Below are 144,179 nucleotides of genomic sequence, written 5' to 3'. Positions count from 1 at the left end.
CCTATAGGTTGACCTTTATCATTAAACTGAATATTTCTCTTTATTCCCTTAGCTTTTTGATTATTGATATTGTTCTTCTTTGTTGGGCCTCGCCTATTTGGTGTGTTCTCCCCTTCAGAAATTGTCATCTGCACATAAACAAGAATTAACATTACAATTATGACATAAATAAATACATATTTAACATAAAAATATATACATTACTCACTGGACACATTTTCTTTTCTTTTTTCTTTTCTTGGTTGATCCACAATCTACCCATATTCCGTCTCTAATATCATTTCTAATATATTCCCCATCATCATCAACTTCATGGAAATCATGGATTTTCTCAACTTGCTCATGTATTGGTTGTCCAACAATAAAATTGTCATGGAACAAATCATCATTTTCTTCGTCATTTTCATCTTCTATAAACTGCCTTTCTGGGGTTCATAAAACAACTGACCATTTATCATCAGCAGGATCAGTTATGTAAAACACTTGTTTTGCTTGGGTAGCCATGATGAAAGGATCATTCTTGTGACCTTTCTTACTTAAATCAACCAAAGTGAATCCAAGTTCATCAATTCTAACCCCAACATTGTTGTCCACCCAAGAACACTTGAGCAGAGGAATTTGAAATAAGGAATAATCAAGCTCCCATATTTCTTCAACAACCCCATAATATGCCATAGTGCCAGCAACTGGATTATTGTCTTTTGCACTAGTGAAATGCACTGCTTCTGCCACAATACTTACTCCACTATTTTGAACCATTCGAGCATCATCTCGTGACTTTGTGTGAAATCGTTTTCCTCCAACAATGTAAGCATTGTGCTTTATTACATGAACACTTGGTCCAAATGATATGCGTTTTAACTCTGTCGACACTCCATGGTTTTCTTCTCCCAACCTTGCTAGAATAATATTTTTCAACCATCGACTAAATGTTTTATTGTGCTCATCTATAATCCATTTCTGTTTATTCTTAACCTTGTTGGGAATCATTGATTGTAATAACTCCATGTGCTCACTACAATACAAAATACAACATATTAAAATTTCAATTATACATAAAAATGAGCATAATGTTTATTAAATCTATAACTTACGTTATATAGGGTTGAACTTCGGGATTGTTTTCCAACACAACTAAATGAGCTTGATCTAATTCTGCACGAGATATGGTCACTACTGTTCCTTTCCCTCGTAATCCTCTATCAACTCCATCCGAGTTATTCCGTGGTTTGCTAATTCCGATTGTGTCGATTCCAACCATGTACTCTGAACAAAATTCCACAGCTTCTTCAGCTAAATAACACTCAACCATACAAGCTTCAGGGCGATGGTGATTACGTACATATCCTTTCAACACCTTCATATTCCTTTCAAATGGATACATCCATCTCGCCCAAACTGGCCCACACAACTTGGCTTCTCTTACTAAATGGACCATCAAATGTATCATGATGTCAAAAAATGATGGTGGAAAATATTTTTCAAGCTTGCATAAAGTTTCAACTATTTCATCATGCAATGCATTCAACTTCTTCATTTCCAATTCTTTTCCGCATAGTTGATTAAAGAAGATGCACACACTTGTCACACTATCTCTAACTCTTTTTGGTAAAACTGACCGAATGGCAATTGGAAGTAATTGTTGCATTAATATATGACAATCATGTGATTTCATTCCAATTAACTTCAAATCTTCCATAGACACCAAGTTTCGAACATTCGATGAGTAACCATCAGGCACTTTCATCCCTGCCAATGATTGACATACGACTTGCTTCTCTTCTTTAGACAATGTAAAACAAGCAGGAGGCAAATATGTGCGAGCCCCCTTTTCTTCAGGTGCCAAGCGGTGTCTTATACCAATTTCAACAAGATCTAAACGACTAGACAAACCATCTTTGGTTTTACCTGGGATATCAAGTAATGTACCGATTATACTTCACATACATTTTTTTCTATGTGCATGACATCCAAGCAATGTCTAACGAGTAAATCTTTCCAGTAAGGAAGTTGAAAGAAAATTGATTTTCTTTGAAAACATCCATTGACTTTTTTGTTTTTATTCTTCTTCCCATACCTAAAGTCAACTTTTTCTACTTCCTTAAGAATTTGCTCACCTGACAATGGCAAAGGAGCAATGTCTCGTTCCACAGTACCGTCAAATGCTTTTTTTTATTTCTGTCAGGATGACTTAAATGCAAATATCGTCTATGACCCATATAACACATTTTGCGTCCATTTGACAAGCGACGGGCCCTTGTGTTGGTGCAACAAATTGGACAAGCTTGGTAACCTTTTGTGCTTAAACCTGATAGGTTACCATATGCTGGAAAATCATTAACAGTCCATAACAACACCGCTTTCAAATTAAACACTTCTTTTTTAAAACCATCATATGTCTCAACACCATTTTCATACAACTCTTTCAAATCATCAATTAATGGTGCCAAGTAAACATCGATATCATGTCCTGGTTGTTTTGGGCCCGAAATCATTAATGAAAGCATCATGAACTTCCTTTTCATCACCAACCAAGGAGCAAGATTGTACATAACCAGGAAGACAGGCCATGAACTATGCCTACTACTAAGAGATCTATACGGGTTTACTCCATCAGCAGCTAAACCAAGACGAAGATGTCTTGGTTCATTTTTGAATTCTGGATTGATATAATCTACCTTCTTCCAGGCCTGTGAATCTGCAGGATGCCGGAGTTTACCATCTTTCACTCGTCCAGTCTCGTGCCATATTAAGTTCTTAGAGTGTTCTGTACTTCGATATAATCGCTTCAGCCGCGAAATCAAAGGTAAGTACCATAGCACTTTCTGAGGAATAAGTTTCCTAATCTCTTTACTTTTGTTAGGTTTGTACCGTGATAAACCACATTCTGGGCAAGCGTCCATGTCTGCATACTCCTTACGATATAAAATACAATCATTCGGACATGCATGAATCTTCTCATACTTCAACCCTATCAAACTTAATGTTTTCTTTACTTCATATGTAGACTCCGGAAAACAATTTTCTAGCGGCAAAATCTCCTTGAAAGTAGCTAAAAATTGACTGAAACACTTATCACTAACTCCATTTTCTGCTTTTATGTTATAAAATTTAACCATTGTGGGCAATCTTAGTTTATTGCAACCACTGAACAATTGTCTGTCTGCATCTCTAACCATAATATCAAATTTTTCTGGATTATGAAAAAACTCTTCTTGTGCTTCATCAAGCAATTCTATAGGATGATCATCAAAATCATTACTCTCAAAATCATCTACACCTCGCCTACCTAATGGATATGGGTCATCATTTAATAATTCTCCATGCCAATACCATTTACTATAACTCATATCAAATCCCCGACAAAATACATGATCCTTTATCATGGTAATATTCCCCTTTACTCCATTACCACAATCGATATAAGGACAACGAATTTTTTGTGGATCACTACAATTCTTTAGGCAAAACTCTAAAAATTTGTTGAATCCATCTTGAAATTGTGATGTTTCTCTCCTCTCAAGCATCCATGATTTATCCATACTAATAACAATATTCAATTCCTAATAAGTTAGAAAAAAAAACTTATATTAGGTTCTAGTCTTATAAATTTTTTAAAAAATTCGGCAGAGTATCCTCTGTTTCTATAGCATACCGTAATTTCATAATTACCTATAAAATCAATACAAACAAACACAATAATCAAGCATATATGAATCCATCATTATTAGGTTCTAGTCTTATAAATTTTTTAAAAAATTCAGCAGAGTATCCTCTGTTTCTATAGCATACCGTAATTTAAAAATTACCTATAAAACCATTTAAAACAAACACAATAATCAAGCATAGATGAATCTATCATTATTAGGTTCTAGTCTTATAAATTTCTTTTAAAATTCGGCAGAGTATCCTCTGTTTCTATAGCATACCGCAATTTCAAAATTTCATATAACAACAATACAAACAAACAAAATAATCAAGCATAAATCAATCCATCCTTATATCACCACAGCACGCAAATTTCCCAGAGCCTACTTCACTAATTTTCAAACATAACTTTCACTAAATCTAATATGCATGATTACATTAGTCTTATCTTTATACATAAATCTTATAGTAATATAAATACAAAAAATAACTAACCTTCAATATTAATCTTCAATGCACCCGAAATGAACAACAAAGTTCACCACTCAATCAACGACCCTACTAAAACATTACATAATTAGTAAACTACATAATTAATTATCAAATCAATAAATAAAAAAAATCAAACTAGTTAATGAAACTAATGAACAACACTTTGATCATCTTCAAGTTATTTTTTTTCAAATATTTAAAAAACAAATTTGTCTATTGTAAAAATTTCTAAAAATAACTAATATGCATATATATATTTATAATAAACCTAATTTTTATCACATTATTTAAACTAACAAAATAAACAAATAATTATAAAAATTAATAAAATATTATTTATATTAATATTAAATTCGAAATAATAAAAAAATTAAAAAAAACATAGAAAATTAAAAAATTATTATCAAAACCACATTTTAGTAATCTATACCTGTTTTGAAGCTCAAAATCCCCTTGCAATGTCAAAAATCCGGCCAAAATCCGGCAAGAAACACCACTTCCAAATGGAGAAAAAACCCACGGCCAAATGCCTTTTTTTCTCTAAAAAAAAAAAAAAAAAAAGATTTTTGGAATATATTTCAGTTTATAGGGTAGAAATATTGCAAGAAATGAAGAAAAAACAAAAAAAAAAGGCTTGGAGAATCAAAATGGGTGTTGGCTCACGGTGGTTAATGGAGGTTTTGGGGGTTTCTTTTTGCACAGAGGGGAGAGATTTTTGAGAAGATGACCGTTCGGGTCTAGGGAAGGGACTTATAAAGGACTTTTAACTTCGGTTTTTGGTAAAAACCGAAGTCGAAAGTGGACTTTCCACTTCGGTTTTTACCAAAAAACCGAAGTTAAAGGTCTTTAAGTCATACCCGTTGGAGACTTTTAACTTCGGTTTTTTGGTAAAAACCGAAGTGGAAAGTCCACTTTCTACTTTGGTTTTTACCTAAAAACCGAAGTTAAAAGTGCACAAGGGCCGCGTTTGGTTTGGCCAGTTTTTTGCATTTTTACTATCTTTAAACATAATATAAGGGCTTGTGCAAACAAACACGGCCCTCTCCACTATGAATTTTTCACTTCGTTTTTTTAAAAAAGCGAAGTAGTAAGTAATTTTTTTCAGAGCGCCAATTTGAAATGCGAAGTAAAAGAGTTTGAAAAGGTTTTTACTTCGCTTTTTTTGTATGCTCACTATAAAAACCGAAGTAAAAGCCTATATTTCTAGTAGTGAGCTCTTCGTAACTCAAGACATGAGTCACATCAGATACATACCTCTGAAGAGCTGAAACATGAAACACGTTATGCACGGCCGACAAGGCCAGTGGTAAGGCCAACCTATAAGCCACCTGACCAATCCTCTCCAGGATCTCAAATGGACCTACAAATCTAGGGCTTAACTTGCCCTTTTTGCCAAATCTTCTCACCTCTTTCCATGGCGAGACTCTAAGGAAAACGTAGTCTCCTACTTGGAACTCCACGTTCCTGCGCTTGGGATCTGCATAACTTTTCTGTCTACTCTGAGAAGTGAGCATTCGAGCTCTAATCTTCTCAATGGCCTCACTGGTCCTCTGAACTGCCTCAGGATCCAAGTATCTCCTTTCTCCTATCTCATCCCAATGAATGGGAGATTTGCATTTCCTACAATACAACATCTCATAAGTTTCCATCCCAATGGTAGATTGATAACTAGTGTTGTAGGAAAACTCTATCAAAGGCAGATACTTACTCCAGGATCCACCAAAGTCCAGCACACATGCTCGCAGCATGTCTTCTAATATCTGAATCGTCCTCTCAGATTGTCCATTTGTCTGAGGATGATAAGCAGTACTGAACTACAACTATGTTCCCATGGCCTTCTGTAAACTCTCCCAGAACATGGAAGTAAAAGTTGGGTCCCGATCTGACACGATCGACCTCGGTGCTCCATGAAGGCGCACGATCTCTCTCACATAGAGATCTGCATACTCGTCAACTTTATAAGTAGTCTTCACTGGCAAGAAGTGAGCTGACTTGGTATAGCGATCCATAATAACCCATACTGATTCATGTTGACCAACAGTCCCGGGTAATCCAACCACGAAATCCATCGCGATGTCCTCCCATTTCCACTCTGGGATGTCTAGAGGCTGCAATAACCTTGCTGGCCTCTGATGCTCAGCCTTGACCTATTGACATGTCAAGCACTTAGCTACATATTCTACTACATCCCTCTTCATCGAAGGCCACCAATACAACGATCTCACATCCTAATACATCTTCGTGGTGCCTGGATGCAAAGAAGAAGGAGTAGTAGGAGATTCATCCAAAATCTCCTGTCTCAACGCAGTGTTTAACGGAACACATATCCGACCCTTGTATCTCAACAAGCCCACTATTGCATTCCCCTGAACGAGATTCAAAAACTCATTCATCTTAGCAATCATGGCTACGTCACAATAATACTTCTCATTAAACAGCTACCTAAATTATTTCCAGTCCATCACATCTGTGTCTCGTGTCTGGGATACTAGTTCCCACCACGTTCGGGCATCATCCCGCAGTACACATGTAGCACAGATCACCCTATCGTGACCTACAAGTCCCATACTATCAAGAATGGAATTGATCATACCCATCCACTGTTCAGCTCTGAATGGATCTAGACCTCCCTCGAAGACTGGAGGATAATATTCCCGGAATCTCCCACAGAGAAATTCCCATCTATTCTCAACCCTAGGCTGAGCCAAAGATGGTGCCACTCCTGGCAAAACAAAGGAAGAGGTGCTCCCCAACATATTTCGTTGTTGCTTCAATCACCTAATCTCTTCCTCATGCCTCTGCAATCTTGATTGCAAATCTGTGAACATCTGTTGAAAATTCATAGGAGCAGATGAAGAACCGAAACCCTGGCTGTAACTCCCAACCTCCGTATATCCACTACCACCAGGCCTCATTATCTGCCTTGGCTATAAACCTGCTAATTGAATCTGCAGTCCATAACTTGACCCATTAATCATGATGAGCATATCAAGAGCTTTCTCCACGGGAACAATCTTACCACACCACATTTACAAACCATTTGCAGTGCTATAAACATGCCCATGGCGTACATACATCAATCATAATCTGCCCATGGCGTACATACATCAATCATAATCCCTGCTCTTCCAACATTCACACCATGCCTCCACTCCAGCATGCATATATCACAATTATATATTCATGGAGTAGGTAATCATATGATCACAATCATATATATATATATATATTCATGGAGCATATAATCATATAATCAAGAGCCAGGCTCTATCAGAATCTCATGCTCCCTAATACAATGTGTAGGTAAAGCATTTACTTTCTATTTAAGCAGTTAAGCACATAACTACAGAAATAGTTACCATTCCCTGAGTAAAGCTATCTTCAGTGATGAGTGTACATGCCAAGCTTGTCTTCAGGAACCATAAACCTTGGCAAGCTCTGATACCAAGTTTGTAACGCCCCAATACCCTAGGACCGTTACGGTGTGCCTTATAAACAGTGCTAAACTCGCTAATCGAGTCATTTGGCCAAAATCGTGCAACTAAGTATGATTAGCGGTTTAGGGATTAAAAATTTTGGTTAAGATATATCGTTTTATTAGAACGTTCATTATATACATTGGGATCCCAAAAATATAATTTAAAAGTCTATTACAATAAAATATTTACAACAGGTCGATCTAAGCGGCAAAACATGGTTTAACCCTAGTTCCTCTTTCAACCCTCGGCCGTGTGGTGGTCAAGCAGCCGCATATGTACACGTCATCACCTAAGCTCTCCAATGCAAGGATGGTCCAGCTTTCTTTTGCCTTTACCTGCACCACATAGCACCCATAAGCCGAAGCACGGGAAGAAAACTCAATATGCTCATGAACAGTAATAACATGTCATCAAATCATAAGGCACATGCCTAGCAAATACAGCCCTATCCGAGTAGACAAATAAGTTCAAACAATGAACGAGTAACTGATCAACAAGTCACAAATAGGGGGTCAATTCCTTTAAACGAGTGATTAATTATCAAGTCACTAACAAGGGTCAATACCTTTAAACGAGTGACTAATTATCAAGTCACTAACAAGGGTCAATACCTTTAAACGAGTGACTAATTATCAAGTGTGATTTAAATGAATTGATGATGATTTTGTGATAAGAATGTTTATATGATTATATGGATATACGAGATGCATGTCTATGGGTATTAGTATGCATGTAGGCCCTGTTTAGCTTAAAGGGGCATATTTGTAATTTTGACCCGTTAAGGGCATAAATGTTATTATATGTTATAATTGTGGAGACCACATTATTATGTGGATATATATTTGCAGCATGCGGCTCGAGGCGATCCTAGGGAGCCAGTTAGTGGGGAAGTCACAACGGGACCCAATACCTGACTCGGGAGAGTAAAGGGGTATTTTAGGTATTGGATATTTATTTGGGTTATCAGGTTGTGAAAATAAATAATTGGAGATATATTTGAAGTTAGAGAGTTTAGGAGGGAATATTGGGGAAATTTACCATTTTGCCCCCGGGGACGTTTTTGGTACCCCGAGCCTTGAGATTAACTTAAGCAACTTAAGTAAGATAAAACAAAACAAGGGAAATAGTTAGAACCTTGCCAAACCGACCCACCTCTTCCTCTCAGCTCACTCAGCTCTTTATCAAACTCTTTCTCTCTCTCTCAAGAAAACCATTGAATCCAAAGGAAAATTTGGCTAGAAACTCAAGGATTTGAGATGGAATCTTAGGGAAATAGCTTAGCAACTACTTGGTGGATTTGTTCTTCAGTAAAGGTAAGCTTTTAATTATTGTTTAGCATCTAAATTCTGGGATCTTCTGCCTGTTTTAAGAAGTTTATGAGCTTTTGGGTTTCAAGGTTTGAACTGTGATTTTAATGAGTTTTTAAGCTAGGTTCTTGTTGGGTTTTACTGCTGGGAATATGTTAGGATGATTATGATAGTTAAATTGTGTTATTGGGATGGTTTTGGGTTAATTAGATTGAGATTTAGTTGTTGAAAATGGTGATTTTTCTGGGTTCGAAGGAGGTCGAGCCGCGGCTCTGTTCTTGATGAGTCGCAGCCCTCTAAAACAAATGGGAGCTGAAATTGAAGCGTGGGTCGTGGCATGGGGAGTGTAGGGCTGCGGCCCGTGTGTGCTGGTTAGGGAGGCTGGGCCTCTGGTTGGAGGCGGGCCGCGACATGGGGGGCTTAGGGCCGCAGCTCTTAAGAGCATTTTTGGCTTTGAGGAGGTTTTAGGTGCGGGAACTTAACCTAGGGTGCTCGAGATCGATTCCACTACCGTGTTTGGTGGAATTCAATCTTCTGAAGGCTAGAACTTGGTCTGGAACCTTTATTTAATTATTATTGATGGAGTCCCTTATCTTAATTGTGACTAGGTGTACGCTAGGGCTCGGGAAAGGGATTGTGCTCAAGGGTCATTTCTCGTAATCAGAACACTTGGAATTAAAGGTAAGAAAACTGCACCCGATTATGTTGTTATGTTGGGACTAAGAGTTCCCTATATTTGTATGTAATGTCATATGACAGTATTATGCCATGGGGACATGAGATAAACGGCCTAAGAGTGCCGGAATCAATATTGGCGCACATGGATGCGGCTCGGCCACTAGTAGTTGAGGTTAATTATATAATCACTAAGGTCAGCCTAAGCGAGGCGGAGTTAGTGGGGATAAACGGAGGGTGCGGCCTAAGGGCATCGACCCTGGACATTAAATGATATGTTTATTATTATTAATTTGTTGATAATGGCATATTTATTATCTGGATGATTGATTAATTGTTCGCAGAATGATATCATTGATTATGTGAACTATGTGGTTTGCTGAGTATTTGATTGATGGTTTGTGAGTTATTTGGCTATGGATTATTGATTATGCTTTGTTATATGGTTTTCTTGCTGGGCCTTGGCTCACAGGTGTTACGTGGTGCAGGTAAAGGCAAGGAAAAGTTGGATCAACCATGATTTGGAGAGCTTTAGAGGTAGAATGTACATAGTCAGTTGTTCGGCCACCATGGTCGAGGGATGAGCAGGGACAAAGGAACCTTAAATGCCTATTTTTCCCTTAGAGTGGCTTGTAGTTGTATATAACCTTAAAGTTTTGTAAACTGTCCTTTAAACTCTATTTCTTTTGGGATCCCATGTATGAAATGTTTATTTAAATGAAATGTTTCTTTCATTTTCAACTAAACAACTTGATTAGCAAGTCTTACACTTTTATAAATACACGGTGTAACGGCCTTGGCTACCCAGGGCGTTACATTATCAATTCAAGCTTGCATGGAGGAGAGCTGGGTTCAGTATGTCGGACCCACTAAAAAGGCTCCCTAACTTCCACACAAAGCTCCAAAAGACGGGAATTGAACCTTTGTTTTATTAATTTTTATTCAATTGATTAGGCCCAATCTAGTAATGCAAAACAAATGGGCCTTCACAAGTGGAACCACCCACAAGAGAGGAATTTAAACTTTACATGTTCAATTTGGCCCAAATAAAACCTAACATTTTATGAAAGTTTTATTTAAGTTTTCCAATATTTTTAAAACACAAAAATTGGACCATCATTATACTTATATTTACCCAAATGCAAAAAATAACTTAATAATGATGCTTGATATGCTAATAATTGGATGGACCTAACAAGTTACTCTATAAGCATGTATTATTAAATTATGCAAATATACCACAACAATATACTATTTTGCAAAATATCATAATTAATTAACATAAAATTCATCAGACAAAATTCAATAAAATTAATTAGACAAGTTGCAAAATATTAAATTAATTAAAATAGAATTTATCAAACAAAATTCAATTTCAAATAATTAATTTAACCTAGGTTGTTAAGTTGTTAGGAATGACAAGATATTTTATTTTTAAATATTTTAACCAATTTTAAAATATCAAAATATATTTTAACCATATTTAAAATATCTAAAATTTTCTAATAACTAATTATAAATATTTTAAAAAATAAAACTATCTTGAATAATCAGATAACTAATGTTAATATTTTATTTATAAAAAAATAAAAAAATTCTTAAATTATCATGATTATCAGATAACCAATTTAAAATATTTTAAAAAGAAAAAATATCTAAAATAATCAGATAATCAATTTTAAACCTAACTGCACAAAATATCCAATTTAAAAAAAATTAAATTTTTTATTTTTTTTTTGCTAAAAAATGCCAACGCGGGTTCTGGCACCGATGCAGAACAGACGTCCATAGGGATCCGAAAAAATTACACACAAATATTATACACAATAAATATGATTGCTTGAAGTGATTTTTCATATAGGGTTGTGTATAATGTTTGTGTGTGCACATATCATTACTCTATTTTATAATATAATATTTTTGTTTATGATCACTTTATTAGTGTCTTATCAAAATCATATTTACTTTAAATATGTAAATTTATTTTAATAAAATAAAATAAATATGATGACATTCCCATACAATTTTTCCAAGTCACAGCACTTTAAAATCTATAATTTACTAAATACTCAACAATTTTTTCCTATTACTGCAGCTGTTTTTTCCCACAACATAGCTACAACTGTTTTTCCCTACAGTAGAACTGTACCAAGCTGGTCCTTAGATTATTGTGTATAGAAAAGGAAAACACAACTAATTGAAAATGATATCACCTCTTTCATTAATTGGGAAGACTTCGAAACACTACAAAAAAAACGTTCTATACCGAGAACATGTTACCGAGTACAAGTTCTCGGTATAGATCATTTAGACACCCGCCTCCTTTACGCGGTTTTTTTCATTTTAGTTTGTGTACCGAGGACCTTATACCGAGAACATATTCTCGGTATAGGGTCTTTACCGATGTCTTTACCGAGAGCGTGTACTCGGTATAGATAATTTAGACTCCCGTCTTTTTTACGCGGTTATTTCATTTTAGTTTTTGTACCGAGGACCCTATACCGATAACATGTTCTCGGTATAGGGTCTTTATAATCTTCATCTTCCCCAAACAGAGAGCTCATTTCTCTGAAACGGAAAAAATCCCAAAACCGTTTTCTCCGCCCCCCATTTCTATTTTCCTGGATTTCGGCCCCCACAAATTTTGGTTTTGGTCAAAGTTTCTCTTCCAAAGACGATTTAAGTGGCTATAAGGTTTATTGAGGTAATTATTTACAAATATTTCAGTATTTTTTTGTATAAATTTTTAAATTTTTTTTTCAGTTTTGGTTTTTTATAATGAGATTTTTTTGGTATTATTTTCAGGTTTTGCATTGTATACCAGCGGTTTTAGAGGTATTTCACATTTTCTTTGTAATTTTTTGGTTTTATTTATATTTTTTGCATAAATATATTTAGGGTTTTATTTATAATTTGTTTAATATTGTTAATATATTGTTATTTGTTATATTATATATATAATTTATGATTATGTAATTAAAATAGGTAAAAATAATAATTTGTGATGAAAATTAGTTAAAAATTTAGTGATATCCAATTTAGAGGAAATAATATATTGTGTAGTATTTTAGTAAAATACATATATAGTTTTAAGATTTAGTTAGTTTAATCATATGATAAATAATTAATTTATTAGTATGAAAATTTATTAATTTAATAATTTATTTTTTAGGTATATAATTTGACTTTTAGTTATAAATATATGTTTATATGAAAATTTAATATTTGATTGTTTGTTTTTTAGATTGGGTTAAATAATTTTAGTTTTAGATTATTAGATTTGGTTAATAAATTTTGATTATTAGAATGAGTTTTGTTTATTTAATTTGAATTTTTTTGTTGTTGTTAATTTTTTTATTCTTAGCGTTGATGAATATTGATGCTTTGTTTTTGTTGTTAATTTTTAGTAGAATTATGATATTTTAAATAGAAAATTGAATAATTAATAAAATTTAGAGTAATAATTATAAATTATATAGTCATTTACAATGTATTTGTATTGCTTTGTGTATGTTCTGCGACTGGATATTTTTTTATGTGTTATTTGCATGTTTTTAAATTTTGGGATATATGAAAATACAATCGTTATGCTGCCCAATTTTTTTTAGAATTAAAAATACTCAATAAAATTTATAATTTAAGAAATAGTGAATTGATAAGTTGTATAATATATTTTTAATCATGATTAAATCAAATTAACAATAACATTATGCAACCAAATTTTAATAAAAATAAACATTAATCCTGAAATTTTATTTAAATAAGTAATAAATCTTAAAGTAATTCTGACGATTTATTCATTATATATATATATTTATGAAATTGTATAATGATATTTTGTAATTTTTGTTTGAAGGTTGGGTATTCGGTTTTTGTTGGACTAAAGAGATTGCTAGCAAGATATTGAAGGCATTGGTAAGTTTTTTTTAATTTTTCTGTATTTTTTTAATTTTTTTTCAATTTTTGAATAATTTATGTTTTTTTATATAAATAATATAATATTAATTTTAATAAAAATCTGAAATTATTATATTAGATAGAATGTATTTATTTTTAGGTTTTCAAAATAAGTATTAGTAAAAATGATATTAGGAATTAGAAAATTGTTATATGATTAATATATTTTAAAATTAACATTAAAAAAATTAACATTAACATTATGCAACTAAATTTTAATAAAAATAAACATTAATTAAATAATTTAAGTAATAATTAAATCCTAAAGTAAATAAATAAATTTTAAACAAATTTTAGAAATTTTGTTTAAATTAATCAAACTATTCAATAAAGCATAAGTAAAATATGTAATTTAATAAATACTAAATTAATATGTCAAATTTAAATATGTGTTAGTTCTCATTAAATAAAATTAACAAATATATTATTAGAAAACAATTATTAAAATTAAAAAAATTAAATTTAATATTTGTTAGTTTTAATCATTATTAAAATTAAAATTAAAAAAATATGTTTTTAATAATATTTGTTAGTTGTTTTTAATTTTTCTGTATTTTTTTTAATTTTTTTTTTCAATTTTTGAATAATTTAATTTTTTTATATAAATAATATATTTTAAAATTAACATTAAAAAAATTAACATTAACATTATGCAACTAAATTTTAATAAAAATAAAAATTAATTAAATAATTTAAGTAATAATTAAATCCTAAAGTAAATAAATAAATTTTAAACAAATTTTAGAAATTTTGTTTAAATTAATCAAACTATTCAATAAAGCATAAGTAAAATATGTAATTTAATAAATACTAAATTAATATGTCAAATTTATATATGTGTTAGTTCTGATTAAATAAAATTAACAAATATATTATTAGAAAACCATTATTAAAATTAAAAAAATTAAATTTAATATTCGTTAGTTTTAATCATTATTAAAATTAAAATTAAAAAAATATGTTTTTAATAATATTTGTTAGTTGTTTTTAATTTTTCTGTATTTTTTTTAATTTTTTTTTCAATTTTTGAATAATTTTTTTTTTATATAAATAATATATTTTAAAATTAACATTAAAAAAATTAATGTTGACGCCGATTTTCGTCAACAGATAAAAGGAGAGCACGTAAACAATTAAAGACAATGGCTACAAGGAATAAAACGAATTAAACACACAGTTTTTTACGTGGTTCAGCAGTTAAATCTGCCTAGTCCACGAGTCTCTGTTATTAATCTCAAGATTACCTCTGAAAATTCTTTAGCATGAATTCTCCAGAGTTTTCTCTCAAGGATCAGAATTTCGGTCATTTACAATGGTGCATGGCTTCTCTATTTATAGAGAAGGCTGCAGAATACTATCCCACATATTTTGGGTAGTTACTCTTTTGTGAATAAAAATAAATGGCTTTAAATACCAATAATCAGATATAAAAGGAAACGTCCCCTGAAGGTCAGGGGACGCATAATTGAATAAATAATATCCCACAATTCTTGGGGATGTACATCAATAAATGAGGATTACATCTCATATTTATAATACTTGTAAATATTCAGGGTGGTTATCGCGTATCTCCAAGGCTTTAGAGCTTTAACCTCCCAGGCTTCCCATCATTGCTCGAGCTAATAACACCTCTCGAGCTAATGACATCTCCTGAACTCACGTGGCTTTCGAGATCATACTTCGAGCTCAAAAAAAATCTTGATCCGTAGTCACTCCTGAAGATGAGGGTATTCTTGGAGCTACCTTTCGAGATCGAGATCACTTCGAGGCCGCCATACTCGAGGTCAGGTATCGTATTTTGCGGGCTCGATTCACAATACTAGAGCATACTCTAATCCTCATGAGACCATTTATTGCGAACTCAGCTTTCGAGGTCATATTTACTATGGCTCGAAATCTGGGTATAACATCTTGCCCCCTCAAAAGTATTTGTTCGAATCCTAAGAGAAGGAAACTTTTGAACTACTTTTTCTGGGAACCGTACCGTCATACACTCTTGAAAATGGTCACGTGTCAGCTGGGTATTACTCATTTTTGGCACTTGAGTGCCTTGGAAACAGGCCCATGATCATCCGTCTGACAACTTTTCGGCACTGTCTCGTCATTAATCCCCATCCGCTCGATCTTGTGGGGATTTTGATCAACGCTCCTGATTAATTTAATTTTCCCATCTATAAATACAAGACCCCCTCTTCGTCTTCTTCTTCACGTTTGTTCATCGTAAGCCAGAAAGGGAGAGAGACGCACCCAGAAACCTCTTGTCACAGTTTTTGCTTTGTGCATGTTTTCTCGGCCAAAGAAACACAGGAATCCTGGTTTGTTCGAGTCAGTGAGTTCTTTCTTGCAACCTCTTCTCCACTCGACGATTTCGCTGCAATCACCATCACTGTGTAAGTATGCCATTTTTGTTTTTAACTTTTTTTATCCATATCATTCTTGTTGCGTATGCTAGTTTACGTTCTTAGCATGATACGATAGGAGATTTTGAACCGATAGGCTCTTTATGCTTCCTAGATTTTCATTATGGATGTTCGTCTCTGGTTTATACCCAGTTTTATCGTTTGAACGAAGTTTCAACTTTCTGGGTTTTGGAAATTTTAGACCATGTTTCTTGTACAACAAGCTTTCGGGTAAAAACCCTTGTCCTCGACAAAGGCACGAAACCCGAGAATGCCTTTCCTGGCTAACCGCCACCTTTCTTTCCCTTGAATTTCGGAGTTTTCAAAAAATCATCCACGCTCCTTTACTTTCCTGTGAACACACGCTCTGACTCTTTAGTAAGGGTCTCAATGTTTAATTTCTTGTTCCTAAATTCCTGAGCTCGTACCATCGTGCTCGTGATTCTTGCATGCATGGCCCTCACCATTTTTTCTTTCTCGTTAGATGTCACAGAATCTAGAAAGACGGTGGGGGTCATTACGAGCAATCCCTTACGAGCCAAAATCTCCGAGTCCAGAATCACTGTTTGCTCGGAATCAGCGTCGGATAAAAGAATACGAGCTTGCGCGCGAGCAGGAGGACACTTGAGCCCATTACCGTCGTCAGATTGACGAGGTCATTGAAAAGAAGAGAAAAGTTCTTCGGGAGGCCATCTATCCGGAGCCCAACCCAGCACCTAGGCCAATTCCCATCGACCCTGCGCTAAAAGTCACGGTTACATACTATCCAGGGGAACTCCAATTTTCCTTGATGGCGGAACCTTCGTCTTCGCAGCCTAGGAAGGAGATGTTCGAAGCCGAGTTCTACCAGAGCTCGGTTACCACCGCCGACCAAATAACTGACATCCTGGCCCTCCATGGCCTTAGTTCGTTGGACTCCCTAAAGTGTCGAGCTCCGACTAGTCACGAACGGAGCTGTTTCGCCCCTGGGGGCCGCGATTCCAGCGTGAAATATGCGGCCTGGAGCCAGGAGCATATAAAGGCAGGAGCTCTGCTGCCCCTGAAGTCCTTTTTCAGAGACTTCATTGATTTCGTTGGGTTGGCTCCATTCCAACTCAACACCAATTCATACAGGGTGCTGTCTACCCTGAGGTCCTTGTTCCACAAGCTGGAGTGGACAGGACCTTCACCCCAAGAGATTTTATATCTCTTTTGTTTAAAGAGTAACCCCTCCCGAGCTTGGGGAGGAGATGGTTTTTACTATCTTTCGAGCTACCCCAAGGAGACGAAGATCTTTGAAGATCTTCCGAACCACCCTCCTGACTTCAAGAAGGCTTTTTTCTGGACAAATGGTCTGTCCCCGTCTCGGCATCGTTCGTTCAGGAGGATTCGTAAGTACTCTCGTTACCTTTATTTTTGAGCTCGAAATTTTGGCCCTTAAGATCATACTTAGCTGAAATATGCCTCGCTTTTCAGCTAATTTTCAACGTCTCTCCCCCACCAAGGCAGTGAGGGAGCACAAAGAAGCCTTGCTCCAACTCCCCTATGGCAGGAGATCCCTCTCATATCTATTACATGAGGACAAGCTCCGAGCTTGCGGGTTGTTGGGAGAGGGCCAGTCAACCTCTGACTGGTCCAGTAAAAAATATGAACGCTGGGAGGAAGTGCCACTGCCCACAGGCGCCCTTCCTCCGAGGAGAGAAAGGAGGCCCTCACTCCCAGTTCGTTTGAGAAGTCCGCGATCGGGGAATGAGGCCAATGACGAAGCCTCGAGCTCGGACTCTGATGGAGGTAAAACCCTTCCCACCTCGCGAATGTGGTCCCCTACTTTACTAAAGCACAGGCCCAATAGGTTAGTCTTGTGCCCACAGGATAGATACCACTTCTACATATGGAGTTGGGTAGATGACTGTGTCCATAGGTTTGATAGTGGGCTCGGGAAATACGACACTATGTATACCACGGACGAGGTGTGGAATGGGATAGCTGTACAATATGGGACCAATGATTATAGGGACCTCTCGAGGTTATCACCAACTTATAGGGAAGGCACTCCCCCCGCCTCTCCTGAAGACGGGGGAATTTCATGGTCCCCAAGCTCGAGCTCGGGGGAGAGTCCCAGTTAGGTTTTTTCTACCATCAATCTGTCTGTGATACTGAAGTATCTTTTACACCTCTTTTACTGACTCACTGTGTTGTGACTTGTGCAGGCGAGATGGACTCCGATCTTGACACCCTTATTGACAACGCGGGTGCCAAGAGGAGCAAACGCCCCAGGGCAGGGGCTCTGAAGACCAGCCAACCGGGCAAGGGCTCCAAGAGGTCTAAGAAAACGCCTCCTCCTATTCCGCCGGCTTCGAGCTCTGCCGCTGTGTCGACTGGCCAGACCAGCGCTCCCACGACGATGCCATCCTCACAGGTCGTCGTCTCTGCGGTGGCACCGGTCTCGTTGGCTGGTACCCTCGTCGTGGTTGAATCCCGACCTCTCGGGATGGGGCAAACATCTTCCGCTCAGCTCGCCAAAAAACCTTCTACTTCTCGAGCTCAGAAGCTAACCATCTCCACCTATATGGACTCATATGTGGTGGATAATGCTGCCGGTCCTCACGGGTCTACGCTGATTTCAGATGTCATGTCCCAGATCGGCCAGAGCTACGGCAGTTTCGAGGCTCGTCAGTGGCAGTGCTTAACTGGCACCCGAGACCGCACTGTCCTTTACGAGAAGAGTATCGAGCACACCGCTGCAGTAAGTATTTTTCCATATTTCATTTGCTTATATCCATGCTGTCTTGAGGCTAATGGTGGTTTCTTCCTTTTTTCAGGCTCTTGCTTTCACGGCCCAGCTCAACTACGAGCTTAATAAGGAGATTCATTCGAGCAGGACCCATGCCCAAGAGGCAAAGGATCTTCACCTCAGAGCGAACGACGATCTGAAGGCAGCGAATGCTAAGCTCAAGGCAGCGGTTAAGGAGCGCGAGGATATGGCCACGGAGCTCGGAAAACTGAAGGCTGAACTCGAGGAGCAAAAGAAAGATAACACCCAGCTTCGGGAGACCAATAAGAAGCTCGAGGAGGACAAGACCGCCACCTTCGACCTCATAGAAGATGTCAAGGCTCGCCTTACTGCCGAGTACAAAGAAAAGAAGGAAAAGGTGGTCGACTCAGCCATGTACCGGATGTGGGCTTATAATGAAGAGCTGGACACCAGCTTCTTGGGTCCCCATGAGGCGCCGCTTCTCGAGCGATGGAACGCTCGACTTGAGGAGGAAGAGGCCGAACAGCTCGAGAAGGAAAAGGCTGAGCAGCTCGAGAGAGAAAATGCTGCTCCGGGGACAGTTTTGGTGGAAGCTCAGGAGGATAGTCATGCTATTCGTCCTGGTGGGTCCAGTGTTGCTGATGCTGAGAAGGCCAAGGAGATCCTTCTTCCTTGAATTTGACCTCGGAGAGATCAGTTACCGGGGCTGCGTCCCCTTATTTCTGTAATTATTTTAATTTATGCCCACGGGGCTAATACAATTTTCTTTACTATTCTTTTATATGCTTTGCATTTCTTGGCTCGAAATATTCTGCACATTTTTATATTGATGAACCGGTTTATGTTTATTTATTCATACAAACATAGTTTGGATTTAGGCTCGAAATTCGATGCAATCATGAATAGTTTATTCGAATTATCTGCTTCCGGCCTCGTTACTTGTCAAGGTCAGATATTACTTTAACCATGAACTCGAAAGTACTTATATGGTGTGTAACGTGAATGATCTGGTTATATCTTTTTCTTGTTTAGTCACTTTTCCTCATCCTCAGTTTTTATTCCGAGGTTAAGAGTTCGAAACTATTTTTTAAGATTTTCCAGCCTCGAAATAGGTTTAGGTTCCTATTTATCATCGATCGAAAATTTGGCTGGTTTGTTCCAAACCTGTTGTGTTTGCACATTTGGTTAACTCCAAATGTTTAGGTTTTTTGATAGTTCGGTTATATCCGAACTATCTAAGCTCGCGTATTTGGTTATATCCAAATACTTTGTTTTTGATAATTCGGTTGTCTCCGAACTATCTAAGATCGCGTACTTGGTTACATCCAAATACTTTATACATTTTTATTTTTTAAGCTGGCGGTACGTATACCAATGATGCCCCCTTAATATCCTATGAGTGTGACCATAGGTTATTAAATTAAGAGAGATTGCAAAAATAAAAATAAATTACATGTGAAACAAAATAGACCTTTTATTTGATGAAAAACAAACTACATATAGAAAATCATGGTTACAGGCAACACTTTTCCTACACTATTGATAATAAGGTCTAAGGTGTTCGCCATTCCATGCTCAAGGTATCAGGCTCCCATCTAATCTCGCAAGTTTGTATACGCCAGGTCGGATGACTGATTCTATCTGGTATGGTCCTTCCCAGTTTGGCCCGAGCACTCCAGCTGCTGGATCTCGGGTTGCTAAGAATACGCGTCTCAATATCAGATCTCCCACTTCAAACTTTCGATCTCGTACCCTTTTATTGAAATATCTTGTGGTTCTTTGCTGGTAAGCAGCATTTCTCAGCTGAGCCTCCTCCCTTTTTTCTTCAATCAAGTCTAGGGTTTCTTCGAGCTGAGTATGATTGGAACTTTGGTCGTAAATCTGAGTTCGAATCGTTGGGATTTCGACCTCGATGGGCAACATTGCCTCGCAGCTGTACACTAGAGAGAACGGGGTGTGCCCTGTTGAGGTCTGAGCTGTGGTCCTATATCCCCAAAGGACTTGAGGTAATTCCTCGGGCCATCGTCCCTTTGCCTCCTCCAACTTTTTCTTCAAAGAACTCTTGAGAGTTTTGTTAACGGCCTCGACCTAACCATTCGCCTGAGGGTGAGCCACTGATGAAAAATTCTTTATAATGCCGTTCTTTTCACAAAAGTTGGTGAACAAATCACAATCGAACTGGGTTCCATTATCGGATACGATCTTCCTGGGTACTCCGTATCGGCAGACGATGTTCTTTACTACGAAATCAAGGATCTTTTTCGAAGTTATGGTTGCTAGTGGTTCAGCTTCTGTCCATTTTGTGAAGTAATCAACGGCGACCACAGCATATTTCACTCCGCCTTTGCCAGTTGGGAGTGAGCCTATGAGGTCGATCCCCCACACTGCGAAAGGCCATGGGGATGTCAACATGGTTAGTTCGGAAGGTGGAGCTCGGGGTATTGTGGCGAATCTCTGGCACTTGTCGCACTTTTTCACATACTCGAAAGAGTCCGTCTTTATGGTTGGCCAGAAATACCCTTGGCGTATAATCTTCTTGGACAGGCTATGCCCCCCGGTATGGTCTCCGCAGAATCCTTCATGAATTTCTTCAATGATCTTCTTTGCCTCGGGAGGAGTTACACATCTGAGCAGCGGCATGGAATACCCTCTTCTGTATAGCTTTCCGTCCAGGATGGTGTAACGAGGAAGTTGATACATTAGCTTCCGAGCCTGATTTCAATCTTTAGGAAGAATTCCATTTTCGAGATAATTAACTATCGGGCTCATCCAGGTCGGTTCTGTCTCGATCATACATACATCTTCTGGCTCGTTAATGCTAGGTGCTGATAGGTGTTCTACGGGTACAACATTCAGCTCTTCGTTTTCGGTGGAAGTCGCGAGTCGAGCTAAGGCATCTGCATCCGAGTTTTGCTCTCAGGGAACCTGCTCGATTGCGTAAAATTCGAAATACTCCAATGCGGACTTTGCCTTCTCCAGGTAAGCTGCCATTCTTGTACCACGAGCCTGGTACTCCCCCAAGATTTGATTAACCACGAGCTGGGAGTCGTTGTAGCAATGTATGGCTTTGGCTTTAAGCTCCTTTGCTATTCGTAGTCCCGCAAGTAGAGCCTCGTACTCAGCCTCATTATTAGATGCTTTGAAACCAAACCTTAAAGCAGAGTGAAATTTGCTCCCTACAGGAGTGATCAGAATAACTCCTGCCCTCGCTCCATTTTCATTTGACGAGCCGTCGACGTAAAGTTTCCACAGCTCGTGGGCCGTGGTTGTTACCTCGTCGTCGGCTATTCCGGTGCACTCCACCATGAAGTCTGCCAAGGCTTGTGCCTTAATGGTCGTTCTTGGATGGTAAGTGATCTCGAACTGTTCGAGCTCAACAACCCATTTGAGGAGTCGACCTGACGCTTCTGGTTTAGATAGGATTTGCCTAAGTGGTTGATCTGTCAGTACATGGATGGGATGTGCTTGAAAGTAGGGGCGGAGCTTGCGAGATGAGTGGATTAGACTGAGGGCAAGCTTCTCCATCAATGGATATCTTGACTCTGCCCCCAGTAATCTTTTACTGATATAGTAGATGGGTTTCTGTACTTTCTCTTCTTCTCGAACGAGCACCGCGCTTATTGCGTGTTCGGTAGTCGAGAGGTATAAGAACAATACTTCTCCCGTCTCAGGCTTCGATAGGATGGGCGGTTCAGCTAAGTGTTTTTTGAGCTCCTGAAAGGCTAGCTCGCACTCATCTGTCCATTCGAACTTCTTGCTTCCTTTCAATAAGTTGAAGAATGGGAGACCGCGATCCGTTGACCTCGAGATGAACCTGCTCAGAGCTGCCATCCTGCCAGTCAAGCTTTGAACATCTTTATGCTTCCGAGACGAAGGCATATCGATCAAGGCCTTTATTTTGTCGGGATTAGCCTCGATCCCACGAGAGTTGACAATAAAACCCAGGAATTTTCCTGAAGACACACCAAAAGTGCACTTCTGAGGATTTAACTTCATGTTGTATTTCCTGAGCACGCCAAAGCACTCTTCGAGGTCATCAACATGGTTCTTGTTAAGTTGAGACTTTACAAGCATGTCATCAACATAAACTTCCATATTGTTCCCTATTTGTTCTGAAAACATCATGTTTACGAGCCGCTGGTACGTGGCTCCAGCATTCTTAAGTCCGAATGGCACGACATTGTAGCAGTAGAGCCCTTTATCTGTGATGAAGCTCGTGTGCTCTTGGTCGGGGGCGTGCATGGGAATCTGGTTATATCCAGAATAGGCATCCATGAACGACATCAGGCCATGTCCCGCCGTGGCATCCACGAGCTGGTCAATTCTTGGCAGCGGAAAACAGTCTTTTGGGCAGGCCTTGTTGAGGTCCGAGTAGTCAATGCATGTTCTCCACGTCCCATTGGGCTTCGGGACCAACACTGGATTGGCCACCCAGTCAGGGTAAAAAGCATCTCTAATGAAATTGTTTGCTTTCAGCCTGTCAACTTCCTCCTTTAGTACTTTCTTTCAGTCTTCGTCCAGCTGTCTTCGCTTTTGTTGCTTCGGGGGAAAGCTTTTATCTATATTCAACGCGTGGCTCGCTACATTAGGGCTTATTCCCACCATGTCAAAGTGCGACCATGCGAAGACATCCTGGTTTTTCTTCAGAAAGCAAATTAATTACTATTTTGATTCGTCTTGGAGGTGTTTTCCGACCTTCACCTTCTTCGAGGGATCTGATTCCTCGAGCTGAACTTCCTCGAGCTCCTCCAAAGGTTGGAGGTCAACTTTTTCCTCAATCCTTGGGTCTATCTCCTCGTCAATTTCTAACACTGTCCCATCTTTATTTTGTATGACAACGAGTGCTTGAGCGCTCGTTTGTTTCTTTCCCCTCAAAGAGATGCTGTAGCACTCCCTCCCCGCCAATTGATCTCCTTTTAATGTTCCGACCCCGCTTGGGGTTGGGAACTTAAGGGCCAGATGCCTTACAGATGACACTGCCCCCAGCCCGACCAGGGCGGGTCTCCCGAGCAGTACATTGTAGGGAGATGGTAACTCTACTACCACAAACTCCATTATCTTGGTCACCGAGACTGGATAGTCTCCCAAGGTCACAGGGAGTTCAATGGATCCCATACAGGCAGTTCCTTCTCCTGAAAAACCGTACAAAGTGGTTGCACAAGCCTTCAGGTCGCGAAGGGAGAGTCCCATTTTCTCTAGTGTTGCCTTATAAAGAATGTTAACCGAGCTCCCATTATCTATGAGAACTCGGCACACTCTTTTGTTGGCAAGCTGCAGGGTGATGACTAGGGGATCATGATGAGGGAATTGGACATGGGAGGCGTCTTCCTCGGTGAAGGTTATAGGTTGAGTTTCAATTCTTTGGCTTTTTGGTGCCCTTGGTTCGGGCTCATAAGGAGACCCATCCCCTGTCTTCAGCTCGTTCACGTATCGTTTTTGAGCGTTTCTACCCCCTCCTGCGAGATGAGGACCTCCCGAGATGGTTATTACGTCCTCTCCATCTATCGGCGGGGGCCTGTCATCTTCCCGAGGTCGGGAGTTATTATTTTGCGCCGTCGAAGGCGCGGCTACTCTTTGACCTGCAGTAGTCTGTCCAGTACTCTGGTTTTTGACATACTGCCTGAAGTAACCTCTCGAGATCAACCCTTCGATCTCGTCCTTCAGCTGTCGACACTCATCAGTTGTGTGTCCGGTGTCTCTGTGGAACCGGTAATACTTGCTTGAATCCCTCTTGGACTTTTGATTTCTCATTGGGTCCGGACGTCTGAAAGGGACCTGGTTTTCATTAGCCAGGTATATATTTTCCCGGGACTCGTTGAGCTCAGTATGCACCTTATACACGGAGAAATATCTATCTCCTTTCTTTTTCTTACCTCCTTCAGCCTCGGGGTTATTTCCCTCGCTCTTTTTCCTCTTAGAGGGATTCTCTGTGGTAGGCTGTGGAGCCGCTGGGTCAGCCGAGGTTGAGGCGGAGTTAATGTTTATCGTTGTAGTTTCGGTCTGCGAGGTCGCCTTTAGCGTTGACCTCACCTCCTCTACATTGACAAATCTCTGTGCCCGTTTGTTAAACTCGGTTATTGACCTCACCGGTTTCCCTTGCATGTCATCCCAAAGGGCACTTCCAGGTAACACGCCAGCTCGGATAGCCATCAGGTGCCCACTGTCATCCATATCTCGAGCTCGGGCGACCTCTAGATTAAATCTTGTCAGGTAGCTTTTCAGTGTTTCGCCCGGCTGTTGTCGGACGTTAGTCAAAGTGGATGCTTCTGGTCTGACTCCTATCATAGCTCGGAACTGCTTCTTGAAGTCCCTAGACAATTGATCCCATGAAGTTATCGAGTGTCTCTTGTACTTCTCGAACCAACTCTTGGCAGGTCCGGCCAATGATGTCGGAAACAACATGCACCTGAGCTCGTAACCCACGTTACTAGCTCTCATGATGGTATTGAACGTGCTCAGGTGACTACATGGGTCAGTCTTTCCTTCAAATGCTGGGACATGAGGAATCCGGAACCCTTGAGGAAATTGGGTATTAGAGATATTGGGAGCAAACGGTTCGAGCTTCTCATCAGAGTCCTCATATCATCCATTTCCTCGTTCGTTCTTCAATTGCCTAAAGGCCTTTTCGAGCTGTTCGATCCTTTCTTGGACGGGGTCGGCAGGAGGTTTGGTTTGAAATTGACTGTCATTAATCGTGATTCCAGGCTCGCGTCTCCGTGAGGGGTCTCTACGCCCATTCAGGTGATTCCTTAGGTCCAGATTTGTCTGATCTCCCTTCCCCCTGCTCTTATTCAAATGATTTCGCAGGTCAGGACGATTCTTACGGCTTCCAGTATTTTTACGACCTCGATCGTGTTTACTGACGGACCTGGTTTCCCCGGACTCGTCACTGGTGAAACTCATTGATCGGTCATTTCGTGACGTATCCTTTCTATGTCACCTCGTCTCCGCAGTGCGAGACCGAGACGTCTGACTTCTCTCAGATAACGCGCCTCTCCGTTCCTGGAACGTCTCCCTGTTTCTTTGTCTTTCCCCTGTACGCCCTTGATCCTGATCTCGAACAGGTTGAGCGTTTCTACGGGGAGGTGAAGGAAACCTTATAGGCGAAGGAGGGAACCGTATGGGTGACGGTGGCTGCTGTCCCTGCCTAGGCCTAGAGGGTCCAGAGTTCGCCCGAGATGGGTCAGTTGCGTTTGGTGCACTTCCAGGGACCTGAGTCCGAGCCTCTGCAGGGGTTCGGTTATTCTCAGTTCCTGCAGGAACTTCCACAGGTGGATTAGGCGGGACCCGAGCTCGGGTACTCCTCTGGGGCCTAGGAGGAGCAGATGGTTCTGCTAGTGCCGGAGGTTGAGTTGGCCTCCTTGTGGCAGCATCTTTCCGTGGACGTCCACGGGACCTTCGGGGAGGAACATGCACGTCCCTTGGAGGAGGGACTTGGTTTTCGCGCGGAGGCGGGGGCTGAGCCACCTGCGCCTCAGCGGCCATCCTAGTCAAATCCTCATTATGTTTGTTGGCCTCTGCCAACAACTGTTTCAGCTGCCGATTCTCCAATTCTACAATAGGGACATAACGCTCAGGATTGTAGTACATGTCCTCATCCCTTGGTTGTGGAGGTGGTCCCCGGGAATCAGAGGACCCACTTCTTTCATCAGCATCCGGGTTCTCCATTGGTTGTTTTCCAGGACGCCTTGGGTAATTTTCTTCAGGAGTGTTTTGATTGTTTGTAGCCATGGATCTCTCAGGGATGAATGCTTAAGGCTCTCAATGAAAGCACCAAATTGTTGACGCCGTTTTTCGTCAACAGATAAAAGGAGAGCACGTAAACAATTAAAGACAATGGCTACAAGGAATAAAACGAATTAAACACACAGTTTTTGACGTGGTTCAGCAGTTAAATCTGCCTAGTCCACGAGTCTCTGTTATTAATCTCAAGATTACCTCTGAAAATTCTTTAGCATGAATTCTCCAGAGTTTTCTCTCAAGGATCAGAATTTTGGTCCTTTACAATGGTGCAAGGCTTCTCTATTTATAGAGAAGGCTGCAGAATACTATCCCACATATTTTGGGTAGTTACTCTTTTGTGAATAAAAATAAATGGATTTAAATACCAATAATCAGATATAAAAGGAAACGTCCCCTGAAGGTCAGGGGACGCATAACTGAATAAATAATATCCCACAATTCTTGGGGATGTACATCAATAAATGAGGATTACATCTCATATTTATAATACTTGTAAATATTCAGGGTGGTTATCGCGTATCTCCAAGGCTTTAGAGCTTTAACCTCCCAGGCTTCCCATCATTGCCCGAGCTAATAACACCTCCCGAGCTAATGACATCTCCTGAACTCACGTGGCTTTCGAGATCATACTTCGAGCTAAAAAAAAACCCTGATCCGTAGTCACTCCTGAAGATGAGGGTATTCTTGGAGCTACCTTTCGAGATCGAGATCACTTCGAGGCCGCCATACTCGAGGTCAGGTATCGTATTTTGCGGGCTCGATTCACAATACTAGAGCATACTCTAATCCTCATGAGACCATTTATTGCGAACTCAGCTTTCGAGGTCATATTTACTATGGCTCGAAATCTGGGTATAATAATTAACATTAACATTATGCAACTAAATTTTAATAAAAATAAAAATTAATTAAATCCTAAAGTAAATAAATAAATTTTAAACAAATTTTAAAAATTTTGTTTAAATTAATCAAACTATTCAATAAAGCATAAGTAAAATATGTAATTTAATAAATACTAAATTAATATGTCAAATTTAAATAATTTTAATAATATTTACACTGAAATATATTATAGTTAGATATCATAAAACAACATAATTAACTTCAAAAAGCATAAGACATTAAAAAAACATATTTAATTATATTTGCTTTTTTCTTTGGTAATAAGAAATTATTACCAAAGATATAATAGTGTTATTATCACCTAGTGATAATATTATATTTTTTTAGTGTTCATCACAAGAAGCCTTAGACCCGTTTAGAGAGGGTGAGTCATTGAAGACTCTTACATTTGCCTCTCTCTGAATTAGGACACACACAAATTGATTGTAAGTTTGATGATTAGTGTTCCGTGCAGTGCTACATTCATACAATGTCGATCGACAAGAGTTGGATTAATTTGACAGATCGATTATCCAATGAGTATGAGGCTGTGATGGATTTTCTCCAGAGAGCTCGGCAGTGCATTGACTCAAGGGGATTGGTGAAATGTCCGTGTAGGAGGTGTGTCAACATTGAATTTCAGACGATTGATGTATTAGAAAATCATCTTTTTGTAAATGGTTTTCTACGAAAATATACCAATTGGAATTGGCATGGAGAGGATGAAATAATACCAATGAGAGCTCGGATAGATCAAAATGATGAAGATGAAATAATGGATGTTCTCACTGATCTTATGCAAAATGACAATGACGAACAAGCGGAGAATGAGCGCGGTCAAGAGATACCTACAACAGACTACAGGAGTGGGCAACATTATAACGATTTGTTTGCTGAGATCGAGGCTCCATTATTCCCCGGGTGTCAAAATTACACATCATTGAATTTCCTAGTGAAGTTAATGCATTTCAAAGTGTTGGGAAAAATTCCCAATAAAATATTTGATGGAATGCTAGAGTTGTTACATGATGCATTTCCAGCCCCAAATAAGCTTCCAAAATCGCACTATGCAGCGAAAAGGTTGTTGCGGAATCTTGGATTGGGCTACGAGTCAATCCATGTCTGCAAGCATGATTGCGCACTGTTTTGGAAAGAACATGCTGGAAAAAGCAAATGTCCTGTTTGTGGAGAGGATCGATGGGTGGACAAGAACACCAAGGGAAAGAAAGTGCCTCATAAAGTGATGCGTTATTTTCCTTTAACCCCTAGGTTAATGCGAAAATATGCATCGAGGCACATTGCTCAACATATGAGATGGCATCACGAGCAACGTATAAAAGAAGATGGTGTATTGCGTCATCCTGCTGATGGGAAAGCTTGGAAGGACTTTGACCGAAATAATCCAACATTTGCAATGGAACCCAGGAATGTGCGGCTTGGATTGGCTGCAGATGGATTCAATCCCTTTGGTAATATGAGTCTGTCTTATAGTATGTGGCCGGTAGTGTTGACGACATATAACTTGCCACCATGGTTGTGCATGAGAGAAACTAATTTCATGTTGAGTTTATTAATTCCGGGACCTCATTCGCCAGGAAAAGATTTTGATGTTTTCTTAAGACCATTGATTGATGAGTTAAAAGAATTATGGGTGACTGGTGTACAGACTCGAGATGCAGTCGATGGCAGTTTCTTCACTCTTCGGGCAGCTTTGATGTGGACTATAAACGATTACCCAGCAAGAAGTAGCCTTTCTGGATGGACTGCCCAAGGTTATCATGCTTGCTCTACTTGCAATGTGGCAACACCATCTATTCGTTTACAAAAGAAGTTTGCTTTTTATGGTCATAGACATTTTTTACCAATCAAACATGCCATTAGAAGGGACAAGAAGACATATGGTGTCGTTGAAAAAAGATTACCACCAAAGCCATTAACCATGCAAGAAATGTTCACACAAATGAGTTTTATACCCGATTCTCTTCCTGGTAAGCATGTCAGTTATGGCGGCCAAAAAAGAAAGTGTACAAAAGAGCAAGTTGGTTGGCGGAAAAAAAGTATATTTTTTGAGCTCCCATATTGGGCCAACATAATGTTGCGACACAATCTAGATGTTTTGCATGTTGAGAAAAATGTGTGCGACAGTTTAGTAGGCACAATAGTTGGGCTGGAGAATAAGACCAAAGACACAGTTAGTGCCAGAGTAGACTTGGAGAAGATGAAGATGAGACCAGAGTTACAGCTGAGGAAGTTGAATGGTCGGATACAAAAGCCTGCGGCCAAATTCACTTTCACTGTTGAAGATCGCCAAAAGTTTTGTCGATTTCTTAAATCAGTGAAGTTTCCAGATGGTTTTGGATCTAACCTAAGGAAAAATGTGATTGATAATGACAATAAGATAACTGGTTTGAAATCGCATGATTGTCACATCATTATGCAACGCCTTTTGCCAGTTGGTGTGCATGCATTCCTAGAGAAATCAATGAGTACAACTATTATTGAGTTATGCACTTTCTTCAAGCTCATTTGTGCGAGAACTCTAAAAGTCTCAGATTTAGAAAAAGTCCAAACTTCAATTGTTGAGATTGTTTACAAGTTAGAGAATATTTTCCCACCTGCTCTTTTCGATATCATGGTCCATCTACTAATACATTTACCGGAAGAAGCAATACTTGGAGGACCGGTTCACATGAGGTGGATGTATCCTTTTGAAAGGTATAAGAAAAAATTGAAGAATTATGTCTGTAACAAAGCACGTCCAGAGGGGTCAATAGCAGAAGGATATGTGGTTGATGAGGCATTAACATTTTTCTCCATGTACTTGAAAGGTGTTGAGACAAAGTTCAATCGTCCAGACCGAAATGTAGATGTTGGTCCATCACTTAAAAAGATGTCGGTCTTTCGATCTCAGGGTCGTCCAATTGGTAAGAAATCATTGACAATTTTGGAAGATGAAGTGAAGAAAATAGCAGATTGGTATATTCTAAACAACTGCAATGAGATCTTGCCATATCTTCGGTAAGTAATTAAAGTAGTTCATCATTTCATTGCATGTTTATTATAACACTTATTAGTAGCTCTTAAATTAGTTGTTTTTGTTTTTTGCAGAGAGCATAGGGAAATTCTACAGACTAGAGGTGTTGAAAACCTAGACCAATTACATAGAGAGGAATTTCCTAATTGGTTTTATAATAAGAATTATCATCTTCGACAAACAGGATCCTTGGAAGTAGATGAAGAATTAATCTCTTTAGCAAACGGTTCTTCAACTCGTGTTGCGTCGTACCCTGGGTGTGTTGTAAATGGAGTAAGATTTTTGTGTTATGACAGGGACAAGAATCGCAAAACTCAAAATAGTGGAGTCTCTGTAGCGGGTGTCGAAAATAGTACTTATTACGGCCAGTTGGAAGAAGTTTTAGTGATGTCTTATCTTTCTGGTTGTTATGTTGTATTATTTAAGTGCAAATGGTTTGACACTAATCGGTCTTCAGGATTAAAGTTTGAGCAAAACATAACGAGTATCAAAACCAGTTCGGAGGCCTTCAAAGATGATAAATTTATCTTAGCAACTCAGGTTAACCAAGTTTTCTACATTGAAGACCTTAAAAATAAATCTCATTGGAAAGCCGTCCAAGAAGTGCATCACAGAAATGTGTGGGACATCCCACTAGTTGAAGAACAAGCGGAGGATGTAGAAGTAGATGTTATGCACAACACTAGTTCCTCTAATTTCCAATTATTCGTTGATCTTGGACCGTTGCCACAAATCAGCTTTGAACGTACGGGGGCTCCATTACAATTTGTTGAGATAGATAATGTTGCAATTGAGGAGGAGAGGGAGGAGGAAATGGAAGAAGAAGAGGAGGAGGAGGGAGAGGAGGAGGAGGAGGAGGAGGAGGTTGAATATGAAGATGATGAAGAGTAAGATGAACACATAGAAACCGATGATGATAGTGAAGATTATTATAGTGATAATTAAGTGGTAATTTTATAATATGTTGAAGTAATTATTTTTAACAATAAATAATTTTATATTGTCATTTTTAACTGATAAATGTAATTTTAATATCGATTAATTTGACAGATATGGCTGATGTTATTGCTCAATCTCACGGGGGTGATGGTGGAGGATGCGATCCTCCACGTGGACCGTCAGATATCCCAGCTGATTGTGAACGAGGTAATACTTTACACATTGATATACTCCTTAAAATTTAACAATTAATCCATATTAATTTTAAAATATTGAATTTGCATACAATAGCGCCTCCAAGTAAACGTGGACGCCATAAAGGATTGAACACGCGGGAAAAGAGAGAACAGTTGGGGCGTCCTCTCCCTCTCGAGTGGGATGTGCGGGGGAGAACATATAAAGAGATCGGAGAGTACAGCTCAAATTTCTCAAGAGAGCTCGGATTACTTGTTCGACAGTACACAGATCCGGACTGTCCTCAATGGTCAAAAGTACCAAATGCCTCGAAAGAAAGAATACTTGCACATTTGGAAGTAAGTAGTTTATGTATTTTTATGTTAATTCTCATTTTATGTTATATATCATATTTACTAATAAATGTTTGTAAATTAGGATGATTTGTTTGATATTGGGCGTACTAGATATGGAGAAGGGCATATGCCTGGGATCTTGAGAGGCATTGATACTTCGTGTGCTAAAAAGTATTCTGACTGGAAGTACGATATTAAAGAGCATTTAACGATTAATGGGCCACAAAATCGTTATGGTGGTTGCACGAATACGCAGTGGCAAAAAGCAATTGAATTTTTCCGACGCCCAGAAATTACGGTATTAATTTCTTGCTAAACTTAACTATCTTAATTAAATATATTACTAACGATAACTTTTTGCAGAAACGTTCTGTGGTCAACAAGGAAAATAGAAGGAAACTGAAAGAGCTTAGCTATGGAGGTTCTCAGTCAATCCCAGCCCTACGCTATAAAAAGGTTAGTTAATTAATTATTTTTTAGTTTATTTTTCTTATTTACGTTTAATTATTAATTTTATAAAAATATATGTACGTGACAGCGCAATTTAGAGACTGGGCAACTTGAGTCCATCCCGGATAGCTGGATGGATACTCACCATAAATCAGGCACAGGGTGGGTGACAGAGACAGCCAAAAATACTTGGGTACGTTAAGTTTTTTTAAACATTTTTCAAATTTTTAATTGTTTCAAAATTTTAATTACATTATACATTGTATCACAGGAGGAATTGCGTGCATACCGCGACACACAGCAGACACAGGCAACTGATACTGAGAGTTCCACACCAGTTTCGAGTGCGCCTGAAGATGAAGACATATCTTTGGTACAAACTGTCTTCGGAAAACGACGGGGCCACCAGAAAGGATATGGACGTATCCTTAACATAAGGGACCGAACTCCATTTGATTTTCTTCCTTCACAAACTAGAGATGAAGAGTTGTCTGAGATGAGAGAGCGTCTTCGACACTTAGAGGAGCATGTCCGGACTCATTGTATCACCCCGGGATCTCAATCTGCCCCACCACCACCCGATGATCCCGATGTTGGAGCACCGACTCAGTAGGACTTATGTATGAATTTTATTACAATTGACTATTACATTATCATGTTTAAGACAATTCTTTATTTTGATTCAGCGAACATACTCTTATGTTTTTATTTATATCTTTAATATAAGTGTTTTAATTTTATTATATTTTTTTATATTTAATTCAAAATAAATAAATAAATAAGGGAATAACAAATATAAAAAAAATTGGGGTCAAAATAAACAAATAAATAAATAAGGGAATAACAAATATAAAAAAAAAATTGGGGAAAAGTCTATACCGAGGACATTGTCCTCGGTATATACCTCCAAGATGTCGGTATATACCAGTACGATGACAAATTGGGGTTGGTTGTACCGAGGACATTTGTCACTTTCTACCGAGGACATTGTCCTCGGTAAACCTTATACCGAGAACATTTTTAATGTCGTCGGTAGAAGTTTTGTTTTACCGACGCGGCTGTACCGATAACTTTCTACCGACGACATTGTCTCGGTAGAAGTTTTACCGAGGACATTTGGGATTATACCGAGGACATTTGTTCTCGGTATAGGCCCTGTTTTTTGTAGTGAAAGTCTATTTTATTCAATACTATTTTTTGATTGGCTAATAATGTTTGAAAACAAGTAACACAGCCCAAACTCATTTTTTCTTTGTGGAATTCTTTGCAAATATAACTTGTATAGATCGTGTTCTGGTTCGCTAATAATAATAACTATATACATATATCTTAAAGGTCGGTTATTTGCTAAGACTTATTACTACCTCAGGATCTACTTTAAATTTAATACTATGATCATAACTAAAATAATAAAACATATATATAAACTAGATTCATGTCTTTCATACAATAATGTGTTGTTCTTATCTAATCTAATTTAAATTTCAAACCATAAAGGGAAGGATTAATTTTAATCTACATTTACAGACTAATTTAGGAATATCACAGTGCATTACTTTTTGTGATACGAGTTGGTAGGCAATTTTTATTTTTAAATAAATAAAATAAAAAGTCTAGACAGAAGGGTGTATTAACACCACACAACGCAATAGTACCAGTACATACCATATTTAATGAAACGTTAACGATGTGTTAATCAACTGTATAAGAGTAATCACTGTTGACCAAGACCAAGACTTACCCAAGTCTTCTGGTCAAGCAGAATAGGACCATCACATACATATTATTTGAAAAACAAGAAAGCATATATATATATATATATAGGCTTAAAGTAATCACTGTTAACGATGTTTTAATCAACTGTATAAGAGTAATTACTATTCACGGGTCGAGAACACTGAGAGCCCCACTAGTAAAGCTTAAAGTGAAACTCCTATAAAAGAATTATCCTATATATATAATATAAATATTGGGAAATTTTATTGCAAGGTCTTAAAAAAAGCCACACCGGTGGAGTTCTATTGTGTTCCTAACTCGTGAACAGTTTTCGGCGCTATTTTTTTATGATTATGCATTTTGTTGTTATTTAGAGCAATCTGCAAATTTTCAGAAAATTTTGAATAACTTACATTGCCGAAAACTAAGTTCAAACATATTGTTTTCCAATAGTATAAAAAAATTAGTCACGCATTCAACAACCTAATTTAAACATAGTTTTCAGCACTTTAAATTATTCATAATTTTCTAAAAATTTGTAAAATACTCTAACTAACTACAAAATATACGGTCATAAAAGAAAACGCGTCAAAAACTATGCACTAGTTGGGAGTACACAAGAGCACAACTGATAATGTTCTTCCCATAATAATAGAATCTCTCATATAAATATATTATGAGATCACTTTCTATAAAAAAATACATGATTATTATTATTATTATTTTTTGTGATTACATGAATATCCGTGTTTGATTCATTGGGAATTTATGTTGCCCAACAAAATGTCTATATTTGATGCCAATGAACAAAACATTTTATAAAACAAAAATATATATTGAATTTAGAAGATGATGACAGAAATAACTTAAAAATAATAGTATATTTTGGTAAAAAAAAATTCTGATTCAGTATTTTAAGTTTTGTTTTTAAAAAAAATCTTAAAGTATTTTTGTAAACTTCCCATTATTATTTACTACAAAATAATATTAAGACAAATATAATTTTTGGTTTAAATTATAATTTCATTTATTTATATTTTTTCAACAAAATGTTTGTATACATATATATGTTAAAAATATTTATATATTTATTTATTACTAGAGTTTAAATGCCTATTAAAAAATACTCAAATTTGTATTCCACAAATCCTTAAACAAATTTAATATAGCTTAAATTTTGTATTTCCCTACTATTCAAATTAGGATTATAAATACCTAATAAATTCATATTAGAATTTTATAATTATCATTTTATTTTCAGTTTAATTCACAAACAAATACTTAATATATATGTATATATGTTTATTAATGTAAAATCTAAATTATCTCTAACATCCAACACAATCAAACTCCATATATATATATATATATATATGGAGTAACTGCTACGTTTGTGGATAGAGATTGTACGTAACAGATTAGCCACACAATAAAGGTGTTTACTTTTCAATAAGACTAATAATGAGTCGTCCAAAGATAATGAGACGTCAATCGTGTGGTCCCCAATTTTTATATGTATATATATTTATTTATATGGCAGTTAAATTTGCACTAAACCAATTGATAGCTTAACATGATGACGATGATCAGAGTTTTCGTTCTTTTGTTTGTCGTAGCCACGTGTCATGTATGGAGTACGAGCAGCAGTGTTGATGGACAATGCATAGAGAAGGAGAGAGAAGCCCTTGTAGGCTTTAAGCAAGGCCTTGTCGACGAATACAACGTTCTATCATCCTGGGCAAGCACCGGCGGAGATTGTTGCTCTTGGAGAGGAATCAGGTGTGATAACTCAACTCATCATATTATTGCTCTTGATCTTCCTGCTCAATCTAATGAACAAATATTGAGTGGTCAAATCAGTTCTTCGTTGGTTGAGTTACAACATTTGAGCTACTTAGATCTCAGTTACAATAATTTCACTAACATTCCCGAGTTCATTGGCTCTTTGTCTAGACTCACATATCTCGACCTTTCGTATAATCTCATTGTTGGAATCATTCCTTCCCAACTTGGGAATCTGACGAGGTTAAAGTACCTCAATCTTTCCAGTGACCCTGGCTATGGTCAGTTGATTGGTAATAGTCTTGAATGGCTTTCTCATCTCAATTCTCTTCAACACTTTGCGCTTGGAAATACTGATTTTACCAGAGCCACAAATTGGTTTCAATCATTCAAAACAGCCTCCTCCCTATCATTTTTGGCATTGTCTAATTGTGTATTACCACAAGTAGATATCTCATCTCTTTCGCATACCAATTCATCCTCTAATTCTCTCACAGATCTTTCCATTGTGAAGAGTTCCGTACACCCCACAACAGTTCCTTGGTTGCTCAATATCAGCACCAGTCTCGTTAATCTTTCACTATCTGATAGTGACATTAAAGGAACTCTTCCAAATTCTTTTGAAAACATGAGATATCTCAAGAAAATTGATTTGTCAGCCAATGAATTCGAAGGTGCAATACCAAAATCGTTGGGGAATCTTTGCAGTCTTAAATTTCTATGGTTGGAATACAACAAATTCAACACAACACTCGATGATGTTTTAAAAAGCCTCAACGGCTGTGCTAGAAACTCATTGTATATTATGGATCTGCATGACAACAACCTAAGAGGTTCTTTCCCTGATGATTTGAATACATTTCCAACCCGTCTACAATATTTAAGCATCTTTGACAACCACCTCGAAGGACCCATACTGACCAATCTTTCAGTGTTGTCAGACCTTAGAGTATTGCTTGCCAATAATAACAGGTTCAATGGCACTATACCTGAAAGTATTGGTGAGCTCCAATATCTCGAGGATTTCGATTTCTCTGATAACGATTTCTCTGGCCTTGTCTCAGAAGTTCACTTCCGTAAACTTTCCAATCTAAAGGAACTGTACTTATCTCGGAACATGTTAACAGTGAAATTCGATCCCGCTTGGGTTCCACCCTTCGACCTACTCTCCGTTAAGTTGATGTCCTGCAAGTTAGGTCCTCAGTTTCCCAGATGGCTTCGAAACCAAACAAATATCTCTATTCTTGATATTTCATTCAACGAAATTGATGATGTATTCCTGATTGGTTTTCCAACCTTGCTTCCAAACTGATGACTCTAAATCTACAGGATAATCAAATTCATGGCCCAATCCCACACTATCTGTCTAGTGTGTAAGTGTTATATCTCTCTGATAATCGCTTTGTTACTATCAAAGATTTTGTTTGTCAATCAGTGTCCGACAAAACAGAAAATCTTGGTGTTGCTAATAACTTGTTATTCGGAAGCCTCCCTGATTGTTGGGGGAACTTGAAGTCGTTGAAGCTTCTCGTGTTAAACGACAACAATTTGTCTGGAGGGATCCCAAGCTCAATGGGCTTTTTGAATAAAATTCGGTTTTTAAGTCTGAGGCACAACAACTTATCGGGAGCTTTACCTTCGTCAATGAAGAATTGTGCAAATCTTCAGTTTCTTGATTTGACGGAGAATTCGTTGGAAGGAGAAATACCAACATGGATGGGGGGAGGACTTACAAATTTGATCATCCTGGTCCTTAAATCAAATAAATTTTATGGAAGTATACCATCAAATTTATGTCACATTCGTTCCATTCAAATTTTAGACCTTTCAATGAATGCTCTGTCTGGAGATATTCCTTCGTGCATAAACAATTTTACACATATGATGGATAATAGTACTCAAAAGATGTTGTTTACCCATTCGTATGTTATCAAGAGGAGGTCTGGTACAATGGTCTATAATTATAATGAACTAGCTGCAGCAAAAATTTTGTGGAAAGGAAGATATTACCAGTTTCGGGAAAGTTTGGATTTATTGAAACTCATCGATCTGTCAAGCAATAAACTATTTGGTAAAATACCTGAGGAACTGACAAGTCTGGTTGAATTGGTTCAACTAAACTTATCAAGGAACCATTTATATGGACCGATTCCAAGGGAGATTGGTAAGATGAGCAACCTGCAAGCACTGGATTTCTCCAACAACAATCTTTCAGGTACAATTCCCACAAGCTTCGAGAAGCTATCGTTTTTGGCAAACCTGGATTTGTCAAATAACAAATTCTCAGGAAGAATCCCTACGACCACTCAACTACAAAGCTTTAATGCTTCTTCATTCATCGGAAACATTGGACTTTGTGGTAATCCTCTACCAAACTCATGCTCCGAAAGTAACTCACATCATTCAACTAACATTAATGACAGTGTTGTTAATGGTGGTAAAGAATGGTTTGACATGTCATGGCTTCAAATGGGATTTGGAACTGGAGTTGGAGTTGGGTTCGCTGGAGTTTCTGGTTATTTTTTGTTCAATATTTCTTGGAAACTAGCCTTTTTCCAATTCTTAAATAAAGTGAAATTGGTTCTACATGGATGACACCATTTTTTGTCAAAGCAGTTAAGGTGAAGAGCAGGTTTTCTAGCTAGCAGAAAATAAGGTATTAATTATCGATGGCAATCCTTGTAAACTTTTTATTATTTTTCCTTCAGTATATATTATTTTTTTCTGATTTGATATTTTTTGTTGGAGTTTTAGTGAATTAATAAAGAACTTGTTCATCGTGGGCAATGGTGTTGGTCTTACATCAAATGAGGTGGAGCTAGCGGCTTTAAGATGGTTTCAAGTGTTCAGAGTTGAAAAATAGTAAATATGTCTCAGTGTGAAGTTTTTCCATTATGCTACATTATAAGTTTTATAGAATGGGTGCTAGTTACTGCTGTTCTGATTGATTACTTTAATATTAATTATTGAAATAACATCCTTATTTATAATTGTTAATTAATATTTCTAAAAATAAATTTTGTTTTTTTAAAAATTTTGGAAGGCTTAATGAAATACGTATATTTATTATAAAAATATAATATTGTAAACTTTTTATTTTTCAAATACATATTAATTTCTAAATATAACAAGAGTCTCTCATTGGCTGGAAACAACATTAATTATGACAAAAAAAAAATTCAAAAGTAGTTTAGAAAAAATATTTACCTGTTAGTGACTTGTTATACCAAATCACTATGCTACCATATCATCATAATTATTAGTACTAATCTATAAGTAGTAACCGTTCAGAAGTAATCCAAATATATATATATATATATATATATTTATATCAATGATAAATTGAAAAGTTGCATTCAACAACTATGTTCTACTACAATTTGGAGTTGATTGGTTAGTTTCTTCCAATGCGTTGAACATCCAAAAACAAAATAAATAAGTAGGATTTTCTCTTCCAAATTATTATCACTTGTCAAATTGTAATATATATATATATATAAAAATTCTAAATAATTTTTTTTGCCTAATAGAAATTACCCAAACTAGACACATTAATGAAATGTAAAAATTCTATTAGTTTCGGTACTATGCGGCTAATAAATTGTTGATTTGGCATATGTTAAGTTAGTGCTACATGTATAATTAAAATTAAAAGTAATAAAAAAAATTATATGTTATGTTCTAACAAACACTACAACATATTATAGTACTAGGTAAAAGCCCGACATGCATTGCATGTTTGGTTGTCCAGAGTTGCATATACGAATAGTACCTTCTTTTTATTTTTTTCCTATATTGGTTTTGACATGAACTGTGGATAAGCACTAGAGAACATCGTTGCCACCATTGGAGAAGATGAAGCCATAGATGTCAATTGCTTCTCATTACGAATATGTCGATGAAGCTTGAAGGTGCCACAACAACATAGCTTGTTGGAAGTTGCAGAAAACTCTGTATAAATGTAAAGGAAAGATCGAGGTCTTCAAATTTTCTTAACAGTTAGTGATACATGTAAATTTCTCTTTAATCAATGAATATTTTAGTATTTGTTGACGAATTTTTTCGTGGTTTGACTAACAAGTTTTCCCATGAAGAAAAATAAAATAAAACTAATGAATGATGAGTAGTAACAACTTGACTATAAAAGAGTGGTAAGTATGCACTCAAATCAGTAAAAAATATTATCATTGATAAACTTTTTTGTGAAGTCTTATTATTAATAAAGGTTGTGATTATAACATATCTGCACTAAATATTGTTACTTTTAAGGTGAAAACACCCACAAAATAAAATAATAGGTCAATCATAAACTTAATCAAAGTGCTCATCAAAAGACTTAGAAAGAAACCCCACCAAAAACAAGATTTTGAATTAAAAGTAGTGTTCATTAATAGACTTGGAAAGAATCCAATACCACTAAAAACATGACTTTAATAATTTCTTCTAAAGAGTTAATTAGTCACCGTTTAAGAAAGGCAAAGGGCAATACTGTATGCTTTAGTAAATGAAAATATGATAGGTTGTGCATTTCACAACTTTTTTTATTGGGCATTAGTTTACTTGTACTATGTGTTACAAATAAAGACAAGAAAATATGATTATATCAAAGTACCCAACCACGCGTTCAAAATTTAGAGAAAAATGTTAAAAAATGCACTTCAATTAGAAGCTCTACTTTATAAGTATACATATATAAATATATATATATATATAATGCCTAATGTTGTAGTCTCTCTTCTCTATATTTAGAGATTACTATTTCTCCTACAAATATTTTTTGGCAATATTTTATTCAATTCAATATATATAAATTACTTTTAACATCAGTCCAATCTAATTATCCAATTATATACTTGTTAGTGTGTGGAATATCAATTATTGATTGAGTTATTTTTTTATTTGTTAATGTATTAATTTATTTGTCAAAACATGTTGTTTGGATTGATGTCTTCTTTAACAAATTCCACTAAATTAAAGTATATTTATTAAAACCACCACAAGAAATATGTGTATCAACAGGGACTTCTATCGTCGCTAAAAACCTCATATGTCGCCGCTGATACTAATCAGTGACGACATGTCACTGCAAATACATCGCCGCAGAATAATTGTGCCTAAAAACTCCTATCAACGGCGACATTCCACCTCAGTGTGAAGTATATATAGTAATACTAAATTTTTAGTATTTAGTTGAAATACTAAATGTCTCGGTGTGAAGTTTTTTCATTATATATGCTACGATATAAGTTTCATAGAATATGATTCTCTTGTTGCATTCGTCTGCCTGTGAATTGATTTATTATTATAATAATTATATACATTCAAATGTTAATATTAATTATTTTAATATAAATTCAAATTTTATAAAATATCATTATAATAATAATATTTAATATAAGCTTACTTATATAATAATTATATTAATATAAATTCAAATGTTATAAAATATCATTATTATAATAATATATTGTTGACCCTGATTTTGGACAACTGACACGGAGTCAAAATACGCTTGATGTGGATGAATGCGTTGAAAAGAACGTGATGACGAAAATAATAAGAACACGATATTTTATAGTGGTTCGGCCCCAGGATCTGGTAATAACCTACGTCCACTTAGATTGTTATTGATGTGAGATCCAAAGGAGTGATCAAAGAACTAGGGTTCAATGAGTTTCACCAACCTCTGAAAAAGAATACAATACGATTGATATGATAAATCTAATCTCAAGCGATTTAGAAGTTAGAAAAGAAAAAAGAGGATCCCCTTCCCTGAGCCCTCTTCTTCTATTTATAAGCTCAGGGAAGATTTACATTGATTTGTTACAGATATTATTTCCTAAATAATCAGATACTCAGGAAATCATGGGAGAGAATTTCGGATTCCATCATAACTGCCTAAGATTTCTTCCGCGTATTACGTGCATACGACCAGACTGGTCGTATGAAGAGACCGATCACATGACTCCGAATATCTTCCTGGTCGATAGCCGAACACGGGTTTTGCCAGGTGTCAGCCACATGTAATTAATGTCTGCCATGTCATTCACTTCTGATTTTTGGGATAACATTTTCCCCCCAAGTTTGTTTAGTGTGACCAGTAATAAAGAAACTTAAGGGAACAACCGTTCGTCTTCCCACGTCTGTCAGAGTCCCCGTGTATTTTCAAAAACTGTGACATAATTATGTCTAATCATGCCTTTTTGGTTTCCAAAAAGGCAATCTAACGGCTTGTCCACTTCCCCACGTTTCGAAAGTAGGAAATGATGATTACCGCCTTTTGGCTATCCCTTCGATCCCTATAAGTAGGCCTTTCTTCTCTTTCAAGAAATTTTTACCCATCAACTTTGCCAAAATCTTCAAGAACTTGCACCAGTGTTCAGAGCTTCGAAAACCAGTCCGACGTCGTGTCGCAGGTCTTCCGATCCAAGTTTCCATCTTTCTCCGAATCCTCATTTCGCCCAGGCAAGAACTTTGTTCTTTAAGCTTTTTATTACGCCATGCATGCCGTTTTGGTGCTCTGCAACTTCTGTGTTCTTGAATAAGGTTTTAAGGGTTTCTTGGTATAAGCCATCTATTGCTAGGAAAAAATGCGTTTTTATGCTTTGCATAGATTAGGACTATAGTTTGATAGTGACGATCTCTAGTTTGGGACGTTAGGTTGACGAAAGATTCAACCTTTAAGCTAGGTGAAAAAAATCGAAATTTTTTCCCAACCTTCAGGAGTCGAAAAAGTTCTTTTCAGAAAACATTTTTCTTTCCTTTTTGTTTCTATCTGCCTTTCAAACTATCCACGTTGAAGTTAGTGTAGGACTAGGATGCTGCTGGTTATTTAGGCACGAGAAACGTTATCCCAGCTATTCCCACTACTTCACGGATTGTGTCTTATCTCCTCCATTGTCTATTTGCAGTTCACATGCAAGACCCTTGGGGGGGAGAAAGACCTATCGAAGATGAACTTTTGGCCCAACTGCTCGAGGGCGAAGAAAATCCATCCACGCTGATTCCAAAAATTCCATTTTCACGCCCTAACCCAAATCCTTCACCAGCTCTTACTCAGAAAATGGCCAGAACAAAAACCAAGGCCAGAAAAAGACGCAAACCTTACTCTCCAAATCAGCCTCCTGCTGATGCTCCCTCGACCAGTGGTCGAGGTGAATTCCCTCCTGAAACCGAAGTTCAGAGGCGTGCCCGTCCCTCATCATGCCGACCAGCCGGCCGTCGAGTGGCATGTGGTACCCCCAAGTACCATGACAATTCTCATGATCCGCAACTATTTAAACAAGTATAATCTGACGGGGATAACCCTAGTCAGACCTTCCATCGACCAGTGAGCCAACCTGCCAGGGGGGGCTTATAGCGCCTGGTCGAGATACCATATCGAGGCGGGTGTTACCCTCCCTCTTCATACATTTTTCCAAGGGGTGGTAAACTACTTTGGGGTAGCCCCTTTTCAAATTACCCCGAACTGGTATAGGATGCTGGCCGCGCTCTATATCCTTTATAAGCTCAATAAATGGACTAAACATGTCTTTACGAGTGATCTTAAAAAAGATCTTACATTTATAAGCGATTAGCCATACAACGTGGCTAACCCTTTTTGCAAAACTTGTAAAAAGTAAAATTTAATACAAGCCAGTCCTTTAAAAATGATTGTTTACTGATAATACTTGCGCAGGTGTTCTCCATTCCAATAGCGTGGAACGAGATCTCCGTTTAGGCGTGCAAGTTTATAGGTGCTCGGGTGAAGGACTTCTTCAATCTGGTAAGGTCCTTCCCAATTAGGTCCGAGTACTCCAGTAGTGGGGTCGCGGGTGTTCAAGAAAACTCGTCGTAGCACTAAGTCTCCGACGTTGAATTTTCTTTCTTTTACTTTTGAGTTAAAGTACCGGGCGACCTTTTGCTGGTATGCAGCGACTCGGAGTTGGGCTTTTTCTCGGATTTCGTCAATTGAGTCTAGGGACTCCATCATCAGTTGGTTTTTCTGGTCCTGGTCGTATGTTATGCGTCGATGTGAGGGGGGATCTAACTCGACAGGTAACATGGCCTCATACCCGTAGGCTAAGGAAAACGGGGTATGACTTGTCGCAGTTCGGTGAGAAGTTCTATATGACCAGAGGACTTCAAGCAGCTGCTCTGGCCATGCTCCTATAGTGTCTTCAAGTCTCTTCTTTAGAGTGTCCTTAAGAGTTTTATTCACGGCCTCGACTTGCCTGTTTTCTTGTGGATGCGCAACCGAAGAAAAACTTTTGATAATCCCGTGCCTTTCGCAGAAGTCAGTGAATAAGTCGCTGTCAAATTGGGTTCTGTTGTCTGAAACAATCTTTCGGGGCAAACCATACCGGCAAACAATGTTCTTGATGACGAAGTCAAGAACTTTCTTGGTTGTTATGGTAGCGAGTGGTTCAGCTTTGGCCCATTTGGTGAAGTAGTCAACTGCCACGACTGCGTACTTTACTCCGCCTTTTCCGGTTGGCAGGGATCCAATCAAATCTTTCCCCCATACTGCAAAAGGCCACGGACTCTGCATCTGTTTCAACTCGTTCGGAGCTGCTCGTGGGATTTTGGAAAATCTTTGACATTTATCGCATTTTCGCACAAACTCCATCGAATCCTCATTCATAGTTGGCCAAAAGTAACCTTGCCTTAGAATATTTTTTGCCAAACTTTGCCCCCCAGCGTGATCCCTGCAAAAGCCTTCATGTACCTCTTTCATCAGCTCCTTAGCTTTTTCTGGTGTAACGCACCTGAGTAGTGGCATGGAATATCATCTTCGGTACATAACACCATCGACCAGTATGTACCTAGCGGCCTGCCTTTGCAGAGTTCTGGCCTTGTTTCTATCTATTGGTAGTACACCTTTTGTCAGATACTCTAAGTAAGGCACCATCCATGTATCTTCCATTCGAATTTCCATACTAGCTTCTATTGCTCGTATGCTTGGCTCGCTTAATCTTTCTACTAGCACAATGTTCAAAGTGTTAGCATCTTTCGCGCTCGGGAGTTTGGCTAAGGCATCTGCATTCGAATTCTGATCCCACGGTATTTGCTGGAGGGTATGCTTCGTGAACTGGGCTAGCAGGTCTTTAGTTGTATTCAAGTAGGCCACCATTTTTAGGCCTCGTGCTTGATATTCCCCTAGAACTTGATTCACTACCAGCTGTGAATCACTGTAAACATCAAGCGCCTTTATGCCCATGTCTTTGGCCATTCTCAATCTAGCGAGGAGTGCTTCATATTTGGCTTCATTATTTGACACGGTGAAGTCGAACCTAATGGCGTAGTGAAATCGATGCCCTTCCGGTGTTATCAATATCCCTCCCACTCCTGCGTAGGATTCGTTGGACGACCCGTCCGTGAATAGCTTCCACGAAGGAGCTTTCTCTTGAGGCTCAGGCGCACTAGGCTGTACGCACTGCTCGCTGTCTGGGAGTTCGATGAATTCTGCAATAAGATCAGCCAAGACTTGTCCTTTACAGCTGCTCGCGGTGAATATGCTATATCTAACTGCCCTAGTTCGACTGCCCATTTTATAAGCGTCCAGCCGCCTCTGGTTTTTGGAGGACTTGCTGAAGGGGCTGGTCGGTTAAAACTGTGATAGAATGGGCTTGGAAGTAAGGGCGCAACTTCCTTGAGGCCAGGATTAAGCAATATGCTAGCCTTTCGATGGGTGGATATCTTAGTTCTGCCCCGATCAGCCTCTTGCTTACATAGTAAACCGCTTTTTGTACACCTTCTTCCTCTCGCACTAGTACCGCACTAGCAGCAACTTCAGTGATTGCCAGGTAAATGAACAAAGTTTCTCCTTCGATTGGCTTTGATAAAATGGGAGGCTGTGCCATATGGGTTTTCAAGGCCTAGAAAGCTCGCTCGCAATCTCCTGTCCATTCAAATTTCTTATTGCCCCTAAGTAGATTGAAAAAAGGGACGCATTTGTCTGTTGACTTCGAAATAAATCTACTTAGGGCTGCGATTCTCCCAGTTAAACTTTGTACATCTTTGATCTTTTCTGGCGATTTCATGTCGATCAGGGCTTTTATCTTGTCGGGGTTGGCCTCGATTCCTCTTGAATTCACAATGAACCCCAAAAACTTCCCTGATCCAACTCCGAAGGAACATTTGAGGGGATTTAACTTCATCTGGTTTTCGTTCAATACATCAAAACATTCTTGTAAATCCTTCACATGTCCTTCTGCCTTTTTAGACTTTACCAGCATGTCGTCCACGTATACCTCCATGTTTACCCCGATCAGCTCTTTAAACATGTGGTTGACCAACCGCTGGTAAGTCGCACCTGCGTTTTTCAGACCGAAGGGCATTACTTTAAAACAGTATAAGCCCGTATCGGTCCGAAAGCTGGTGTGATCCTCGTCAAGGGGATGCATGCTAATCTGATTGTAGCCCGAATATGCATCCATGAAGGAAAGGATCTCGTGTCCTGTAGTGGCATCGACCAACTGGTCGATTCTTGGGAGTGGGAAGCAATCCTTTGGGCAAGCTTTATTGAGGTCTGTAAAATCCACACAAGTTCACCATTTGCTGTTAGGCTTGGGAACCAGTACCGGATTGGAGACCCACGATGGATAAAATGCCACCCTGATGAACCCATTCTCCCTTAACCTTTCAACTTCTTCTTTTAAGGCTCTCGATCGATCCTTATCGAGCAGCCTTCTTCTTTGTTGCACGTGTGGAAAAGTCTTGTCTATGTTCAGGACATGGCTGATAACTGCAGGGTCTATCCCAGCCATGTCTTTGCGCGACAAGGCAAAGACCTCCTGGTTTTTTCGCAAAAATTCCACCAGTGCGTGCTTCGTGGTTGGTTCTAGGTTTTTCCCGACCTTCACGACTCTGGTCGGGTCTTTTTCGTCGAGTTGGACCTCTTCCAAGTCCTCGACGGGTCCAACGTTTTCTTCAAAATCCCCAAAGCGAGGATCTAGATCTCTATCCTCACTTTGGGCAACACCCTATTTGGTGACTTCATCACCGGATTGGGCTGGTGTATCAATTGCCATCTGCAACCTATCTGAGGTAGTGCTCTTTCATGTTCCCTTTTTCGCCTTCGTGATTGAGGCGTTGTAGCACTCTCTAGCTTCCCTCTGATTTCCCAACACGCGTCCTACCCCTGTGTCTGTCGGGAATTTCATGGCTAAGTGCCACATAGAGGTGACGACCCATAGATCAACCGGTATAGGCCTTCTAATGACGACATTGTATGCCGAAGGACAATCGACTACTATGAAAGTAGCGAGTAATGTCCTGGTAGCAGGCGTTGTACCTGTCGTTACTGGCAGTCTGATTGATCCGGCAGGGGCGAGTCCCTCACCAGAGAAGCCGTATATTGTTTGGTTGCAGGGCTCCAGGTCCTTAACGGACAATTTCATGCGTTCCAGCAAAGACTTATACAGGATATTCACCGAACTTCTTGTATCGACCAGCACTCTCTTCACCATCATGTTGGCCATTTGGATATCCACGACCAGCGGATCAGAATGTGGGAACCGGACATGTTGGGCGTCGCTATCAGATAAGGTTATCTCGCCTTCCTCTGACCAAGCCTTCTTCGGTGCGCGGTCCTCCACAGTCATCATCTCGATGTCCTAGTCGTGGCGCAGAGTCCGAGCGTATCGTTCCCTGGCCTTTCCGCTGTTTCCCGCGAGGTGCGAGCCTCCACAGATGGTTAACAAGGTGCCAGTCACGGGGGCAGGCTGCAAAGGTGGCGAGCGTTGGCATGTGGGCGCTTGCTCGTTGCCACCTAGAGCTTCTCGTTGGGAATTTCCCGAGGCCCGCACGTATCTTCTCAAGTGTCCTTGTCTGATAAGGAACTCGATCTCGTCTTTCAGCTGGTTGCATTCATTTGTGTCATGTCCATAGTCGTTATGATAATGACAGAACTTGGTAGTGTCTCTTTTCGAAATATCCTTCCGAATGGGGGCAGGTTTCTTATAAGGCACACTGGAATTCGTGGCCTGATAAACCTCTCCCCGAGACTCTACGAGGGCAGTGTAGTTAGTGAACCGAGGTTCATAACGGTTACCCTTGGCTCGTTTATTGTCAGAGGTGGAAGGCTCATTGTGTGGCCATTTTCCACCATTCTTGCCATTGTCGTTGCCGTTCCCGTTGCCCCTGCCGTTTCCATAAGGCTTAGACCCATTGGCGGCTTTGGCGGGCTCGGCTGCTTTCTTATCCTTTCCTAAAGGCTTTCCATCATCGGCAATGGCATCCTCGAGCTTGATGTAACGATCAGCCCGGTCCAAGAATTCCTGGGTAGTTCTAACCCCATCCTTTCGGAGGCTTTTCCGGGGGGGGGTGCGACGCCTAACCCCTGCGGTTATGGCCATCATTTTGCCTTCGTCCCCCACTGTTTTTGCTCCAGTTGCTGCTCACATAAAGTGCTGAATGTAGTCCTTCAACGATTCTCCATCCTGCTAGCGAATATTAACCAGCTGGTTTGCCTCGGTCGGATGCACACGACCTGCGTAGAACTGTCCGTAAAACTCCTTTACGAACATCTCCCAGGAAACTATGCTCGTAGGAGGGAACTTGAAAAACTACTCCTGCGCAGCATCAGAAAGTGTTGCAGGGAAGATCCTGCACCGAGCATCTTCGGACACTTTCTGAATGTCCATTTGTATCTCAAACTTATTGACGTGAGATACCGGGTCACCGTACCCATCAAAGTTCGGAAGCGTAGGCATTTTAAACTTACTAGGAGTCTCTGCCATTGCTATCCTCTGGATGAAAGGAGTGCCTTTCCTCCTATCATGGTCGATGTAAGATGTTCTTCCCCTAACCAGCTGTTGCACTGCCTGGTTGAGGGCATCTATTGTAATTTTTCAAAACTTTTACCAAGCATAACTTTGTGCTCGGTTGTCCGTTTTGTGTATTTTTTTTTAACTTTGATATTTTTTCGAGATCTATTCAAAGAAAATACTTTTTTCTTTGAATGGATCTCGAAAAAATATCAAAGTTAAAAAAAACAATCAAAACGGACAACCGAGCACAAAGTTATGCTTGGTAAAAGTTTTGAAAAATTACAATACTTTTCTCTGCGGTTTTTTTAATAAAACCGCAGAGAAAAGTCTTTATTTCTCTGTGGTTTTCTTAAGAAAACCGCGGAGAAAAGGTTCCAGACCTATATATAAACTCATTCTTCCCCAGAAGGTTCATAAACCTACTTCATTTCGCGAAAAACTTCTTCAACAGCGGCGGTATGTCTTTCAACCTTAATCTTACTATTTTTTTTTTCATCATTTTTAGCTAAATCTTAGTTAAAAACTGAATTTTATGCTTGATATTTGTCTATTTTCAGATTTTTGGTAGTAAAAATGGTTAGGATTTGGTCGAAAAATTGTCCATTTTCACTGTATTTTTGGGCATACATTGTGTTCTTCAGCTTCAAAATAGGTAATGATCTATATATCTTTGTTTGTATAGTTTTTTGTTTTTTTTCATCATTATTTTTAGAGTTTATTTTGTGTGAAATAGACAAATAGAAATCAAAATTTTGAGAGGTTTTTCATAAATAATTAATTTGGTTGCTGAATTTTTTTTCTTCAGATTTTTCAGTGACAAAACCTAAAAGTTTTGTTTTTTTTCTTCAGGTTTTCAGGTTTTCTTTGTATGCAGCTAGATAGATCTCGAAAAATACCAAAGTTAAAAAAAAAAAAAACACCAAAAACGGACAACTGAGCACAAAGTTATGCTTCGTCAAAGTTTTGAAAAATTACAATACTTTTCTCTGCGGTTTTTCCAATAAAACCGCGGAGAAAAGTCTTTCTTTCTCAGTGGTTGTTTTAAAAAAACCGCGGAGAAAAGTACATCTTTCTCTGCGGTTGACTTATTACAACCGTAGAGAAAGATGTTCTTTCTCTGCGGTTGGCATACCACTTTTCTCTACGGTCGAATACACTGCGTTTTTTAGTACTCTTGAAAACCGTAGTGTATTAAGTAAAAAAACTGCAGAGAAAAACCTTTTTTGTAGTAGTGAGGGCTTTTCTAAGATAGCCACTCCGCTCACCAACCTGACCCGAAAACAACAAAGATTTAACTGGAATGATAAGTGTGAAGAAAGCTTCTAGTTGCTTAAGGATAAGCTTTGCTCAGCACCAGTACTCAGTGTACCAACACCCAACGATAAGCTCGTAGTCTACTGCGATGCATCAAAGCAAGGATTGGGTTGCGTGCTGATGCAAAATGACAAGGTGATAGCCTACGCCTCATGGCAGTTGAAGGAGTACGAGCAGCGCTATCCAACTCACGATATGGAGTTGGCAGCGGTGGTCTTTGCATTAAAAATCTGGCGCCATTATCTTTACGGAGAACGGTGCGAGATTTATACGGACCACAAGAGTCTAAAGTACTTCTTTACTCAAAAGGAGCTCAATATGAGGCAGTGCAGGTGGTTAGAATTAGTAAAGGATTACGAATGCGAGATCTTATACCACCCGGGGAAGGCAAATGTAGTTGTCGATGCGCTTAGTAGGAAAAGTTATGGAAATTTAGCAGCTTTAGACGGAATAGAAAAGCCACTACAAAAGGAGCTGATCAGTGCCGGAATAGAGGTAGTTGTAGGCAAGCTGGCTAACTTGTCTATCCAGTCGAACTGATAGAAGATATACAAATTGGTCAGAAACATGATGACACACTAGCAGCACCTATGGATGCAGTCAGAGAAGGCAAGGCTACAGATTTCTCAATATCTAGTCAAGGTTTATTGAGATATAAGGATCGGGTATGCGTGCCAAATGATCAGAAGATTAAGAGGACGATTCTTGAAGAAGCGCACAACACCCCGTACTCAGTTCACCCAGGGTCTACCAAGATGACTCATGACATCAAGGCAATCTATTGGTGGCCAGGGATGAAGAAGGACATAGCAGAATATTTGTCCAAGTGTCTTATATGTCAGCAAGTGAAAGTAGAGCATCAGCGGCCTGCGGGCTTATTGCAACCGCTTAGCGTACCAGAATGGAAGTGGGGCGATATAGCTATGGACTTCGTGACGGGTTTGCCAAGGACAAATAAGCAGCATGATTCCGCTTGGATAGTAATAGATAGACTAACCAAGTCGGCTCATTTCCTGCCTGTTAAGACTTCATACACGGCAGACCAATATGCAGACATCTATATCCAAGAGATAGTACGGTTGCATGGAATCCCCAAGACGATAGTGTCGGATAGAGGATCGGTGTTTACATCAAGATTTTGGGGAAGTTTACAGCAAGCTATGGGTACTAAGTTATGTCTTAGTACAGCTTTTCATCCTCAGACAGATGGGCAGTCCGAGCGTACGATTCAGATTTTAGAGGATATGCTACGCGCGTGTGTACTTGATTTCGGAGGATCATGGAATAAGTACTTACCGTTGATAGAGTTCTCCTACAACAATAGCTACAATCAATGATTGGGATGGCACCTTATGAGTTTCTATATGGAAGAAGGTGTCGATCACCGTTGCACTGGGACGAGGTAGGAGAAAGGCAGCTACTTGGTCCCGAAGCTGTTAGACAAGCTCAAGAAGCAGTAGTGCTTATTAGACAGCGTATGCTTGTTGTTCAAAGCCGTCAGAAAAGCTATGCGGATGCCAAGCGATGCGATGTGATGTTCAAAGTCAGAGATCAAGTCTTCTTGAAGATATCTCCTATGAAAGGTGTAAAGCGGTTTGGGAAGAAAGGCAAGCTTAGTCCCCGATTCATAGGTCCTTTTGAGATATTGGAAAAAGTGGGAGCAGTTGCGTATAGACTAGCCCTACCGCCAGCACTAGCAGATAGTCACAACGTGTTCCACATCTCGATGCTACGCAAGTATGTGTCAGACCCATCTCACGTCCTCCAGTACGATACGATAGCACTCCAGAAAGACTTGAGTTACGAGGAACGACCGGTTAGCATCCTGGGTTGGGGGATGAAGCAGTTATTGTCCAAAATCATTCCTATAGTCAAAGTCCTATGGATTAATAGTTCTGAACGAGAGGCAACGTGGGAATTGGAGGAGGACATGCAAGGCTGGTATCCGGAATTATTTGGTAAGTAAATTTCGAGGACGAAATTCTTTTTAGTAGGGGAGAATTGCAGAGTCTAAAGAACTTTACTTAGCTAGTTAGATAGTAGTATTATAGTAATAATAGTATTATCTTTATGACTGTGGATTTTTGGTTCAAACCGAGATTTATTTGGACACTCATAGTAATATTTGTAGATTTTTCTAAGTTTAACCTATAGTTTAAGAATATTAATTTTAATCTAAGGTCTTGAACATAAGTTTTTGGTAAGTATATTCTCAATGGTATAGTTCTTCCATTCTTTTCATCTCATTCTCTTTAGTATACTCACTCTCTCATTTATGGTTTTTAGGAGTGTTCCAAAGTCCCAAAATCTATTCTCATATCCCGGTAATTTGGTAAGGAAACTAGGATAGGATTTATGTGTTATATGATTTTATATGTTATCTTATGATTATGTGTTATGTAATATGCTATGTTAAGTATGTTTGTAGACTTGGGCATATGACCCGTACAACTAACAAGCCCCGAATAGATTATGGGCATATGACTTGCTTAGCTAGCAAGCCCCACTAATCTAATGGGCATATGACTTGTTTAGTTTATGGGACCCCAGGTAATAATGGCCATTATAGTATGTATGTGACATAAGTGTTATGATATGTTTTATGTTACATTATGAATTTTATGTATATGGTTATATGTTAGATTTTCCTTGTTGGGCATTAGGCTCACTCCTTTTATGTTTATATGAGCAGGAAAATAGCTTAGTGGCGGGAAAGGTTCTTGGAAGCTTGGGGAATGTATATTGAGGCGGAATGGATTCAAAGAGCCGAGAGTTTCGATTCGAGGATGAAGTCTTTACTTATGGTTTTATGTGTATTTTTCCGCACTTATTTATGCAATATCTTTTAATTACAATTATGTTATGTTTTGATTTTAAAACAATGGGATCCCATAACCTACTTTGAGTTGTATGTAAGTTTAACATTTGTACTTATAAGTTTTTAATAAAGTTATGATCTTTTCACTTGTAAGTTCTGTTAAGGATTAGTGTCTATGTATAATTTTCGTTAATGGTCCAAGGTCTAGAGTAGTTGGGTCATTACATGGAAACACTCCCCTTTTTTGTGTACTTATAATCAGGTCATGCTCCAAGATGCTTTGCAGCTTTTGGTGCCTTGCCGATGGACTTCTTGTTCTTTTTGTATGAATTTGTTTCTCTCTTGCTCTTCGAAGAAGAAGCTTAAAGCAACTTGTCCTTGAGCTTGTTTAGTAGTATTAACATTATTTCCTTTGCTCGAACCACCATCAACAATCCTCTTTTGAAGGATTTGGTGATCGTTGCATAGGAAAAATAGGAATATCTTTGATTATCACGAACTCGATGTTATCAATAATTATTACCATGTTAATCGTGGACAAACATTTCATGAGGTTCTCACCATAGAGTAACCTTTTAGAGAAATCCTAGAGCCTTGAGCAACTAAGTAGAAATCAACGCATTGCTTGACAAACATTTATTCATTAAATTTTTTAGAAATAGCATAACATACAAAATGTTTTGAGATAAAAAAAATACTAAAACACTTATCTTCTATTTCTTAGGTACTTTAACTAGCCATGAACCCATGTGTCCTGGTAGGCGAGAGTCACAAATATTCACTTAGTTAAATAGAGAAACATCTCAATTAATAAAACACCATAGACTTTTATTAACTACCTATTCCATCCAATCAAAGTAACGAAAACTCATATGTCCCGGTAAGAGAGAATCACAAATATTTATTACTTTATGAGTTTGACCCACAGTTTCGATTATTATAGACTTAATTCCTAGTCACTGTAGGGATGAGTCTATAGAAGGTCCATCTATAACCATCTATCCTAAGAAATTTAACATTGTTAAAAAGTCCAGTGAACACCTTCCGTAGGGAGACGTAATCAAAGCACCATGAGGTCCCACTAAACTCTAACCTTGTTAAATCAACGGTGGAGATTGAATTCAAACTTTTTAAAACTCATTATTAAATATTTTAGTTTTTTTTTTTTAAATATCAACTTAGGTTTGCTAAATTATCAAAATAATCAATATACCGACTATGGTTTGCCAAATTTATAAAATAATTAAGAAACCATAGTTAATCATTTTTCCATTAATTCTAAAATTACTATTGAAAATTAATTCAAAAATTAGAATTAATTTGTTTCTATTCAATTATTAGGTCCAACTAAAAAATATAACATAATACAATTAAGTCCAACTTAGGTAAATGAGTCTTAACAATTCAAGCTTGCATGGATGAGAATTTGGTTCAGTATGTCGGACCCACTACTAAGGCTCCCTAACTTCCACACAAAGCCCAAAAAGACAGGAATTTGAACCTTTGTTTTATTAATTGTTATTCAATTAATTATGACCAATCTAGTAATGGAAAGCAAATGAGCATTCACAAGTGGAACCACCCACAAGAGAAGAATTTAACTTTACAAGTTCAATTGGGCCCAAATAAAACCTAACATTTTATGAAAGTTTTATTTGAATTTTCCTACATTTTTCAAACACAAAAATTAGGCCATCATTATACTTATATTTACCCAAATGCAAAAAATAACTTGATAATGATGCTTGATATGCTAATAAATGGATGGACATAGCATGTTACTCTATAAGCATGTATTATTAAATTATGCAAATATACCACAAAAATATACTATTTTGCAAAATACCATAATTAATTAACATAGAATTCATCAGACAAAATTCAATATAACTAATTAAATAAGTTGCAAAATATTAAATTAATTAAAATAGAATTTATAAAAAAAAATTCAATTTCAAATAATTAATTTAACTCAGGTTATTAAGTAGTTAAGAATGACAAGATATTTTATTTTTAAATATTTTAACAAATTTTAAAATATCAAAATATATTTTAATCAAATTTAAAATATTTAAAATATATAGAATTTTCTGATAACTAATTATAAATATTTTAAAAAATAAAAATATCTTGAATAATCAGATAACTAATTTTAATATTTTTTTTATAACAAAATAAAAAAAAATCTTAAAATATCATGATTATCAAATAACCAATTCAAAATATTTTAAAAAGCTTAAATAGCTAAAATATTTAGATAATCAATTTAAAATATTTGAAACCTAACTGTACAAAATATCCAATTTAAAAAAATATATAAATATTTTTTTTTTTGCGAAAAATGTCGACGCAAGTTCCGGCACCAATGCCGTACAGAGGTCCGTAGGGATCCGAAAAAATTACACAAAAACATTATACACAATAAATATGATTGGTTGAAGTGATTTGTCATATAGGTGTGTGTATAATGTTTGTGTGTGCACATATCATTACTCTATTTTATAATATAATATTTTTTTTTATGATCACTTTATTAGTGTTTTATCAAAACCACATTTAATTTAAACATTTGAATTTGTTTTAATAAAATAAAATAAATAAATAAGATGACATCCGGATACAATTTTTCTAAGTCATAGCACTTTAAAATCTATAATATACCAAACACTCAGCAGTTTTTCCCTAAGCTACAGCCACTTTTTCTTACATCACAGCTACAACTGCTTTTTCCTACAGTAGAACTGCACCAAGCTGGTCCTTAGACTTTTTACGACCATGTGAGAGTTATTCTAATATAGAATAACACCTTTTAAAAGTTTCCTGTGTATAGAAAAGGAAAACACAACTAATTGAAAATGATATCACCTCTTTCATTAATTGGGAAGACTTCGAAAGTCAATATTTTATTCAATACTATTTTTTGATTGGCTAATAATGTTTGAAAACAAGAAACACAGCCCAAACTCATTTATTCTTTGTTGAAATCTTTGCAAATGTAACTTGTATAGATCGTGTTCTAGTTCGCTAATAATAAGAACTATATACTACCTCAGGATCTACTTAAAATTTAATACTACGATCATAACTAAACTAATAAAATATATATATAAACTAGATTCATGTCTTTCATACAATAATGTGTTGTTCTTATCTAATCTAATTTAAATTTCAAACCATAAAGGGAGGTTTAATTTTAATCTACATTTACAGACTAATTTATTAGGAATATCACAGTGCATTAATTTTTGTGGTAGGCCATTTTTATTTTTAAATAAATAAAATAAAAAGTATAGACAGAAGAGTGTATTAACACCACACAACACAATAATACCAGTACATACCATATTTGATGACCAATAAATTTTATTCTTGAAACGTACGTTAACGATGTCTTAATCAACTTAGAAGAATATAATCACTATTGACCAAGACTTACCCAAGTCTTCTGGTCAAGCAGAATAGGACCATCACATGCATATAATTTGACAAACTAGAAAGCATATATATAATATAAATATTGGGAAATTCTATGAATCTTTAAAAAAAGTCACACTGATTGAGTTTTCATGTGTTCCTAACCCTTGAATATTTTTTGGCGCTATTTGTTTTATAATCGTGTATTTTGTAGTTATTTAGAGCATATTATAAATTTTCAGAAAATTCTGAATAATTTATAGTGCCAAAAATTAGGTTCAAACATGTTGTTTTTCAAAATTATAAAAAAATTAGTCACGCATGCAATAACCTAATTTAAACCTAATTTTCAGCACTTTAAATTATTCAGTATTTTCTGAAAATTTGCAGGATGCTCTAACTAACTACAAAATACAGTCATTAAAAAAAATCGTGCCGAAAATTATTCACTAGTCGAAAATACACAAAAACTCTACTAATAGTGCTCTTTTTTAAGCCCCTATAATAGAATCTCCCATATAAATATATTATGAAATCACTTTCTATAAAAATACATGATTATTATTATTTATAATTTTTTTTTGTGATTACATGAATATACGTGTTTGATTCATTGGGAATTTATGTTGCCCAACAAAATGTCTATAATTGATGCCAATGAACAAAAAATTTTATAAAACAAAAATATATACGTGAAAGTTTAGCATTGAATTTAGAACATCATGACAGAAATAACTTTAAAATAGTATTTACGATTATGTGCCTAAGTATTTTGGTAATTTTTATTTTTCAGATTCAGTAGTTTAAGTTTTTTTTTTTTAAAAAAAAATCTTAAAGTATTTGTGTAAACTTTCCATTATTATTTACTACAAAATAATATTAAGACAAATATAATTTTTGGTTTAAATTATAATTTCATTTATTTATTTTTTTTCAACAAAATGTTTGTATACATATATATGTTAAAAATATTTATATATTTATTAATTACTAAAGTTTAAAAAATACTCAAATTTGTATTCCACAAATCTTTAAACAAATTAATATAGCTTAAATTTTATATTTCCCTACTATTTAAATTAGGATTATAAATACCTAATAAATTCATATTAGAATTTTATAATTATCATTTTATTTTCAATTTAATTAACTTTGGATTATAAATACCTAACAATTACCATCCACATAGCTTTAGCAATAATGACTTTTGTAGTTCCGGGCTAAATCTTAAAAAATAACTATTGTCCTTTTTGTTGGGCAAATATAATCTTAAAAAATATTCCCTTTGTAACCACTAAGCTTTTGCCAGGTTATTGAGCAATTGAGCTAAACAAAACAAAAAACTACATTTATATTATTCTGTTAAAGTAAATATAAAGATCTTGTGTAAATTAGTCTTGCATTTAGAGTCAACTTTTGAAATAATCATAATGAGTTATTAATGTCTTGTTTGTATGTATGACCTATTCGAACTATATCATAATAGGGGTTAGAGAAAAAAATGTGACGATGACAGTCTATTTTTTTTTTGTAAGTAAGTCAATTGTATTGCAAAGAACAAAAAATTTACAGCAGTTGAAACAATCAACAAAATAATTTAAACAAGTTAATTTATATATATAAATAATCTATAGCCATAACAAAATCTCCATAGAGTGGATTCCTACCCTATATATATATATATAAATAATAATCTATTGTTCTTTGTACTATTGTCATTATTATTGATTAAAGTTAGTTAAGTTGATTGACCAACTTTCTTTTTTCTTTTAGAAGAGTGTATTAACACCACATTGCTCTATTGTAGAGTGACCAATAACCTTTTTACAAGTTTAAATGTTGACTTACATGTCAATCAGCATGGACATTAATTTCCTTTAGACATCATGCGATCCCAATCAATACTATTGTAAAGAGAAATATTGACTATTGACCAAGACTTACCGAAGTGTCTTACACATGCCCAAATCTAGTCAGGTACGTGTAGCATACTTTGCACAAATCTTTTTTTTTCCGAAGGGATATTTGTGACGGAGAAATAATCTCTAAATAAAAATAAGAATATTTGAAGATATTATTAATAAATAAAAATTTGTTATTTTTAGAAGATTCAAATCTGACAAATATGAATTTGGTAAAAACAGCTAATGTATCACATCACATTTTTAAATATAGAAATAATAATTAATTATTTCAAAGATTTAATTTCCTGAAGTTTATTACCTTGAGCAGGACAAAAAATAAAAGACAAATATTCCAGAAATAATTTTGACTAAGCACATAATAGTTTCTGAAGATACAACATCCTTTTATGTACATATTGTCATAAAATCAAACTAAATAAAGAATTATATGAAAACCTTACAAACTAATTCAAACTATTTAATATTCTGAAAATCAATAATATTAAAATTATCTTTTAAATAAAAAGAATTTTTTTATAAAATTTCCAATTTTAGAATTTATATTATTTAATTTCCAAAATTATTATTTTCATTTAAATTATTATTTTTTTTTTATCAAATCTCTTATATTATTTTTTATTAATAAAAAAATAACTTGAGAAATTTATTAAAAAAATATTTTATATTTTATTTAGTCTTGTATTGTAACAAAAAAAGTATAGTACTAATACAATATAATTCATTCTAATTCAAACCAATCCTAATTAATAATCCTATCCAGTTCAATCCAATTTCGCATACTAAACGAGCCTGAAAAGAGTTCAATAACTATGTAAGAGAGGTTCTTTATTGAACATTGATTTATATATAAAGGTTAAAAAAGAGAGAAATTCTAATTCTTAACTAATAAGCAAGTTATATTTAAATTAATAAGTATCTAAACATAAATATTAAACGATAATTATAAAATATTTTTTTCTGAATATCTTTATCAATAACTGTGAAAGAAAATAAAATAATAAATATATAAAAAATGGAAAATGAAGTCAAAGTCTTTCAAATAAAACAAAAATTTGATTGGCACAGAACATGACTTGATATCAGCTATATATTTTTAGCTTATGTTTTGGGCATAAAATTTTCTGGTCAACACTGTTTTTGGGGCCAGAAGTGTGAATTGTTGACCCCTTATCCTATAGCGAATGACACATAATTTTCTACAAAAATCAATGAACAAGGTTTGATTGATGCTCAAGGTTAGCTTTGTCAAAAAGTGAGAGTCATGTACGTGTTGGATTTATTAACTAATGTGATCACTGACAGAACCAAGATCTAAGCAATATTTAACCAAAAATAGACTTGTAGCATGACTCATGTGTTTAATGAATATTATGAACTAGGAAGTAATTTCTCCCAAAAAAATCACATAAAGTATATTATAATTTTGGAAATTTCGTAGTTATAATTAGTGTCTTGTTGGTACGAAGCATCTTACTACATAATGGCGAAGTGAAAGAAAGTCAAGATATGACAGTGAAATATTTATTCATTATTTTTAACATTTGAAGAAACCACAAAATTAATTCTTATGGAAATAGTTTAGTGATTGAGTAATGAGCTTAATTATGTTATATATATATATATATATTTAAAAAGCAGCCTAATTATGTTGTTGAGATGAGTAATTTATTTAAATAGTTTTATTTTTTAAAAAATAATTCTAAAAGTACAATTTATAATAGATCAGGCCAAATGAGTAGGGACCTTTATCCCGTTACTATGTTGACACATCTCACTAAACTAATAAAGAATTCACATAATATCGTGTACCCATGTAATATTAATATAAATATTACTCTTAACTTATTTATAATGTCTAATAGAGTTATCCAATTAACGATGATGGCTTTTTTAAAGAATATAAAATCAAGAAAACACATATTATATATTATTCTTAACTTCTTTATGATGTCTTACATTTAAGTACATGTATATAGTCTTATTGAGGTGAGACTTTGACCCTAGTTATCTGAGCTTTTAAAAGTTGTTTTTGGGTTTCTGAAGCTTCAAAATCACTTCTTCTGTTGCTGGTTGACTAACCAATGAGTTTCAACTTTCACCTCTAAAAAATCTTTTAACAGAAAACAACTTTAGTAGCTTTCTCAGAAAGAGCTTCCTAAAAAGCTAAAAGTAGAAGCAGAAGTTCAGCCAAATATAACCTTTATGTGTTATGGTAAATTAATTTATGAATTATCAATTGATATAAAGAGTAAAATTGAAATAAATAAGATTTAATATTATAGATATGGGTACACAAAATTTTGTGGTTTCTATAAATTTATCAGATATATTAACATCATAACGAAACAATGTTCAACATAATAAATAAATATTTCACTTTCATCTTGACTTTGTTTCTCTCTCCCATGATGCAGTAGGGATACTTCATATCAAATATATAGTGGTCAATTAACGTGTAGTGATGAAAAGAAAAAAGGATATTGGCGGCTAAAATACTTAAATTGTTCCAAATCTAGTACTTAATTAATACTTAAGTTTTTTTTACGGTAAAAATAACTTTCATTAACATTTTGTTGCATCTGTTAGTACCTCTCAGTTAAGTTTGACCAGTTCCTTACGTGTAATTGGTCTATATTAATTATTTTTATTTAATTTTAAGTAAATTAATGTAAACTTTAAAAAATAAGATTATTTGGTCTAAATAATTAAACTTTCATTTGTAATGCCCTGGATTCCCTATTACGGTTAACGGCTGGATTTGTAGGCCGGGAGGGCCATAATTGTTTAATTATGCTGTTAAACGTGTTTATGTATGTTTATGAGAATTATATTATAATATAATGTTAATTGTATGCATGCCGATGATATATGTTGAGACCACATTATGATGTGGGTTTGTTCGAGCTGTTCGACATGAGACGATCGTAGATTATTAATTAGCGGTTTAGTCACAACAGGTATAAGTGTCGGGACTTGGTTTGAGTCTCGGGGTGATTTTGATGGTTAGAGCGTTACCGGGAGATAAAGGGTAACGGGATGTGAATTATTGGTGTTTGAGATTATTAAGAATAACGGGAATTGGAGAGCGTTAATTATGATTAACGAGTTAGGAGGAAAGTACCAAAAATACCCTTGGGAGCCTTTAGAAAGTATTAAATGACCTAGGGGTAAAATGGACATTTCACCCCTAGGATAGATATAACCTTTGTTGGCTGAAGAAAATGTTAGAAAACAGAGTATGTTTTAGAAGTTCTCCCGTACCTTCTTTTCTTCACTGTTCTTTGTGGTTTCTGAACCAATTTTGAGGATTCAAGCTTAGGAAGCAAGCCTTGGGAGTTTGGGAGTGTGTTCCACTATTGAAGAGCTTCATAAGCCGAGCTTTGGGTAAGTTTCTAACCATAGTTTCTCTGGTTTGCTCTGTTTTGGTTTTGTTTTGCAGCTGAAATGTTTAGGGTGAATTCATGGTTTTTGTTGGGAGTTTTGGCTAGGGTTCCCATGCTTGTGATGTTTGGGATGTGTTGGGATGGTTTTTGGGTTCATTTGGCATCAAGAATAGGCTTTGGAAGTTTGGGAATCAGTAAGAAACGAAGGAGATGAAGAAGGTCGGTTCAGGGAAGTTTTGGGCTGGAGGTAGCGCTACAGCGCCCACCCTAGGGCGCTATAGCGCTCCTCAGGAGGGTTTCTGGCACTTGGGCGGTTCTGAGTATAGCGCTGTGGCGCTAGGGGTTGAGCGTTGTAGCGCTACCCTGTTCCTTCCAAACCCCGTTTTGAGTGTTTTTAAGGGTTTTTGACTTGGGGTTTCAATCCTTAAGGCCCGGGATCGATTCTACTCACCGTGTGGGCATGTTTCGAGGTCCCGAGGATGGTGCTTAGGTTAGGACCCTATTATTGTGGATTCTCATTAATGGAGGTTATAATTGGTTGTGATTAGGTAACCGCTAAGGAACTAAAAGACCGATCGTTCTCAGGGGTCGTCTTTATCATACTTCTCGCTCGAACTTGAGGTAAGAAAACAGTGTATGGATACAGTTGCACCCTGTACAGGTATATGACATGCATGGTTTGATATTGAGGCTTGTTGGTTGATATATGTGAACGTGGATTGCATACTAAATGCTAATGAATGCTGATTACCTGTTTAAGACACTGACTAGTCAGGGACCGACTCTAAAGTCGATGATCACGCATTGAATGGCTCTATGGCATTAATGCGGGACCGGCCCTAAGGTCGAAGAACTTATAAGCGCTTGCTTGGTCTACGACCAGATGACTTTAGCCAAGGTATATGACCCCGGTGACCGTTTGTCACGTGGCTAAGGGACGTTGTCCATAGTTTCGACTCTAGAGTCATGAGGAAGGTTATGTTGGTGACCAATCACCATGCACTTGTCCTGAACAAACTTATGAATGAAACACGTATCGATTAAGCCCTGGTGACCCTATCGTCACATGGCTCAAGAGAGCGATGCTCATTATAGTGACTTTCAGCTATTGTCACCTATTTGCTGGACTGATAGTCCTGGGTGTTTATTGTGAACGTTGTTGATATTATATCATGTTTTATCATGTTTTCTTGCTGGGCCTTGGCTCATGGGTGCTATGTGGTGCAGGTAAAGGAAAGGAAAAGCTTGGCCAACCTTGAGTGGAGAGCTTGGGTGGTGTGATGTACATACAGGGCCGCTTGACCGCCACGGTCAAGGAGTTCTCAGGGGAACTAGGGGTTTACCCTATTTTTGCCGCTTAGGCCGGCGGAGTTTGTAAATTTGGAACTGTAGCGACTCTTTTGTATTACGAACTACTTGTAAACATTTTAAAAGGCTCATGAGCAGTTTATCTACTTAATGAAATATACCCTTACCTTTTTACTGGTTTTCTACCTTAACCTGATAATAACACTTAGATCACGTTTTTAGCCAAAGGACTCGGGTAGCGAGTCAAATTTCCGGTTCACCGTTCTCCGTAACTGTTCTGGGGTAGCCAGGGCGTTACATCATTGGTCTAAATTATTTAAAAATTCATAATAAATTGTAGCTTCTCACAATTTTACTTAGCTGGATAGTAGTTTGTAGTATGTTAGTTTTCGTGGATATTGGCTCAAGCTGAGATTTAGTTGGAAACTCATAGCAATAGTTATAGATTTTATAAGTTTAACCTATAGTTTAGAAATATTAATTATAACATAAGGTTTGATTAATATAGTTGATCCTAGAAATATTATTTGTTATAACCTAAGGTTTAGATAGAATAATTAAGAACGTGACACATGTCACAAGCATGTTTATTTAAGGATTTAAGAATTTTGGATGAATAATTTAATAAAGGATAAATCTAGAAGCTCTAGAGCCTTCCAGCAGCTTTAGGATCATGTTTTACTTGGTCAAAGTTGTTTAAACAAATTCAAAATATGATGAAAGAGTGCAAAAATGTGTTTGATATATCAACAAATGCCGATATATCGCAACTATAAGGGTCAATATATCGCCCACGGGAGATACGAAAAACACGTCGACTTCGCACAAACGAAAGCACGGGACATAGGTAAGGGCGATATATCGCCTAGAGTAGGCGATATATCGGCACCTGGAGCTATTTTTTGAAATTTTGAGGATTTAATTTAGAAACAGCCCTCAACAACCTAGATTTGCTTCTGAACGTTTTTGACCGAGTACTGGGCATCTGTTGAACCGATAATTCAAATCTTTTCAATTTATATTCATTTATTTATTCATTTTAAAAAGGGTTAATTTCACTCATTGAACCCTATAAATATGACCTAGTACTCAGCCATTTCACTCATCATTCAAGCATTCTTTAGAGCCTCCAAGCTGCTAAGATTACTCTAGAGAGAAAACACTTGGGTTTTGGGATAAAAACTTTTCCAATCTAAGCTTTTCTAAACACTTGGGAAGTAAGATAGAGTGATATTTCAGTATCGAGGTGTAGATCATCCAAGGTATTCTTATCCTCAGGTTTAATCCATCATATTTCTTTTATTTTCTTCCATTTATCTTTCAGATTCTAACTCATTATTATGACTTTTTGGTTAGGTGTTTAATAAGTTTCTTGAAACTCAAGGTTTTTGGTAAGTTTCTACTTTGATGGTTTAGTTCTCTTTTTCATCTCCTTTTCTTTAGAAACTCATTGTTCTTACTGTTAATTTTTGGAGTGTTCCAATCCTGTTCCTGTCTCCATTATCCCAGTTTTTGGTAAGGAAAATAGGGTAGATTATATGTGTTTATATGATATGTTATGATATGTTTATATGTTATAGTATGTGTTATGAATTTATGTATATGAATATGTTTTGTAGTCACTTGGGGCTTATACCCAAGACTTTTATCATTATTGTGGTTTAGAGTTATGATTTACCCTACCTTGATTAGTAGACTAAGGACCTAGATGGGTTATCAGTTACTACATTGTGATCTATCCTACCTCGATTAGTAGACTGAGGACCTAGATGATTTTATCACATACCACGGTAATGAGTTAATGACCTTTAATATTGTAGTCCTATATGATATACATTTTTACGTCATATGTTTTATGGTATATGTACTGGTGGCCGGGGATGAAGAAGGACATAGCAGAATTTGTAGCCAAATGCCTTATGTATCAACAAGTTAAGGCTGAACATCAGAGACCCGATGAAACTTTGCAACCATTACAGATTCCCGAATGGAAATGGGAAGATATAGCGATGGACTTCATGACGGGATTACCAAGGACCATCAAACAACATGACTCTATTTGGGTGATAGTAGACAGACTCACAAAATCTGCTCACTTCTTGCCAGTAAGAACAGTTTATAACGCTGAGCAATACGCAGAGCATTACATGGCGGAGATAGTGATATTACATGGAGTTCCAAAGATGATAGTTTATGATAGAGGATCGATTTTTACATCAAAGTTCTAGGAAGGTCTATAGCGTGCAATGGGCACTAAGTTAAAACTAAGTACGACATTTTACCCTCAAACCGACGGTCAGTTAGAACGCAGCATACAAATATTAAAAGATATGCTAAGGGTATGTGCTTTAGATTTCTCAGGATCATGGATCAAATATCTTCCATTGATAGAATTCTCTTACAACAATAGTTATCAAGCGACGATAGGCATGGCGCCTTATGAGATGCTATATGGATGGAAATGCCGATCATTACTTCATAGGGATGAGGTTGATAAAAGATGATATTTAGGACCTGACGATGTAAGAGAAGAAACTGAGGCAGTAGAAAAGATAAGACAACGAATGATTGCCGCTCAAAGTCGCTAGAAGAGCTATGCCGGCACTAAGAGACGAATTGTTGGATTTTCTGTGGGCGATCAAGTCTTTCTCAAAGTTTCTCCGATGAAGGAGATCATGCATTTCAGAAAAAAAGGAAAGTTAAGCCCGAGGCTTATAGGTCCTATTGAGATATTGGACAATGTAATATCCAACATTTTCATAATACATTTATTTATTATAAATCAAAGTTTTAATACATAAAATGTACAACTTTACAAATTTAAGAAATAGTAATGGAAAAATAGTGTTTAAATATGATTTTATGTTTTTAATGAGATTAAAGAAAGAGAAACTTGAGTAGTCAAGTATTGGACCCAAATGTCATATAATTTTAATTGGGGATTTTTATAAAATTAAGAAAGTTTGGCTAAAGGGCTTATTTGAAAAGAATTTTAGTATTTTGGGTCCAAGTGTAATTTTTAAAAATAAATAAATAAATAAAATAAAATAAAATAAAAGGCTTCAGCCTTTCATTTTACCCGAGCCCCTCTCTCTCTCTCCTCAGAAACTCTCTCTCTCTCTCTCTCTCTCTCTCTCTCTCTCTCTCTCTGCGTGTTACTGTTGCCGACGACGCAGGAGTACTTTCCGGCCACCATTTTTAGCCACGCGCCGGACCGTTGGATTCAGAGGCCTCCGAACTATCGACCTACGCGGGAATCTAGAGCTCACTCGCCGATTAAACGCCTCAACCACTCGATTTAAGTTCGGCCACCCCGCGACTTCAAAGTTGCGATTCGGCCACCTCGGGCATCCGTTTGCCGATCCGTCACCACCATCGTGCTCCTCGTGTTGTGGGCTTCAAAACCCAATAACTTGTTCCTACATCTACCATAGTTGGGTGGTGGGCCCACCACGAGCCACCGCGATCCACCGTAGACCGACAGTCGAAACTTAGTGTTCGAGGTTCCGAAGTACGTTTTGAGTCTCAGAAAATCATCGTTTGACTTATTGTGGAACCCGATCATTTTGGTATAATTTCTTTAACTTATATATTGTGATTTAATTGTGATTGATTAGAGTAATTGTTATTATGTGTATTTATGGTATATAATTATATATTATTGATATATGGAATATTTTCTGTAATTTACTGGCTGTCTGGGATTATATATATTTTTTATACAGGTTTTGATTTTGGAATTGTCCACTTTATAGTCGTTGTGCTGTCTAATTTTCTAAAAAATATTAGATATTAAATCAAGTATAAAAATACATATTTAATTGATTTTATATTAATATGGAAATTATTATGATTAAGTAATTTTAATTATTATTGTTATTATTTTGTTAAGTAAATCAAGAATACAGATTCATATATATATATATATGAAAAGTATGATTTATAGTAAACCTATTATCTAACCATTATTATTGTATATTAATATTTGAATATTAAAATAATATCAAATATTAGTTTCCTACAGTTATTGATATTTGTAAGACCAGTGAAGTTTGGAGAAAGTATATTTATTATATCACTGGAATTGATATTATGACTAACTAATAATAATATAAATATTTATATTTATATTATTATCATTATATTGATTATTACAACTTTATGTTACAAATATGATTTCTTTTATAAAATGACTATTTGAATATATACATCCATATACGTATTGCTATTGAAGTATTTTGTTATTAATATCGAAATAAGTTTAATTATAGACGATAATTATTATTGTTGTTAGGATTATAATTATTATTATCATTTATATAGTTTCTGGTATGATTAATATACACTATCAATAGTGTATATTTACGGATTAGATAGAATTTAATAAATTATGTGCCTTGAATAGGATTTGTATGGATTTGATTGATTGACTCTTGGTGAGCCGTTTTAAAATAAGCTAAGGACCTAAGGTAAGTAAATCTCACCTTTTGTGCTTAAGTGTAAGATGCATGACTACATTGATTGTGTACATCTGATGAGTTAAGTATGGTATGATGATGATGCATATGATAAGTATGTGAAGAATGGTTATATGAACACCATAAGGGTGTTGTGTGATATGTAATTGATGAATTCAGTGATATGTAAAAGATGTCTTACTTGGTTAAGAATGATATGAATTATGTGCAAGTATGTGTTCTTATGTTGATGGATATGTGGATTACTCTATGTTCATGATTTGTTATATGTTATGATATATGAAGCGTTTAAGTTTTTAGGCTGGAAACCTTAGACCTGAGCCATAGCTCTACGTTAAGGTATAACAACGCCACCAACCCAAAGCTTCATGTATTATGACTAAAGATGTTTTGAGTTATATGAGATGTGATACAATGCCTTGATTGAATACCATCAACATCAGTCATGAACACGAACATTGGCATTTCAGCATCAGCATGTATGCATGGCATGTACAGTTATGTGATACATTATTATGTGATATAAGACCATGCATATGAATATGAGAAAAGTTATGAAATGTCTTGAAAAGTCTTATGTAAAGTTAAACATTTTAATGACACAAGGCTTAAGCAAAGTGATAATAAGATGTTTAAAAAGGGTGCCACTGTTTTGATGAAGCAATCAAGTAAGTTCAGTAAAGAAGACGGAAGTCTATAAGACTTATAGTGGCTGCCCACTAGTGTGGGCTAGGTCAGAGTTGACCATTCAGATATGTTTGCCATGTTTCCATCTTTCTCCTCCATATGTGTAATAAGTATGGTAGCTATGGCAACGATGAAATGAGTGTTATGATGAGCCTAGCTGAGATGATGGCTAGCCGGAGGAGAACCCATGGGATTCTATATGATATGTGTAACAAACCCTGCAGGCATTGGCTGAATCAAACAGTGTGCACAAGTGATATTGGGCCCATAAAAATGTGAAACTAAAAGAAAGAGCGTAAAAGTAAAGTTTGAAAGTGCATGAGCAATAAATGAAATGCATAAGCATATAAGTCAGCATATTAGTATATGTGCACTACAAACTCACGACATTCATGTGTATGTGTATGCATGAGATTTGCTTACTGAGCGTTAGCTCATTATGTTATTTTCCAACATTTTTCCAGGTGTGGCTTTAGCTGTTGAGCAACTTGTGGAGCACGGACTCAGTAGCAATGCAATAATGGTTTAGAGTTTTCATATGGCTGCCTTAAATTTAAAGTATTCATACGTGTAATAATTTCTTCTAATAAGTTTATATAAAAGTTTAAATTTTTCTGTATTTCTTCGTATCATTTTATTTAATTCTTTTGGTCAAGTGCCTTACATACTCGTAAACCCTAGAATTACGAGTATGTGGCAGACGTACCCTACCTTAGGGACGTTACAGACAAAGTAAGGCATGTAGCATATCGGTTGGCTTTACTGCCATCATTAGCTGAAACACATAACATTTTTCATGTATCGATGTTGAGAAAATATATATCAGATCCATCCCATGTGCTCGATTACAAGGCTCTAGAGTTAAAAAAAGATTTCAATTATGAAGAATGACCAGTACGCGTTCTAGAACAGGGAACTAAGGAGTTAAGGTCCAAAAGTGTCACTATGGTAAAAATCTTTTGGAGCAATAGCACAGAAAGAGAGGCCACATGGGAATTGGAGGAATATATAAGGGAGCGGTATCCCGAGATGTTTGGTAAGTAAATTTCGAGGACGAAATTCTTTTAAGTAGGGGAGAATTGTAGCATCCCGAAATTTTACTTAGCTAGATAGTAGTAGTAGTAGTAGTTGTATAATTTTAGTTTTTGTGGATATTGGTCAAAGCCGGGATATAGTTAGAAACTCGTAGAAATAGTTATGTGAATTAGAGGAATATATAAGGGAGCGGTATCCCGAGATGTTTGGTAAGTAAATTTCGAGGACGAAATTCTTTTAAGTAGGGGAGAATTCACTACAAGAAAATGGGGTCTTTACCTACCAATTATAAGTGTAGGTAAAACTAGCCTAATGGTGGGTAATATGGTTTACCTACCAATATTGAATTGGTAGAGATTGGTAGGTAAAAGTTAGTGGGGAAAGAGTCTTTACCTACACTTATTAACACTGGTAGGTAAAAGAATCAGTGGACCCCACTAAGTTGTAAATCAATTGATGAGTCATCAGATGACGTGTTTGATGACGTGGCATCCTACGTGGCATCCTACATGGCATCCTGCGTGGCATCATTTTATTAGCCCACATAGCATTATTTTATTGGTTTGTTACACAATTTATATTTTGTTTAAATTTAATGGTTATGTGTAGGTAAAAGATAATAACAGTTATTTGTAAATGTTCTATATTAGAAATGAACTAGAAAAAAACCATTCAATAATAAAATATTTAATGCTAAAATTCTTTATAATGTTCAATACTAAAATAAGTTATAAAGTTATCATTTTAAGGTTACCCCTACCAAAATAAAAAAAACTTCATAAAGTTCATTCCTTAGTAAAATTAATGTAAATAAACTAAGAATCATCTTGTGACTCCCGAACTGAAATAGATGGCGACTCTCTTAAATTTGCATCTGAAGCTTGGTCTGTTGGAGGTGGTGGAGGCGGTGCCATCAAATTGTTATGACGAAGTATATCCACAACTACACTAAGTTGTTCGCTAGTAGCATTAAGGCGGGAAGTTGTATCATTAAGTCGTTCAAGTAACTCTTCATAAGTTGGTTGATTACCCACAATATTTTCACGATGTGAAGTAGAAGTTGTGACACTAGGAGACCGTCCCCACCCTCGCAAGTATACCGAATTACGTCCAAGTACACGCTCCATAATCTCTTTATCAGACAATTCTTCTGGAGGATGTTGACCCCTTAACTCCATCATTTTATCCTAATATTATATTTAATTAATTATTAGTAAGAAATATAATAAATATAATAAATAAAAATTTAAATTACTTACATATAATGGCCCGAGCTCTATTCCAGTCCATCCTTTCTCAGTGTAGAGTCCAAGAACTTTACTTAGCTAATTATTTAGTAGTATTATAGTATGTATAGTATTATCTTTGTAACTGTGGATTTTTGGTTCAGACCGGGAATTATTTGGACACTCATAGTAGTACTTATAGATTTTCTAAGTTTAACCTATAGTTTAAGAATATTAAGTATAACCTAAGGTTTGATTATATGACTGATATTAAGGATAATATTTGTTATATTATAAGGTTTAGATATCAACCAATAGGATTTTAAGCACATGTTATGAATGGGTTATTAAGGATTAAGTATTTTTTAGGATTAAATTAAATAAGGGTAAAGTTTGAATGTTATAAGGTCAGTCAGCAGCTTTGAATACGTTGAGGGCTTAGTCAAGGCTGTTTACTCCATTCAAACTTAGCTAAAAATGTGTAATTTCGTGTTTAAATATTCAGCGTGTGCCGATATATCGCAGCACGTAAATACGGAAAACACGAAACGATGCACGGTTGCCTCGGGCATACTGGCCCAGGCGATATATCGCCTACAGGGGGTGATATATCGCCTCCTCCAACATGTTTTCAAACATTTTTGAATTCTTTTCCTTTCAGCCATTCAAACTCCTTCATAAGTCCAGCATCTTTTGAACGAGTCTTCAGCCTCTGCTGAACAATTATTCAAATTATTTTCACCTAAAAAGCCATTATTTTTATTCAAGTAAAATCAAGATACTTTCATTCCCAAACTCTATAAATAGGACCTAGTACCCAGCCATTATTCACCTTTTGCTCTAAGTTCAGAAGCTGCTAGTGTTAAGTGAGTGTGAGAGTGTAAACACCTGGTTTGGGAAAATCATAAGCTTAAACATCATAAGCTTATCAAACACTTTGGGAAGTGAGGTTCTATAGTATTTCGGTTGTGGTGTAGATTGGTCTTTCAAGTCTTTGAGGTAAACCAAAACTCTTGCTCATTGTTTTATGTTATTTTCTATCTCATAGCCTTCTATTCAGTTTCCTAACCTCATTCTTATTTTGGTTAGGAAATCTAAGTTCTTGAGCACATAAGTTTCGGTAAGCATGTTTTTCAAATGGTTCAGTCTTCCCATTCCTTTTCATCTCTTTTCCTTCTTTAGACTCACTCTTGTTCATTATGGTTTTAGGAGTGTTCCAAAAGTCCCAACTCAGTCCACATATCCCGGTAACTTTGGTAAGGAAAATAGGCTAGAATCAATATGTTATATGCTTATGTTATCTTATGTTTTATGTTGTTAAATGTGTTATGATATGTATGCATTTATGTTTGTAGGCTTGGGCATATGACCCATATGACTAACAAGACCCCAAATGGGTTATGGGCATATGACCTACTTAGCTAGTAGGACCCCACTAATCCCATGGGCATATGCTTGTTTAGTCTATGGGACCCCAAGTAATAATGGTCATTATAATAAGTGTATGTATTAAGTGTTATGTAAAGTGTTTATGTTTCTTATGAAATTATGTTTATGACTATGTGTTAGATTTTCCTTGCTAGGCATTAGGCTCATTTCTTTTTGTTTTATGTGCAGGAAAATAGCTTTAAGAGGCGGTAAGGTTCGTGGATGCTTGGGATTGTGTATCGATGGTGAATGGAGTCAAGGAGCCGAGCGTTATTCGATTCGAGGATGTAGTTTCTATTTTATGTCTTTTTACATGTATTTTCCGCACTATTTATGTAATGTCTTTTTACCTTAAATCATGTTTTGTTTTTAAAGACAATGGGATCCCATATCCTTTTTGGTATTTATGTAAGTAACTTTTATTTCTACAAGTTACCTAATAAAATTATGGTATTTTTGCAAATGTAAGTTTTAGTAAGAATTTGTATGTATAGTTTCGTTAATGGTCCAAAAGTCTAGATTAGTGGGTCATTACACTCAGCATCATAATGCTTTAGACGCCATGTCTCAATTTGACCGGTAGGAGAAGTTAACACCATTCCATGTCGAATGTGATGTCGTGGTGTGGAGACTGAACCATTTTTCAACTCCCATTTCCTCTTTGATCGATTGGTAGTATTCTTTAATGCTCTTTCCTAAAGAAATAAATCCAAATAAAATTTATTAGAAAAAATTTTACACAACATTTTCTTTTGAACAACACAATGTCTATTTATTACAAACTTTATTGAACAGTTTAACACTAAAATCTGTAAATCAAAGACAAAACAAAATACTAAAAAATGTTACCTTAAATTCAGGAGAACACCAACGATCACACAAAATCATCCAATCTTCTTGATGTTCTTCTTTTAAGTCTGGATGACGTTTGCTCTTGGCCATCTCAAGATCATTTTCTCCTCCAATTTCTTTGAAATATAAGTGCAGCTTTTACTTATGACCCTTCCAAGCTTTTCTCATTTGCTCATCAATGCATTTTTTAGTTGTCTCATCATTCAAGTTGATGTCAAAATGTTCCTATAACATAAAATAAAACAATATTAATTATAAATATTACAGATATAAATGTAATATTGTGAAATGACTTACCAAAAGATAGTGTCGCAATGGAGCTCTCACATCTTCTGGGACCATTCGCCACTCTTTATAATGAAATGTACCATGATTCCGAATAATGAATCCAATCTCATTATTAAATTCTCAGCATTAGTACAAATTGGTTGACGACACTCCGCATTAAAAGTCAATGACAACTTTCCAGTTGATGATGCCTTAGCTATAGTTGTAGTTGTCAAGCCGCGAGTAACTCCACGTGGCTTAAAGGATGTTTGTCCTACTATACAATATAATATTAATTGAAATAAATAGAAATTTAAAGAAATGAACATGAAAGACATTAAATTTACCTGATGGAACTTGGGAAGATTGATTATCATCTTCGGTATCAAAATGGGTCGTCACATTGATTTGTTCACCCTGTACAGTAGGGTGTGTGGAGCCTTGAGGGTGTTCTCTCTCTACATTAGATTGTGCGGTGGTTCTAGGTCGTTGACTGAGTACCGTAGATCGAGTGGTGCGACAAACTTGTTGATTCTCTAAACTCGACCGTAGTGCGAATAACTTGTGTAGGTGGAGCAGGAGGATCAATGACTGGTTCAACTTGTTGATTCTCTATTCTCGACCGAGTAGTGCGAACAACTTGTGAAGGTGGAGCAGGAGGATGAATGATTGGTTCAACTTGTTGACTTTGAGCAGTAGATCGAGTGGTGCGACGACCAGGTGCCATGACTAAAATTCTGTGAAATAAAACATAGAAAATGATTAGTAAATAAATATTTAGAAATATTAAGAAACTAACTATGAATTAAGAATCTGGATATCTTGTTTCATCTCAGATTTTGCAAACCTTAGTTTCTGTACTTGTATTTCTGCTTGTGTACAGGGTGCTTGGCTAGTTGGCTAGTTGGGGAAGAACATTTGTAGACAAATTTCACGAGGCACTAACTGATCAATGACAAGATGAGTAACTATGAATTAAGAATCTGCATCATCATCACATTCTGATTCAGTATAACTTTTTGTGTCATCACTTGAGAGAAATGTTTCATTATTAGAGAATATATTTCCTTCATCAAAATCTTCATCTAAGTCACTATCCTTGTCAACATTTTGATTTTGGTTTAAAAGTAAATCAACAACAAGTTGGTCTGAAAGAGTTACAGAAGGAACATCTAATCGAACTAAAGACGAACTTTCAATGAAATCCTCAGTTGGTTGAAAAGGTGGAAATTGAAATGATTCTTCTTCTTGAAACACATCATTATTTACTGTCTCTTCCATAATTTCAGGAATGTCATAAATAGATCGATGATTTACTTTTTGAACAATCCGCCAATTTGAACCACGCTTCATATCAAGCAAATAGAAAACTTGTTGTGCTTGAGTTGCCAAGATAAATGGTTCATTAGAATACCAATCAGTAGATGTATTGATGGAAGTCAAATTATGATCCACAACAATTGATCTACCTTTTGGATTAGAGTTATACCACTTGCAACGAAATAAGAACACCTTCCGATCTAAAACGAATGACAACTGCAAAATCTCAATCAAGACACCATAGTATAGGATATTAATATTGTCATGATCACCTTCAGTGCAAATTCCAGAACATTGTGTCTTAAGAGTATCGTCACGCTCTTTACATCGAAATCGAACACCATTTACAATACAACTTTGGTAGGTGTTGTACCGTTCAAGTGGACATTGAGATAAAGAGTACAAATCATCATTGGCAAGAGGTGATTTTTGAACTCGCATTTGAGACGCCTGTAGTATGAAAGAATTTGAATTATGATGAATGAGGTCACAACTTAAGAATTTAGTAAGAAACCATTAAAGATAATCTCTTACTTTATTCTTAAACCAAGAAGGAAATTGTTCTTTGTGCTCTAAGGCAACTTCTGAATCTGAAAGACCTTTTTCTTCCAACAACTTTATATGATCACTACATTCAAATTCAATTCTATGAATAAGTAAATGATATTTTGTTGAGATAATTTAGAAGAATAAAAGAAATTGTTACTTACTCGATAAAATGTTGGATATCATCTACAAAATTGTTCAATATATACCATTGAACGACTTGTCTCCAATTTTGAAGCAATTTGATAGTAGATGCCCCTAATGGACGAACATTGGAGTTGAAAACATCTAACTTATGATTTGGAGAAGGTATATCCCAATTACGCTCGGGTCATGTGAATCTTGTCTCTATGTTAGAAACATATCTTGACAAGAAAGTTACAGCTTCATCTACAACAAAAGCTTCTGCTATTGAACCATCAGGCCGAGACATGTTTCTCACATATTTCTTGTATAAACCCATATGGCGCTCTGTCCCAAACATCCATCTCGAAGCAACTGGACCACCTAATAACACTTGATCGGGTAGGTGAACACAAAGATGAACCATTATGGTAAAAAATGATGGGGGAAATATCTTTTCCAACTTGCACAAAATTATTACAATTCCATCTCTCAATTCTTCTATGTTAGAAATTTGTAATGTTTTTGCACAAATTTTTTGAAAGAATTGGCAGAGTTTAATCAAAGTACCACGAATGTTGTCTGTCAGAAAAGGAAGTAATGCAGCTGGTAATATCTTATGAAGTAAAACATGACAATCATGAGTTTTCATTCCTCCTAGTTTGTCATTATCTGTTACACATTGACTAATATTCGAAGCATATCCATCCGGTAATCTAACACTTTGAATGAATTTACAAAAATCTTTGCATTCTTCTCTTGTCAAAGTGTAACTAGCATAAGGTTTTTCAAGCTTGTTATTAGATAGGTCCTTCTTCAGCCAAAGCTCTTCACGAATATTAAGATTTTGTAAATCCTTACGAGCTTTTAAAGTGTCTTTCGATTTGCCTTCAATGTCTAAAAGTGTTCCAATAATGTTATCACATACATTTTTCTCTATATGCATCACATCAAGATTGTGACGCAGCAAGAGCTTTGACCAGTATGGCAATTCAAACAAAACACTTCTTTTACACCAATTCAGCTCTTTCTCTCCACGCTTACGTTTTCTAGAAGAATTACTTGGTGCTTTACCAGGGGTATGAATAGGAATTTCATCCAATTGCTTTAAAATGTCGTCACCAGTAAAAGTTCTAGGAGGGCCACGTAATTCAGTAGATCCATCATATTCTTTACTTTTTCTCCAAGCATGGTTTCTTTTCAAATAACATCGATGTCCCATGAAACATTGTTTGTCAGTTATTCTTCTAGATCTTGTATCTTCAAGACAAACAGGACATGCTAATTTACCAGCAGTGCTCCACCCAGACAAGTATGCATAAGCAGGAAAATCACTAATTGTCCACAAGACTGCAGCTCGAAGTTTAAACATGCATTGACCATACAAATCATATGCATTGACTCCATCCCATAACTCTTTAAGCTCTTCAATTAATGGCATCAAGAACACATCATAATCTTTTCCAGGAGATTTAGGGCCTGGAATTAACAAAGACATGAGATAGTTTGTTCCATTAGGAGAAGCCCAAGGTGGCATATTGTACAGAATTAATATCACTGGCCACAAACTATAGGTTGATGTCATATTAGAGAAAGGGTTAAACCCATCTGACGCCAACCCCATTCGTACACTCCTAGAATCAGCTGCAAAGTCAGGATACACATTGTCGAAATGCTTCCAAGCATCCCCATCAGCAGGATGACGTAAAATCCTGGGTTCATTTTTCTGTACCTCTTTATGCCATCGCATATCTTTAGAAGTGTGCTTCGAACTAAACATTCTCTTAAGTCGTGCCTTGATTGGGAACCATCTAAGTCGTTTATGTGGGATTTGATTTCGTACATAACGACTAGACTTGCATATAGGACATGACAACTGCATTTGCATTCTCACCATAAAACAATGCACAATCGTATTGACAAACATCAATTTGCTCATAGCCTAAGCCCACCTCACAAAGAAGCTTCCTCGTCTGGTAATAATTCCTTGGGCACTGATTACCCTCGGACAATATCTCTCTCAAACGCTCCAAAAGACCGTCGAATGATTTATCTGTCCATTTGTTAAGCACTTTGAGATTCATCAACTTCATCGTCGCGCTTAAGACAGAGAAACCTTTACAATTATTGTACAAAGGCTTATGAAGTGACTCAAACAATGCATCATACTTGTCATCCACATTAAGTGGAGATTCATCATTGAAGTCACTAGTTGGACCTGTAATATCCAACATTTTCATAATACATTTATTTATTATAAATCAAAGTTTTAATACATAAAATGTACAACTTTACAAATTTAAGAAATAGTAATGGAAAAATAGTGTTTAAATATGATTTTATGTTTTTAATGAGATTAAAGAAAGAGAAACTTGAGTAGTCAAGTATTGGACCCAAATGTCATATAATTTTAATTGGGGATTTTTATAAAATTAAGAAAGTTTGGCTAAAGGGCTTATTTGAAAAGAATTTTAGTATTTTGGGTCCAAGTGTAATTTTTAAAAATAAATAAATAAATAAAATAAAATAAAATAAAAGGCTTCAGCCTTTCATTTTACCCGAGCCCCTCTCTCTCTCTCCTCAGAAACTCTCTCTCTCTCTCTCTCTCTCTCTCTCTCTCTCTCTCTCTGCGTGTTACTGTTGCCGACGACGCAGGAGTACTTTCCGGCCACCATTTTTAGCCACGCGCCGGACCGTTGGATTCAGAGGCCTCCGAACTATCGACCCACGCGGGAATCTAGAGCTCACTCGCCGATTAAACGCCTCAACCACTCGATTTAAGTTCGGCCACCCCGCGACTTCAAAGTTGCGATTCGGCCACCTCGGGCATCCGTTTGCCGATCCGTCACCACCATCGTGCTCCTCGTGTTGTGGGCTTCAAAACCCAATAACTTGTTCCTACATCTACCATAGTTGGGTGGTGGGCCCACCACGAGCCACCGCGATCCACCGTAGACCGACAGTCGAAACTTAGTGTTCGAGGTTCCGAAGTACGTTTTGAGTCTCAGAAAATCATCGTTTGACTTATTGTGGAACCCGATCATTTTGGTATAATTTCTTTAACTTATATATTGTGATTTAATTGTGATTGATTAGAGTAATTGTTATTATGTGTATTTATGGTATATAATTATATATTATTGATATATGGAATATTTTCTGTAATTTACTGGCTGTCTGGGATTATATATATTTTTTATACAGGTTTTGATTTTGGAATTGTCCACTTTATAGTCGTTGTGCTGTCTAATTTTCTAAAAAATATTAGATATTAAATCAAGTATAAAAATACATATTTAATTGATTTTATATTAATATGGAAATTATTATGATTAAGTAATTTTAATTATTATTGTTATTATTTTGTTAAGTAAATCAAGAATACAGATTCATATATATATATATATGAAAAGTATGATTTATAGTAAACCTATTATCTAACCATTATTATTGTATATTAATATTTGAATATTAAAATAATATCAAATATTAGTTTCCTACAGTTATTGATATTTGTAAGACCAGTGAAGTTTGGAGAAAGTATATTTATTATATCACTGGAATTGATATTATGACTAACTAATAATAATATAAATATTTATATTTATATTATTATCATTATATTGATTATTACAACTTTATGTTACAAATATGATTTCTTTTATAAAATGACTATTTGAATATATACATCCATATACGTATTGCTATTGAAGTATTTTGTTATTAATATCGAAATAAGTTTAATTATAGACAATAATTATTATTGTTGTTAGGATTATAATTATTATTATCATTTATATAGTTTCTGGTATGATTAATATACACTATCAATAGTGTATATTTACGGATTAGATAGAATTTAATAAATTATGTGCCTTGAATAGGATTTGTATGGATTTGATTGATTGACTCTTGGTGAGCCGTTTTAAAATAAGCTAAGGACCTAAGGTAAGTAAATCTCACCTTTTGTGCTTAAGTGTAAGATGCATGACTACATTGATTGTGTACATCTGATGAGTTAAGTATGGTATGATGATGATGCATATGATAAGTATGTGAAGAATGGTTATATGAACACCATAAGGGTGTTGTGTGATATGAAATTGATGAATTCTGTGATATGCGAAAGATGTCTTACTTGGTTAAGAATGATATGAATTATGTGCAAGTATGTGTTCTTATGTTGATGGATATGTGGATTACTCTATGTTCATGATTTGTTATATGTTATGATATATGAAGCGTTTAAGTTTTTAGGCTGGAAACCTTAGACCTGAGCCATAGCTCTACGTTAAGGTATAACAACGCCACCAACCCAAAGCTTCATGTATTATGACTAAAGATGTTTTGAGTTATATGAGATGTGATACAATGCCTTGATTGAATACCATCAACATCAGTCATGAACACGAACATTGGCATTTCAGCATCAGCATGTATGCATGGCATGTACAGTTATGTGATACATTATTATGTAATATAAGACCATGCATATGAATATGAGAAAAGTTATGAAATGTCTTGAAAAGTCTTATGTAAAGTTAAACATTTTAATGACACAAGTCTTAAGCAAAGTGATAATAAGATGTTTAAAAAGGGTGCCACTGTTTTGATGAAGCAATCAAGTAAGTTCAGTAAAGAAGACGGAAGTCTATAAGACTTATAGTGGCTGCCCACTAGTGTGGGCTAGGTCAGAGTTGACCATTCAGATATGTTTGCCATGTTTCCGTCTTTCTCCTCCATATGTGTAATAAGTATGGCCGCTATGGCAACGATGAAATGAGTGTTATGATGAGCCTAGCTGAGATGATGGCTAGCCGGAGGAGAACCCATGGGATTCTATATGATATGTGTAACAAGCCCTGCAGGCATTGGCTGAATCAAACAGTGTGCACAAGTGATATTGGGCCCATAAAAATGTGAAACTAAAAGAAAGAGCATAAAAGTAAAGTTTGAAAGTGCATGAGCAATAAATGAAATGCATAAGTATATAAGTCAGCATATTAGTATATGTGCACTACAAACTCACGACATTCATGTGTATGTGTATGCATGAGATTTGCTTACTGAGCGTTAGCTCATTATGTTATTTTCCAACATTTTTCCAGGTGTGGCTTTAGCTGTTGAGCAACTTGTGGAGCACGGACTCAGTAGCAATGCAATAATGGTTTAGAGTTTTCATATGGCTGCCTTAAATTCAAAGTATTCATGCGTGTAATAATTTCTTATAATAAGTTTATATAAAAGTTTAAATTTTTTCTGTATTTCTTCGTATCATTTTATTTAATTCTTTTGGTCAAGTGCCTTACATACTCGTAAACCCTAGAATTACGAGTATGTGGCAGACGTACCCTACCTTAGGGACGTTACAGGACCAATGTCAAAATACTTACTACCAATAGCATCATGAAGACCTGCCGCCAAATCATCACTCTGATCCGAATCTTCGACATTATCCTCGGTATCAAATAATCCATCATCTTCTACTTCCTCTACTTGCTCACCATGGTGATACCACCTTGTGTAAGTACTAAGAAATCCATCAGTGATCAAGTGCAACTTTATCACATGCATGTATTGTGATTTCTTATTCACGCATCGACAACAAGGGCATAGAACCATCCCATTGGAGTCCATGGAGTGTCTTGCAACACTAATGAATTCATTCATTCCAGCAGCATATTCTGCTGAAAGTTTATTTGGTATATTTATCCAATGACGATCCATGAACCAACAAAATGGGTCCCTTGTTGTAGTTGGTAGAGCTGATGATGAACCCAAATTCTAGAAAGAACACAGAGGAGAACAAGAGCAAGAAAAAGAATAAGAAAGGATGGTAAATATTAAAGATTTTTCTCTTTCGTAGATTATTATAAATGAATTAGGAAAATAAGAAAGAAGAGAGAGTGGGAGATTGATTTGGGGGAAGTGAAATGAAAATGGAGAGGCTAAAAAGGATGAGGAAAACAATGAAAATTGTTATGGTTCAGCTACTTAGGGCAGCTAAACTGAGAATCATGGAAGTTGCTGCTAGACAAGCACCTCTCATGGACATTGCATTTTTTGGGGAGGTTCAATTCAGTAACATGGGATTTGATCTATCACAAGGATTCATGAATGCATCTTTATTATTAATTCTTTCTTTTTTTTTAAAAAAACAATATTGAATTAAAAGAACTATTGTCGTTATATAGAAACATATAAATATATGTATGTATATATATGTGGTGCACATATTTTTTTACATATTCAAAGGTTACTACTACTGCCCAGGAGGAGGCTTTAAAGATTATTTCCACCCCAGTAAACAAGGGGCTTTAATTTTTCTTCTTCCACATGAATTATTAATATTTCACAAAGCAAGTAAACCATAACAGTTTGTCTCTGAACTCTAAACTAAGTACCAATAGAAAATGACAGTAAGCTTATTAAATAGTGTTAATTTACTGATTTTTTATTTTATTATTTTGTAGTATCTTCCAAAGAAACTACATTTTTAATCAATCTTAGTACATAAACAACAAAGGGAAAGCCACTAACAACAAGTCATAAACAAAGTACCAAAGACAAAATACAAAAGAAATAGCATAGACAAATTCAAATGCATAAACAACCAATCACAAAAACTATAAACAAAGCACCAAAAAGTGCCTCAGGACAATGATTCATCATCAAACTTTCAGATTAGTAAGGATTTGATATCACTATAAATCATAAAAATGTTACCTCAAGGCTTCCAAGGCTAAATTCCAAAAGTGTTAAAGCCGCCAAGCCTAATTCAAAAATCACAGAGCCACCCAGACCAAGCCCAAAACCTCAAAGCACTACAAGAAATTCATATTACAATTAAATTCTGATTGAAAATAATGATCAACAATAAAAACAACAAGAATTCAATCATGCTCATATTTACACATTCAAAATCAATCAAAACTAAAATAAAATCAGATATGAAAGTTATACAAAATTTTTAGAAAACATAACTTGCAAACAAACATAACTCAAAAACCCCAAAATCCTTACATCCCATAAAGCATAAAAATGTAATTCTAGCTAAAAAGAAATTCAAAAACAATGAGAGAAAAGAAATCAGAAGAAAATTTACTTATTATGAATGAAACTAGAATATGTCTTCACTTACAAATTTAGAAAAAGTAACAAAATAGCTGTTTTAAAATATATATAATTTAATAATTAAAAAATCAATTAGCAAAAGTGCAGGTTTACTAGCTTGATATTTATAAAAGAACTGAATGAAAATTCAGCAAAGATATTAATTCACAAATACTCTAGACTCAGAACTATTCCATACAGTAATTTTTTAGCAATGTTGGAATTTTTGCAAATAACATTAATTCTAGCTATACAAGTAATATAGTATCTCAATTCACAAATACTTTAGACTCAGAACTATTCCATACAGTAAGGCTTTCTTCTTCATCATTGACTATAATCTCATTCCCAAAATATCAGATTTTGGTTTGGCTAAACTTTATGATGATAAACAAACTCATATAAGTACTCATGTTGCTGGAACAATTGGTTATCTTGCACCATAATATGCCATGCGTGGTCACCTTACAGAGAAAACTGATATCTTTTCCTTTGGAGTTGTGGCTCTAGAGCTTGTTAGTGGCAGGCCAAATTCTGACTCTACCTTAGATGAAGAAAGAATGTACCTACTTGAATGGGCTTGGAATTGGCATGAACAAGGCTGCGAAATTGAGCTGCCAGATTCAGAACTATCAGAATTTGATGAGGAAGAAGTGAAAGAATCATTGGAGTAGCTCTATTATGCACTCAAACCTCACCAACATTGCGTCCATCTATGTCAAGAGTGGTGGCAATGATCTCAGGAGACATTAACATCGTTAGTACATTGGTCCTGTGATATTCCACAGATCAAATCAACACCCTGATGATCATGAGAGGCCTTAGAGCCAAAATGATCATGCATATGATCTCCAAGCACCGAAGACGTGTTTAGTAACATGGAAGGAGATATATTATCTGGAGGGGCTGAAAAGAGGAAGCTAGCTGGGGAAAATTGATCTCCACAGCTTGAAATGTTAATATTGGAGTTATGATAGGCTTTGTAAGAAGCAAAGTCAACGGGAGGGTAAGTCAAACTTGTGCTACTAGTATTGGTAGAGGAGTTTTGTATGTCATTTCTATTAGTACTAGTACAACAAAACTGGATCGGTGAACTAGTTTTTGTCACTAGTGACATATTATTATTGCTCGTAAGATCTGAACTAAACTGAGTAGTACAGCTTGGTTGATCTGGTAAGTGAGAAACCCAAGAATGAGAGAGAGCTATCAACACGATGATTTATCTTCAATTCGTTTTTTTTCTTCACATAACATAAATAAGCAATAAAATCCCATGTGTTATTTGCACTATACTGTTAAAAAAGATTAAAAAAAAAATACTCACTGCAATATACAAATTGGTTGAGATCAAGAGTCACCCGGCCCTGCTTAGCAGTATCAAATGAATCAAACATATTACTGCAACGAGCAAAACAACAGCAGAAAATGAGTAAGCCTCCGTTATGAGCTTATGACCATTTTGAACTGGTGTAGATGATAAATTATACATGTTCAAGAGTTTCACTTGAAGCCAAACGCCTTTATATGATTAAGAGTGTGGAAAAAAAATATGTATACAATGCTGAGAGACATATTGATAGTGTGTATAAAATTCATTCTAAGCATAGAAAACTTTTGTTCTTTATTCCGAGAAAAAACTTGTATTTCTGTCGAGAGAAACTTACCGAGCTGACTGCAAAAATATACAAAGAGATATGAAATCATCTAATCTGAATCTTCCATTCTTCTTTTGATCAAAACTCTGCACAAATTATAAAAGAATAAGCTATGACAGCCATAAACTTATTATGTATAAACATCATTAGAAAATCCCAAGTAAATCTATAATTTTTCACAGCCCAGTGGAGTGAGTGAGTGAATGTATTAAGATTCAAGAAATCAAATACAGAAAAGTTATTTCTAAATATACTAAAAAAAACAAATCAGGACATTTCAGTTACCGTGTCCGTGTGTGATCGAGATGAGAGTCGTCTTGCGCTGGAGAGAGAGACGGTGCTTGGTCACTTCGATCTGATCTGGGGAGAGCTTCAGTATTTCACAATATGTGAGAACGGAACGGAAGCAGTGAACGGAACGGAACGGAAGCAGTGAGCGGAACGGAACGGAAGCTGTGTAAGAATAGGGAATGGAAACAGTGATCTGATCTGGAAGGGTGCGTGCGAAACGGAAGGGAAGCAGTGAGCGGAACAGTGAACGGAACAGAAGGGAAGCAGGAACGGAACGGAACGGAAGCTGTGTAAGAACAAGGAATGGAAACAGTGATTTGGTGCGTGAAAGGGTTATAATATATCATATATATATACATATATAGCATATAATATATTTGTTAATTGGATAAAAAAAAAATAGGCAAGATGGCAGACACATTAGCTTACACATCATCAATATTATCACACATATGCTTACACATAAGCATTTATAAAAATAAAAAATAAAAAATAAGCAAAAATTGGAGGAAAAATTGAGCAGGAATTGTAAAATTTTTCCCTCAAAAATAAATGTGGGCAAAGTCTCCATATTAGTAGGTAATATTGGTAGGAAATAACATTTCTGAATTAATATACTAATGACAAATAATTACTTACCAATATTATTTACCAATAAATATTGGTAGGCAAAACATTACTTTCCCTACCAATATATATTGGTAGGTAAAATATTGGTAGGTAAAGATCAGATTTCTTGTAGTGATTGTAGCATCCCGAAATTTTACTTAGCTACATAGTAGTAGTAGTAGTAGTAGTAGTAGTAGTAGTAGTAGTAGTAGTAGTAGTAGTAGTAGTAGTAGTAGTAGTTGTAGAATTTTAGTTTTTGTGGATATTGGTCAAAGCTGGGATTTTGTTAGAAACTCGTAGAAATAGTTATGGATGTTATAAGTTTAACCTATGGTTTAGAAATATTAATTTTATCATAAGGTTTGATTAATGGATATTGTCCTAAGAGTATTATTTATTATAACCTAAGGTTCATATAGAATGATTAAGAATGTGACACTTGTCACAAGCATGTTTATTAAGGATTTCAGCATTTTTGATGTATAGTTTAATTAAAAGAAAGATCTAGAAGCTCTAGAACCTTCCATTATCTGTTAGGATCACATTTTACTCAGTCAAAGTATTTTTGAACAAAATTCAATTATCCTAAAATGTGCAAAAACGTGTTTAAAATATCAGCATATGCCGATATATCGCATATATAGGGGTCGATATATCGCCTACGGGAGATACGGAAAATACGTCGACTTCGCACGAACAAAACCACGGACCCTCAGTAACATGGTAGGGGCGATATATCTCCTACCCTAGGCGATATATCGGCTCAAATGGTCAATTTTTGAATTTTCCTAGAATTATGAACTAGAAACAGGCCTCAACAACCTTGACTCGTTCCTAGATGTTTTTGACCGAGTTTTGGGCATCTGTTGAACAGATAATTCAAATTTATTCATTTTTAATCATTTATTTATTCATTGAAATGGGAGTTAGTTTCACTCCTTGAACTCTATAAATAGGACCTAGTATTCAGCCATTCTTTTCATCATTCAAGCACAGTTCAGAGCTTCCAAGCTGCTAAGAATATTCTAGAGAGAAACACTAGGGTTTTGGGGTTAAAGCTTTCAAATTTAAAGCTTTTATAAACACTTGGGAAGTAAGTTTTTGTGTGATTTCAGTGTTCGAGGTATAGATCGAGGTTCTAAACTATCCATGTTATTCTTTATCTTCAGGTTTAGTTCACTATAGTTATTTTTTTTTTCCATTTTTCTTCAAATCCTAACTTGTGATAGTGGCTTTTGGTTAGGTGTTCAATTCCTTTGAAACATAAGGTTTTCGGTAAGTTCTTATATCGATGGTTGAGATCTTCTATTCAACTTCATTTCTTTAGAAACTTATGGTTTCTTATGTTTGGTTTTAGGAGTTTCAATCCCGATCTTGTCTCCAATATTCCTGTTTTTGGTAAGGAAAATGAGGTAGTTTAGTATTATGATCTAGTTTCTGTAGTTTATGATATAGTTTATGTTTGTATGATCTATCGCCTTTTAACATCCCCCAAGGGCAAAGCCGTCCTTTCCTGTCTATCTCGTTAATTATAATTAACGCTCTCCAATTCTCACTATTCTCAAATACTAATAAAATCGTATCCCATTAACCTTTAATTCCTGGTAACGTTCTAATCACCAAATTACCCCAAGACTCACCCCGAGCCCCGAACTTAATCCCGTTTTGACCAAACCGCTAACTTGTATTCTGAGATCGTCTCATGTCGAATGGCTCGAACAAATCCACATTATAATGTGGCCTCAACAATAGTTCAGCAACATGCATACAAATATACAATTACGCCCTCAAAGGGCCAAATTACCAAAATGCCCCTATGATCAAATGTGGACCCACATGCATGCATTTATCATCATATTATAATATAATTCACATATACATGCACATAATCCATTAATGGCATAATAAATCAATTATGGCCCTCCCGACCTACTAATCCAACCAGTAAACCTCATTAGGGATTTTGGGGCATTATAACTATCCCCTCCTTACTCAAGTTTCGTCCTCAAAATTTACCTGAACAGCTCGGGATTCTGATTCTGCATATTTGAATCCAGCTCCCAGGTCACTTCCTCAACCTTGCTGTTCCTCCACAATACCTTAATCAAATGTATCGTCTTATTCCTGAGGACTTTTTCCTTTCTGTCAAGTATCTGGACTGGCTGTTCCTCAAAGGAAAGATCTTCCTCAAGCTCCAGATCTTCGTAACTCAAGACATGAGTCACATCAGATACATACCTCTGAAGAGCTAAAACATGAAACACGTTATGCACAGCCAACAATGCCAGTGGTAAGGCCAACCTATAAGCCACCTGACCAATCCTCTCCAGGATCTCAAATGGACCTACAAATCTAGGGCTTAACTTGCCCTTTTTCCCAAATCTTCTCACCTCTTTCCATGGCAAGACTCTAAGGAAAACGTAGTCTCCCACTTGGAACTCCACGTTCCTGCGCTTGGGATCTGCATAACTTTTCTGTCTACTCTGAGAAGTGAGCATTCGAGCTCTAATCTTCTCAATGGCCTCACTGGTCCTCTGAACTGCCTCAGGATCCAAGTATCTCCTTTCTCCTATCTCATATCAATGAATGGGAGATCTGCATTTCCTACAATACAACATCTCATAAGGTTCCATCCCAATGGTAGACTGATAACTGGTGTTGTAGGAAAACTCTATCAAAGGCAGATACTTACTCCAGGATCCACCAAAAGTCCAGCACACATGCTCGCAGCATGTCTTCTAATATCTGAATCGTCCTCTGAGATTGTCCATTTTTCTGAGGATGATAAGCAGTACTGAACTTCAACTATGTTCCCATGACCTTCTGTAAACTCTCCCAGAACATGGAAGTAAAAGTTGGGTCCCGATCTGACACGATCGACCTCGGTGCTCCATGAAGGCGCACGATCACTCTCACATAGAGATCTGCATACTCGTCAACTTTATAAGTAGTCTTCACTGGCAAGAAGTGAGCTGACTTGGTATAGCGATCCAGAATACCCATACTGAATCATGTTGACCAACAGTCCCGGGTAATCCAACCATGAAATCCATCGCGATGTCCTCCCATTTCCACTCTGGGATGTCTAGAGGTTGCAATAACCCTGCTGGCCTCTGATGCTCAGCCTTGACCTGTTGACATGTCAAGCTCTTAGCTACATATTCTACTACATCCCTCTTCATCCCAGGCCACCAATACAATGATCTCACATCCTAATACATCTTCGTGGTGCCTGGATGCAAAGAAGAAGGATTAGTAGGAGATTCATCCAAAATTTCCTGTCTCAACGCAGTGTTTAACGGAACACATATCCGACCCTTTATCTCAACAAGCTCAAATCAGACACTGTATAATATCTAGATGCTCCAGCCAAAACATCCTCTCTGATCTTGGTCAATTGTGGATCACCCAACTAACCCTCCTTTATTCATTCCAACAGTGTAGACTATAACGTAATATTGGCCAACTGGCCCACCAGTAACTCTATACCAGCTCTGGTCATATCATCTGCTAACTCTCTGGCTATCAACCTCGCATTATAAATCTGTCCCGAACGCTTCCGGCTTAAAGCATCAGCTACTACGTTGGCTTATCATGGATGATACAAAATCTCACAGTCATAATTTCGTGTTAATTACAGCCAACGCCTTTATCGCATATTCAAATCTTTCTGCATGAAGAAGTATTTAGGCTCTTGTGGTCAGTGTAGATCTTACACTTCTCCCCAGAAAGGTAATGCCTCCATACCTTTAAGGAAAAGACCATTTCCGCCAACTCTAAATCATGAATAGGATATCTCTGATCATACTCCTTCAGGTGGCGCGAAGCATAAGCAATTACCTTCTCTGACTGTATCAGAACACAACCCAAACCTTGATGTGAAGTCTCACAATATATCATAAACTTCTCCTGATTTGTAGGAAGGCTCAAAATTTGAGTTGTAATCAATCTCCGCTTCAGTTGCTGGAAGTTGTTCTCATACCTGTCTGACCACACAAACTTCTGATTCTTGTGTGTTAGCTTAGTCAATGAAGTTGCAATCTTAGAGAACCCTTCCATGAAATGTCTATAACAACCTACCAATCCAAGGAAAATTCTAACCTCAGAAGCATTCTTTGGCCTTGGCCAATCTCTGACTGCCTCGATCTTTGCCGAATCTACCTTAATCCCCTCCTTACTGACAATGTGCCCAAGGAAAGATACTTGTGATAACCAGAACTCACATTTCTTGAACTTGGCAAAAAATTTGTGCTCCCTTAATCTCTGTAAAACCAATCTCAAATGTTTCTCATGTTCTGACTCTGACTGAGAATAAACTAGAATATCATCGATGAAGAAGATTACAAACTAGTCTAGATAATCCTTGAACACTATGTTCATTAAATCCATAAAAGCAACTGGGGCATTAGTTAATCCAAAGGACATGACTAAGAACTCATAATGCCCATATCTAGTATGAAAAGTACTCTTTGGTTTCTCTCCCTCTTTGACCCTCAATTAATGATAACCAAAAGGTCTGTCTTTGAGAATACTCTTTTGCCTTGCAACTGATCAAACAAATCATCTATCCTTGGCAGATGATACTTATTCTTAATTGTCAACTTATTCAGTTCTCTGTAATCAATGCTGTAACGCCCCAATACCCCAAGGACCGTTACGGTGTGCCTTATAAACAGTGCTAAACTCGCTAATCGAGTCATTTGGCCAAAATCGTGCAACTAAGTATGATTAGCAGTTTAGGGATTAAAATTTTTGGTTAAGATATAATGTTTTATTAGAACGTTTATTATATACATTGGGATCCCAAAAATATAATTTAAAAGTCTCTTACAAGAAAATATTTACAACAGGTCGATCTAAGCAGCAAAACAGGGTTTAACCCTAGTTCCTCTTTCAACCCTCGGCCGTGTGGTGGTCGAGCAGCCGCATATGTACATGTCATCACCTAAGCTCTCCAACTCAAGGATGGTCTAGCTTTCTTTTGCCTTTGCCTGCACCACATAGCACTCGTGAGCCGAAGCCCAACAAGAAAACTCAATATGCTCATGAACATTAATAACATGTCATCAAATCATAAGGCACATGCCTAGCAAATACAGCCCTATCCGAGCAGACAAATAAGTTCAAACAATGAACGAGTGACTGATCAACAAGTCACAAACAGGGGGTCATTACCTTTAAACGAGTGACTAATTATCAAGTCACTAACATGGGTCAATACCTTTAAATGAGTGACTAATTATCAAGTCACTAACAGGGGTCAATACCTTTAAATGAGTGACTAATTATCAAGTCACCAACATGGGATTCTGCTCCCTCAGCCATGTGACAAAACAGTCACCTAGACCTTTGGCCCTGGCTCTGAGTAACTAGTCTTAGACTAGACAAGTGCTTATAATTTTCTTCCACCTTCAGGTCGGTCCAGCATTAATACCCCATATGAGTCATTCAATGCTGATATCAATTAGATCTAATCTTTTATCGACCCTGCGTTCAAGACGCTTATGCCGTTTCTGACTCACAGGTTAGTATTATGCAGCCAGTGCCATCCTTGACTAGTCAGTGCCATACACAAGTAAGCAATGGTACCAAACATATATCATATGTCAAATATCAGAATGCAAGGCATTCAGCATGCTTACTCAATAATTACTAGCATAATTAGGATCATGCATAAACACAGAGGCTCAAGCTTTGAGCAACCTCATATTCCATATACATAGCATGCCCTAATCACATGTTTCTCGTGCATTACATTTAAACATCCAACATGCATCAAGAATAACCATGCATGTCACATATACACAGGGTGCAGTTTTCTTACCTCTGGTTCGAGCGAGAATTAGAACAAGAACGACCTTTGAGAACGATCGATCCTTAATCCTTTAGCGGTCACCTAGTCATAATCAAATACAATCTCCGATTAATGACAATCAACAATAATAGGGTCTTGATCTAAACCCCACTCTCGGGACCTCGAAATGTACCCACACGGTGAGTAGAATCGATCCCAGGCCTTAAGGATTGAAACCCCGAGCCAAAAACCCTTAAAAACACTCAAAACAGGGTTTTCAAGAAATAGGGTAGCGCTACCTAGCACCCCAGCGCTCTTCACAGAGCCAAATCGCCCTAACATCCCCTGCAGGTAGTGCTGTAGCACCCTATACTGGGCGTTGTAGCGCTACCTTCAGCCAGCAACTGCCCAGAAAATCCCTCCTTTGATTCCACCATTTCTAACCCAAACTAAAAGCTTCCAAACATCAAATTAAGTCCCAAATGAACCCAAATACCACCTCCACATGTCCTAGGCACCATAACCCCAAGAACCCTAACCAAAACTCCAATCAATTCCCAATTTTCCAACTCAAAAACTAGGAAAACAGAGTAAAAACAAGAGTTCTATTGGCTAAAAACTCACCTCAATCTCAGCAGCACACCCTCTTCAATCATAGAACACAACCCTAGATCACCACACTTTGGTTCCGTAGCTTGATTCCTCAAAAAGTGCTTGAAATTTAAAAAAAAAATGAGGGAGAAAACCATCGGGAGAGAAGAGGAAATGGGACTCTATTTTTGGTAAGCTTCTACAGCCTTAATGGCTGATATATAACCTTAGGGTGAAAAGACTAAAATGCCCTCAAGTCTAAAATAAACCTTAACAGCCACCAAGGGAAAAATCGTCCTTTCGCACCTATTTTGTTAATCATAATTAACACCCTCCAATTTCTGCTATTCTCAATATTCTCAAACACCAATAAATCATAACCCATTACCCATTAATTCCCGGTAATGATCTAATCATTAAAATCACCTCGAGACTCACCCCGAGCCTCGAACTTAATCCCGTTATGACCAGACTGAACACTTGCATTTCATGATCGTCTCATGCTGAATAGCTCGAACCAATCCACATACAATGTGGTCTTATCAATTAATCACAAACATGCACCAAAATACACAATTATGCCCTCAACGAGCCAAATTACCAAAATGCCCTTATAATTAAAAAAAAACCCATATGCATGCATTTATCATCATATTATAATATAATTCACATAAACATGCATATAATCATTTAATATCATAATAAATCAATTATGGCCCTCCCGGCCTCCTAATCAAGGTCCTAAACCTTATTAGGAAGTTTGGGGCATTACTGTTATCCTCTCCTTATAGAAATTTCGTCCTCGAAATTTATCTGAACCGCCGGGAATAAACATTCTGCACAATTGCTTCCAGTTTCCAGGTCATTCCCTCGACCTCACTGTTTATGTATCATACCTTAATCCAAGGTACACCTTGTTTCTCAGAACCTTATTTCTTCTGTTACAATCTGAACTGGCTATTCCTTACCAAAATACCTAACCTTACCCTTCAGATTCTTATGACTCAATTCATGAGTTCCTTTTAACCCATGTCCATTGCATGGAAATACATAATACCATGAATACAATTGGCAGTGCCAAAGATAAGGTTGATCCAAAGTCAATCTCACCAGTCCTATCCAGAACCCAACTGCCAATATAATTTAGGGCTTAGCTTGCCCTTAGCTCCTCACCCCTTTCCATGGTGATACTTTAAGGAAGATACATTCTCCTACTTGGAATTCCACATTCCTACTTCTCAATTCAGTAAAACTTTTCCATTTATTCTGAGAAATGAGCATCTGAGCTTCAACCTCTAATAATCTCAATAATCCCCTGAACCAGCTCAGGATCCAGATATATATTAACTCATTCATCTTATAAGATGTTTTTCCAATAATAATTAGATAACCCTCTCTCTCTGATTTACCATCATTCTGAGAGTAATAAACTATACTGAATTCCATCTATATACTCATTGCCTTCTTAACCCTTCCAAAACCTGGAAGTCGCAATAGAGTCTTCATCTGATAAGATAGACCTTGAATTCTCAAGAAGGCGCTCTATTCCTTTCTCACATAGAGATCTGAATACTGATCAGCTGTATTACTTGTCCTTACTGACAGAAGTGAACGCACTTAAGATATTGGTCCATAATGACCCAATCCAAATCACACTAACCCATTAACCTGGGCAACCCCACCGCGAAACCCATCGCGATGCTTTCTTATTTCCAAGCAAAATACTCAAAGGTTATAATGACCTTACTGATTTCTGATACTTTTTCTTGACTTGCTAATAGGTTAAGAACTTTGCCACATATACCATTATGCCCCTCTCCATCTCAGGCCATCACTATAAAGCTTTCAAATTCTGAAACACTAACATGATGCCTGAATGAAGAGAATATGAGAGCAATATGAGATTCATCCAGAATCTCCCAATTAATCCCAGTGTCCATCGGATCCCAAAGCCGATTTCTATACCACAATAAACTCATATCTAACACTGTATAATCCTTAGCTATTCCAGCTAAGACTTTCTCACTCAACCTTTCCTATCTGTGGGTCACTTAATTATCTTTCCTTTTGAACTTCTTTGAGCTAGTAATCTCAAACATAAAACTGGCCACCTGACCCACCAGAAACTCTACTCCAGTTCTGGTCAAATCCTTTACTCAACATGTTGCATAGGCAATCACTTTTCTTTGCTACTGAGGTGTCATAACCACCTCCAACCTGATTCTAATTTGCAAGAAGACTCAGAATTAATTCCCAAGGCACCTGCAATATCCTTACCATCCAAGGAAACTCTTGCTCCCAAGGCATTCCTTGACCTTGGAAAATTTCTGCAGAGAATACACCACAATACCATCGTCCAAGACGATCACAAATTCCATTCAAATAAACCTTTGAATTCTCTGTCCATCTGTCTCAATAAGACAACTCAACATTAATCAAACTCTCGAATCATAACTCAGCACTCCCTGTGCCCTTATCTAATACAAACACAGTCTTCTACATATTCTTCTCCCTGATCTCTAGCTTGTACTAACCAGATCCAAAGATCCACTTTTGAGAATTCAATCTCACTCAATATCTAAGCCTCGAGTTCTTACAACCCATCTAGGCCATTCAATACAGTGCCCTCAATCCGACTCCATCCCTGGCACTAGTCAAACCACCATTCTATCTCTTCATATAAAAGAAACCCTGACAAGCCCCTGGAAACACATCCAGGAACTCACAGACTAATCCAGCCTGTCCTGGTCCCACTGGCACAATCTAACTGGCATCCATTACACTAGCTAAGAGTTCTATGCATCTCCCTGCACTAGAATTCTAGCTCTCAATAAAAATGTCATAAACATATCAAATCCTTGCATAGTGCCAACTGCCACAAGGCTTTTCGCTCTTTAATCCCAAGAGTTATCCCTTCTTTGTCATTTAAAATTGCTCCACAATTACTTAACCAAATCCATACCCTGGATCAAATAAAATCCAGTCATAACTAGCTTTATCAAAATCATTGATGAGACCTTTCCATAACCCAACTCATCTCTTAAGTTGCCAATACAATATTGCGCTCCCATCACAACATAACCATGTGATCGACATATCATCTTTATTCCCCTCTATATGTAACAATCAAAGGAATAACATGGCACCAGAACCAATTAACATAACTCAAAAATCAATACTAGAAAACTGACCTGCTACCCCTGAGGAACTAGTCTCAGTCTCAAATTCTGACTACATCGGAATGAACACTCGAGCTGGGGTCGAGCTGTCCATCCCCTTTTGCTCATCCTTCCATCGCATTGGGCAATCCTTCTTACGATGTCCAAACATTTTACATGAGAAACATGCCCTTGCTCGGCATTCTCCTAGATGATGTCTTTTACACCGAGCACATACCGGATATGTCTTTCGACTTTCCTTCTTACTTGCTCCAATAAGTGGAGGTACCACTATCTGAGCTCCATGCTCCCTAACAGTTTTCTGCCCAATCTGATGTCCTGCGCTCTCAGCAGCAAGAGCCTTCCCTACCACCTGACCATAGGTAGAGACTTCATGCACTGGGGCAACTCTAATGCCCTGAACTATTCTGGGATTCAACCCCTGAATAAACCTTTCCTTCTGAGATACATCTGTGGGTACCATATCTAAAGCAAACTTGGCCAACCCATCAAACCTGTTAACATACTCGGTCACTGTTGCATTCTCCTGAATGAGATTCAAAAACTCATTCATCTTAGCAGTCATGGCTACGTCACAATAATACTTCTCATTAAACAACTGCCTAAATTCTTTCCAGTCCATCACAGCTGTGTCTTGTGTCTGGGATACTAGTTCCCACCACGTTTGGGCATCATCCCGCAGTACACATGTAGCACAAATCACCCTATCGTGACCTACAAGTCCCATACTATCAAGAATGGAACTGATCATACCCATCCATTGTTCAGCTCTGAATGGATCTAGACTTCCCTCGAAGACTAATGGATAATATTCCCGGAATCTCCCACAGAGAAATTCCCATTTATTCTCAACCCTAAGCTGAGCCAAAGCTGGTGCCACTCCTAGCAAAACAAAGGAAGAGGTGCTCCCCAACATATTTCGCTGTTGCTTCAAACACCTGATCTCTTCCTCATGCCTCTGCAATCTTGATTGCAAATATGTGAACATCTGCTGAAAATTCATAGGAGCAGATGAAGAACCGAAACCCTGGCTCTAACGCCCAGCCTCCGTATATCCACTACCACCAGGCCTCATTATCTGCCTTGGCTATAAACCTGCTAATTGAATTTGCAGTCAATAACTTGACCCATTAATCATGATGAGCATATCAAGAGCTTTCTCCACGGGAACAATCTTACCACACCACATTTACAAACCATTTGCAGTGCTATAAACATGCCCATGGCGTACATACATCAATCATAATCCGCCCATGGTGTACATACATCAATCATAATCCCTGCTCTTCCAACATTCACACCATGCCTTCACTCCAGCATGCATATATCACAATTATATATTCATGGAGCAGGTAATCATATGATCACAATCATATATATATATTCATGGAGCATATAATCATATAATCAAGAGCCAGGCTCTATCAGAATCTCATGCTCCCTAATACAATGTGCAGGTAAAGCATTTACTTTCTATTTAAGCAGTTAAGGACATAACTACAGAAATAGTTACCATTCCCTGAGTAAAGCTATCTTTAGTGATGAGTGTACATGCCCAGCTTGTCTTCAGGAACCATAAACCTTGGCAAGCTTTGATACCAAGTTTGTGACGCCCCAATACCCCAGGACCGTTACGGTGTGCCTTATAAACAGTGCTAAACTCGCTAATCGAGTCATTTGGCCAAAATCGTGCAACTAAGTATGATTAGCGGTTTAGGGATTAAAAATTTTGGTTAAGATATAACGTTTTATTAGAACGTTCATTATATACTTTGGGATCCCAAAAATATAATTTAAAAGTCTATTACAATAAAATATTTACAACAGGGCGATCTAAGCGACAAAACATGGTTTAACCCTAGTTCCTCTTTCAACCCTCGGCCGTGTGGTGGTCGAGCAGCCGCATATGTACATGTCATCACCTAAGCTCTCCAATGTAAGGATGGTCCAGCATTCTTTTGCCTTTACCTACACCACATAGCACCCGTGAGCCGAAGCCCAGCAAGAAAACTCAATATGCTCATGAACAGTAATAACATGTCATCAAATCATAAGGCACATGCCTAGCAAATACAGCCCTATCCGAGCAGACAAATAAGTTCAAACAATGAACGGGTGACTGATCAACAAGTCACAAATAGGGGGTCTATTCCTTTAAACGAGTGATTAATTATAAAGTCACTAACAAGGGTCAATACCTTTAAACGAGTGACTAATTATCAAGTCACTAACAGGGGTTAATACCTTTAAACGAGTGACTAATTATCAAGTGTGATTTAAATGAATTGATGATGATTTTGTGATAAGAATGTTTATATGATTATATGGATATACGAGATGCATGTCTATGGGTATTAGTATGCATGTAGGCCCTGTTTAGCTTAAAGGGGCATATTTGTAATTTTGACCCGTTAAGGGCATAAATGTTATTATATGTTATAATTGTGGAGACCACATTATTATGTGGATATATATTTGTAGCATGCGGCTCGAGGCGATCCTAGGGAGCCAGTTAGTGGGGAAGTCACAACGGGACCCAATACCTGACTCGGGAGAGTAAAGGGGTATTTTAGGTATTGGATATTTATTTGGGTTATCAGGTTGTGAAAATAAATAATTGGAGATATATTTAAAGTTAGAGAGTTTAGGAGGGAATATTGGGGAAATTTACCATTTTGCCCCCGGGGACGTTTTTAGTACCCCGAGCCTTGAGATTAACTTAAGCAACTTAAGTAAGATAAAACAAAACAAGGGAAATAGTTAGAATCTTGCCAAACCGATCCACCTCTTCCTCTCAGCTCACTCAGCTCTTTATCAAAATCTTTCTCTCTCTCTCAAGAAAACCATTGAATCCAAAGGAAAATTTGGCTAGAAACTCAAGGATTTGAGATGGAATCTTAAGGAAATAGCTTAGCAACTACTTGGTGCATTTGTTCTTCAGTAAAGGTAAGCTTTTAATTATTGTTTAGCATCTAAATTCTGGGAACTGCTGCTTGTTTTAAGAAGTTTATGAGCTTTTGGGTTTCAAGGTTTGAAGTGTCATTTTAATGAGTTTTTAAGCTAGGTTCTTGTTGGGTTTTACTGTTGGGAATATGTTAGGATGATTATGATAGTTAAATTGTGTTATTGGGATGGTTTTGGGTTGATTAGACTGAGATTTAGTTGTTCAAAATGGTGATTTTTCTGGGTTCGAAGGGGGTCGAGCCGCGGCTCTGTTCTTGATGAGCCGCAGCCCTCTAAAACAGATGGGAGCTGAAATTGAAGCGCGGGTCGTGGCATGGGGAGTGTAGGGCTGCGGCCCGTGTGTGCTGGTTAGGGAGGCTGGGCCTCTGGTTGGAGGCGGGCCGCGACATGGGGGGCTTAGGGCCGCAGCTCTTAAGAGCATTTTTGGCTTTGAGGAGGTTTTAGGTGCGGGAACTTAACCTAGGGTGCTCGGGATCGATTCCACTACCGTGTTTGGTGGAATTCAATCTTTTGAAGGCTAGAACTTGGTCTGGAACCTTTATTTAATTATTATTGAGGGAGTCCCTTATCTTAATTGGGACTAGGTGTACACTAGGGCTTGGGAAAGGGATCGTGCTCAAGGGTCATTTCTCGTAATCATAACACTTGGAATTAAAGGTAAGAAAACTGCACTCGATTATGTTGTTATGTTGGGACTAAGAGTTCCCTATATTTGTATGTAATGTCATATGACGGTATTATGCCATGGGGACATGAGATAAACGGCCTAAGAGTGCCGGAATTAATATTGGCGCACATGGATGCGACTCGGCCACTAGTAGTTGAGATTAATTATATAATCACTGAGGTCAGCCTAAGCGAGCCGAAGTTAGTGGGGGTAAACGGGGGTGCGGCCTAAGGGCGTCGACCCTAGACATTAAATGATATGTTTATTATTATTAATTTGTTGATAATGGCATATTTATTATCTGGATGATTGATTAATTGTTCGCAGAATGATATCATTGATTATGTGAACTATGTGGTTTGCTGAGTATTTGATTGATGGTTTGTGAGTTATTTGGCTATGGATTATTGATTATGCTTTGTTATATGGTTTTCTTGCTGGGCCTTGGCTCACGGGTGTTACGTGGTGCAGGTAAAGGCAAGGAAAAGTTGGATCAACCATGATTTGGAGAGCTTTAGAGGTAGAATGTACATAGTCAGCTGTTTGGCCACCATGGTTGAGGGATGAGCAGGGACAGAGGAACCTTAAATGCCTATTTTGCCCTTAGAGTGGCTTGTAGTTGTATATAACCTTAAAGTTTTGTAAACTGTCCTTTAAACTCTATTTATTTTGGGATCCCATGTATGAAATGTTTATTTAAATGAAATGTTTCTTTCATTTTCAACTAAACAACTTGATTAGCAAGTCTTACAGTTTTATAAATACACGGTGTAACGGCCTTGGATACCCAGGGCGTTACATTATCAATTCAAGCTTGCATGGAGGAGAGCTGAGTTCATTATGTCGGACCCACTACAAAGGCTCCCTAACTTCCACACAAAGCTCCAAAAGACAGGAATTGAACCTTTGTTTTATTAATTTTTATTCAATTGATTAGGCCCAATCTAGTAATGCAAAACAAACGGGCATTCACAAGTGGAACCACCCACAAGAGAGGAATTTAAACTTTACATGTTCAATTGGGCCCAAATAAAACCTAACATTTTATGAAAGTTTTATTTAAGTTTTCCCACATTTTTCAAACACAAAAATTGGACCATCATTATACTTATATTTACCCAAATGCAAAAAATAACTTAATAATGATGCTTGATATGCTAATAATTGGATGGACCTAACAAGTTACTCTATAAGCATGTATTATTAAATTATGCAAATGTACCACAACAATATACTATTTTGCAAAATACCATAATTAATTAACATAGAATTCATCAGACAAAATTCAATAAAATTAATTAAACAAGTTGCAAAATATTAAATTAATTAAAATAGAATTTCTCAAACAAAATTCAATTTCAAATAATTAATTTAACCTCGGTTGTTAAGTTGTTAGGAATGACAAGATATTTTATTTTAAAATATTTTAACCAATTTTAAAATATCAAAATATCTTTTAACCATATTTAAAATATCTAGAATTTTCTAATAACTAATTATAAATATTTTAAAAAATAAAACTATCTTGAATAATCAGATAACTAATGTTAATATTTTATTTATAAAAAAAAATAAAAAAATTCTTAAATTATCATGATTATCAGATAACCAATTTAAAATATTTTAAAAAGCAAAAATATCTAAAATAATCAGATAATCAATTTTAAACCTAACTGCACAAAATATCCAATTTAAAAAAAAATTAAAAAAAAATATGTTTTTTGCTAAAAAATGCCAACGCAGGTTCTGGCACCGACGCAGTATAGACGTCCGTAGGGATCCGAAAAAATTACACACAAACATTATACACAATAAATATGATTGGTTGAAGTGATTTTTCATATAGGGTTGTGTATAATGTTTGTGTGTGCACATATCATTACTCTATTTTATAATATAATATTTTTTGTTTACGATCACTTTATTAGTGTCTTATCAAAATTATATTTAATTTAAATATGTAAATTTATTTTAATAAAATAAAATAAATATGATGACATTCCGATACAATTTTTTCAAGTCACAGCACTTTAAAATCTATAATTTACTAAATACTCAACAATTTTTTCCTACTGCTGCAGCTGTTTTTTCCCACAATACAGCTACAACTGTTTTTCCCTACAGTAGAACTGTACCAAGCTTGTCCTTAGATTATTGTGTAAAGAAAAGGAAAACACAACTAATTGAAAATGATATCACCTTTTTCATTAATTGGGAAGACTTCGAAAGTCTATTTTATTCAATACTATTTTTTGATTGGCTAACAATGTTTGAAAACAAGTAACACAGCCCAAACTCATTTTTTCTTTGTGGAAATCTTTGCAAATATAACTTGTATAGATCGTGTTCTGGTTCGCTAATAATAAGAACTATATACATATATCTTAAAGGTCGGTTATTTGCTAAGACTTATTGCTACCTCAGGATCTACTTTAAATTTAATACTATGATCATAACTAAAATAATAAAACATATATATAAACTAGATTCATGTCTTTCATACAATAATGTGTTGTTCTTATCTAATCTAATTTAAATTTCAAACCATAAAGGGAAGGATTAATTTTAATCTACATTTACAGACTAATTTAGGAATATCACAGTGCAGTAATTTTTGTGATACGAGTTGGTAGGCAATTTTTATTTTTAAATAAATAAAATAAAAAGTATAGACAGAAGGGTGTATTAACACCACACAACGCAATAGTACCAGTAACATACCATATTAAATGAAACGTTAACGATGTGTTAATCAACTGTATAAGAGTAATCACTGTTGACCAAGACCAAGACTTACACAAGTCTTCTGGTCAAGCAGAATAGGACCATCACATACATATTATTTGAAAAACAAGAAAGCATATATATATATATATATATATATATATAGGCTTAAAGTAATCACTGTGAACGATGTTTTAATCAACTGTAAGAGTAATCACTATTCACAGGTCGAGAACATTGAGAGCCCCACTGATAAAGCTTAAAGTGAATCTCCTATAAAATAATTATCATATATATATAATATAAATATTGGGAAATTTTATTGCAGGGTCTTAAAAAAAAGCCACACCGGTGGAGTTCTATTGTATTCCTAACTCGTGAATAGTTTTCAGCGCCATTTTTTTATGATTATGCATTTTGTTGTTATTTAGAGCATTTTGCAAATTTTCAAAAAAATTTGAATAACTTACATTGCCGAAAACTAAATTCAAACATGTTGTTTTCCAAGAACATAAAAAAATTAGTCATGCATTCAACAACTTAATTTAAACATAGTTTTCAACACTTTAAATTATTCAGAATTTTCTAATAATTTGCAGGATGCTCTAACTAACTACAAAATATACGGTCATAAAAGAAAACACGTCGAAAACTATGCACTAGTTGGGAGTACATAAGAGCTCAACTGATAATGTTCTTCCCATAATAATAGAATCTCTCATATAAATATATTATGAAATCACTTTCAATAAAAATACATGATTATTATTTTTAATTTGTTTTTTGTGATTACATGAATATCCATGTTTGATTCATTGGGAATTTATGTTGCCCAACAAAATGTCTATATTTGATGCCAATGAACAAAACATTTTATAAAACAAAAATATATATTGAATTTAGAAGATGATGACAGAAATAACTTTAAAATAGTAGTATTTTGGTAAAAAAAATTCAGATTCAGTACTTTAAGTTTTTTTTTTTTTAAAAAATCTTAAAGTATTTTTGTAAACTTCCCATTATTATTTACTACAAAATAATATTAAGACAAATATAATTTTTGGTTTAAATTATAATTTCATTTATTTATTTTTTTTCAACAAAATGTTTGTATACATATATATGTTAAAAATATTTATATATTTATTAATTACTAGAGTTTAAATGCCTATTAAAAAAATACTCAAATTTGTATTCCACAAATCTTTAAACAAATTTAATATAGCTTAAATTTTGTATTTCCCTACTATTCAAATTAGGATTATAAATACCTAATAAATTCATATTAGAATTTTATAATTATCATTTTATTTTCAGTTTAATTCACAAACAAATACTTAATATATATGTATGTATATATGTTTATTAATGTAAAATCTAAATTATCTCTAACATCAAACACAATCAAACTCTATATATATATATGGAGTAACTGCTACGTTTGTGGATAGAGATTGTACGTAACAGATTAGCCACACAATAAAGGTGTTTACTTTTCAATAAGACTAATAATGAGTCGTCCAAACATAATGAGACATCAATCGTGTGGTCCCCAATTTTTATATGTATATATATATATATATATTTATATGGCAGTTAAATTTGCACTAGACCAATTGATAGCTTAACATGATGACGATGAGAGTTTTCGTTCTTTTGTTTGTCGTGGCCACGTGTCATGTATGGAGTACGAGCAGCAGTGTTGATGGACAATGCATAGAGAAGGAGAGAGAAGCCCTTGTAGGCTTTAAGCAAGGCCTTGTCGACGAATACAACGTTCTATCATCCTGGGCAAGCACCGGCGGAGATTGTTGCACTTGGAGAGGAATCAGGTGTGATAACTCAACTCATCATATTATTGCTCTTGATCTTCCTGCTCAATCTAATGAACAATTATTGAGTGGTCAAATTTGTTCTTCGTTGGCTGAGTTACAACATTTGAGCTACTTGGATCTTAGTTACAATAATTTCACTAACATTCCCGAGTTCATTGGCTCTTTGTCTAGACTCACATATCTCGACCTTTCGTATAATCTCATTGTTGGAATCATTCCTTCCCAACTTGGGAATCTGACGAGGTTAGAGTACCTCAATCTTTACAATGCCCCTGGCTATGGTCAGTTGATTGGTAATAGTATTGAATGGCTTTCTCATCTCAACTCTCTTCAATACTTTGCGCTTGGAAATACTGATTTTACCAGAGCCACAAATTGGTTTCAATCATTCAAAACAGCCTCCTCCCTATCATTTTTGGCATTGTCTAATTGTGTATTACCACAAGTAGATATCTCATCTCTTTCGCATTCCAATTCATCCTCTAATTCTCTCACAGATCTTTTCATTGTGAAGAGTTCCGTACACCCCACAACAGTTCCTTGGTTGCTCAATATCAGCACCAGTCTCGTTAATCTTGAACTATCTCATAGTGACATTAAAGGAACTCTTCCAAATTCTTTTGAAAACATGAGATATCTCAAGAAAATTGATTTGTCAGCCAATGAATTCGAAGGTGCAATACCAAAATCGTTGGGGAATCTTTGCAGTCTTGAATATCTAGCGTTGGAATGGAACAAGTTCAACACAACACTCGATGATGTTTTAAAAAGCCTCAACGGCTGTGCTAGAAACTCAATGTATTTTATGGATCTGAATGGGAACAACCTAAGAGGTTCTTTCCCTGATGATTCGAATACATTTCCGCCTCGTCTACAATATTTAAGCATCTTTAACAACCACCTCGAAGGACCCATACTGACCAATCTTTCAGTGTTGTCAGACCTTAGAGTATTGCTTGCCAATGGTAACATGTTCAATGGCACTATACCTGAAAGTATTGGTGAGCTCCAATATCTCGAGGATTTTGATTTCTCTTATAACAATTTCTCTGGCCTTGTCTCAGAAGTTCACTTCCGTAAACTTTCCAATCTAAAGGAACTGTACTTATCTTGGAACATGTTAACATTGAAATTCGATCCCACTTGGGTTCCACCCTTCGACCTACTCTCCGTTAAGTTGATATCCTGCAAGTTAGGTCCTCAGTTTCCCAGTTGGCTTCGAAACCAAACAAATATTTCTATTCTTGATATTTCAAACACCGAAATTGATGATGTTATTCCTGATTGGTTTTCCAACCATGCTTCCAAACTGGGGGTTCTAAATCTACAGGATAATCAAATTCATGGCCCAATCCCACACTATCTGTCTAGTGTGCCAGTGTTATATCTCTCTAGTAATCGCTTTGTTACTATCAAAGATTTTGTTTGTCAAGCAGTGTCTGACAAAACAGAAGTTCTTCAAGTTTCTAATAACTTGTTATTCGGAAGCCTCCCTGATTGTTGGGGGAACTTGAAGTCTTTGAAGCTTCTCATGTTAAACGACAACAACTTGTCTGGAGGGATCCCAAGCTCAATGGGCTTTTTGAATAAAATTCAGTATTTAAGTCTGAGGCACAACAACTTCTCGGGAGCTTTACCTTCGTCAATGAAGAATTGTGCAAATCTTCAGTTTCTTGATTTGGAGGACAATTCGTTGGAAGGAGAAATACCAACATGGATGGGGGAAGGACTTACAAATTTGTTCATCCTGGGGCTTAAATCAAATAAATTTTATGGAAGTATACCATCAAACTTATGTCACATTCGTTCCATTCAAATTTTAGACCTTTCAATGAATGCTCTGTCTGGAGATATTCCTTCGTGCATAAACAATTTTACACATATGATGGATAATAGTACTCAAAAGATGGTGATTTTCCATTCGTATGTTATCAAGAGGAGGTCTGGTACAATGGTCTATAATTATAATGAAATAGCTGCAGTAAAAATTATGTGGAAAGGAAGATATTACCAGTTTCTGTATTTGGAGTTATTGAAACTCATCGATCTGTCAAGCAATAAACTATCTGGTCAAATACCTGAAGAACTAACAAATCTGGTTGAATTGGTTCAACTAAACTTATCAAGGAACCATTTATATGGACCAATTCCAAGGGAGATTGGTAAGATGAGCAACCTACAAGCACTGGATTTCTCCAACAACAATCTTTCAGGTACAATTCCCACAAGCATCGAGAAGCTATCGTTTTTGGCAAACCTGGATTTGTCAAATAACAAATTCTCAGGAAGAATCCCTACGGCCACTCAACTGCAAAGCTTTAATGCTTCTTCATTCATCGGAAACATTGGACTTTGTGGTAATCCTCTACCAAACTCATGCTCCGAAAGTAACTCACATCATTCAACTAACATTAATGACAGTGTTGTTAATGGTGGTAAAGAATGGTTTGACATGTCATGGCTTAAAATGGGATTTGGAGCTGGAGTTGGAGTTGGGTTCGCTGGAGTTTCTGGTCATTTTTTGTTCAATATTTCATGGATGAAACCATTTTTGTCAAAGCAGTTAAGGTGAAGAGCAGGTTTTCTAGCTAGCAGAAAATAAGGTATTAATTATCGATTGCAATCCTTGTAAACTTTTTATTATTTTTCCTTCACTATATATTATTTTTTTCTGATTTGATATTTTTTTGTTGGAGTTTTAGTGAATTAATAAAGAACTTGTTCATCGTGGGCAATGGTGTTGGTCTTACATCAAATGAGGTGGAGCTAGCGGCTTTAAGATGGTTTGAAGTGTTCAGAGTTGAAATAGTAATATGTCTCAGTGTGAAGTTTTTCCATTATGCTACATTATAAGTTTCATAGAATGGGTGCTGGTTACTGCTATCTTCATCACTTTAATATTAATTATTGAAATAAGATCAATGATTCATATTTATAGTTGTTAATTAATATTTCTAAAAATAAATTTTAATTTTTTCAAAATTTTAAAAGGCTTAATTGATGAAATACCTATATTTATTATGAAAATATAATATTGTAAAATTTTTATTTTTCAAATACATGTCAATTTCTAAATATAGCAAGAGTCTTTCATTGGCTGGAAACAACATTAATTATGACAAAAAAAAAACGAAATTCAAAATTAGTTTAGAAAAAAATATTTAGCTGTTGGTGACTTGTTATACCAAATCACTATATGTTGCCATATTATTATAATTATTAGTACTAATCTATGGATAATAACCATTAAGAAGTATTCCAAATATATATATATATATATATATCAATGATAAAATGAAAAGTTGCATTTAACAACTATGTTCTACTACAATTTGGAGTTGATTGGTTAGTTTCTTCCAATGCGTTGAACATCCATAAACAAAATAAATAAGTAGGATTTTCTCTTCCAAATTATTATCACTTGTCAAATTGTAATATATATACATAAATTATAAAAAAAAAAATTGCCTAATAGAAATTACCCAAATTAGACACATTAATGAAATGTAAAAATTCTATTAGTTTCCGTACTATGTGGCTAATAAATTGTTGATTTGGCATATGTTAAGTCAATACCACATGTATAATTAAAATTAAAAATAATAAAAAAAGTATATATTATGTTCCAACCAACACTACAACATATTATAGTACTAGGTAACACGCTTGGTTGTCCAGAGTTGTATATATGAATACTACCTTCTTCTTATTTTTTTTCCTATATGGGTTTTGATATGAATTGTGGATAAGCACTAGAGAACATCGTTGCCACCATTGGAGAAGATGAAGCCATAGATGTCAATTGCTTCTCATTACGAATATGTCGATGAAGCTTGAAGGTGCCACAACAACATAGCTTGTCGGAAGTTGCAGAAAACTCTGTATAAATGTAAAGGAAAGATCGAGATCTTAAAATTTTCTTAACAGTTAGTGATACATGTAAATTTCTCTTTAATCACTGAATATTTTAGTATTTGTTGACGAATTTGTTCATTACTCATGGTTTGACTAACAAGTTTTCCCGTCAAGCTTGACTGTAAAAGAGTGGTAAGTATGCACTCAAATCAATAATAAATATTATCATTGATAAACTTTTTTGTGAAGTCTTATTATTAATAAAGGTTGTGATTATAACATATCTGCACTAAATATTGTTACTTTTAAGGTGAAAACACCCACAAAATAAAATAATAGGTCAATCATAAACTTAATCAAAGCGCTCATCAAAAGACTTAGAAAGAAACCCCACCAAAAACAAGATTCTGAATCAAAGTAGTGCTCATTAATAGACTTGGAAAGAACCCGATCCCACTAAAAACATGACTTTAATAATTTCTTCTAAAGAGTGTTAATTAGTCACCGTTTAAGAAAGGCAAAGGGCAATACTGTATGCTTTTGTAAATGAAAATATGATAGGTTGTGCATTTCACAACTTTTTTTACTGGGCATTAGTTTACTTGTATTCTGTGTTACAAATAAAGACAAGAAAATATGATTATATCAATGAGTCAGACGACTTTGGCAAAAGAACTTTGGATGCTGGATAAACATCAAAGTACCCAACCACATGTAAAATAAATATGCGTTCAAAAATTAGAGAAAAATGTTAAAAAATGCACTTCAATTAGATGCTCTACTTTATAAATATATTTATATATATATATATATAATGCCTCATGTTGTAGTCTCTCTTCTCTATATTTAGAGATTACTATTTCTCCTACAAATATTTTTTGGCAATATTTTATTCAATTCAATATATATAAATTACTTTTAACATCAGTCCAATCTATTTATTCAATTATATACTTGTTAGTGTGTGGGATATCAATTATTGATTGAGTTGTTTTTAAATTTTTTAATGTATTAATTTATTTTTCAAAACGCATTGTTTGGATTGATGTTTTTTACCAAATTCCACTAAATTAAAGCATATTTATCAAAACCACTACAAGAAATATGTGTATCAATGACAATGTCTGTTGTCGCTAAAAACCCCACATGTCGTCGCTGATACTAATCAGTGACGACATGTCACTGCAAATACGTCGTCGCAGAATAATCACTGACGATATTTATTAATGATATTAACATAAACAAATTCAAATATTATAATATAAATTCAAATTCAAACGTTAGAAAATATCATTATTATAATAATAAATGATACAAGACTAGATATTTAATAACTATATTAATATAAATTTAAATGTTATAAAATATTATTACGATAATATTATATAATACTAACTTTTTACTAATTATATTTATATGAATTTAAATGTTATAAAATATTATTATTATAATAACATTTAATGTAAGATTATATATTTAATACTTATATTAATATAAATTTAAATATTATAAAATATCATTATAATAATGTATAATACATAATCTTAATTTTTATTAAAAAAATTATCATTTGCGTTTAAAAATATTATCATATTATATATATTTAAAAAATAATAAACAATATTTTTGTTTAATTTTTCATTTATTATGTTTATGTCATTTTTTATAAATAATATTGTTTATTTATTTGAAATTTATCCGGCAATGATATAAATTTAATAAAAATAATTCATAAATTCTAGAAATAAAACTAAGCAAACGCACATTGTACATTACTTGTATCTAGTATATATATATATATAAATATATATCAATGATAAACTAAAATATTGCATGCAACATATATGTTCTTTTACGATTTGGGGTTGATTGGTTGGTTTCTTCCAATTCGTTGAGCATCCATAAAAAAAATAAACAAAAGGTAGGATTTTCACCCCTAAATTATTACCACTATCAAATCGTGCTCTCAAATTTTTTTGCCTAATAGAAATTACCCAAACTAGACACGTTCCATTAGTTTATACTATGCGGCTAACAGATTGTTGATTTTCCATATGTCACGTTAGTGCCATATGTATAATTATAATTAAAAATAATTTAGAAATTAAAACACTACAAGAAATTCGATATTTACCTACCAATATTAATCGTAGGTAAAGATAGCGTATTGGTAGGTAAATCTCTTTACCTACATATTTGGACCAATTTTGTATTGGTAGGCTATAGTTAGTCGAGAAAGGTACTATTGCCTACGATTGACATATTGGTAGGTAAAACTCACATGGATCCCACATAAATGACTTTGAGTTATTTGACATGCCATCTAATCACTACAAGAATAAAGCCTATTAGCGGCGGACTAAGTCCGCCTGTAATGTACAGTATATTAGCGGCGGACTTGGGGTCGGCCGCTAATAATAAGTGACTATTTAAAAAATATTAAAAAATGTATTAGCGGCGGACTGTACGACTATTAGCGGCGGAGGCTCAGCCGCTAATATTCCAAAATAAATGCCCGGGAACAGTTTTTAAAATTTATTAGCGACGGATAATAACCTTTATTAGAGGCGGACTATCCGCCGCTAATACTATTAGCGGCGGGTAATCACCTTTTATTAGAGGCGGGCTACCCGCCGCTAATAATATTATTGGCAGCGGTAGAAACTAATAGCGGCGGGTCCTGCCGCTAATACTATCAGCGGCGGGTAATCACCTTTTATTAGAGGCGGGCTACCCCGCTGCTAATAATATTATTGGCGGCGGGAGAAACTAATAGCAGCGGGTCCCGCCGCTAATAACATTATTGGAACCGCCCATTTCCTCTTAGCGTCTGTTCTCAAACTAATCCCTCTTCGCCCATTTCCTCCGCTTTCCTCCGCCCATTTGCTCTTCGCGACTCTCCCTAACGCCGAGCCTCTCCAGTCCCTCACGCTGGTTCGCCACAAACACGCGAACCCAATTGCCTCTTCTAAGGTGAACCACTTTCTCGCATATATATATATAACAATGTATCTATATTCATATTGTGCTCTAAATTATATACTTCTCTCAGGCAACGACAACTAGTGACCCACGCCGATTGGCCTCCTTCGCCACTGACCCATACCTCTCAGGTGTAAGTTTTAGTGTTTGAATTATCCATTGTTCCATTTTTTTTCTACTATTTATGTTTATGCTTCAAGAATGATATGATTTTCTTTGTGGAGAAAAATTTTCTAATTGTACTCTCTGATAATTTTGTAGTGTATGTTATGATTGTGATCTAATGATATGATTTGCTGTGTATTTTTGTGTATCTTTCATGATGGTGTCTTTCTGTGTCACCTCCTTCACACCGAGCAGACCCACTATGCATATGTAATATGTTTTATTCTTATATATATATATATCATGTGTGTTTTGTTCTCCACATTTATTGTTGATTAAATGGTTAAGTAAAATTTGTATCACACTTATAATATCTTTCTATAGTATGTAGAAATTATTAATATAGTTTGTTAATTATTTTGTGTTTATAATTTTTATGTGAAATTTATTAATATTATAGAAAAATTAGGATGGATTTATTATTTTAATTTAAATCAAACAAGTGCATGCATTTTAAGCACTTGCAAAAGTTAGATTAATAAATTGATTAAAATAAATATACTTGTGCTGGTCATTGTTGTAAGTGGTATAGAAACACATGTTTTATACTAGCTACTTTTGTGCTCTCTACTTTAATCATCTTCAATGGTGAATAATGGTGTATTTTATACTTATTTGCAATGTAATGCCTAACCAACAGATTGCATTATTTTATACTTAGTTTTATATTATTTTGGTTTGAATTTTTTTCGTGTATCTTTTGGTCTTAATTTTTTTTTATCAGGACACTGACACACCCACGACCCCGACACACACACGACCTTGGCACACCCTCAACAGGTGTGGATATATTTTTTGTAATTAATATCTGTTAACCGAGATTTTCGGCAACTATATTAATGAATGATATTTGCTAGTAATAATAATGAAAATGGGAAATCGACACGAGGTTTTTACATGGTTGGGGCGTTAACTAGCCTTAGTCCACGAGTCCATATATTAGAGCTAGAAGAAGTTATTACAATAGAGTTTTCTAACTATATCTGAACAGAGTTTCTGCCTTCTTCTCTTTTCTTTTGTTCTACAGCTTATATTTATAAGCTGAGGGGATCATCGGGTCTAGGCCGGATCCGACCCAGGCCCATCAGAGGAATGTGTACAGGGGCCTTTCTAGTGGAGGCCCAATACAGAAAGATATCCAATGCACAAAATTCAAACCAGCTAAGGCCCAATTAGTTGACCTGCGACACAAGCCTTCGCCCGACAAAACGGAACTTTGGCTCTGATCACTTTGAGTCACGAGGCTAATTCAGGAGACAAGACCGGTCAGGGTACTTGGCTGCGCAGTCCTGACACATCAGTGGACAATCCCAATGCGGCCTTTTCTGCAGGCGAAAAGTGGGGGGACAAAGCCCACGCGAACTGAGGCGGTTTCAGGATCCTGGGCGCCTGGCCCTTCAACTGGGGAGGAGGCGATCCAGGTCTGTTTACCTTTGGCCTGCTACATTTACCTAGGGCCCGGACCATTCCAGGCTCCGGGACAGGGAGGCGTAGGCCGCGACGTTCCGGGCGCTCCGGACATCGCCGGGACCGTCCAAGCTGAAGATGAACCCGGAGGGACGTCCCAGACTCTTCCAAACGGGCCCAACCTGGAGTTCCTGGGCCAGGTCCAAATGCCGAGTCGGTCCCCTGACCGTGGGCCAGGGCGAATGCCCAAAGCCCTTCCAAGAAATGGGGATAACATTTACCCCCCAAGCCTTCACCCGGGCTAGCCAGGAGGAGGGTTGCACCACCCTCACGGGGCTCGCCAAGTCGTCTCCCCAGTTCCTGTCCGGGCTAGGAAGCTTGGCCGAACGGCCGTGGCAGTGGCAGGTGGCTTCTCCCGGATCGTTTACCGTGATCCGGGGACGTTTACCTTTGGCCCGCTTTGGGAAAAAGCGACACACGTGTCGCCATGTGATTGTTGCAAGGGCCTCGCAGAGTCGCCTAGGCCTAGACTAGGGCGTCAGCGCACGTCACGAGGCGTCACATCCGCACGGGGGGAGTCATCATTAATGCCCCTGGAACGAGGTGGACCGTAGGATGGGGCGTCCTTTGGCATCCGCCACTCCTGGACCGTCGGATTAGAGGCGTCGAGGATCCAGACCAAAAAGGACTCATAAATGCCCCCTACGCGACTCTTGACCATCGGATGAAGAGGCACCTGACCGTTGGATCGTGGGCCAGGATTTGGGGGCTGATATAAAGACTCCCAGAGAACAACATTCGGCACTTTTCCATTTTCGAATCAGCTTAAGAAAAAACCCGAACGCTTGTTAGAGCTTTGCATGTCCGACCTCGCCACTGAAATACGCCGCCGTTTGCTAGTTCTGCGCCACCGCCTGTTTCCCAGAGCCTGAACCTTCGTTCTGCAACCTGACGGCGCTTCTCGGGTTTGTCCCGCCGACGAACTGTTGCACCGGCTGTGCCATTTCAAGAACGAGGTCCTGCCATCCTTACGATCGGACAACCGCCAGCCTCAACAGTTGACACCACACAGTAAGTCTTTTCTAACTCCGTTACCAATTTTTTGAACTTATGCTCTCTAGATGCATGCGCCTAGGCCCTGTGCTTTAGAATTTGTTAGGAAGGCGGCCTGGTTTGGGTGGCACCATGCTCGGATGCTTCCCGGACAAGGGGTGGACCTTAATAGCCTTCTCTCCCGATCAGGGTCCCGGGCCTGGTCCGACGGGACTCCAAGCAGTCCTTAGGAAACTCCCTGTACCTTGACCGATTTTTTTGGGTTTAGGTACTGACTGCTTGGTCTTTCTTTCTTTGTCCCCAGATCGTCAATCATGGCCACGGGTGTTACACTCCATTCCGAAGAAGAGGTCAATAGGGCCCCTGTAGTCGCTCCCGGATCCAAGACGCCCATAGGCAACATCTGGGAAATGGACGTAACGGCCAACTTGTTCCGGAACTACCGGATGATGCTGCTCCTGGAGACGAAGCTGGGCATCGAATCGACTCCGGGCCTCTTCCACAATCGCATGGCTAGGCTAGAGGAAAGGGCGCATACGTCCATGGATGGATTCGGGGCTTGGAGCGCCGGACATATTAGCGCGGGAGCTACGCTCCCGCTTCATGACTACTTCGTGCGGTTCCTGACATACGTGGGGATCGCACCTTTCCAACTGCTGCCGCAAGCGTACCGTCTGCTTGCTGGGTGGAAGGTGCTTTGTGTCGCGAAAGAGATCGCGGAGCCCACTCGTACTTCTACAAGTTGGTGCCGCAAGTCAGTGTTAAAAACAAGAGCTTGGACGGCTTTTACAGGCTACAGCCGCGGAGTGGCTACCCTGCTGCTACCAGCACCTGGAAGCACCCTCCGGATGTCAGGCATTACTGGTTCATGACATCCGGATTAGAGACTTCCAGCGAGTGGGTAAGTATTCTCCCGGACCCTCTCTTTTACTCATGTTTTGCTTCCACCTCTTATCTTATCTTCCGGGTCGCAGGTCCCTTCATTCAAACCCCCCTTACCGAGTTTCTCCTGAAAAGGAGGAGGTTCTATGCCAAGCTGACCGCGGAGGAGCTGGACGTTGGGGGCTATGTTAATGATAAAAACCTCCGGCTAATAGGGTTGCTGGCGGCCACCCAGACCATTGTCGTCCCGAGCTACCGAGGCATCCCGTGCGAGAAGGACGCCGAGGTCCGGGAGCAGCTGGCCCTCGACCACATCACCGAGGTGGTAAGAGCGGCGCGGGTCACCGCAGCCCAGCGTAAGAAGAATCAACTTCCGGCGGAAGGGGCTACCTCGGAAGAGCTGGAGGAGCTTTTCGAAGACGCCCTACCAAACGTCGGGACTCCCGGGGCTAATGTATCGGGGCGAGGTAACTCCCCTCTAATCTTAACTTATGCTCCCCAATTTGGGGACTTAGCTAGGGGTAGGCTAGAGCCGCCGGGCCCCGCGTTTGGGGCTGATGGGGAGATGAGGCCTTCATCTCCCATCCCTGTAGGATCAGGGATCCTAATGTTCCTGTCCGGGTTCCTCCAGTATGGGGGGTTTCTTATCCCGGACGACGTAGGAGACCGGATATACTCATTCGCTTTAAGGGAATTAAGTCTCGCCCGGGGCTTAGATGAGGGTTCGTTCCAGGCCGTTCTTTTTTACTGCTGTGTTTTCCCGTCTGGCTTATCATATTAACCTTTTTCTCCTGTACTTTTGCAGAGGATTCCGATATGTCTAACCCGGCCAGTGAGATGAGGAGACTCATCAAGGAAAGGTCGACCAAGAAAGCGGCCAGGAGGTCAAACGTCGCGGCTAGCACGGAGCCCCCCCCCCCCCACCAGCGAAACACCCGGGTCAGTGCCCTGTCCCGCGCGAGGTCCTGGCCGTGGTGCCCTTCCGGGCCGTGGAGCCGGCCGCGGACGTCCCTTCGGACCAGCCCCCGGTGATTGACTTGGAAGCGGGCGAAGCCGTAAGCCGGAGCTCAGGAAAGAGGGGCCCGGAAAAGGACGCCAGGGAAGGCAAACTTGGGAAGAGGCCTCGGACGATGCCGTCGGAAACAGCCGAGGAGTCACACGGGGAGAGTAGGCTAACCACGAAGGAGATCCCTCCTCCGCCTGCTCTTCCGCTCCGCCCAACTCTTCTTGAGGAGGGGGAGTCCGCTCTGCGGGACAAGCAGTCCCGGCTGGTCAACCGGACCTGGGAGAACGGCCGATGCTGGAGGGACGACGCTTACAAGGCCCTGACAATCTGCCGTCAGGTCGAGTTCTCGAATCGTCCTGCCGAGTTCAGCGCTCCTCAGCCGATCGTGGACTGGCTAGCTGCCGAGGCGGGCTTCCGCCCCAAGCTGGGCCAGAACGTCGCCCCCATGGCCGCTGATCTGCTGGATCAGGTTGGGAGCACAATGTCCAACCTCCAGCTGAAGAGGTATGCCACAATAGCCAATCCAGACGTGCTGTTTATCTCTCAGGCTCTCCGCCACCAGGCCACCGCGGTAATTTTCACCTCATATTCCTTCGTCATTTGTTGGTGCCGATTTTGTTTTCTAACTTTTGTTTGCTCTAGGTTGATTTGCTGTCTCAGAGGAGTGCCGACTTGGTGGCCGAGCTTGCAATAAAGATGGAGACGGCCAAGCTGGAGATAGAGGCGGCCGTGAACCAGAGGGAGGCCGTCAAGGAGACCCTCAGCAGGGAGACGGCCCACCTCCAGGAAGAGTTGGCCCGCGCTAAGACAGAGCGCAAGGAAATTAGCCGCGCCAAGGCTGGGCTGGAAGAGGAGCTGTCCCGGAAGACAAAAGTCGCCGATGAAAGGGCGACGCTCTTGGAGACGGCCGTGGCACAGTCGGCCCTGGACAAGGAGGAGATCCAGGCCCTGAAAGCCCGAGTCTGCGAACTGGGCGACTCCCTGCTTCAGGAGAAGGCGGCGCATGAGACGACCCGTCAGGAGAAGGAGGAGGCCGATAACTTGGTGGATGTTACCTTCGACGAGGCCATCTATATGGCCTGGTGCAAGGATAAGAACATGAACCTGCTCGTCTTCCCTGATCCACAATCGAAGCGTGCCGAATACGAGGCCAAAGAGAGGGAGGATGCGGACCTCCGGGCGGATGCGTTGTAGGCCCGTGTCCTGGCCTTGTGCTTTTGTTACTGTTTTTGGCTTGTAATTAAACTTAAAACCTTGCTATTTAGGCCTCGGCCTTACCTCGAGGCAAACCGAATATCGCTATCTCCCCGGATAACACCCGGGCGGGACAAGCCAAGGGCTTGGTCCCTTTTTTTAATATACCCCCGGACGTCATTCGTCTGGGATGGGACCAGCCTTGGGCTCGGTCCCTTTTGTTATATACCCCCGGACATAGTTCGTCCGGGGTGGGACCGGTCTTGGGCTCGGTCCCTTTTATTATATATCCCCGGACATCGTTCGTCCGGGGTGGGACCGGCCTTGGGCTCGGGCCCTTTTATTATATACCCCCGGACATCGTTCGTCCAGGGTGGGACCGGCCTTGGGCATGATCCCATTTTTAATATACTCCCGGACGTCTTTCGTCCGGGGTGGGACTGGCCTTGGGCATGATCCCATTTTTAATATACCCCCGGACATCGTTCGTCCGGGGCGGGACGAGCCTTGGGCTTGGTCCCTTTTATTATATACCCCCGGACAACGTTCGTCCAGGGTGGGACCGGCCTTGGCTCGGACCCTTTTATTATATACCCCCGGACAACGTTCGTCCGGGGTAGGACCGGCCTTGGGTCGGTCCCTTTTATTATATACCCTTGGACTTCGTTCGTCCGGGGTGGGACCGGCCTTGGGTCGGTCCCTTTTATTATATACCCCCGGACATCGTTCGTCCGGGGTGGGACCGGCCTTGGCTCGGTCCCTTTTATTATATACCCCCGGACATCATTCGTCCGGGGTGGGACCGGCCTTGGGCTTGGTCCCTTTTATTATATACCCCCGGACATCGTTCGTCCGGGGTGGGACCGGCCTTGGCTCGGTCCCTTTTATTATATACCCCCGGACATCGTTCGTCCGGGGTGGAACGGCCTTGGGCTCAGTCCCTTTTATTATATACCCCCGGACATCGTTCGTCCGGGGTGGGACCGGCCTTGGGCTTGGTCCCTTTTATTATATACACCCGGACATCGTTCGTCCGGGGTGGGACCGGCCTTGGGCATGATCCCATTTTTAATTTACCCCCGGACATCGTTCGTCCGGGGCGGGACGAGCCTTGGGCTTGGTCCCTTTTATTATATACCCCCGGACATCGTTCGTCCGGGGTGGGACCGGCCTTAACTCGGACCCTTTTATTATATACCCCCGGACAACGTTCGTCCGGGGTGGGACCGGCCTTGGCTCGGTCCCTTTTATTATATACCCCCGAACATCTTTCGTCCGGGGTGGGACCGGCCTTGGCTCGGTCCCTTTTATTATATACCCCGGACATCGTTCGTCCAGGGTGGGACCGGCCTTGGGCTTGGTCCCTTTTATTATATACCCCCGGACATCGTTCGTCCGAGGTGGGACCGGCCTTGGGCTCGGTCCCTTTTATTTCTCGTGCCTGGGATGACACCCCCCGTAAGTGAGCGGAGACGGGTCTGGGGTCACTTGAGAAAGAAATTTGAAAGGAATTCGCCCTGAGGCATACATTTTCATGGTGATAATAGCCGTTCATGACGTTTTGCACACGTCATTTTCATGTTTAAAAAGGGAATTAGCCCTGAGGCATACATGTTACAGCATAAGCATAAAACTGGGACGATTTCTAGGACTACTGGTAGTATTTACGGAGGTGTTCCGCGTTCCAGGCTCATGGAACCTCGGAGCCATCGAGCCGCTTCAAGCGGTACGTTCCAGGGCAGACCTCGTGCTAGATCTCATATGGCCCTTCCCAATTAGGGCCCAGAACCCCTACTCCCGGATCCTGAGTGGCAGGGAAGACCCTCCGCAGGACTAGATCGCCGGTTTCAAACTTACGGCTCTTGACTCTGGAGTTGAAATGCCGAGCGATCTTGCCCTGGTACATCTTCAACTGCACTTGCGACTCTTCCCGGATCTCCTCGATAAGGTCCAGCGATTCCTCGAGTAAGGCGTGGTTCTGGGCGGGATCATATGTGTCGCGTCGATGGGATGGGATGGTCGTTTCAATTGGGATGACGGCTTCGCATCCGTAAACCATTGAGTAGGGGGTGTGCCCGGTTGACGTCCTTTCGGTCGTCCGGTAGGCCCACAACACGCCGGGGAGTTCCTCGGGCCATTTACTCTTACAGGCCAGGAGCTTTTTCTTCAGCGTCCCTTTTAGGATTTTGTTTACGGCATCGGCCTGCCCGTTCGCCTGTGGTCTGGCGACTGCTGAGAAACTCTTCACTATACTGTGTCTTTCGCAAAAATCCATGAAGTGGAAGCTGTCAAACTGCTTCCCGTTGTCGGACACGATTTTGTAGGGGAGGCCATATCGACACACTATGTTGTTGACGACGAAATCTAGGGCCTTCTTGGACGTGATTGTGTTCATAGGCTCCGCCTCGACCCATTTCGTGAAATAGTCTACCGCCACAATGGCATACTTTACCCCTCCCTTCCCAGTCGGGAGAGATCCCACAAGATCGATCCCCCACACTGCAAAGGGCCAGGGACTGTTCATCAAGGTTATCTCTGTTGGGGGGGCCCGAGGGATCTTCGCGTACCTCTGGCACTATTCGCACTTGCGGACATAGTCTATGCAGTCTTTCTTCATGGTGGACCAGAAGTATCCTTGGCGTAAAATCTTCTTGGATAGGCTGGGCCCGGCCGTGTGATCTCCGCAAAACCCCTCGTGCACTTCGTGCATGATGGCACTCAGCTCAGTGCCGGACACGCACCTGAGGTAAGGCATAGACAGCCCTCGGCGGTAGAGTTTCCCGTCTATCATGACATACCGGTGTGCCTGGTATAAGAGTTTCCTGGACGCGGCTCTATCGTCCGGAACTTCCCTGGTAGACAGGTATCGGGTCAGTGGCCCCATCCAGGAAGTGGAGTGGTCAACCGTATTGACGGTGGGAGCTCTGACGCTTGGGACGGGGAGATTGTTGACGGGGACCAGTCCGGCCTCTACGTCGGTTGCCAGCTTCGCTAATGTATCCACGAACACGTTCTTCTTTCGGGGAATCTGGCGGATGGAATGCGCAGTGAACGTCTGGAGCATCTCCCTCGCTCGAGTTACGTATGCCGCCATTCGCTCTCCCTTGGTCTGATATTCCCCCGAAATCTGTCTGACTACTAGCTGGGAATCGCTGTAAATCTCGAGGTTCGCTGCCCTTACTTCCCGGGCCAGACGTAGGCCGGCTAGGACAGCTTCGTGCTCCGCCTCGTTGTTCGATGCTTTGAACTGGAAACGGAGGGCATTTTGTAGCTGGTGCCCCTGTGGAGACACCAAGATGATCCCGGCACCGGCCCCGTTCTCGTTCGAGGCTCCGTCCACGAAGACTCTCCAAACGGGCGCCGCGAAGGCCGCGGGGATACTCTCTTCTGGGGGGATCCCGGAACATTCGACGATGAAATCAGCCTGGGCCTGTCCCTTAATGGATACCCGGGGCACGTAAGATATATCAAATTGGCTCAGCTCCATTGCCCACTTCAGGAGTCTCCCCGACGACTCAGGTTTCTGCAACACCTGTTGCAGGGGATGGTTGGTTAAGACCTTTTATGGCGTGAGCCTGGAAGTAGGGTCGAAGCTTCCGGGATGCCGTCAATAAGCAGAAAGTCAGCTTTTTAATCAGCGGGTACCTAGATTCGGCGTCTAGTATCCGCTAGCTCACGTAGTATACCGGGAGCTGTGTCCTTTCCTCTTCTCGTACCAACGCAGCGCTGATGGCATGCTCGGTCATGGCCAGGTATAGGTACAAAGGCTCTCCTTCGACTGGCTTCGCCAGGATGGGGGCCTTGGCCAAGTGTTCTTTCAGTTTTTGGAAGGCTTCTTCGCACTTGGGTGACCACTCGAATCCCTGGCTTCCCCGAAGGACGTTGTAAAAAGGGACGCACTTGTCCGTGGCCTTGGAAACAAAGCGGCTCAGGGCGGCCATTCGCCCCGTCAGGCTTTGAACGTCCTTGTGCTTCTGGGGGGAGGCCATGTCGATCAGTGCCTTGATCTTCTCTGGGTTGGCTTCGATTCCTCGGAAGCTCACTATGAAGCCCAGGAACTTCCCGGAAGCTACGCCGAAAGTGCACTTCTTAGGGTTCAGCTTCATTCCGTACTTCCGGATAACGGCGAAGGCCTCCGCCAAATCCTCCGAATGGTCCCGCGACATCTTGGACTTGACCAGCATATCGTCGATGTATACTTCCATGTTTCGCCCTAGCTGGGCCCGAAACATTTGATTGACGAGCCTCTGGTAAGTTGCCCCGGCATTTTTGAGTCCGAAAGGCATGACTATGTAGCAATAGATGCCCTTATCGGTTTGGAAACTGGTGTGCTCCTGATCCGCCACGTGCATGGAGATCTGGTTGTAGCCCGAGTAGGCATCCATGAAACTCAGGATCTCGTAACCGGACGTAGCGTCCACCATTTGGTCTATTCGAGGGAGCGGGAAACAGTCCTTCGGACACGCTTTGTTGAGGTCCGTGAAGTCGATGCAGGTCCTCCAGGTCCCGTTAGGTTTCGGCACCAAGACTAGGTTGGCCACCTATACGGGGTATATGGCTTCGCGGATGAAGTTGATGGAAGACAACTTCTCTACTTCCAGCTTGAGGGCCTCGGCCCTTTCCGTCCCCAAAGGTCTGTGCTTCTGGCGGACCGGGGTCGCGTTTGGGTCAATACTTAACGCGTGGCAGATGATATTGCGGTCGATCCCGGTCATATCGGAGTGGGACCATGCCAGAAGATCCTGGTTTTCCTGGACTCGGGCGATAATGGCAGCCCGAATGTCCGCCGGCAGTCTCTTTCCCACTTGGATGACTCTGGTCGGGTCGGTTTCGCTGATGCATACCTCTTCTATTTCGTCCATCGGCTCCAGGACGCGCTCATCTCCTACCCGCGGGTCCAGATCGTCCTCTTCCTGGACTACTCGCTCGACCGGGCGGAGGGCCGACTCGACGGGCTCCTCCCGGACCATATAAACGGGACGGGCAGAGACGTGGTAACACTTCCGAGCACTTTTTTGGTGTCCGCAGACAGTCCCTATTCCTCCGTTGCTGCACGGGAACTTCATGCACAGATGGCGGATGGAGGTTATGGCCCCGAACTCGACCAGGGCTGGCCGGCCAAAGATGACGTTGTAAGCGGTCGGGCAATCCGCCACAACAAAGGTGCAGAACTTGAACGAGTGCTGCAACTCATCCCCCAGCGTCACCGGCAGCTGGACCTTTCCCATGGGGAGAAGCGCGTCTCCGTTGAAGCCGTAGATTTGGGTCGGGCAGGATGCCAAATCGGCCTCCGTCAGGCCAATGGCGGCAAATGCAGGTTTGAACAGCAAGTTGACGGAGCTTCCGTCATCCACCAACATGCGGGATACCAGCTTGTTGGCAATTTGGGCATCTACGACCAGCGGGTCGTGGTGCGGGAAATGGACGTTGCGGGCGTCGTCCTCCGTGAACGTGATGGGGAGGTTCATCAGCTTAGGGCGCTGAGCCGGGACCTGGACAAGGGCGCAAACTTCTTGGTCGTGGTCCAGCTCGCTCAGATAGCGCTTTTGGTCATTATTCGAAGGTCCTCCTAGGTGGGGTCCGCCCGATATGGTCGCCACGTGCCCGTCCACTCGAGGGGGCGCTGTTCCGGTAGGGTAGGGCATTCTAGGGCCGGGGACCTGCGCGGCGATGGTCCCCTGAGGGGCCTGCGCCGGGGGTCCTGGTGCATACCCTCCCTGGGGCGGGTACGCACGAGGCGTCACCGGCGCCGTGGATTGTCCGGGGATTGCTGACACGCCCGGGACGCCCACGGGCATTCTTACCCACTGATGGAGGTGCCCCAGCTTGATGAGGTTCTCAATCTCATCTTTGAGCTGTCGACACTCGTCGGTGGTGTGGCCCACATCTTTGTGATAGGCGCACCGTTTGCTGGTGTCTCTGGGATTCCTTCCCCCCTTAAACATGGGGCTAGGCTTCCGGTAGTGGATTGCTCTTTCTGTAGCCAGGTAGATGTTTTCCCGGGTGTCCACCAAGTTGGTGTATTCTGAATATTGGGGCTCGTATCCCCTCTTCCCTTTCTTGGTCAGCTCTGGCCTTTGCCGGACCGCTTCCCCCGGGAGGGATTCACGCTTGCCTCGGTTACTCTGGTCTGCGATTGCTGGGCTACGATGGGGGCCATACTGTGCCCCGCCGGCGCAACGCCGTAACTAGAGAAGTGCGTTGACTGGGCCGGGGCGTATCCTGAAGCAGCAGGGCCGTATACCGTAGGCGTGTAACTGATACTGGGCGCGATGGCCGCCCCCGAGACTATGGGGGGCGTTGCGTAGGACTGCGCAGGGAACTGCCCCGCACCACCCGAAATCGTCTGAGGGATGGGGTGAGGAGCCGGCGGCCATCCGAAGGCCTGGATCTGAGCCTCCTCCCAGTTGATGAATCCTTGGGCTCTTCTGATGAATTCTTCCAGAGTGGTAGCTTTACTGCGCTGCATGTCGTCCCAGAGTGGGGACCCGGCCTGGATCCCAGACTGCAGGACCACCAGGCGCTGTCCGTCATCGACCTTTGTCTTGGAGGCTTCTTCAGTGAAGCGCTGGATATAGGCTCTCAATGTCTCCGCGGGTAGTTGCTTGATATTGGCGAGGGTGCTGATTTGCATGTCCATCCTCATGGCGGCCACGAATTGCTTCCGGAACGCCGACTGTAGCCCGGACCACGTTTGGATGGACCCCGGTTTAAGCCTTTTCCACCACTCTTCGGCGGGACCGCCCAACGTGATGGAGAAGCAGAGGCATTTGCCGTCGTCGCTGACGTGGGCCACGGTCATGAGTCAGTTGTACCGGGACAGATGGTCCCTAGGATCTGTGCTTCCGGTGTAGGCGGTGAGGCTTGGCATCTTGAACCCCTTGGGCAGTACGGCGTCCAGGATGTGCCTGGCGCACGGCTCTTTATCCTCTTCGTCAGAGTCAGTGTCTGCGCCTTCCTGCTTGCGGACCAAGCGGTCAGTCACCTTTTTTAATGCGGCCATTTGCTCCATGAGCTGCTTGGCCGTGCTATCCTCCAGGGGGATTCTCTCGTTCCTCCTGTCATTGATGTTGTTCCTGAGGTCGCCGTCTCGAGGAAGAATTTTAGAGCTTTTTGATCCATTTATTCACATCCAAAACACTTCTTAGGTTCCCTCTAAGCTTTCTAAACACTTCAAACGAACCCATAACCTCTCATGTTCTCTTAGAACCAAAATTATTCAAGAACACCCACTTTAATGGTGAAAATTTGTGATATTTGAAAATGACATTTCTAGCCCCTTTTGTCACGTCAAAAGCGTTCCTTAGATCATAGGAAATATATTTCAAACACTCAAAACCACCCAGAAATTTCCTAGAGCTCTCAAACCCCAAAATCTCCCATTCTCTCTCTAGAAAATTTAAGAACGTTTATTTTCTTCCACTAGTGCAACTCTCCCTCTCTTCCCACGATTTTGAACTGTTGAGAGGCCCTCTAAATCGTGCTTAAAGAAAAAGAAACGAATGCTTAACCTCTTAGTTATTATTGACCGATTTTAAGCCTATAATTAAAAAATTTCTTGTATTTCTTTTAAAATAAAATAAAAGAAATTGTGATATTATTATAACTGATTTAAATTTCAAATTTAATCATTTAATTGCATTTGAAATCATATTTTAATATCATTTAAATGCCCCTCAACTAACTTCAAATATAGGGACATTATGATCATTTCATAATTACATGCAAATACCATTATTTAATCCATTTAAATAATAATGCAATAAACTGTATAATAACATAAAATGAATTCATGTCATGTTATTAATATTATTATGATCATAATAATAATAGCATTCACAACATAAATAAATAATTAAATTAGCCCACGTAATTAATTATTTATTAGACATTATACACATGTCGGGATTTAAATATCAGATTCTCAAACATAAGAAATCGAGAATCTTTGTTATGGTCGGAATCCATACATATCTAAACTCATAAATATGCAAAATGACAAAATACTCTTAGTGGCAATATTATAAAATTACCCTACGAGAAAACGGATATTACACTCTGTTGGTTAGTATTTTATATTACATATATCCAGTAGGATATTTGATTTTATATCATATTAAAAGAGGGAATATGTGAGTTACGACAAACAGAAAGAATATTGGATGATTTATTGTGCAAAGAGGAAGTCTTCTGGCATCAACGATCCAGAATACAATGGCTAAAAGCAGGAGATCAAAATACAAAATTCTTTCATCAAAAGGCAAGAGAGCGACAAAAGAACAATTCAATTAAAGGTACTATAATTGATTTTTCTTTACATTTCGATCTTCACATATCTTTCACAAAATGCTTAATTATTGAGTAGTGAACTATTGGCTAACAGAGTCTATATAACAATTAGGGATCATTTCAAGGCACAATAATAGATAGAAACCTAAGAAAATCAAGGAATAATTATAAAATAAAGATACAAAACCAATAATAACCTAATTTCCTTTATCATACAAAACAAGATACATATCATTAAAAATACAAGCTAAAATGGGTAGGCCATATAATTTTATTTATGAAAATAACCGTTCCAATATTATATGATAGGCATTTTCAATGAAGGAGACGAATGGTGCACAAGTGATAGTGAGATCAGCGAGATCACAATGAAGTTCTACAATTCTCTCTTCACTTCTTCGTCCCCTTCAGAAGAAAAAATTGAAGAACTATTACAAGGAGTTCATACTTCTGTTTCAGATGAGATGAACATGAGTTTAGAAGCCCCATTTTCCTTGGAGGAAATAAAAGATGCAGTCTTCTCTATGCCTGCAGATAAAAGCCCAGGTCCAGATGGTATGAGTGCACTGTTTTACCAAGAACATTGGGATATAGTAGGCCCGTTAGTATCAAAAACTATTCTAGAATGCTTAAATGGAAGTGAAGATTTGTCTACAATTAATTCAACATTGGTTTCTCTGATTCCAAAGGTGAAAAATCCAGTTACTATCAGTGATTTTTGACCAATCAGTCTATGCAATGTCCTATATAAATGCATTTCTAAGGTATTAATTAATAGATTAAAACCTTTCCTAGCTTCACTCATCAGCTCTACCCAGAGTGCTTTTGTCCCAGGAAGACTCATAACAGATAATGCACTTATAGCCTATGAGTGCCTCCACAGTTTAAAATCTAAGAAGTCAGGGAGGAAATCATTCGCAGCAATGAAATTAGATATGAGCAAGGGGTACGAAAGAGTTGAATGGATTTTCTTGGAAAAAATGTTAATTAAGATGGGATTTCGACCTTACTGGGTTAACAAATTAATGAAATGCGTAACTTCAGTCCGATATTCGTTTCAAATTAATGGAGTAATCTATGGAGAAGTAATTCCATCAAGAGGGTTGAGACAGGGGGACCCTTTATCACCTTATCTTTTCTTGGTCTGTGCAGAAGGTTTTTCTTCTTTACTTCAACAAGCGGAAAGTAGAAAGGAAATAAAGGGACTACGATTAGCTAATACAGCTCCTTTCATTACCCACTTATTCTTTGCGGATGACAGCCTCATTATCGTCCAGGCATCTGAGAGATCTCTACAAGCTATACAAAACATTTTTTCTCTATACTCGACATGTTCTGGACAGGTAATGTTTTTAACCATTGCAACTAAATTCTGAAAGACACAATAAAGGCATTCACTAGTAACTAGCTCCAATTAGAGATATCAACACATATGTTTTTCCAATTATTCAAATATAGCTATAACTATTATCTCTCTTTTCTACGCAGATGATCAACTTTACAAAGTCTTTATTATATTTTTCTCCAAATACTTCGGAAGAGATTGCCACATTGTATACATCCTTTCTAAATATCCAAAGAACTGATTCTATAGAAACATATCTGGGTCTACCGATGTTGGGAGGTAAAAATAAGAGAATTTTGTTTAATTCAATAAAAGACAAAGTTTGGATGAAGTTACACTTATGGCAATCAAAGCTTTTTTCTCAAGCTGGTAAATAAATCTTACTTAAAGTTGTTATCCAAGCTATGCCAACTTATCTAATGTCATGCTTCCGTATACCAGAAGGTTTGTGCCAAGAAATTGAAAGAATACAAGCCCGATATTGGTGGGGCTCTACTACTGAACAAAGGAAAGTTCATTGGCACGCTTGGCATAAAATGTGTAGACCAAAATGTAAGGGAGGATTGGGATTCCGTGGTTTTATTCAGTATAATCAGGCACTTCTGGCAAAACAGGCTTGGGGATTACTAATAAACCCTACATCCCTTCTTGCAAAAGTACTCAAGGCAAGATACTATCAACATACAAGTTTATTGGAGGCTAGAGAAGGTCATTATCCTTCAATAACGTGGAGAAGTATCATCTGGGGTAGGGACCTTTTACGAAGAGGATTGCGACGACGTATAGGAAATGGAAAAGAAACTTTGGCCTTTAGTGATCCATGGATCCCAAGACCTCCATCTTTTCTCCCAAGTATAATTGATATATCTGATCCCCTTAGAGTACATGATCTCTTTGAAACTCCTGGTTCGTGGAACATCATACGAGTCCAATAATTTTTTAATGCTGCTGATGCCCAGAACATCTTAACCATACCTCTAACTCAATTTGATCATCCAGATTCGTGGCTCTGGCACTATACAAATCATGGGAACTATTCTGTCAAAAGTGGGTATAATCTAGCCTCAGCTATGGACACTGCACTGCCGTCTTCATCTGTTACATTAATAGCAATATGGTGGAAGTCCTTTGGGGGAATCAAAATACCACGTAAAATTCTACATTTTGCTTGGAGAGGTTACCATGAAATATTTCCCACTCTTAAAGGTTTAAATCGACGAAATATCTCTAAACACAATGTTTGCCCACTATGTGGTTTTGGAGAGGATTCTAATGCACATGCTGTCTTTTGGTGTCCTTCCTCTAAAGAAATATGGGATCGGTGGGATTATCCTTTCATGTCAGATAGGAAAGAGGACATTTCCTTTAAGGAGATACTACTCTATGCCTCTGAAATTTTGGAAAAAGAAAACTTTCAAAAAATGCTCATCATAGCTTGGGCAATTTGGTTTGAGAGGAATAAAAGAACCCATGGACATCCAGCAAGACAAGGACAACAAGTGTTTGAATGGGTAACCCGATATTGGGAGTCGATAAGAATTACACAGAGAACGACGGAGTAACCCATACAAAATGCAACATCTACAAATCAAAGAAGAGAAGATTCGGGGAATTAATCCAAAATCTTATCTGTTGATGCTGCATTATCTAACTAGACAGAAACGATAGGATTTGGAGCAATCATCCTCTCCCCAGAGAAGGAAGTTATTGCAGCTTTATCTAAGCCCTTAAAAGGTAAGTGTCGTTGTTCTTTAAGTTAAAACTTACTACAAAATCTCAAAATTAACTGATAAGAGGCATTCATATAAGTGAGCAAAAAAGGTAAATAGTTATATCGATCTTTGAAAACTTAACCAAAGGGATTCATCCCTTTGGTTAAGGTTATCTTATTGTTCTTGAGGGAGGTTTGTTTATAGTCTTTTCAATCACTATGAAATCTCTTAGTTTTGTTTTTGTCTAAGCTCTCTTATGAATTATTTTGCAGGAATGTTGTCAGCCTTTCAAGCAGAAGCTATAGCACTGTTGGTCGCACTCAATTGGGCTCAAAGGCTTGGAATTCAGCTAGATGTTATCTTTTCTGATTCCCTTTCTCTTGTTTTGGCTTAAATAATAACATAACTTATCAAAATGAACAGGGGATTATTTTTTCAAATATTAAAACTTTATTGTCTAATTTTCCGGGGGTAACTCTGTCACATGTTGGCCGAAAGTTTAATAATTTGGCCCATGGTTTGGCAAAGCATGCCCTTAGGCTAGACAATGAGTTTTGTTGGTTGGAGGAAATCCCCCTTTCAATTTGTACTCTTTTTCCGTTACATTCTGAATAGTTATAAAATCTATTCCTGACAAAAAAAAAGGGAATATGTATACTAACGTGAGCAATCATATATATAGTCGGACGACAAACTTATGAGTGGGGTCAGAATAAATAGAATTGGAATGAGGACCAGCGAAATAGTGATTAAACAAAATTGGTGACTGAAGAAAAATAATTGGAGAAACAAATGAGATATGGGCAGTTGAATCTTTGATGAAAGTTCTATATGCATGTATTTGTTGACTGATTTTTTAGTGAGAAGGGATTCAATTTGAACATCCAGCAACTCAATTCCACGACTAAATATATATTAATAATGTAGTATGCACCAAATATAGATGTGACATGGAAGTATATATATATATATATATATATATGAATTCAATGTTGGCATATTAGATCTTACAAACGAACACAAAGAAAATATTACCATGACATGTTCTTGAAATATTGGTACTGAAATATAATTTTACATCTTACAAAAGATAATACACAAATACTCATGTGATAGCTCTGTCATCTTCCTCGCCACGTCCACATCTTCACCAGCAGTAGTGTTCTAAACAAAGAAAAATTACATTATTGTACCATGTGCAACTATGCGAGGGTGATCAAAAGAATAGTGTGAAAATAAAGTAAGACAAAAAACACTTATTACTTGTTATTGCCAAGCTTGCTTTCCTCTTAATCCAGCCCTTTTTAAGAGGGTAATAATCATCTGGTAAAGCCAGCCTCCAAAAATACGCATGAACTGAAAATAAGCAAATCTCCAAGAAGAGTCCAGCAGAAAATTCCCACAAAATCCAATGAGGAAGCCCGCACAAATTCCAATGTAAAATGATGACATGTTAAACCATTTCCCATCGTCCCCATTTGAACTAGCAGGACTTGGCAATACTGTCTCATCTCCGGGGCAAAAGCTTGTTAGAGGAAGTCCACACAGTGCAAGATTATCAAGGTACGAAGAAGCGTTAAAGCTCTGTAATTGAGTACTTGCAGGGATTCTCCCTAATAATCTATTATTTGATAAATCCAAGTAATTCAACAAAGTTACTACAGCCAAGCTTGTGGGAATCTTCCCAGAAAGCTTATTGTGAGACAAATCCAATGATTCTAGCTTAGTCAAGTTCCCTATATTCTCTGGAATGCTTCCACTCAATTCATTTCTTGATAGATTTAGCTGAACCAATTGTACAAGACTAGTTACTTCAAATGGGATATTTCCATTCAATTTGTTGCTTGAAAGATCAATAATTCTTAGCAATCCAAGAATCTTACCGTATTCATACTCTACTCCTTTCCAAATGATCCATGCATTGTTTTGAAAACTACCAAATAAGGTACTTTCAAGCGGACCAGTCTTGAAAACTATTGTGCTGGTGATATGATCGTCAAATTTTTGTTCAAGTACCATTGAGGTGAAATTCTCAAGGCATGAAGGGATGGCTCCAGACAAATTATTTTGGGAGAGATCCAATATTTGAATCTTAGTAAGATGACAAAGATTTGATGGTACATATCCGTAGAATTTATTTGATTTGAGACTAAGAAAAACCAACTTTGTTAATCTTTCACCTATCCACCATGGTACCATATGTTCCAAATTATTATGTCCCAAATCCAAAACTAGAAGCTTACTGCAGTCTTTCAATGAAGAAGGCAAAGATCCTGAGAAGTTATTATGCCTCAATTGTAGAGTCTGAAATCTAGTTGAACTAGAACCAATTGAGCTTGGGATCTCTCCAAAAAAGTTATTGTTGCTCAACCTTAAAACACAAAGAGTGTTGAAATTCTCCCAACAATCAGGCAGCCTTCCGATTAACTGATTATTGGAAAGGTCAAGAAAACCTGTCGAAACCTCTCTCACTTCACAGAGAAAAGACACACAATCATTGAAGTTATTATTGGACAGATACAAATAAGTTGCATTGGACAGAGAAGGTGGAACAGAGCCTTGGAATTGGTTGAAACTCAAGTCAACTGTAGAGAGAGATCGTAGTGACAATTTTGGCACGGTGCCACTAAGAAGATTGTAAGAGATATTTAAAGTAAACAGCTTCGAAGTTATATTACCGAAGTGACTAGGAAGATCACCAGAAATTTCATTATTGGAAATGTCTAGGTGTGTGAGGTTGAATTGTGTTTGGAGCCAACGAGGGAATTGAGGACCTGACTTACAAGAAGAGAGCCTTATGGATTTCAGTTGAAATGGGGGAACCCAATTGGATTGAAATTTCATTGTCAAAGAGTTATACGATAAGTCTAGCTCTTTCAAATTAGGACAACGTAAGTTAACTTCAGATATGACCCCTGTGAGAGAATTCGAAGAGAAATCTAACCTCTCAAGAAAATAAAGCTCACCAATACTATCAATTGAAGTACCATTGAACTTATTATTATTTGCACTGAAAACTGTCAAGTTGGGCATTGAAGAAAGATCAGGCAATAGACCAGTGAGGTTGTTGTAGTCTAAATACAACTCACGAAGATTTGGAAATCTACTAAAACAATTGGGAAAAGGACCTTCAACCAAATTATAACTAAGGTCTAAAAGCGTCAAAGATGGGAAAGTTTTCTTATCATCAAGAAGTAATAATAATCCTCGAAGTTGGTTAGAGCTCAAATGCAAAATCTCCAAGGAATTCTTGGTTGAAGATGATAGGATCTCGAAAATATCATGTACGGTTCCACCAAGATTGTTATAAGAAATGTCTAAGACTTTTAGGTTGGTAAGATTCCCCAAGGATTTCGGTAACCCACTTCCAACTTCGTTATCTGATAAATCAACATTTATAAGATAATCTTTATGGCCGAAGGAGTCTGGAAAGAAACCATTTATGATGTTGTTTCCGAGGGTCATATCAACAAGGTTCACAGTAGAATTTAAAAACCAACTAATTGCCGTGGGATGGATAGAGTTGTGTGTTAGGGAAAGAGTTTCGAGAAAATTTGATGAATTTGAAAAGGACAGAGAAGTATCGATCTTGGGGAGTAAACAATATGATACCTCTAAGTTTAGTAAGGATGATGGAATTTTGAAAGATTGAAGGCCGGCTCTTGTAAAATCGGCACTCTTGAGTCTGAATGTCTTCAAAGAAGTGAGGCGTGAGAGCCATCCAAAATTTTCAGCAATCATTTGATTATTATGTGAGCTATCCCTGGAATAGCTTGAAAGATCAAGATATTGCAGTTTGGTAAGATTTCCAAGCTCGGAAGGAATAGCTCCCCTCATAGGATTTCCGCCAAGATCAAGATATATGAGATCTATTAAAGCTCCAATAAACTTTGGTATTCCACTGAAGCTGTTCCCATTAAAGTCCAGGTACTGCAGCTTCTGTAGCTCAACTAAGGAGGAGCCAATCTCACCACCAATTGCATACTCATAACCATCAGTATTAACATGATAAACACCACTAAAATCAATCTTAATGATATGATTGGTTCGGTTATCACAAGTGATACCTATCCAATTGCAACAGTTTTGGTTTGTGCTATTATTGATTATCCAAGAGGAGAGAATGTTACCTGGATCTACAACTCTCTTAAAGCTGAGGAGAGCTTCTCTTTCTTTCTCTATGCACTGAGCTTGATCATTCACACTCGCACTGCTACTTTCCTCGTTAGCCACTACATGATTAGCCGTACAAGCCAGCAAGAAGAGAAGCACTGCAACTATCATCATATTCATGAACATAATGTTTTCAAGGTGAATGTACATATTTAGGTATATTATAGCTTTTAAAATTGAACGAGTCAATAGACTTGCACGAAAGTGTATTATTAATTCAGTGTTCTTACGCGACATTGATATATAGATGGTAAAAAGTCGTGCCCTATAATAAATTATTGCCTCAATATTTTCATTATTTCTCGATTTTAATTTCTGATTTATGTCTTTGCAATCAAAGTGTTTTTTCATCGATACGTCAAAACTATCATTATCATCTTCTGAAGAAAAAAAAATCACTTGTACGCGTTTTTCAAGGAGCAATTGAAATTAATTTAATTAATATATAATTGGGTATTAGTGCGATTACAAGTCTTTGGACAAGCACTTTTTGTTTAAATTTATTTATGGATTTATATATTATTACTTTTATTTTGTGAATAAGACTTTATTTATGGATTTATGGATGCGGGTATTAACACCACACAACACGGTAGTACTGTGGAAAGGACATTTTATTTTTTTATTGCCCAAGTCTCTGTTAATGCGGGTGAAGCATATACGTTTGTACAACTCATTTTTTGTCTTTGTTTTTTAATCATAATTTTTTTTATAATTACTTGTTACCAATGAAAAATATTATAATATAATACATAACATGTTATGCTACGATCAACTCTAATGTTTTTATGACTCAGAAAAAATTAGTGTCAAACAGCTCACGAGGGATTTGCTTTGTTTTTATGAACTCTAATATTTGTATGACTTGAGAAAAATGAGTGTCAAACAACTTACAATGTAATTGCCTCTATTTTTTTTAATCATAATTGAGCGTTCTATTTCTTATCAAATAATATCGATCAATGACAAAATCCATATTTCTCCATTAAAACTGATGAGAGAAACTAGCAAGGTGAATTCATGGTCTGGTAAAACTTGTGTGGCTTACATCTTGTACTTGTATGGAGAAAAATGAAGACGCCTTAAGTGAGCATTAATTGCAATTCCTATTTCAGAGATATACTTTTGTTTAAAATTAATTTTAGATGCATTTTTCAACTTTCGAATTTTGTTAGACTTATATTTTCTTTATGTAAAAGAATTATAAGTATATCATTTTTAAGTAACTATTTTATTTTATTCTTGAAATTTTAAACTTGGTAACTAGTCTCTAAATTTTATAAAATTTTAAGCCTATTTAATTATTTTCTTTAAATTAAGCCTTTCTAATAGTTTCAAATTTAGTTTATCATACAACACAATAGTAAAAAAAGTAATTGGAAAAATTATATAGTATAAAAATAAGTTATTACATTTTTATTACGTTTTATAAATTTCAGCACACAAAATTGTGCTGTTTTTCCAAACGGTTCTAAATCACTCCCAATTGATTTTTTAACCCCAAAATACATTATTGGGGTTAAAATCATATCTCTAACAACCATTTCATATATGACTTTAAGAAATTCATCTCAATATTGAGTAACAACAAATCTACACAATAATGAGCAATATTTGGAAGTTACAAATTTGTGAATGAATTCGTAACACCAAATATGTTACATATTTGGATATTCATATATATATATATATATATTTATATATATATATATCTAAATGTTATAACTCTCTATTATATGTTACAATATGTGACACTCTTTGCCACATTAATTTAACCTAAAACATTATATTATAAAATATTATAATATTACATTATATTATAAATAATATAACAGGTATGACCCTTCCCAATTAGGTCCCAGTACCCTTAATGAAGTGTCCTTAGTGTTTAGGAACACCCTCCTGAAAACTATGTCTCCAACTTGGAATTTTCGATCTTTCACCCTAGAGTTGAAGTGTCGGGCCACTTTTCGTTGGTGTGCTGCTACTCTGAGACTCGCCTTTTCTTGTCATTTTTCGATTAAATCGAGCGACTCTTTTATTGATTGATGGTTCCTCCCTTGACCATATGTCTCTCGTCTGTGCGATGAAGGAGTGAGTTCAACTTGCAAAATGGCTTCATAACCAAATGCCAAAGAGAATGGTGTAGGGCTTGTTGATGTTCGAGCCGTTGTTCGATGTAACCATAGGACCTTTGGAAATATTTCTGGCCAAGCTCCTTTGGCTTGTTCAAGGGGTTTTTTTTAAAGTTTCGTTGATAGTCTTGTTCACTGCTTCTACTTGACCATTGGCTTGGGGGTGTGCTACAAAGGAAAAGCTCTTTGTGATTCCATGCCTCATGCAAAAGTTGGTGAACATATCACTATCAAATTGAGTCCTATTGTCCAAGACTATCTTCTTCGGTAGACCAAATTGACATATAATATTCTTCACCACAAAGTCTAAGACTTTCTTCGAGGTGATGGTAGTGAGCGATTCTGCTTTAGTCCATTTGGTGAAGTAGTCTATGGCTGCAATAACCAATTGAACTCCACCCCTTCCTGTGGGTAGCTTCCCGATTAGGTCGATTCCCTATACATCGAAGGGCCAAGGACTTTGCATTTGTGTTAACTCATTAGGTGCCGCTTGGGGTATCTTGGACAACATCTGACATTTGTGGCATCTTATGACATACTACATCAAATCTTCATTCATCGTTGGCCAGAAGTATCCTTGCCTTAAGATTTTCTTTGATAAGCTCGGCCCCCCAGCGTGATTTCCACAAAACCCCTCGTGTACCTCGATCATTAACAGTTTTGACTGGTCGGGTGTAACACACCTTAGCAGTGGTAGGGAGTACCCTCGTCGGTACAGGACCCCTTGGACTATCATATATCGTGCAACTTGTCTCACCACCTTCCTTGCTTTGTTCCGATCATTTGGTACTACTCCTTGGTTGAGATAGTTGATAATGGGTGTCATCCACATGTCCCCTAACTCAAGAGGTTGTGCCTCCTACTCGGTTATGCTTCTTTCCGCCAAGTATTTGAAGGGAATGACATTCAGGGTGTCATCGTCTTTGGCACTGGCAAGCTTGGCTAAGGCACCAACATTGGCATTCTGCTCCCTCAGGACTTGTGTAATCGAGTATCTCGTGAACTGTGCCAATAAGTCCTTCACCTTATTCAGGTATTGCACCATCTAAGTCCCTTGGCTTGATACTCCCCCAGTACCTGATACACAACTAGTTGGGAATAGCTGAATATCTCCAGGGATTATGCGTGCACATCCCGAGATAAGCGTAATCCTGCTAGCAATGCATTGTACTCAGCCTCATTGTTTGAAGCGTTGAATCCAAATCTGAGAGCGCAGTGGATTCAATGATTCTTTAGAGTGATCAGTATCATTCCTGCACCTGAGTTGTGTTCATTGGATGCTCCATCAACATATAGCTTCCATATGGGAGTATCTCTTTCCTTCTCTGTGTCTCCATTCTCCGATTGGTGGGAAGGGTCTTCAAGGTTGGTGCTCTTGGCTATGACGTCTGCCAATGCTTGTCCTTTTATCGCCGTCCTTGACTGATAAATGATATCAAACTATCCTAACTCCACCACCCATTTTAGTAATCGCCTGAGGCCTCTTACTTCTGAAGAACTTGTCGTAGCGATTGATCGGTTAGGACTCGAATTGAGTGAGCTTGGAAGTATGGACGCAATTTTCGAGAGGCGATTACTAAACAGTAAGCTAGCTTTTCAAGAGGGAGATAGATGGACTCCATACCTACTAGCCTTTTACTGATATAGTACACATGGTGTTGTACCTTGTTCTCTTCTTTCACCAAAGCAACACTGATTGCATGCATGGTGATTGCCAAATAGATTAATAACACTTCACCATCTATTGGCTTCGCTAGGACGGGGGGTTGAGCGAGATGCTCCTTCAAGGCTTGGAAAGCTTTCTCGCACTCCTTGGTCCATTGGATCTTCTTGCTGCCCCTCAGTAGGACCAACACGGGGTTTGATACCCAATCTGGGTAGTAGGCCTCCCTTATAAAACCATTTTCCTTGAGTCGCTTGACCTCCTCATTCAAGGCTTAAGATCAGTCTTTGTCAAGCAGTCTCCTCTTTTGTTGCACTGGTGGGTAGTTCTCGTCCACATTGAGGACATGGCTTATCACGGATGGAGAAATTTCAACCATGTCCTTATGTGACCAGGCAAAGACGTCTTGGTTCTTCTTAAAAAATTCTACCAACTGTGCCTTGATTTCCACCTTTGATTACTCTAGTCGAGTCCTCCTCATCTAGTAGGACTTCGTCAAGATCTTCGGCTGGTCCTACCCCCATGACGTCATTCCCAAAGCGAGGATCAATGTCTTTTCCATCGCTTTGGGAAACTTGTTAAAATAACAAATCTTCGTTAAAAGGAGCCCCCGGCTCCAGTAGAGTGTTTCCTTCAACATCAACTTCCATGTTGACAACCTCATCGGCTCCTTCATTCTCTTCACAGCAGGTCACCACCATGTTGTTTACGCATGGTCCTTTCTTTGCTTTAACCACCAATGTATTGTATCATTCTTGTGTCTCCCTTTGGTTCCCCTGTACGCATCCTTTCCTTGTTCTTGTGGGAAACTGCAAAGACAGATGCCAGATAGACACTGCTGCATGTAATGCCATCAGGAGGGGTCTCCCGATCACTACATTGCAAGTCGATGAGCAATCTACCACTAGGAACTCTGTCATCACAGTTTCGTGCCTAGGGGCATCTCCCACAGTAACTAGTTGTTTGATAGTTCCTGTTGGTGCTAGGTATTCTCCTGTGAACCCCTATATCACTTGGGAATAAGGTATTAGGTCCTTGACCATGAGTTTCATCTTCTCGAGGGATGATTTGTAGTTGATGTCCACTGAGCTTCCCATATCCACCAAGCATCTCTTCACTCGCGCATTATCGATTTGAATGGTAAGGACCAGAGGGTCATTGTGGGGGTACCTCACGTGCCTGGCGTCATCCTCCGTAATAATGAGATTTTCACTTTCATACTTCAGAATTTTTGGAGATCGCTCCTCGACTGCCATGCACTGGGAATACTCCCCTACCTCATGTCTTAGGTGTTATGAAAATTATGTAATTGCCTCAATGGAAAAGGTAAGATAATACAACTCTATGAAATATATTACAAATAAATAATGATTGATTAAAAAGAGTGTTACAACTCTAAACAAAAGATTACAAGTAAAGAAAATGTGTTTGAAAAAGAAAAGAAGATTACAACTCTAAACAAAAGTTACAAGTAAAGGAAATTTGTTTGAAAAAGAAAAGAAGATTACAACTCTAAACAATAGTTACAAGTAAATAGAAAATGAAAATAAGAAGAAAAGAAATAGAGAAAAATGCAAGAACACAACAATAGTAAGCTCTCACTTACACAACCTAAGTGAAGAGGGTTGGGAATCACCAACTTGAACAAGGTTTAAAATCTTTGTCCAAAAGTTTATTTCCCCCTAACTCAAGCACTAAGGGATCTCTAAAAAAATTTTGGAAATGCTTTCTGGAATAATCAAGCCTCAAGGTAAATTTTCTAGCCAAGTGCTTTGTGGATGGAAAATGGTGTATCATACAAGTGAGCATTAGGCTCCTATTTATTGAGTTTGAGATAACCCTTTGAATTTCAAATTCCACCAACTCCCATGGCTGTTACCAATGTTTAATTGGATGCTTATGTAATTAAAATAGAGATTTGGGAGTTATTTGGGATGTTAGAACCGTTCAATTTGGAAAAATATGAAAAACCATATAGGTTGTCAACCTCACTAGTCGCGACCAGGATCATCAGTGGATGCGGCCACTGGCTTCTGTCCCCCAGGCCGCGGCCAGGGAAAGACAGTGGCCGCGGCCACAAACTAGTTTTAGCACAAAAATTGTCATTTTCCAAATCGTTCCAAAACATCCCAAATCCTTTCCCACATTATTTTGTAACCTCCAAACACCTATTGGGAGTTAAAAACATGTCTCCAACAGCCATATTTCATTATGGCTTTATGAAATCAAATCTCAAATGTGTAACATATAATATACACATTATTGGGTAATATTTGGGAGTTACAAATTTGTAACTGGTTTTGTAACTCCAAAATATGTCACATTTGGGCACACACATGTGTCCAATTTTGTGACTCTCAATAATATGTTACAAGGTGTGACAAATCACATTTGTGTGGCAAATCGCATTTTGTCACATTATTTAATCTAATATTATATTATATGAAATAATATAACATTCCTCCACTAGATTAAATAATCACTTTCTGTAACACTTATTTAATCATACAAACATTATATTAAAATATAATATTCCCCCACTTGATTAAATAATCACTCTCTATAGAAACCTTTGCATTGGTGCATAAAGTAAAATGTCTTTCGACTTGAATTTTACCTTAGTGTAATTATCACAAAGTTTGTTGAAATTTTGGTTGCCGAAGCATTGAACCACTATCTCTTGATAACAAACCGATGATAACACACACACCTTTGCTATGTTCACTTGAGACCTCAATGTCTCGCTTTTGCACCGTTAATGGCCATGTGCACATTCCATTCATAGACTTTTCTTGAGAATGACTCTCAATTCTCATGAGGGGCGGCACCACTCCTAGGTCTATATAGGTAGAACTCTTACAGTATTTTGTTACCCTAAAATACTTGTCTTCTCAAGACTAAGTTCTATTAAAAAAAACCTTTCAGTTTCAACCCTCATTTTGGTAACAAAATAGTACTCATATCTCAGATGGGACAAAATTTGAGTACTACTACTATTCACTTGATTGACTTGTTATTACCTATTGAACCTAATACTAGTTTGGTGACTAGTATTAAGATAGGTTACGATCAACCGTGAATCTCTTTAGGGAGTCTAAGTCCCATCCCTTGAGATGTAGAAATGATTCCATTTGAATTATTTCTTTTCTCATGTATGCATACTTAGACACTCTCATTATTTTATTCAAACTTTGTTGTTAGCCATAGTTTGATTAAAATAGTCGCCTCTTTAAAATAGTGATTTTGACCATAGTCAACACTCCCACTATTTTATAGTTTAATATCCAAGATAAACATTTGAATATTAATTCTAGACACCTATTTTGTTTCTAGAAATCTCATTTATGTTTTAAATTGATTCCTTCTTGAATCAAAATATTACAAAACAACAACTTTAGACACCAAGCATGTCTATATTTGTTCATTCTATACACATATAGCCAATGTGATTTAGTATGTGGAATTCCAAATCATCTATTTGATAGGATGACCAAATTAATCAATTGATTAACAACAAAATAAATTGATTAACTTTGGAGCATCACCCCCACATTTCTCACATAATGATAATAAAATATCACTTTAAAATAGAAATCTCTTCATTTCTATTAAGTCATTTATCCTCCAAGATAAATATATGTTTCTCAAAGTTCATCATGAGTCATCTATGCTACATGATAAACTCTCAGGATAAAACCTCAATGTTTATCTTGATTTATTTACTTGCTAAAGCAAGAAACACTTCTTTCAAAGAAATTTTTACTTAGTTTCTTTCTTTTATGTATTTCACAAAATAAAAATTTTAACACAAATTTAATATGAGAATTTCTCAAACAAATAATCACATTATGAAATAATAGGTCTACACACTTACCTATTATTTTAACAAGTTCATTTTGAAACTTTTGTTAATGTCTCACCCAAATGTCTCATAGCAAAATAAAGAATCATCATAGAATAATACTTTAATTTTATTGATAGCTTTCAAGAGTACAAGCTTTATTACAAAATAAAAATTTCCCCCACAAGGCACATAAACATGGTAATCATACTAGGATCTCTTCTTCCTTTTCTAAAGCATTTACCTCATTCTCATGTGGGTCCTTTCGGTACCTACATACTCTAGCATAGTGCTCGGGTTTTCCACAAACAAAACAATGGCCTCTCACGTCTTTGAATTGTCTATGATCTTTCTTTGGACCTAAAGGGTTCCCACTACCATTTTTTGTTGTTGTTGTTGTTGTTTCCCTTTGGATGCTTGTGTGAAACCGCATTGGCCTTGAAAGTCTCATCTTTAGACTCATTCACACTCTTGTCTCTTATTCTCGATTCCTCTTCAATTCTAATGTGTTTTTGGATCTCTTCCAAAGTGTAATCCTCATTCTTATGGAGGATTCTTTTCCTATAGCTCCTCCAAGTTGGTGGTAATTTTGCCACTATTGTACCAACTTGAAAGGCCTCGGGAAGCTCAATCTTGAGAACTTTCAACTTGTTTACAATCACTTGTAACTCATGAATTTGAGGTAAAAGAGTTTTCCCATCAATGAAAGAAAATTCAAAATATTGAGAAATTAAGAACTTTCTTGTACCTTCTTCCTCAACCTTGTACTTATTCTCCAAGGCATCCCAAATCTCCTTCGCGGATTTGGTATTGGTATAGAGGTCATATAGCCTATCGGATAGGGCATTAAGGATATGAACCCTACAAAGAAGATTGTCCTCTTCTCTCTTCCTTCTTTTCTCCACTTCCTCGGGAGTATCTTTGTCGGATGGCTCGGCTAGAGGTGCCAAGGATGACTCAAGGATGTAGGCTATCTTGAGTATTGTCAAAAGAAATTTCACCTTGTAATGCCCTGAATTTCCTAATACGGGTTAGGACCTTGATTAGAAGGCTGGGATGACCATAATTGATTTATTATGATATTAAATGATTATATGCATGTTAATATGAATTATATTATTATATGATGATAAATGCATGCATATGGGTGTATTTATAATTATAAGGACATTTTGGTAATTTGGCTTGTTGAGGGCATATTTGTATATCTGGGTGCATATTGTAATTTGTGAATGAGATTTCACTATTATGGAGATATGTTAGAGCTATTCGGCATGAGACGGTCTTATATTATGATTTAGCGTTTTGTCATAACGGGGTCAATTATTGGGTAATAAGAATGTTTATTTGATGATAAATTGGGAGTATTTGAGGTCAGGAGGAAATTCTGGAAGTTTTGACTATAATGTCCTCGGGGGTGTTTTCGGGACCCCGAGTACTAGGTTTTATTTGAGGTTACTTAAGCTTGAAGTAGCTTGTCAGATAGAACGTACATTAGAAAACATTTCCTCTCTCTTTCGTTAGCTCATTTTACCATTCGAAGCCTTTTTGAAGAGATCTCGAGTTCTAGGAGTCGGAATCAAGCGAGGATCGAGGCGTAACGATCCTAGGAAAGATTAGAAGCTTCTCAATCGAAGGATTCGACAGAAAACAACCCAATCGAAGGTAAACTAAGTTTAAGTTTTGAGTTTTTAGAGTTTCTAAGCTTAGAATTGGATTTTGTAAATCATTGAGTTTTTGGTTCGATTGAGCTTTGGGTTTTGATGGTTTTGGACCATTAGGAAGCTTGGGAACTTTGATTTGATGATTTGATAATGTTTAGGTATGATTTTGGAGGCTTTGGGATGTTGAAAATCGTGTCGGGGGATGGCTCTGGGTTGGGGGTCGCGGCCTTGTTCTTGGGCGCCGCGGCCCTAGCTCGAAGAAGCAAGTGGAGCAGTTTTGCCCTTGCTAGATTACTAGTTGAGAATTTATGAAAGTTGAATATTACTTGGCTCATTGTGGCAGTGTTCTAAATATATTGGTATTGTTGGATTGAGTTGAGATGGCTAACGACTAATTGACCTTCTACTTAAGTTTTGTTTATGCGAGCTGTTCATTGTATGCACAATAATGACTTCACATTGGCCTTTGTTTTTCTTCATGCAGCTTGTTGTGAGATAATGAAATTCAATGTCCCCAAGCCCTGAGTGTTTGTCCTTTATTTTTCTTTATGCTTTATATCAATTGGATATTGCAATTCTCTACATTTGTCCACAAAATTTATTTTACTGCTATAGTTATTGAATTTTTTTAGAATTGTGAATGATTTTGATGTATTTTCAAGAATGAATGTTCTTGAAACTAAAAACAATGAAATGAAAAGAGCCTTTAAGAGGGAGCATGGAATGGACGTGTTCAAATATTGCTGGCAATTTTTTGATATATGTAAATATGAACTAAAAGTACAATTTTTGATGTCATGTGTAGATTTTTGTATGTGGTTAGTTTTTGTATTATATTTTATATTGATTTTGTACTAAATATTTTCTTTAGTTTGTATTTGGTTTATCTATTTTATAAAAATTAATTTTGATATTTTATTAATGTTTTTTTTTGTAATTATTATAATAAAAAAATAGAATTGATAAAATAATTAAATTCAAAAACTAATAAAATATGAAATAAAATTATTTATTTAAAAAAATCATTCAATTTATTATTAATTTTGCTACCAAATTTAGTAGCAAAAGTATCGAATTTTTAAGTACAAAACAATTAATTTGCTACTAATTTTGCGATTGTTTGCTACCAAATTGTGGTAGTAAAATAATTTTGCTGGATTGAAAATAAAATTAATTTTAATGACACAAATTCTTTTGCTACCAATTTAAATGCAATCAGCTATAGATTATGGTAGCAAAAAAGCTCTAGTAGTCTCATATAATAAAGTAGTGTTTTAGCTACTAGATTTAATATTTTTTGCTAATAAGAAATTAGTAGCAAATAAGAATAATTAGCGACAACATTTCTTGGTAGAAAAAAATCTTTTGCAGCGGAGTTTTAGCTACGAACCTGCTACCAAATCACAATATGCACAACATAAAATTCCAAATAGTAATGCTTTGTATATAATATTAGGATGATATAATATATAATATTAAAATATCATTCCAATATTCCCAGTTATTATTTTGTCGTAGAAAGATACTGAGCATTAACACATAAAAGAATTTAGTATAATATGTTCATCATGAACTTTAATTTGTTACTAAAGTAAAATAAAATAGAATAGCACCCACAATATAAAAATAATAAATCTATAAAGGAATAATTAAATACATCGAAGTGCTCATCCAAGAGTCTAATAAAGGAACACCATTAACACATAATTAATGGTGTTTTATTTTATTGAAATATTATTGTTGACTGACTTTTTGTTTGATGATTTGACCAACAAATTATAATTTTATAAGAGGACCGATTGGTAAATATTATTTTAAAATATATATGTTTATGTTGATTTTTATGAAAGAGTAACTAAAAATTTAAAACAATGTACATTATAATTATTGAATAATTCTTATGCACTGGTATCCCTAGCTTTTTATTACATTTTCATAAAAAAAAAACTAAATATAATAATTTTGATGTCAATATTTAACTATATTTGCCCCATATGACATATTTGTAAAAATCAAAACTAAATTTAATAATTTTGTAATTTAAATTTTGACAAATAATTCTGTGATTTTAATTATAAATATATAATCAACTCTACAAATATCGATTAAAGCTTTCATCAATTAATAAATATAATAATTAAATATATTAAAGTAGAAACCATGTATATGAAGACAAATGAATAAAAATATTATCAAGATTATGCTATTAGAATCAAAATATATATTTAGCCTCCTTATTCATATAAAAAAAATTAAAAAGTTTTCTATTTTAATTTCTTCTTAATATTTTTTACGATCTTTATTTTTTATATTAATTTCTTTTTAACCTGTCTATGTATCCAAAGTACATAAACATATTGTTTTGAAGTTTGTATTTTATGCGTGTGAAATAATTTTTTTTGAAATCTGATTTTAAAATTGTAAATTATTCAAAATTTTCTAATTGAGATATTTACTATATCTACAATAAATACTGATATATAAAAAATTAAGTTAAGATTTCTTCACACGCCAAAAATAATATATATTTACATTAAAGATTAAAATAATAAATGTACATATAAATAATATATGAGAAGAAATTACAACTGTAATAACGATTAGAAAATATCATATATATTAAAATTTTAGGGACATGATAAAGAGTAAAATGTATACATTAAATTTTGTGAGTTCTATTGTTTATAATTTATTTGATTTTTTTTTGAAGTATTGTTTATGGTTTATCAATTACATTATTTTAATTACACAAAAAAATTGAATCCTCACTATATAGTTTTGAAAACAAAGAGTTATCAAATGGTTTGTTTCATAATTATTTGTTTTTTTTAATGTAGACTTTTTTAGGGGAAGAACAAACTTCAAAAAATGTAAATACATGGTAGTTACTTAAATGACATTTTAGTAAATTACTTAGCAAGACAGAGATTGTTTTTTAAAACAGTTTTTTAGATTGACAGATGACAAAAAATAATTGAGTCATCTCATATTTTTGAAAACGACACTACGGTGATTAAAAGGAAATCCCACTAATAATATAACACGATATTTTATGTTTAACAACTTTGTAAGTCTTTCTAATGAAGAAAGATATGAGAAGTTTCTTTGTAGAAATTAGTTTAATCACTGAGTATTTTAGAATTTGTTGAGGAATTTTTTCGTCACTCATGGTTTGACCGTACAAGTTTTTCCCGTCAAGAAAAATAAAATAAAACTAGTGAATGATGAGTAGTAACGACTTGACTGTTAGAGTAGTAAGTACGCACTCAAATCAATAAAAAAATATTATCATTGATGATAAGCACTAAATATTGTACTTTTTAAGGTGAAAACCCCACAAAATAAAATAATAGGTCAATCATAAACTTAATCAAAGCGCTCATCAAAAGACTTAGAAAGAAACCCCACCAAAAACAAGATTTTGAATCAAAGTAATGCTCATTAATAGACTTGGAAAGAACCCGATCCCACTAAAAACATGACTTTAATAATTTCTTCTAAACAGTGTTAATTAGTCACCGTTTAGGAAAGGCAATGGGTTGTCACAAAGGCAATACTGTATGTTTTTGTACATGAAAATATGATAGGTTGTGTATACTTCACAATTTTTCTTGTTGGGCATTATCTTACTTATGTTTTTGTACATGAAAATATGATAATATCAAATGTATGGACCAAGTGAGAGAAGTAACCAAAGCCTTTCATTTTCCAAAAACAGGTGGTCCAAATATTTTTTTGTCATTAAAATATTATTATTAAAGAATCATGTCTCAATGTAATTTCCTGGAAAAACATGTATTCAATTAATAATGTAGCCGCTCCAAAAGTTCCAATGGAAAGCTTGGTTATAAATAGTGTGTTTTGTTTGCTAGGTTCAGTCACTCAATTCAGAAAGTTACAACATAACAACTACTATAAGAGTGTTAGAGAACTTAGAAGAACATAGAAGAAAGAAAAAGCGCGTCTATAATTTTGAGTTTTCAGGCCACTTGGCTGAAGGTACGATCTCTATTTTCGATCCTCATTACAGTTTTATTCAATATTTGGATTGTGTATATATATTTTCTTATATCTATAAATAACGATTGCATTTTTTTTCATTAGAACAGTTCAAAATAACATGTTACATTTTTACGCAGTTTACCTATTTTTTTTTTCTTTAGTATATATATGTTGATTTGATATGTTTCATAGTGAAGTTTTATTACCGAAGATTATAAAGTGTTATTTACACTTTTAGAGTGTCTTGTCTAATGTTTATATATAAAAGATCATATGGTTAATTAAACTTCAAACATAATATTGTAATTAGGTAAAGAATAATAAGAAATTAAGAATATTTTATATCTCAATCAAGTAAAGTAAGTAGAGAGATTCTTTGGAAACGTCCTCATTTTAATGCCTTCTCCGTAGGAAGTTAATATTTTTTGCTATATATATTGAAAACAGAAAGCATGTGTATTTTTGACATTTTGGGTCTTTATAATATAAAAAGCATTGTTATTAGGCATTACTATGTGGTCTCCAACTCCAACACTACTCAAAATATAAAATAGTCTACCCTATATTATAAAATAGGTGCCTTTTAGTTGAGGGAGAATATCATTTTTTTCAATTGAAAATTACATTTACATTAATATTTTATGGGTATGTATTGTCATGGTATTCATTGTTTTTTGAAAGTATAATTTTCATACCTTCTATTATCAATAATTCTCATAAGTTTAAAATTTGGTCAACAACTTTAA

At 37.4% G+C, this 144,179-nt stretch overlaps 7 protein-coding genes and 1 long non-coding RNA gene across 9 annotated transcripts; 5 read left to right on the top strand and 3 right to left on the bottom strand.

The window, feature by feature from the left end:
• Nucleotides 1-32,048: 32,048 nt before the first annotated feature.
• On the top strand, nt 32,049-33,009 carry LOC133783751 (uncharacterized). Its single transcript, XM_062223389.1, has 3 exons — nt 32,049-32,275; nt 32,358-32,462; nt 32,541-33,009. Exons 2-3 carry the CDS (start codon nt 32,403-32,405, stop codon nt 32,880-32,882), a joined length of 402 nt encoding a protein of 133 aa, XP_062079373.1. The 5' UTR covers nt 32,049-32,275; nt 32,358-32,402; the 3' UTR covers nt 32,883-33,009.
• Nucleotides 33,010-35,561: 2,552 nt separating this feature from the next.
• On the top strand, nt 35,562-37,079 carry LOC133784621 (receptor-like protein EIX2). Its single transcript, XM_062223913.1, has one exon. The coding sequence runs from the start codon at nt 35,562-35,564 to the stop codon at nt 37,077-37,079; it is 1,518 nt and encodes a 505-aa protein (XP_062079897.1).
• Nucleotides 37,080-37,687: 608 nt separating this feature from the next.
• LOC133783750 (receptor-like protein EIX2) lies at nt 37,688-38,676 on the top strand. Its single transcript, XM_062223388.1, has 2 exons — nt 37,688-38,423; nt 38,522-38,676. The coding sequence occupies exon 1, from the start codon at nt 37,718-37,720 to the stop codon at nt 38,360-38,362; it is 645 nt and encodes a 214-aa protein (XP_062079372.1). The 5' UTR covers nt 37,688-37,717; the 3' UTR covers nt 38,363-38,423; nt 38,522-38,676.
• A 30,884-nt stretch (nt 38,677-69,560) lies between these two features.
• Nucleotides 69,561-70,174, bottom strand: LOC133783749 (uncharacterized). The gene is made up of 2 exons (XM_062223387.1): nt 70,141-70,174; nt 69,561-70,068 (listed from the first exon to the last, which is right to left on the bottom strand). The coding sequence occupies exon 2, from the start codon at nt 70,060-70,062 to the stop codon at nt 69,697-69,699; it is 366 nt and encodes a 121-aa protein (XP_062079371.1). The 5' UTR covers nt 70,063-70,068; nt 70,141-70,174; the 3' UTR covers nt 69,561-69,696.
• A 1,912-nt stretch (nt 70,175-72,086) lies between these two features.
• Nucleotides 72,087-83,523, bottom strand: LOC133781563 (uncharacterized). Of its 2 annotated transcripts, none has more exons than XR_009870151.1 (4): nt 83,421-83,523; nt 83,081-83,154; nt 81,370-81,467; nt 72,087-72,230 (listed from the first exon to the last, which is right to left on the bottom strand). It is a non-coding gene; the product is annotated as an uncharacterized LOC133781563 (long non-coding RNA). The 2 variants fall into 2 exon arrangements; XR_009870150.1 differs by lacking the exon at nt 72,087-72,230 and adding an exon at nt 73,197-73,391.
• An 18,339-nt stretch (nt 83,524-101,862) lies between these two features.
• LOC133784619 (receptor-like protein EIX2) lies at nt 101,863-104,943 on the top strand. The gene is made up of 2 exons (XM_062223912.1): nt 101,863-104,668; nt 104,768-104,943. The coding sequence occupies exon 1, from the start codon at nt 101,863-101,865 to the stop codon at nt 104,635-104,637; it is 2,775 nt and encodes a 924-aa protein (XP_062079896.1). The 3' UTR covers nt 104,638-104,668; nt 104,768-104,943.
• Nucleotides 104,944-113,539: 8,596 nt separating this feature from the next.
• Nucleotides 113,540-126,349, top strand: LOC133784618 (uncharacterized). The gene is made up of 9 exons (XM_062223911.1): nt 113,540-113,986; nt 116,200-116,335; nt 123,208-123,453; nt 123,943-124,241; nt 124,387-124,522; nt 124,634-125,149; nt 125,243-125,754; nt 125,899-125,977; nt 126,228-126,349. The coding sequence occupies exons 1-9, from the start codon at nt 113,540-113,542 to the stop codon at nt 126,347-126,349; spliced, it is 2,493 nt and encodes an 830-aa protein (XP_062079895.1).
• Nucleotides 126,350-126,901: 552 nt separating this feature from the next.
• Nucleotides 126,902-130,311, bottom strand: LOC133781561 (receptor-like protein EIX2). Its single transcript, XM_062220603.1, has 2 exons — nt 127,219-130,311; nt 126,902-127,119 (listed from the first exon to the last, which is right to left on the bottom strand). Exon 1 carries the CDS (start codon nt 130,276-130,278, stop codon nt 127,222-127,224), a length of 3,057 nt encoding a protein of 1,018 aa, XP_062076587.1. The 5' UTR covers nt 130,279-130,311; the 3' UTR covers nt 126,902-127,119; nt 127,219-127,221.
• Nucleotides 130,312-144,179: the final 13,868 nt, after the last annotated feature.

This window comes from Humulus lupulus, chromosome 6, assembly GCF_963169125.1.
Source record: "Humulus lupulus chromosome 6, drHumLupu1.1, whole genome shotgun sequence".
NCBI lineage: Eukaryota > Viridiplantae > Streptophyta > Magnoliopsida > Rosales > Cannabaceae > Humulus > Humulus lupulus.
This window is presented reverse-complemented; position numbering and strand designations above follow the sequence as displayed.

What these genes read in the sequence shown, in the direction of transcription:
- LOC133783751 (XM_062223389.1), top strand. Translation starts at nt 32,403, where the DNA reads ATGGATACTCACCATAAATCAGGCACAGGGTGGGTGACAGAGACAGCC. An exon ending in AGACAGCCAAAAATACTTGG is followed by an intron (nt 32,463 to 32,540) that starts GTACGTTAAGTT and finishes ATTGTATCACAG; the next exon opens with GAGGAATTGCGTGCATACCG.
- LOC133784621 (XM_062223913.1), top strand. Translation starts at nt 35,562, where the DNA reads ATGACGATGATCAGAGTTTTCGTTCTTTTGTTTGTCGTAGCCACGTGT.
- LOC133783750 (XM_062223388.1), top strand. Translation starts at nt 37,718, where the DNA reads ATGGTCTATAATTATAATGAACTAGCTGCAGCAAAAATTTTGTGGAAA.
- LOC133783749 (XM_062223387.1), bottom strand. Translation starts at nt 70,062, where the DNA reads ATGATGGAGTTAAGGGGTCAACATCCTCCAGAAGAATTGTCTGATAAA.
- LOC133784619 (XM_062223912.1), top strand. Translation starts at nt 101,863, where the DNA reads ATGACGATGAGAGTTTTCGTTCTTTTGTTTGTCGTGGCCACGTGTCAT.
- LOC133784618 (XM_062223911.1), top strand. Translation starts at nt 113,540, where the DNA reads ATGCCGTCGGAAACAGCCGAGGAGTCACACGGGGAGAGTAGGCTAACC. An exon ending in TCCGCCACCAGGCCACCGCG is followed by an intron (nt 113,987 to 116,199) that starts GTAATTTTCACC and finishes ATGTTTAAAAAG; the next exon opens with GGAATTAGCCCTGAGGCATA. An exon ending in GACAACAAGTGTTTGAATGG is followed by an intron (nt 125,755 to 125,898) that starts GTAACCCGATAT and finishes TTATCTAACTAG; the next exon opens with ACAGAAACGATAGGATTTGG.
- LOC133781561 (XM_062220603.1), bottom strand. Translation starts at nt 130,278, where the DNA reads ATGTACATTCACCTTGAAAACATTATGTTCATGAATATGATGATAGTT.